General features: G+C 31.8%; 3 protein-coding genes and 2 long non-coding RNA genes across 5 annotated transcripts in view; 3 read left to right on the top strand and 2 right to left on the bottom strand.

The window, feature by feature from the left end:
• The first annotated feature begins 25544 nt into the window (after positions 1 to 25544).
• On the top strand, positions 25545 to 59441 carry LOC107457415 (organic anion transporter 3). Its single transcript, XM_016075574.4, has 9 exons — positions 25545 to 26012; positions 29519 to 29749; positions 30786 to 30982; positions 36463 to 36693; positions 43580 to 43714; positions 46772 to 46875; positions 47967 to 48090; positions 51347 to 51419; positions 58817 to 59441. Exons 1-9 carry the CDS (start codon positions 25656 to 25658, stop codon positions 59315 to 59317), a joined length of 1953 nt encoding a protein of 650 aa, XP_015931060.1. The 5' UTR covers positions 25545 to 25655; the 3' UTR covers positions 59318 to 59441.
• A 3292-nt stretch (positions 59442 to 62733) lies between these two features.
• LOC107457414 (amino acid transporter heavy chain SLC3A1) lies at positions 62734 to 89687 on the bottom strand. Its single transcript, XM_043057922.3, has 10 exons — positions 88995 to 89687; positions 85727 to 85897; positions 82742 to 82899; positions 81393 to 81518; positions 81200 to 81322; positions 78911 to 79026; positions 77108 to 77300; positions 74718 to 74870; positions 70037 to 70147; positions 62734 to 64406 (listed from the first exon to the last, which is right to left on the bottom strand). The coding sequence occupies exons 1-10, from the start codon at positions 89431 to 89433 to the stop codon at positions 64038 to 64040; spliced, it is 1959 nt and encodes a 652-aa protein (XP_042913856.2). The 5' UTR covers positions 89434 to 89687; the 3' UTR covers positions 62734 to 64037.
• Positions 89688 to 106940: 17253 nt separating this feature from the next.
• Positions 106941 to 113581, top strand: LOC147812688 (uncharacterized). Its single transcript, XR_015432309.1, has 2 exons — positions 106941 to 107375; positions 112292 to 113581. It is a non-coding gene; the product is annotated as an uncharacterized LOC147812688 (long non-coding RNA).
• A 7028-nt stretch (positions 113582 to 120609) lies between these two features.
• On the bottom strand, positions 120610 to 124869 carry LOC147812687 (uncharacterized). The gene is made up of 2 exons (XM_087158551.1): positions 124448 to 124869; positions 120610 to 123996 (listed from the first exon to the last, which is right to left on the bottom strand). The coding sequence occupies exons 1-2, from the start codon at positions 124598 to 124600 to the stop codon at positions 121267 to 121269; spliced, it is 2883 nt and encodes a 960-aa protein (XP_087014677.1). The 5' UTR covers positions 124601 to 124869; the 3' UTR covers positions 120610 to 121266.
• Positions 124870 to 130946: 6077 nt separating this feature from the next.
• Positions 130947 to 144179, top strand: part of LOC147812686 (uncharacterized) — a 15033-nt gene continuing 1800 nt past the window's right edge. Inside the window, exons 1-2 of the long non-coding RNA XR_015432308.1 lie at positions 130947 to 143418; positions 143506 to 144179. The exon at positions 143506 to 144179 is cut by the window's right edge and continues 1800 nt beyond it. This is a non-coding gene — a long non-coding RNA (uncharacterized LOC147812686). The remainder of the gene's footprint in view (positions 143419 to 143505) is intronic.

Below are 144179 nucleotides of genomic sequence, written 5' to 3'. Positions count from 1 at the left end.
ACGATCCATGTTCATTTCGAACTCAACACAGTAGACAAGGGAACTTTTGGATTCTTTGGAACAATTCAGCCTCCTTGGATGACCAACTCGCGTTACTCGGAGAGGAAAACCTCTCGCGTTTAGAATGACAGGAAGGAGACTGTGGTCGGTGCGAGTCGGGAGCAGAATTCGTAGCGACCACTATTTACTCAACAAACTTGAAATCGGTTAAATACTTATAAATGCACTTATAAAACAAGAAAATTGCATTTTTATATTTCCCAATTGAAATTGGAATGCACTTTTTTATTTATTTTTCTTTCCAAAAATGTATTTAAAACAAAGAAAACCGCTTTTGTAATTTTAAAAATACATCGAAACTCGCCATCGTTTACCGATATGATGTGTGGAGAGAGTTATTATCGACAACCTTCATCTATGAAAAGGCACCCCAACTTAGAATCGAGTTAACATGTCTTCATATACTAGGGGTCCCGCAGTGGACTGATCGTTAAGACACGGTTCCCAGCAGATCACCGAAGTCAAGCATCACTGGCTGCGGTCAGTGTGCGGGTGGGTGACCACTTGGATCAGTCTGCGTAGGGACCGAGGGTGTGCGGTATGGGTCCTCGTTAAACTGTGCTACCGTAAAGTGCTCGACTTCGCGCGCAGGTCGTCGGGCTATCGAAGCGGGGGTGCCATCCCCTCCGAAGAGGATCAAAATTGTGATGTCATGTCTTCGGATCATCCTCCGGGATGTTTCCCAGACCGTCGCCAATAGCCCATTGTGCAGCTCTAGTGCGATGTAAATTAACAACAACAATCATATACTAGGGAATTGGAATTGCATTTTTTTAGTGGTAGACACACTACAGTACTTCCCCACCAGAATTATAGCTGTGATAGAATCCGATGAACGAATACCGCTAGTTGATTCATTGCTGTTTCGTGAAAAGCCGGGAGAGTTGTATTAAGTTCATCGGACTTTTCAGTGCTGATCGTGAGAGCTGTATTAAGTTGACGGTCGTGGTCTGCCATTAGAAGTCGAGTGTGCACAGGCCAACGCAGTGTGTGATCGAGACTGAGTAGCAACAGCGCGAGAAGCTAGATAACACACAGCCACAAGTAGCAAGTCAACTTTTCAATGTGGAGCATGCATCGAAGTAGGCGTGTTCAAGGCCTTGTATACTAGTGAACTGGAATTATATTTTTGTAGGAGTAGACACACTACAGATGCTTTCTTGCAACGACTTGTTGTAACCTTTCCATAAAGTGCTTTGAAAAATACATAAAACGCAACGTATATTAACAAATTATGATTTAAAAAAAAAGAAAAAAGAGAATGTGTTATTTATTTTTACGCTACTATGTACTTTTTAAGTTCATCGTTGCTGTTTTAATAAAAAAGTAGTACTTTTTCGACGTTTAGGTTTTAGGTAGAAATATATTCTTAAATGTCTGGTTTAAACCTTTTGAAATGAGAAAAATTTTAAGGAAGTTGATTTCACAAATTATTTTGCCAAAAATTAAATAATTGCTCTAAAAAACTTGTGTTGGTTTAAAAAAATGCGCAAGTGGCGTTCAGTTCGAAGCTTGGACGTACAAAGAAAAAAAAAATCATGGTCAAACATTTTTTAATTTTTTTAAAGTAAAAGATTACCATTAATCTTAAGAATTTGTACAATACAATTCTTTTTATCAAAAATTTTTCCATGCTTTTCTTAATCGACCCTTTGTTTTTTAGTAGTAATGTAGACCACCAAAGTTTTCGGGCTTCATGACAAATGATTTGAAGTTAAACTACTCAGAACATTCCAAAGTTGAAGTTGAACATTCCAAATATTTCAAGAAATAAATAAACAAAATCGTATCAATCTACATGATTATCTCAGAATATTTCCCACCTTTTTATTTAATAGAGACATTTCAAAAGCAGGTTTTCTTCCGTTTAAACTTTATATATTTTAAATTTAAATGTGAAGTAATTACTTTTTAAACAATTAGTAATATTCTTCATTCTTATTTTTCTTCTTTGAACTCTGTGTGCATACGATCAAGGGACAGTTGGGTAATTTCTTTAATTGTCACGCAGTTTGAATAGCTTTAATTACGCGTATTATAATTTCTCTTTTTTTCTTTCAGGTTTTTAGCTTTGCACTATTCTTTTAAGGCTTAAGCTATTTCTTTTAGTACTATAAAAGACTGTTAGATGGCAGCACTTGTAACTATTAATAAGAAAATCTTTTATTTTCAAAAAAGGATAGATAGATTCAACAGATTCAAATATTTGTAATCCCAATAAAAATATACATAGTTTATTAAAAAAAAAACAATTACATTAAAAGTATATATAAATAAATCATTAAAACATGTGTTGCATTTTTATCCATACATTATCAGATATTTACATTTTATTGATTGCTTTAATCTGAAAGGATTCAATTCAAGCTATTAAAATTTTTATAGTTAGTAATATCGCATTGTATTTTTCTTCGAAGTATGTATTATTATGGGGGGAGGGATGATAATATCTTAATCAATTTTATTTTATTAAAATTAAACAGTTACGGTGAAATACAGTACAATTCAGAAACATTTTTCTGCTTTCTCCTCATATCCCTAACGATGAATTAAAAATTTACAAAAAAGATTTCATTGCTTCTAAAGTTATTACAAGATGATAGGAAATAGCTTTAAATCGTGTGTTCCTTATATACAGGATTTATTATATTATTAAAGTAGATGCCACTTCGAAAAACGTGTTTGCTTTTGTGGAAGAACAACTAGGATTGATGCTTGAAAATGGTGCTGCCGACTAGTGACAATAGATAGAAGCTTTTTAATTACTAATTTAAAGAATATACTATGTCATATCAAAACTCATGCATCAATTAAATAACTTTCACCTTTTTATTAAGAAGAGATATAGATGACAAGGTGCAAGTAATAAAATTGTATAAATGTATCAAAATTTGCCATTATTTAAAGACGAGACGACACAATATCCCAACTTTAATTTTTAATGTTATGCTACCTGTACAATAATGTTAAAACTATATTCATGTTCCTCCATTGTTTATATTAATAATGGATAGATAATTTAATTTCTGAAAAAAAATTATTATTAAAATAATTCCAATTAGTCAATCTAGATAGGAATATTGAATAGTAATAATTCTGTATTTTTGAAAGTAATAAATGTAATTTATAAAATATACATAGTTTATTAAAAAAGAAAAAAGCAAATTAAAAGTCTATATACATAAATCATTAAAATGTGTGTTCCATAAATAAGAATGCATATACGAGTAATTTTGGCTAAATTGAAGTACTCTTGTTACGTCACGAGATCTTTTAGGCTATTAGTTTGAAATAATTCAGTGCGAACCAAAATTCTTTTAAGAGTTTTTTATTAAAACTTAACAAAACGACATCAAACAAAAGACTGATGAGAAAAGCTATGTATTACTTTGCTATCCTTACAGATGAGCACACTGCGCCATCTTTTGTGATGTAAAAATTATTCATTTAATGGAAGGAAGATGTATCTTTGTTTCATTCCCCTTTAAAATTCCCTTCGTCAAAAAGATAATATTTATGTAATTTATGATTATTATAATTTTTATCACAATATTTTTTTCTTTTATTTGTCTTTCTTTTTTCATGACGCCTTGTCTTTCATTTTGACATGAAGCCAAGCGCGAGCTAATAAAATGATGATTTCAAAAAGGATACATTTTTCGAACAACACGGAATATATAACCATTAATTATATATAAAACAGAAAAAAGAAAGAAAAAAGAAAAAACGCAAAAGCACTTGAAATTGAAATAATTACTTTCAAATTTAGATTTTGAAAAAGGAAAAAAAAACTTTTGTTGAAAAAAAAAGACCTTTTGTTTCTTTGTAATTGAAAATATCCCTTTCAGCAATTCAAATTTTAACTCTTATCGTTGCACTGAGCAGGGACTGATAGACCAGGGTTTTCCAATTTACATGAGGCCGGGGACCGCAATTAAAAACACCAGTCCAATGACGGGCAGCAACTTTATCAAAATTTTATATAGGACTCTTTTATGTTTGAAGGAACATTAAATATGACCGTCAGATTTTTGTCAAGTTGCACAAAACAAAAAAATTGAATTACAAATTAAAATAAGAAGTAGATTTTTAAAAAATATTTAATTGCATATAAAAAAATTCTGGTTACAATTACTTTAATGTGCACTTATGTATTAAACAATTAATGTGCAACAGACATCAGATTGTCAAGATATAAAACTTAAAAGTATTTATAACTCATATAGATTTTTTACGAAAAATGTCCACAAAAAGTGACAACTAATATATTTTAGTTCGCGGGGCTCGAAGAAGGGCTTCGCCAGCTGGTTGCGGGCCGTGGGCCGCCACTTGGTAACCACTGAAATAGACTAACATAGTTTTTATTTTTACGTCGTGTTTAGCAAGAGACGATTCTCATACTAATAATAGAATCTTAATTTCTCTCTCTTTTTTTATATTACTAATCGAATTTGCAGCTTATTTTTTACACTCTTTTGTAATGTCTCACAGATTTTGAGTAAAAAAACTAAAGGTAACAAAAGAAAAGAAGGAAAAAGATTAAAAAGAAAATTTGCAAAATTTAAAAAAATTAAAACTCTTAAAATTCCAAATAACTTTCGAGCAGTTTAGAATTTTGAAAAAAGTTCGAATTAAGTTAAAAAGAAACACGGCCCTTGCAACATCTCAAGTTTCAACTCTGTGGTTTTTAGAACGGTCGGCATTAGTGTTTTTTTCCTACAAGTTTAACAGTTAATAATTCTTGAACTAATTATCAAATGCTAATTTTTTTTATTCTATTGTATTCATTCCATATGTTACAATCCTTTCTAATTTTTAAGTTTAAAAAGGTTTATGGGCAGAATGTAACATTGGACAACGGAGGATTTTTAAATACAGGATTGATATTACAGCGTATTAAAGCGAATATACGAGGGTTGTAAATTAAATAGTGGCAACTTAATCTTGAAGCTCACAGAAGGGCTGTCATGCGAAAATAGGGTATGGGTGCGGTGAGGTGGCGCTGTTGTCGATGTGTAGAGTGCAAAAAACAGTTGATTTGCTTAGAAGGGTAGTGGTTGCGTGGCGTTAAAGTGAGAAGTTTCGTTTCCATCGCTCTAAAGCATGTTGTCAAAAGGCTTAATGACGAAAAAAGAAGAGATGCTTGAACAAATCGTGCTACTGTCCTAGACGGTAAACAGGGCCGGATCAACCTATAGGCACACTAGGCATGTGCCTAGGGCCTACGAAAAAATTGGGAGAAAAAAATTTGTTGACAAAAGTAATTTAGCTTTAAAAACAACAAGTGTATTTTGCACAAAATTATGAAGATACAAATAAAAAGATAATATTTTTCGATAATAAATTATTTTGCAGAATCTTATGATCTAATATATTACTTTTTTGCGATTTATGGATTCAACGAAATCTTGTATTATGCTGTCGAATTCCAAACTACGCAAAATGTCGTATTCAAATTAAAATCCATATTAATAAAAATGTATAAAAAAATATGCAAGAAAATTTTAGCATATATTTTGAAAAGAGGGGAGGAGTGGGGAAAGGAGGGGAGGGCCCAAAAACGGCTGTGCCTAGGGCCTACGAAAGGTATAATCCGGCTCTGACGGTAAAGCATTTGCGCCACAGGCTTCCACTAATCCACGATAGCATTCTGTTGCATTTTTGCCACGGACAACCTCGATTTTAAGCCACGACCGCTGATCACCTTTTGAAAACATGCTTTAGAGCGATGGAAACGAAACTTCTCACTTTAACGCCACGCAACAACTGCCCTTCTAAGCAAAGCGACTGTTTTTTGCACTCTACACATCGACAACAGCGCCACCTCACCGCTCCCATATCCTATTTGCGCATGCCCGCCCTTCTGTGAGTTTCAAAGTTAAGTTGCCACTATTTAATTTACAACTCTCGTATTAATCACTTTTGTTTGTTATTAAGAACAAATGCTTTCATGATGCTTGAAATTCTTTCCCATATCAAAACAAATAATATTTTAAAAAAATGTCAATTCCTACTAATGTCAACAAAGGAATATTTTATTTTAGTTACTTTTTATTCAATAATTAAGAATTTTTTTCTCCTATATAAAACTAAAATTAATTAGTAAAATTTAATGAATGAATTAATATTTGAAAAAACTATATTAACATCAAGTTTAAAAAAAATGCATTTGAATTTGAATAGATGCATAAAAAGTCGTTCCGTGGATGAGAGATGTCATCTAAAGCCGCATTCTTTGAAGGCATGTCTTAAAAACAATTAAATTAAAGTTATTAAATCAAAGCAATCTAAAAGTATTAACGCGATAAATATACAAAACGTTTACATGATTGAATAATTAAAATGTGGCGCAGTTATTTGCAGCGTAAAGTAACGGAACACAAGACGCGGGTTCGAAACCTTGTTGTTATCTTAACTTTTTTTTTCTTCTTCAGAAGCACTGCTGGACATTTGATAAGAACGAATCGAAACGGTAGCAACTACAAAATTGAAGGTAGGAAAATGTGAAAATGAGTATAAGTTCTAAATATAGTTTGTCTATAGTAAGAACTCCCCTTGCCATTCGTATGGACCCATGGCTGTGACTATGGTAACGAGGTATAACTATTTCAAGTAGGGGTGTGGGGTCACTGTTTAGGGCAGGTTTTAGCTCGGGTCAGCGAAAATAAAAGGAATCTTTTTCTTTGGTCTATTGTGTTCGTCCTAGTGTGAAGAGAAGCTACCCTCCCTGAAATGCGTTATTGTTTCCATAGCAGCAGACGGCCTCAGACTTTGCGACGGGGGGGGGGGTTCTTATCGTAGACAAACTATACAGAAAGGCACGGTTTCCTTATGCAAATTGTAAGTTGTCGAACTGGTTTGTCAAGCGCTGATAAGAGATATTTTAGGATTTGACGCGTATTGATTGTTGTTCATCAAAATCAAAGTTTAAATGGAAAAAATCAATTGACGAACTTGCAGTTTTCGATACGTTTTGCGACGTCATTTGAATGATTTTACGTACCCTTACGGAAAAACTCGAGGTATTTTTGAGGTATAAATGAGGTTGTTATTTAAATAGGTCATTAGGTTGAAACCTTCTGGATTTCAGAGTACAATAAATTGAATTTTTTTAATGTCGTAACATTCTGGCATCATTTTATTTCACTTGGCATTAACTACGCTTATATTTTTTTATGCGCTATACAGCCATTTGTGTAGCAGTGTATATATGATGGCCTACATTTTTCTCAAATTTATAATATTATGTACATTCGATTGATAATTTTAAAAAATACATTAAAGTGTATTTTGTGTACTGACATCTGTTCCATGTTCTGGTCAAGGTTTGATTTAAAAAGATAAAAAAATGCTTCGTAAATGCTTGTTGGTTTATTTTCTAATGTTGACGTCCACCTCTTTTTTATGAAAAGAGTTTCGAAAAATTATAAAAGTACGCACATGAACTGCAGATTTAGACAAAGCGTTTTAAATGAATTTCTATAAAATTTTCTGGTTGATATTTTTCGTATGAGTTTCCTATCATATCCATAGATGGCAGTACTTTTACTTTCGTTACTTGTACCACCGGAACAAGTAAAAAGTACGTACTTTTACTTGTACTTCGTTACTTTTTAAATTTAGTACTTTTACTTGTACTTTCGTTACTTTTTTAGGGAAAAAGTAAAAGTATTTGTAACGGAAATATCGAACGAAATCGTTACTTTTTTTTCTAAAACTCGGTAAGCTTTCTAAAAAAAAATATTAAATTGAAAAAAAATTCTTTTTTTTTTTTTAATTAATAAAATTAATGTGCAATATACATGCATTCACAGCTAACTTCGTGTTTAAATACCTTCTGTTTCAACTTATACTGCACATTCAATTATTTTTTACTAGCTCAAAGATCACAAAGCTATCTGAAACCCTGTGTTTGCTTTGTTTACGTTTGTGCTTTTGAAACGCGTCTCTAAAGAGTAAAACAATCTTAAATCAATGGTAATTTAAATAAATAAAAATAATAAACTAAAAATTAAAATCAATAGATAAAATTTCTTTTTCGTGCAAATCCATAAAAAGTTTGAAATTAAAACTATATTTGATTTTAAAATTATATGATACGATTATATTATAAAATTATATTATAATATTCTTTCGAATTTAAAAATAAATTTAAATCCATAACTTTCAAAATTAAAAATAATTAAATAAAGGACAACAATTTGGCAAAAACTTTAAAGAGCATAAGAATATTATTCAATAAAATTTTAGGTTACTTTGAATTTTCGATTTCCTAGAAATGTACTTTTAAATCGTTACTTTGTTTGCTTAGTACTTGTACTTTTACTTGTACTTTTTACTCGTTACTTTTTAAAATATGAACTTTTAACTTTTTACTCGTTACTTTTTTTAAAAATACTTGTACTTTTACTCGTTACTTTTTAAAAGTAACGTTGCCATATATGATCATATCCAACCGACTAAACATTGTCTACTCACCAAGGTACAAGAAAATGGTTTTATACCTTTCCCTGTTTCATTTTTAAGTCTGGCATTTTTTTTTTTAAATCCAAATTTTTTTTTAAATCACCCCTTTAATGTTTCTTTTTAATCAAATTCCTTTCAAATTAATAAAAACCGATTTGGATGAAACTAACAAAAAATTTCCTATTACTTATGTTACTTAGGAACTAAGATATTTATCAAAAATATAAAAACAGACAAATCTTTAGAAAAATGCCGATTTCCTGTATAATTTGTATAATTTTATCGGGAAAAAAGGATTAATCAGATGCATTTTAAATAGTTGGAATCGAATCCAGTTTATCAGTGATTAAATTAAATAGGGATTTTCCTGACAGCCATCCTTCCAAAACTTTAAAACAATTACTTTTTTTCTTTAAGTATCAAATTTTATTTTAATGACTTAATACATTTCATAAATCTTCGCACTACTTTTTCTTTTAATTCAGAAAAATTTTAATGAAAACTACTTTTAAAATGATTATTGATCCCATTACAGATAACATGAAAATGCATCTAAATTTAGATAACAAAGTGTATTTTGTTATCTAAATTGGTAATCATGGAGAAAAATTGACTATAAAATTCTTTATCGATCTAAATTTTTTTTTCTCCATTGCTCCAACTCGTCAATGTTTCACGTAATTTATGTAGCCATAATCACATAAAGAAACATTAATGATGATTAAGAGAGCGTTGATGCGAATCCAATATTTTAATCCATATTGGATTCTAGCAATAATTTTTGAAGGTAAGGATGAAAGCAAAAGTGGAATTTGCGATAATCTTTTAATTGGAAGAAAGAGCCGCGAATGATTTCTAAAGGTTTCTTGGCCTATAATCCTAAAATGATAACTTGTAGTTCCTTTTTCATGAAGAGTTCTGCTCCATTCACTATTTCATCGAGCATGAAATATTCTTTTGCATCTTTTCGATTTTTATTCTAAATTATTTCAATTCCAACTTCACCCTCTCCCTATATATCTCGTTCAAATCGTTAATAAACGACTTCTTATTCTTCCATCTCAACTTCAAATCAGGGCTCGAAAAAACTCAAAAATTTTACCCGTCCCCGCTTGTCCAACAATGGACCCGTCCTCCGTTCAAACTAACCCGTCGCTTTTAAATAAATAAAAATATAATTTTCTCCTATTTATTACAAACATTTATATAAATTGCACAATGAATTGGTCGTTACAAGGATTACATTATACTGTAATAAAAAAAAATACTAGGTTACTAATAGTAACCTAGTATTTCTTTTATGAAATAATTTAAATGACAAGGGTCAAGTTATCTGGAATGTCAAGTTATCCGAGGGTACTGCGTTTTTTAAATGAATCAAATATGACGTTTGCCAGTTCTACAATCAAGCCAATAATTTACAGAGGTTTCTGAACAGAAATCTGAAAGGGGTTTTCCTTTTAGGTAGATGTTCAAAATTGCTTTTAAAGCTTCTTGTTTAAGACCAGTACGTATTGTGTTTTTTTTTGTAAGTTTATTGCTGCAAAGCCCCTTTCAACCGCTGCAGTACTCCCAGACAGAGAAAACATCAATATATGCGCAGTATGTTGCTGTATTGTGGGTCATTTTGCTGCCTTGTAACTTACAAGACTCTTGTAAGATAACAAAAATTGAAAATGCATCACGAACATTAACGGGGCCGCCCGCGCGGACGTCGGATTCGAGAAATTCGTTGTCCGCGGAGAATTTTTGACCGTCGAGGACGGGCGGACGGGCTGTTTTTCTTCAAATACAGTTTTTTAAAACTTGTAATGGATGATGTTAATACTGTTTTTTACAAATATTAATTGATTCATTCGATAGGGATGAGCGAGAAACCAAATGAAATTTTATGATGAGTTAAACGCTGGTACTGTTTTAAATTTTACTCTCAACAATTCAGTTTTTCACACATTTTAAAAATAAAATCGGTGATATTTTCTAGCTATTTGAACAGAAAAATCGTTTATTGCGCACTTTAAAATGTATAATTATTTTACAGTCGCTGTGACAGATACATTCAATAAAGAGTGGTAGCACGTGTGGTCTACGTCATCAAATTTAAGCTTTAATAACTGTCTGATAGCACGTGCTTTTTTTCTCTCTTCCAATTCCAATTATCAGTTCATACTCTCTCTATATATCTTGTTCAAATCTTCAATCTTGAATAAAATACTTTTTATACATCCATCTCAAGTTCAAAAACATTTTTTAAAACTTGTTGTGGATGATGACACTTGATATTAATACAGTTTTTTCAATTAATTAAATCTAATTAATTAATTTTAGTTTTATAGGGGAGAAAAAAATTCTAATTATTTAATAAAAAAGTAATTAAAATAAAATTTTTCTTTGTTGACCTTAAGTAGGAATTGACTTTAAATTTTTTTTATTTTTCTTATATTACTTTTTTTAAAAAAAAATAAGATCGCTGCTGTGCCATAAAACTATTATTTGGTATCCAAAGATCACGTGTGCTTCTTCAAAAACAATGAAATCGAATTATAAACTTTGTATTATTCCCTCACCTAATACCTGAACTGTGAAAGCACTATTTTAATGTAAGTTTCCTTTCTATTAAACAAAGAATTAGAAAAAATAATTTTCTCTTTCAGGAGATTCATCGGTAAGCGGTCCCTCAAAGGACTGACCGCTAAGACGCGGTTCCCAGCAGAACACCGATGTCAAGCATCACTGGCCGCGGTCAGTAAGCGGGTGGGTGACCACTTGGTGAAGCCTGCGTAGAGACCAAGGGTGCGCGGTATCGGTCCCCTTTCTGCCGTAAAGGGCTCGACTTCGCACGTAGGTCATCGGGCTACCGAAGCGGGGGTGCCATCCCCTCTGCAGAGGATCGGAATTGTAATGGTATGTCTCAGTGTCATCCTCAGGGATGTTTCCCAGACCGTCGCCAATAACCCATTGGGAGACGTAAATGAACAACAACAAGAAAAAATAATCAGAGTTATCTCTTGGAAGCATTTTAATGATTTGATGACTGCTGAAAAGTATCTACCTAAAAGTAGTAACCTCTCATCCTCAAGAGGATTTTTTTTGTTGTTAATTTACTAATTTTTGCGATTTTTTTTCCACTCCGTACACGAACACATATTCACACGCATTCAGCAAGCATAACCAAGTTGATGCAGAATAATAATAACAATAAAACATTGGCTCACCTTTTATTAAGAATTTTCCAACCCTCTTAAAAGTAATGGCAGAATTTTTTTACAAGTTTTTTTTTTTTTATTTTATCTTGTATTCTTTTTTTTATTTGTGTTTTTTATAATTTTTTTAATCCTCTATTTTTTATCACTGCATCCTATACAGTCGTAAATGAATGGTCTCGTTTGAACATTTTAAACCACCCTTCCGATTCGAGATTGGAATATTTAAGTATTCGTTTACTGCATACTAATAACATCGACATAAATAACATTTACTTCCAGAAAACAGACGTCTAGCTAAAATTTTATACTTAACGAAAATCAAGAAATATTGATTAATTTTTTTTTTTTTTAAGAATATCCAAACTTGATTGCATCTGAAAAACTGGGATTCGATTCCCAGCTCGGCTAGACGCTTCCCCAGTTTTAAAAACGATGAGTGCTGTCTTGTCCGAGAGATAAAGCCGGTCAGTAAGTAATGCTGCCCACGTTGTCGCCATCATTACCGATGGTCAGGAAATTGTGCAACCTTAACATGTATTCACCCTGGTTCTTCTCAACGGGTGCTTATTTATTTATTTTTATCTGTACAGCAACTTCTCCCAACTCAAAATTTTTGATGGTTTTCCACTGATGAACCAACATAATCTTGATGGTACCCATCAATAATTCCATCATGATCCATTATATTTTTTGATGGTAACCAACATAAATAACCATCACCTCCATGTAGGAATTCGGACTGATTTAAGATGGTCCTGCATAAGAATAGCAACTTGCACTGATGGTTTGATTGTGTTAAAGCATTAAAAATTTCCATCGTAGTATCTTAGAAATCAAAAGTTAGAACTGTCATGAACAACCATGATCCCAATGTAGGAATTCGGACTGATGGTCGAACATAGAAAGAAAAAAAACCAAATTTTTTCTGATGGTATAACCAGCAAGAATTCCTGTTAAACCATCATGGAAATGTATAGTTGGAACCATTACGGATCATCATGAAGTCCATGAGAGTCAAACATCTCTAGATGGTTAACCATCACAGTATTAAAGTAGAATCGTGAAATGATGGAAGTTTGTTGCCATATCAAAAACAATGAAATAGTAATGGAAAATGTTGGATGAGGGAGACCATCCAATGATGTCGAACCATCATAAACCGCACCGAAACCAACATTTTTTTTTTTTACAAATGGCAGGCAATGAACATTTGTTACTCATTTCACGTTACCCAGTGGCCACCTGTGAACCAAAGTCACGGAGGCGAGCAACATTTGCCCACGCCACAAACCCGTTTATAGAATGGGCCACATTCACACACAACAGAGGACAACACATAGAGAGAGAAACATCCATGCCCAGAGCGGGACTCGAATCCGCAGCCATTGGATTCGCAGTCAGGCGCGCTAACCGCTCGGCCACCTGGCCGGCACTGAAACCAACATAAACCATCAAAATTTTTTGATGGGACCATCGAGAATTTTGACTTGTGTTGTTAATTCTTCCGTGTTAATTCTCCTCAATTGCCTGCTGACACACATGAACCAATTTTCCTCAGTGAGCTGATCATTGAGTGGTTCCTTTCTGTCGACCCCCCCAAACGGAAATGAAAATTAGTTTCACTCAAGATGTCTTCCACCAAAGAAGGCGAGTTTGTCCCAATGTCTTCAGAGTTGAGTTCATAATGAGTAGACAACGAAATCGAAAGTAGATTGTCGGGAAAACGATCGGGTGCTTATGGTATACAAGATATTAATAATAATAATAAAAAGAAAAGTTTTACATTCCTGATGAGAGCAGTTCTGTGAGATCCTGTTTCTCACAGATTGATTCTAGATGAAGAAGCGAAAATAAAGTCATGCATTGTTTCTTTCAGACGCGTCCCTTGATGATGATGATGTTATCCTATTGCAATTACAATTCCGTGGGCTCTGCTTCCTAAAAACAATGAAACGAATAAAGCCTCTCACTTTGGTTACAAAAAATAACTAAATCATTCAATCAATGAAATTTAATAAAACTCTTAGGCAAATAAGAAATAGAATCTGTATATATATATATATATATATATATATATATATATATATATATATATATATATATATATATATATATATATATATATATATATATATATATATATATATATATATATATATATATATATATATATATATATATATATATATATATATATATATATATATATATATATATATATATATATATATATATGGGTCATCCTCACAAAAACAGTCATTTTCATGTCCCCAGTATATTTTATGTTTGTTTTACAACTTACGAAAAAAAATTTTTCAGGGAAAGTGTCCTTCAGAATGCAGGCTAACAAAAGAATAAAAATAAAATTATCAATTTTTATTTTTTATTTATTTTAGGTAATTAAAATATACCAATATGTCATTCCCTCACTTGTCCCCACTGTTGATTTAAAAAAAGAAAAAATTGTTTCTGAAATAAAAATAAAAAAATTTACGAATTCGTGTTTTTTATTTCAGACTATTGAAATATAGAATTCAGAAAATCAATTTTAAATTTAATTTCTGATAAAAATATTAACACAGCACTATTTTAAACTTTGTCCCTAGTGTTTCGCGTCATTCCCTCACAACAATGTTCTTATCACCTGCAATCCTCTTAGAATAAAATTTTTTAATAAAAACTTTAGCAGTTAACAACTGGCATCATAGAACAAAATTGCAGTATGTTTCCATCTTCAACTTAAAGAAGCTTTGCTCTGGAATAAATTTGAATGAATCAAACCAGGTAAAAATTTTTACATTTGTCATTCCCTCACGTCGTTTTTTAGAGTAAAATAAAATACAACTTCATCGAGAAAGTGGATAATTATATGTTGCTTTCTTGTATGAATATAATGGTATGCGATTGATTTCAGAAATTAATTAGGCCTAACTGTTATTTTTAAATTTTATTAAATTTGTCACTCCCTCACTAGTGTATAAAGTGAGGGAATGATTCAAGATGAGTATATTATAAAAAAAATTTTTGATCAATCGTGCCAGCCAATTTTATTTCCCAAACCTTTAAAAACTATTAAGTATATAAAACTAAATTATAATAAATGCTAGATATACTTAGTATAATGTTATCATTTTCAAACTTGAGGTAGCTGTAACTTAGAGAAAAACATGTATTAAAATAAAATATCATTCCCTCACTTTTTAAACAGGGAAATTAATCAATTTATTTAAATATTAAGTATAATTTATAGGATATATACTTTCTTTATAATGCCATTACATATTTCTATTAATATAAAAAGTTTCAGAGCTTTTTATTCACTTTACTTTTTTGGGATTTTATAAACTGAAAAATGACAGTTTTCGTGAGAATGGACCCATATATATATATATTCATATATAAAATTTTCATATCATATTATAATTACACTAAAATTCATTATAATTACTGAAAAATCATTAAATTCTGAAAAAAAAACTTTTTTTTAATTTGACAATAACTTCGTCAAAAAACATGTTTTTTTGGAAAATTTTTTTTTAAATGAAAGCTAAAAGTCCAAATTTTTCAATGGTATAATAAAAATTAACAATATCTAACCCCTTTGTGCCCGTACATCGCGTCAAACTTCACAAAAAATTAATACAATTTTCTATGATTGTTTAGAGTGTAATTGTACAAAGTTGCAAAATATATTAATTAAAAACAATTAAAGTACATAAAAGTAGAGATTTTAAGCTTCAAAATGAGATAAAGCAGAAGCATTTTTGATCATTTTTAAAGAAGTTATGACACTTTGAATTTTGCCATTTTTTTTTATAAGTTTCTAGGTGTACTGATACTTTTGAGCGGTACTATATATATATACAATATAAAACTTTAAACGCTGCTTATAATTTTGAATAATGTGAAGTTAAAGACTTTTTTAAAATTGAAATGAATGAATGCATCAATAAAAAATCCAGACAATTTTAATTTCAGAAGACTTTTTAAACGATATTTGATAAAAACAGTGTACTGATATTTTTTAAAAAAACCATCGGTATTAAAAATGACTCATTTTTTTATTTAAGTATTTTAAGCTATTTAAAGAATTTTTTTGTGATTGTCATAAAACGTGTTAAATTATGTTCGAATACTATAAGTATGACCCTTAATGTCTTATTTAAGAATCCTCGGTTAAGTCACTAGTTTTTTGCTTAAAAGGACGCCATACCGCGGAACAAAAATTTCGTCGCAAATTATTATTCGCCTTCATTACTAAAACTTGAAAGTAAGAAAAAGTAAGTTCAGTCAAACCAAGAGTAAGTCATGAAATTTTAGTGGCTGAAAAAAGAATACTCAGAATGCAAACAAATCATTAGAAGAGAACTTCTTAGTTGTGTCATCCTAAGTTGACATCTCATCATTTGTATACTTTAAAATGTTCTTTTCAGTATTTGAAACTTCCATGGCTTACTCTAGAATTGTCTGAACTCACTTTTTATGCACTTTAAATTTTAAATGAATAATAAAGGAGGATGTAAAATTTTCTTCCGCGGTGTGGCGTCCTCTTAATCAAGGTAACCTGTTTGATGGCCAGAATGTCAGGTATCAGATCAAATGATTAGATTCACTGTAGTTTTTAAATGATTACATGATTTGCACGAGGCAATACTCTTTATATTTAAGCACACATGTCATGGGTTTTTATTCAGATTTTTTTATTTTCTTTAAGTTTTTTGTGCATTGTTTTTCGGCAAGGATTCGAAAATTAATATTTAGATAACATGTAAAGATATTTACATGTACAGTCCCCGGCCATATTATTAGAGGCACTATAAACCAGTTTGCACTTGCATCAATGGGTTCGTGCATCAATGGGTTATATGAGACAATATATCATATAAATACGATGATAGGATAAATTAAATGATATATCATACAAATATAGAATATTTATTATATAAGCCAAAGACTGTAGGATAAAAATGAATATTGTTTAAAATAAAGAAACAATTAGTTTGGAGTGGTTTTTCTCAAGAAAACCACGAATTCGGACAACTTTCATCGTTTTATTTCTGTTAATCGGAAAACAGAATGAACTAAACAATCATCCGAAATAGTTTACTTTAACGTGAAATAGAGAGAATGAGTAACCTGAATAATGCATCTTTCAGGATTTATGCTTCATTTGATGATATACGCTGGAAGGCATCTCGTTCTCTGTTTTCAACTGAATCTTAATAATTTTACAACAAAATTATTTAACATTAAAATGGAACATTGCTCCACCTAATGATGCATACATAAATACGAGATATTCTAATCATAATTTTGAATTTTCATGCTCCGTAGTGAGATAATGTCTCTCTATCATATTTTGAATGTAAAGAAAGGGTGGAATTGCTGTAAACAATCAAGAAATTAAAAAATATTTTTTCGCAACTACAGGAAAGATTTTCAAGGTCTTAAAAAAACCAACCTTATTTGCCATTTAAAACGAATAAAATGAGGTTTAGAGCTTCGATTTCACCCTTTGCATATAGCTTGAGAAAACGATTTGCTGTTTTTAAATACAGTCAGAAAAATATTTTAAAAGTAAGTTCACAATGATGTATTAAAATTTTGAGAAAACAATATATTGTATTGATCATATTTAATTAATTTTTTTTATTCAATTCCTACTATTAGTTCACACTCTCTCTATATATCTTGTTCAAATTTTCAATTAAAATACTTTCAATCAATTAAAATACTTTCAAATTTTCAATTAAAATACTTTTAATTCATCTTTTCAAGTTCAAATACATTTTTTAAAAACTTGTAGTGGATGATGTAAACACAGTTTTATCAACTATTAATTCATTCATTAAATTTAATTCATTCATTTCAGTTTAATATGGGGAAAAAATTGTATTTATTTAATAAAAAGTAACTAAAATAAAAATTTTCTTTGTTGACTTAAGTTGACTTTAAAAATTTTTTTTGTTTTTGTTGATATAACTTGTTTAAATTTAATTGACTAAAAACCATTGAAAGAGGACTTTGCATCTATTGTGTTCCATTCCGAAATATATTTGATATCGTTTATGTAAGTCATATTTCATAGCTTACAAATGTTCTATAAAAATGTACCCACACATTTAAATAATAGTTAATAATTTCAGAGCAAATTATTGAGCAGCAAATGTTATTTTGCCTTAAAATAAAAGGAAAAATTATTATTATATCAAACAAATTAATTACGTATTTTATTTATTATGGTACATTTCTTTATAAAAATTGTTTCTAAAGAAAGACCTTGACATGTAATTGACGAAATGTGATGGCGCTATATATAGCCTAAAGCGAATAATTTAAAATTACTTTGCCTTAAAAAATGTGCAAAAAAAAAAGCGAGAATACTATCGTTTGTAAAACTATAATCTTTTATTCAAATAAGCGACTTCTCGTGTAAGCTTTCTAGTATTGCTTTAAAGCAATAGTTACTTTAAAGAAGTTGCTAATTTAAGTTTATTACTTTGAGCATTTGTTTTGTTAGTCTCATTCTATTTTAAGACATTTCATTTATTATTAAGTAATATAAAAATAAACTATTTTTTGTACAAATCGAGCTATAAGTTACAAATGATCACTGATGTTATCTTTGAAATCTGTGAAATACAGAATCGCTTATAGTAAAATGTAAAACATTGAGTAACGCTTAACCCATCAGAAAATTCCATGTCGTTTTTCGCTCATCCCCATTAAATGAATCAATTAATATTTTGAAAAAACTGTATTAACATCAAAACAAGTGTATTTGTACTTGAGTGAATGAATAAAAAGTATTTTATGAACGATAGAAAATTTGAACAAGATATAGGGAGAGTGGGAACTAATAGTAGGAATTGGATGGGGGGATGGAAGGTTGCGATCATGTTCAAATAGACAGGTGGAATGTATTATGTACGCTCACCGGATTAGAGATCCACTAAATATTTTTAGATCTTTCTTATTAGAGATCTGATGTAACGAAGCAGAACTACTGGGTGAGAGAATAACAACCCTTTCGTTACTGCCAAATGAAGGAAGCATAATTCCTCCGCAAAGACTATTTAATGAAGTAAAAATTACTAATTTTCGGTTATGTTCGAGTTTGAAAGAAAAAAAAAAATGGTGATTTTTGTTGAAAGGATTGGAAATTTCACTGGACCGTGAAGAATCCTTATTCATGATCTGAATGAACCCTTTAAGGCGTTCTACGCTACAGTTAAGATTTTCTCTCTCTCTCCTCCCAAACGACACACGAACCATTTTTCGTGTAGAACATCAGTTACGGTTTCGGAATGATTCATTTCAAACGATATTTCTTCCACAGTTTTAATGGGTTTTTGAATTGAAACTTTTTCAGTGTTATGAACATTTTACAGTTATGATAGAGATTTCGGTAAGTTTTTGTTCGAATTTAGTTTTGAGTGATTTTGATTTTGTTTCGTTTAAATAGTTAAAAAAAGATTTTATAGATAATTTATTATTTTCTTTTAAGTTCCAGTGATTTTTTATGAAGTATACAAATTGTTTTAAGAAGAACTTTTATTGTAGAATAAAATGTTTGAATTTTTTTTTAACTTGAGGCAAAATATCGCTGAATTGAAGTCAATTGAAACTTTTTTTTAAAAATCAATTACAAGTTTTACCGTTTGTTAGTTCGACTGTTTTTTTCCCCTTTAACCCATCCTTCCCGAATAGACGAACAGGAACCATTTTGTATTATTATTATTTCTATTAAAGAGGTGGTAGTATACGTTCATTCAAACTCGAGGGATATTTTCTAGTGTTGGCTACCACTTCTGTTAAGTAAAAAAGTCCTACTCATAGTGTTGATCTCTCATTGAATAAGAATGTAAAAGCTATTTTAAATTAATGGGGTGCATGAATGCTATTTTTCTCTCAAAATAAGTGATAAAACTTAAATGCTAGAACTACCTATTTAATTGAATTTTATTTGTTTATTTATTTGTTTATTTCAGCTGCTATTTTACTTGAAATAAAAACATACCTCCCCAAATGGGAAACCCTATTTGTAGCTCTGGGTGAGAGAGTTTTTTAAAAAAAAAGTTTACAGAGTTTTTTTTTTAGTTTTTTTTTAATTTTAAATATGACGCTCAAAGATTTTTTTATAGTAGCTAGTAATTTTCTCTTAAAATAGGATAGATTTTGTTTTCTTATTTAGTTTTTATGAGTTGTAACAGAGATTTAATCTCAGTATATGATGTAAAGCACACAGATGTCACGTGAGGTCAATGTAATTGTATTTTTTGAAATCTTGCTAATGAGTTGAAAAAAATATTACTTTTCTTATAATTCTAGCTTCAATAATGGCCATTCAATTTTGTTATTTGAGTCATACAATGGGTGTATTTTTAAATAACATATTCATGCGCTGCTCTAAGTTGGCTACCTTTGATGCTCTTATAAAACGTTTCTATAAATGATTTCTATGAAAAAGAGAGCAAAAATAAACTATATTTCAAAAGGAGATAACCTTCTAAGAAAGCTTTTAAAAAAATAATGAATAATAAACCTTTTTGCTTTTAAAAAAAATAAGCAAGTAAAAAACTTTTTTTTTCCCTATATTTTGATTAATTTCTATAAATGATTTCTATGAAAAAGAGAGCAAAAATTTTCTTTCTAAAAGAGGCCATTTTCAAATTTTCTTTTGAAAATGGCCTTCTAAGAAAGCTTTTAAAAAATAATAAACAAATAAATGAAAACCTTTTTGTTCCTACATTTAAATTTCAAAAGGTGACGGCCTTCTTGGAAAGCTTTTTGTTTTTTAAAAAATATAAATAAAGAACCTTTTTTCTCCCATATTTTGATAAATTTTAAATGGAGATGGCCTTCTAAGAAAGCTTTTGAAAAATAATGAATAAATAAAAAGAACCTTTTTGTTCCTATATTTTGATAAATTTCAAAAGGAAGAAGAAAGCTTTTTTTTTCTAGGAAAGCTTTCTTTTTTAAAAAGAATAAATAAGTAAAAAACCTTTTTGTGAGACATGATCTCTGTTTTGAAAAATTAATCGAAGCAAAATTTTCATCTTAAGCAATCATCTGTTAAATTTCTGCCATTGAAAAAGATTAAAGTATTTTACATACTTGACAATTTTAGAAATTTGTTTCCTTTAAAAAAGTTTAAAAGGATAAAAAAAAAGGTAAAAATAATCTATAAATTTAATAAAATTCTGGACAGAAATATTTTTAATTGGAATAATGTTAGGAAAAAAATGAGTATATCCCATTATGAATGTCACTGTGAAAAAGAGAAATATTTAGAATTTGTGTTGGTAAATACCATGAACATATTATTACAGGTCCTTTGCATAAGATTAAGAAATGTCACACAATTTAGACCCGTTTTCCATACGTCCATTAATAAATTCGAAAATGCTTTTATAATGATCTCAATAATCTTTAAAGATTTCAACTCTTTACTTTTACGACTGTTTATTATTGATTTAAAAACTATATTTTTAATAATGAAAGAAACTAAAATAACTATAAAAATTAAACAAATCTTTCTAAAACTGATCTTGACATTAAGCAACTTCAAAAGAACCAAACAGAATTTATAAATGGTTTAATTTTCACGCTGATTAATTTAAACAGTAATATTATAATATTAAAAAAATTTAATCTTCTATAAGAGGTAAAAAATTTAAATCAATAATCTACAATTTCCATACTTAATTATCAGTCTAAATTTTCAGAAATTCTTACCAAATTTAGAATAATCACTTATGGATCTAATGCTTATCTAACTAAACCTGACACTATTTTCTATAACTACTCAAATAAAATTATTAATAATAGTATTATGGAAAGTTTTTTCATGGATTATCACCTGTAATCAATATATTTTATTATTGAACAAAATAAAATTAAATCTATCCCGACTTTTGATTTCCAAAATTCACTTCAAAAACATTCAACTCTCTAAATTGCACATTTGAGGTATAACTATAATTATAAAAATATTCCTTAATTGCAAATTTGATTACTGTGAATTTATAAGTGAAATACTTGTTTTTTAATAATTATCTTTGCAATGGAAAACATATTCAAATTGACGGAATACCATAAGGATCTAATTTTTCATCTCTCTTAGCTAACTTATTTCTACACTATTTTGAAAAAAATTACACTCTTAATATTAAATTTGTTTGTTTTTAAAAAAGAAGAAAATATCTAATCAAATAAATAGAACTAAAAGAATTCGTAGTAAATATTTCCAAAATAAAATAGACGTATTCTTCCAAAATTTCGGTTAAATAACAACGGATATCCAACCAAGGTAATTAAAATCTATACAAAATAATTGAGTTAAAATTATAAATTTATTTATCAAAATTTTTGGTATCAAAATTTATTCCTTATCATGGCAAATTCGTGACTAAAAATCTTCTAATATTTAATTAAAATACCATGTATTTTAATTAAATATTAGAAGTTTATGTATTTTTCTTTTTTCTTTTTTTTTTGTATTTTTCAATAAATTTTTCTATTTTCTCCAAACCTTATCGAAATTTAAATATTATATTCAAAACTGGACCTTTGAATTAATTATAAACTTTATATTATCCACTATATTATGTAGTTACCTTGAGCAAATCCAGTTTCGGGATACTCCAAGTGAACAGGCAAATCAAATGCGGTTCGGTACTTTAGTAAGAACCCACCTTAAAGAAATACATATATCTATTTGCGCTTTAATTACATATGTAATGATCTGGTAGCTTAGTAACGAAAATATTTTTAAAACATTTTTGTGAGATGTCAGTAAGTACAGGGATGTCTGTTTTCGCTTCTCACTCTATATGTTCCTATTTTTTCTTCTTCTTTTATTCCCGTTTTTTTTTGTATTTTCTGGAGTTTTTATGTTTTTTGCTTGATATGTTTTTTTTGTTCCAAATTGTCATTTTTTCGTTCTATACATTATTGTTTAGATACATTTTGCTTCGGCTATATTAGATGCCCGGTGGCTGAGTGGTAGTGGCTTCGTGCTCCCGTGCCACAGGTCCTGGGTTCGATCCTCGGGCCGGACAAGGTTGACTCAGCCTTTCATCCTTTCAGTGGGTCGATAAATGAGTACCAAGCATGCTTGGGAGCTAAACACTGGGGGTTCCGCGTTCGGCTGACCACCTGACCGGAATTTCTGCTCCTGCACTCCAGAGTCTAAGGTCAAGAAAACTGAGATGGGCCCAGTAGGCCCTGGCCCTCTAAGGGCTGTCGCGCCACTGAGTTTGGTTTTTTAATATTAATACAACATTGTAAAACACTATTTTAGATATATAATCGTGTGAGCTGACGACAAGGTTATATCTTTACGTTGCTTTGTTCTCTGGCTTTTTTTAAATTTTAAAAATTTCAATTATTTTTCAAAATAACCTTCCTAAAACTAAACAAAATTTTAATTAATGACAAAAATATTCTAAAATGTGAAAAAATTCGTTTTAAATTGAGCAAGATATGAGCATTTAAAATCTTCCTCTACTATCTATCATTCATAAAATATTTGTTTAAAACGTTACGTAACTTTGTTCTGAATCAGAACTTATGAAAAAAAAAATTATTTGAGCATCTAAAAAATTTTAAAAAATGTCTAGAAATTTTCTGTTTACGCGTAAATTTGGAAGGAAATCTGTGAACAAGAGGTTTTCCACGAATTTTATTTTGTATTTTTAAACAAGGTAAATTAAAAATGACGTCGGCATTATATAAGACCATCCCCTATTAAACTAGGTTTCATCTTTCGTGATTTTTTTCCCTTAATACAATCCAAACCATCCTTTTAGGTTATTATTATTTGATATTAAATTTTGTTAAATGATGAAGAAGGAAATTTGTGGAGAACCACTTACCATTTAGAGCTTTGATGGAAAAAAAGTACAAAAACAGCTTAAAAATTGGTTTCAACATAGTATTCAAATTGGATTATTTTCATAAGATGACAAATACAATTTAAAACAAAATCAGGAAAAGGACCCTTAGTGGTCAATCTATATATATATATATATATATATATATATATATATATATATATATATATATATATATATATATATATAATGGCTCGAAATAGATGTGCGCAAGGTAATATTATACTGGATAATTTTAAAAATTGGCCCATCCTTGGTAACTAACAAATCAAAACTCAGAATAACAAATCACTTCAGCAGTGCAGTAAGAACGACACTTTAAAACCCTTTTGTTACACTCAATTTACGCTTTTGTCTTCATATTTTGTAATCTGGCAATCTTTCTGCGTAAACATTTCTAAATCATTCTTGAAAAATAACTGTCCATGTAAGTTGTTATGATTTTGCTACTCGCTTTATAGTCCCCCCTTTTTAATGTTTTTTCTTTTTATTTTATTTTTTCTTTTTATTTTATTTTAATATCTGTTTTTACATGTTATATTTACTTTTTATGATCTATTTTTATGTAGTTATTTTATAAAAAAATTTTTTTTTGAGTGCTCCTCACACTATTGTATTAATATATTTTGCTTTGGCTTTATTGATACAATATCAGAAAGCACTCTGTTTTGCGGATATAATCGTGTGGGCTGAAGAAAAGATTATATCTTTTTTTTTTCGGCTTTTTTTTCCGGTTTTTTAATTAACATTTCACTTTTTTTTTTATTAATAAAATGCTGTTTTTTATTTTTTTTTACTTATAATTTCCCACCCCCTTTTTTTCATATGTCCATAATTTTTCTTTGTTTTATTCTTCATTTTGAACTTATCTAATGAGTGCTGTCTGTTTACTTGCAGCTTAAGCGCAATAAATGATACTTATTGTTTTTCTTAACTTTCTTAGTGTTTTCTTGTATTTATATATATATATATATATATATATATATATATATATATATATATATATATATATATATATATATATATATATATATATATATATATATATATATATATATAGGGACTCTAACCCATGATCCATCTACGACATCGTATTCGGAAACTTATGAAAATAGTTCAATTTGAATACATGAAAATTTTAAAATGATTCTATGAGTTAATTAATTTGTTTTTGTTCCTTTTTATTGAAAGCTCTAAAATGATAAGGGATTCTCCACAATTTTCATTTTACATCGTAAACAAAATTTAATAACAAATAATAATATCCTATAATGATGGTTTGGTTAACAAAATATGAAGGTAATAGGAAGGAAAATATGTTTCCATTTCAAAAAGCATAGTTACTAGTACGTAGTTACTCTAAACTCATAGTTTCATAGTTACTAGTTACTCTAAGCATAGTTCAATAGGGGATGGTCTTATATAATGCTGATGTCATTTTTAATATATCTTGTGTCATAATACAAAACAAAATTCGTATATACGGTTCTTGGCCAAATTATTAGACATACTGTAAGATTTCTATGTAAAATCTTAATTATCAGGTACGGCTTTATCGCTAATTGCACGAGTTTATAGGCAATACTCTTATATTTAAACATACATGCAATGGATTTTTATTCGGGAGATTTTTTAAAAACTTCCCATTTGTATTTATGTTTAACGTATTGCATTACAATGTTAACCCATTGATAAACGAAAGTAAACAAGTGCAAACAGCCGCGTAAAAACAACAAAGCTGTGTATAGTGTATCAGCTGATAATTAAGAATTTACATGGAATCTTATAGTGAGTCTCATAATTTGTCCAGGGACTGTAGTATGAAATGTGCTAAATGAAAGCGCAAATTTAAAGAAGTGTGTTATCTGTACATTTAAGCCCTATTGACTCATTCAGGTTTCATTTCAGTTCATATTCAAGATCTTCTCACTCGAAGATGTCTTCATTTCAAAAAGTGCATTTCAAAGTTAAAGTTCATCTCAGTGGTTCAAAACAAAATGCCTTGAACCATTAACATTGAAACAAGATGACCGCGGTATCCATTGCACCGTCACACTTGGATAGAGTGCTGTTGTCGGTGGGTGCACCCGGAAAGTATCACCTTCTGGTAGCTTTTCTCCTCAGTTGCATGCAGTTGCCGGTATCATTTAGCGACCACCTTCTGACATTCTACATGGCCACGCCGAGACACAGATGTAGAGCGGAATCGAATTTGACTCTGGGAGATTACGATTTAAGGCCGATTATCACTGTGGCTGGCAAGCAACAGTATTCTGCGTGTGAGTTGTATGCCGATCCACTCGACCACTCGAAAGGTACCAAGACTTGTGACGATGGTTGGGAATTCCTCATGCCAAAAGGAGAATCGACCGTTGTCACAGAGGTAAGTTGTTTTTAAAAATATTTATGGCTATGTCTTCTAAACCGCAGTGCCAGCAAAGAAACCGTGGGTGGACGTCAAACTAATTTACAGTAAAGCTCTCAACTTAGAGAGCTGGTTGTTGGACCAACAAAGCGGAAGAGAATCAAATGATGTGAATAAAATTGTTGTAGTAGTTCACTTACGCCACACCAGAACAGGGGCCACGAAATTCTGGTGTTGGTAGGGCACTGGGCTCATGTCCAAGAGCTCGTGAGTTCGATCTCGGCCGGCTGAAAACTCACCGTGTAGTAAATGGTGACTGATGCACATTCATTCTGTCGAGTCGCAAAGTCCTCCATGTTTCCATATCAAATCAATACAACTGGGGGTACTGATCCAGGAGTATCCTTGTCTCCTGGATTGGATTCAAAATGACAAGGCTACGGAGTTGAACATTAGTAGTCGTAAACCCAAACATTGGGTCTGCTGTTCAGCGACACGAATGCACTAGAGCTGCACAATGGGCTATTGGAGACCATCTGGGAAACGTCCCTGAGGATGATCCGAAGACATGCTATCACCATTTTGATCCTAAGCAGAGGGGATGGCACCCCCGCTTCGGTAACGAGGCGATCCTCACACAAAGTCGAGAGCCGCTCACCCTCGGTCCCTACGCAGACTGATCCAAGTGGTCCCATTGACCAGTAGTCAGTGATGCTTGACTTGGGTGATCTGCTGGGAACAGTGTCTTAACGAGACAAATAAAGTTGTACTCAATGAAACTCTTCAGAATTTAAATGTTTATTTATTTTCATCAGAGAATCGTTTTGTCCTGATTTCATAAATTGGATATCTACTCGCGTAAAACATTTTTCAAGCAGTTTCATCCACCTTAACTTCCTTTCTAACAACTACATTTTACGTACGGAAAAGGTACATTTTACTACTAGAAGAACCACGTTATTTAATTGCCCTTTATGTGACTAAATCCATACACTGGTGCTAAGAGAATTTGCAGATCGAACAACTGGACTGATTTTAGTGGAATTTGATATTCGCATACACTATAAAACAATTATAATTCACACGCATGATCGTTCGTCGGAAGATAAGGAGTCGGAAGGTTGATAAACTGCCTCATTTCAAGTATGAAATCACGCTGCAAGGCCTGTAAGAGGGGATTACTCCATTTTTGTTTCATCCGCTGTTTCACACCTTCCCACTCTAACGAGTGTTACACATGCGTGTGTATTACAATTGTTGAATGTAGTGTGCAGGTACACACATCAAATTTTATTAAAATCAATGCTGTAGTTCGATAAGTTCTCCTCATTTCTTACAACAGTGTAATATTTACGTCGTCTCGTAGCACTATTCTTCCATAGATCTCCCTTATGAATTATAATTTCAAAACAAGCAAATGTACAATGTTCCGCATTGAATTTGATATCATCATTAGACTCATTCTAGATCCAAATTGTAGAAAGTTTACTAAAAATAGTTTCTAATTTGTAAAGGCGTGGAAGCAATTCTTGTATGAGCCATACTGTTAGAATTTTTATTCTAAAATTACGGTAAAATAGCCGACAGCAGTCTGTCAATCCGATGAACGGTAAAGAATATTTTTTACCTTTGTGATTTTGAAACCGTTTACAACTAGTATGGCCATAAAACCACGAATACAAAAACCAGACATTTTTTTAAAAAACCATTTACAACTAGCATGGTTTTAAACTGTAAAACAGAAATTTAAAAACTGAAGCTTTTCATTAGGGAAAAGGGCAGGACAATAGAAACTTTTCATGTGCTGAAAGTTGTCAACGCTGGGACATATTTGCCCTCTCGGCTACAACATGACCGCAATTGCAAGCATAAGTTGATTCCAGATGGGTCCGCGATTTCTTAAATCGAATAAAAGATTAGATCAGAGTTGTTGCGTAGACTGCTATGGAACTGGTATTAAAACTTATGCCTTCTTTGGCTCAATATTTTTTTATATAAAACAACAGAGGCTGACACGATGTTAAAATTAATAGAAAAGTATGAAGAGCAAATAATACGTCGGTAATATTCTTAATAGCTGGAGAAATCTTGTAAATTTTTGCTTTTATTTACTAGAGAACGTCTTACGTAAAAAAAAAATGAACGCATTAATTTTGCGACGATGTGTTTGATTATATATATTAAAACTTGTTGAGATATAGTTGTATGTTCGTATCGGTGAAGCCGTTGAATGATAGGCAGAGATATTCATTAAATTGGTGACATTCAGCAGTCAGTTTTATTTGAAAATTTCGAAATTAGTAAGTTAATTATAAAACAAGTAATACAAAGAAAAATGTAAGTTCAATTCCTACCTAGGTCAATGAAGAAAAATTTCATTTTAGTTACTTTTTATTAAATAATTTAAAACATTTTCACCCCTATAAAACTCAAATGAATGAATTCATATTTGAAAAAACTGCCATATGAAACTGAAATGAAGTAAATTTATTGAATGACTTAAACTTAATGAATTTGAACAAGATATAGGAATATGTATAGGGAGAGAGTGTGAACCAATAGTAGGAATTGAAGAAAAGGTTCGTGGTATCAGTATCAATTGGGTGACGTGGACCACACGTGCTACCACGTTCATTGAAATTATATGACACAGCGAATATAAAATAATGAAATATTTAAATGCTCGCAATAAACTATTTTTTGCTCAAATAGAGCTATAAGTTAGAAATGATCAGTGATGTTATTTCTAAAATATGTGAAAAAACTGAATCACTTATAGTAAAATTTAAAACAATGACTAACGCTTAATCCAGGGGTACCCAACCTTTTTGTACCTAAGAGCAAATACCAGAATATCGGTCGAATGGCGGGCACCTTTTATTTTTTCAAGATAAATTTATAGTTGGTAGACATGGGAAATAATATACACTGCATGTAATGCACAAAAAATTTAATTTAACACATGAATATAATTAGTATTAATATCCTTGAGTAAAATAAATTATTACGAATTGCTTGAAAAACATACAAAGTATAAGAGTTCATATGTTCAATTCATGAGTGGTCAGTTATATTTTGCTTTGTGCTTATATCGGTGGGAATGGAGATCCTTTTCCTGACGATTTCTATTTTGGTTAGGTTTATCATCCATATTGAGAAAGCAAATACAAATTACATAACATTTTACGGGAAAATTGAAAATGGAAGTATTTTATTGTTGGGCACAAGCAGCGGGCGCACCTAAACCGATCGAAGGGCGCCATGGTGCCCGCGGGCATAGGGTTGGGGACCCCTGGGCTTAATCCTTTCGAAAATTCCATTTCGAGTTTTTCGCGCATCCCTATTGAATGAATAGATTAATATTTGCAAAAACTGTATTAACATAAAAAAAAAAGTGTATTTAGACTTGAGTGAATGAATAAAAAGTATTTTATGAACGATTTGAAGAAGATATATAGGAAGAGTGTGAATTGAAAATATATGAGTCATTGGAACGAAACTGAATAAAGTGTATTTTCATGTAGTGGGAGCTGGTTTGCGAGTATGAATCTCTGTCGGTTCTCTTACCTTACATGAGAACTGTTGCCGGAATGATTGGAGCATTGGTGAGCGGAAGGCTAGCAGACAAGTACGGACGGAAGTATGTACTCCTTCTGTCTTTGCTCTTCCACACCAGTTTCGGAATATTTCTTCACTTCCTTCCACTTTACGGAGTGTTTAGTGCAGTCTTCACTATGCAAGCATTTCTCATATCGGTAAGTAACTCATTTTTAAGCCTTTCTTTTTAAATGCTCCCTTAAAATATCAGAAAAGATCTTCATTGCACGACCGACAATGGTCACTCACTCACCGACACGATAGCGATTATGTCCGACGAGGTAATCAAATGTCGGTTAAGCATATATATATATGTTTCTCTTCAAATCGTTTTATTTGTTGTTCTATCTCTCTCCTCTTTTAATATCATTATTTTATTCTTTCAATCAATTTTAATCACGTCATTCTGCGCTGTGAGCAAAATATTGAATGCCTGAGCTAAAGAATATTTAATGCTTAGCTAATGAAATTTATCTGGATCTTTTTGTAGCTTATGAAAAAGCACATCTCTTTCAACGTATCTTGCTTCATTTATTTGGTGCACTCAAAAACGTTTCTGCACTGCTCGCTTCTTTCTTCCTAAATGAAATAAGTATCGAAGTTTGAGGAGACGATTATCATCGGGCATATATAAGGTTTGCAGGAAGAAAAAAAATCGCGACATAATACAAACAGCAAGAGGCCATCTCCGCGCTCTAAATTGAGACAACCCTTAAGGCGCGCCAAACGCAAACGGTGAATTCTTTTTAAGTCACTTACTTCGCTTTATCATCTGATATTATACCTTTCTCTACTCTAGCTAATTAAATCTATTGCAGCAAAATGTCTCAAAAAGGACTAACTATTCACTCAAAAGAGAGAAATATCATCAAAGTAATGAAACATTTAATGTAAAAAAAAAAAATTCACATAGAGATTGTGAAATAAATGTTTTTATCATACGATCGCCAAATAGCAACCTTATTCAGTCCCAAAAATAGTGAAATAGTATCGTGGGATACCAAGCGCCAACTCTTGGTAAACGAACTATACTAATGTAATTGCCCAAAACAAAGATATTTATTAAATATATAAAAACATAAAATCAAAAAACCATTTAATTAACTTTCAAAAACTGCTTGATTGCAGAACTAGTAAAATTTTCTGATCTAAAAATAATTTTATTTCTGTATCGGTGGAATATACTCATTGCAGGGTGTGCAGTGTTCATCTTATTTATTGTTGCTGGAAAACTTACCGACCCAATGGCAGAGTATAGCGGCCTTCTCCGTCGCCATGTTTCACGCATCAGGAGATATAATCCTCTCAACACTCACCTGGCTCATCAGGCATTGGAGATACATTCAACTCGTCCTATCAGCACCCGGTGTCATCGTCATTGGATACTTCTGGTAAGCCCATTTTCTACTTCATCTTATAACCGTACAGCCGACCCAATTTTTGGATATACGACTGCTAATGGTCAACTCCATAACCTTGTCATTTTGAACCCAATCCAGAAGACGAGGGAACTCCTGGATCGAGTATTGGGAAAAAATTTTGCCTTTTTGCTTGGAGGATTTTCTGATGGAGAAAAACCACGAAAATCTCCCGCGGTTGACCTGACGGCAAGGGGAACTCTAACCCATGATTCGTCTATCACTGAGGATATTTTGCACTGTGGTCGGTGCAAGCCGGATGCGGGATTCTTATCGACCCGCTATTGCTGGGATTCGAACCCGGTTCGCCTCATTGGAAGACGAATGCTTTATCCCTTGAGCCACCAGGGCTCAATAGAAGAAGCTATTGTAGCCGGTCGTAAAATTTCTTTTGCTAAATCCATCGTTTAGTTAACGAATTAGATGAGTGTTTCTAATCATTGCCCGCTGTTTTTAATCACGCACTCCTATCTAATATTTCTTCAAAGTTTCATGCTGAACAACATATCCCGACTGATGACGAGAAAAGCTGTTTCATAACTTTTTACATTACTAATACTGAGAACGCTAAAATAAAATTTCAAAGTTTTATTTTATTTTATATTTGCAATATGCAGTTTATTATTCAAAAATACATAAAAATCTCTACTTTTCGGTAGTTTTCGTGAAAGCGAGAATTGCAAACATTGAATGGTGAAAAATCAAACTAATTTTTTTCTTCTGTTTGTGCATAAACAAGTAATCTAAAAAAGTAAAAAATAAATTCTATTCCTACTTTGGTGAACAAAGACATTTTTTTTTTATTTTAGTCACTTTTTATAATTTTGTCTCTCATCTAAAACTAAAATGAATGATTTGATAAAACTGTATTAACATCATCCCCTACAAGTTTAAAGAAATATATTTGAACTTGAGTGGATCACTAAAAAGTATTTTATTAGCGATTGAAAATTTGAACAAGATGTTAGGTGGAGTATGAACTAATAGTAGGAATTGAAAGAAAAAAAACTTATACGAGGGTTGTAAATTAAATAGTGGCAACTAAACTCACAGAAGGACGGGCATGCGTAAATAGGGTATGGGTGCGGTGAGGTGGGGCTGTTGTCGATGTGTAGAGTGCAAAAAAAAGTCGATTAGCTTAGAAGGGTAGTTGTTGCGTGGCGTTAAAGTGAGGAGTTTCGTTTCCATCGCTCTAAAGCATGTTTTCAAAAGGTGATCAGCGGTCGTGGCTTACAACAGAGGTTGCCCGTGGCAAAAATGCAGCAGAATGCTATCGAGGATTAGTGGAAGCCTTTGGAGCAAATGCTTTACCATATAGGACAGTAGCACGATGGATTCAAGCATCTCGTCTTTTTTCGTCATTAAGCCTTTTCACAACATGCTTTAGAGCGATGGAAACGAAACTCCTCACTTTAACGCCACGCAACCACTACCCTTCTAAGCAAATCGACTGTTTTTTGCACTCTACACACCGACAACAGCCCCACCTCACAGCTCCCATATCTAATTTGCGCATGCCCGTCCTTCTGTGAGTTTAGTTGCCACTATTTAATTTACAACCCTCGTAGATATCAGACAACTATAAGAGTAAAAATTTGTTGACGTGGACAGCGCGTGCTACCACATAATGTTCTATATTGGATGTATCAGACACAGCGAATATAAGATAATTAAATATTTAAATGTGTCCCCTAAATTGTTCATATAGAGCTATGAGTCAGAAATGATCCCTGATGTTATCTTTAAAATGGGTGAAAAACTGAATAGCCTGTAGTAAAATTTAAAACAATGACTTCACCCATCGGAATGTCGTTTTTCGGTCATCCCTAATTGAATGAATCAATTATTATATTGAAGGGACTGTATTAACATCAAGTCTCATCCACCACAAGATCTTGAAATAAAAAGTGAAAATTCTTAAAAATAACTTCAGGTATACCACCATCAAGTTATGTGTAGCTCAGCATTTAACGTATCAAATTTAGTGTATGAAAAGGCTGAAATAAGACAAGATAACTGCAAAGAATCGTCATGGAGAAAGAAGAAAAAAAACTTGCGCAACTTATGACCATTTTACAGTACTTTATTATGCAGTCAAACCCCGTTATAGAGAACATGGTTTATAGTGAACTCCCGGATAGAGTGAACGCAATGTTCGTTCCCGTGCCTCGCTATACACATCTATCTATCTATATTATATAAAACGCTAATACGTATGTATGTATCAATAAAACCGATGATATTTCTTTTCTCGCGCTGGCAACAGTTTTCTATTTTAATTGATAGGATTCGGAGCGCAAGAGCACGTAGTGAGCATCATATGGCTAATCTATATTCGCGATCGCAACGCTCGAGTACGCCGTCTAGCGGGAGCCTGTAAATATCGGACATTAATTTATCACGTTTTCATTTAGTTCCATCAAAGTCATTGACTGAATCAGACGCCATTTTTTAGCAGCAAATAAGAAACAAAATTTCCCTAAGGAAAAGGCCGAAGAACTTGAAAAAAATCTCCAGAATATTAGTAAATCTTTCAGGAACAGAACACGCCAAACATTTGAAGAAAAATTCCTCAATAATTTTTAATTTCTATTATCAACAAACTTGCAACTGATGACTTCCGATTTCGGATACTGTTACAGATGTGTGTATTAAGGTAAAATGCATTTTTTCTGTCTTCAATTCATTACGAATTAAAGTGAAGTCAACATTGCTTTCGTCATTCCAGTGAATAAATATGAATTCAGAACATACAGAATTGTAATAGTTATAGCATATTCTTCTTCGTTATAGAATAGTATATATTTCTGTATCCATATAATTCGGAAAACAACAATAAAAAATTATCCAAGTTACTTGAAATAGTGCCATTTGTGCTGATTCTTAATTAATTTAAATCGTTTTCTTGGTAAGTTTTTTTTTAATTTTGTAAGAATAAGTTCAACTAGAATTCAGCTATTCTGTTTTTAGCTACATATTCAAATTCATATCAATTATAAAATTTTGCTGTGTAGTATGTTATCTAAAAGTAATGAAGGTATAAACTATGTATCTATTATTTGAGAATAAAGTTTTCAAACAAGGAACTTATCATTTTGGAATTCTCCGGGAATCATAAATCAGGTAAGTGCAATGATTTTTACAATAAAAAATTTGCTTGTAAATATTTTTTTTTCATTTGATGATGGTTCTCTACAGAATGGTTTTTTACGTCTGATTAAGAACTATAAGAATAATAAAAAAAGAAACAATATGAAAGTTTTTATTTCAATGTTAATAATTCTTAAAATCGTTTTTTTTTATCCTAAGAATTCTTTATTTTCCGTTTTTTAGTTTATTATTTTTTGATAAAAATTGTTCTCAAAATACTTTTGAAAAATTAAATGGTATAACATTATGTGTTTATGTATACTTCTTGTATATTCCAATGTTTGAAATAATATGATTCAGAAAAGTATGGAATAAAAATTCGGTACTTACGACGTATTAACGCCACCGCCGCTACAGATTTGGCGGTTTTTAAGTGCCGCCAATCTACACTTAAAATTTTTGCGACAGTTCATAAAATAAAACACTTTATTTAAAATCAAAATAGTTAGTTGGATTTCGGTGGAAAATGAGCCGATATAGAGTTTAGCATAGATTCAAAACAATCATATCGCCATATGAACTCTGATGAATAGGATTCCAAATGAAATAACATTTCCAAAACGTACGTTTGCCAAGATAAAGTTTTATGTTGTGGGAATTGGTACATTTTCGTTTTTTCGGTAAAATATTTCCCTCCTGAAAAAATAAAATTGCATCTTGTTTTGTTTTTGGTAAATCCCAAAGACGAATATTCGTAGCACTAAAAATGGCGACAAAAAATAATTGTTTTTTTTTTTTTTTTGTTTTTGTTTCGTCAGCATTCTTTATTTTACGTTTCTTAGTTTCTAAATAATGATTTTTATTGAAACTTGAAATTTTTTGATAAAAATTGTTGTCAAAAAACGTTGTTTACAAAATTAAATTTCATAAAATTATGAGGCTTATGTATACTTTTTGTTCATTTTAATTTTTGAACTAATATGATTCTTAAAACTATAGAATGTAGTTTTAAGAAGGTAAGGTAGTTTTAAATGGGCCTTTCATGTTATATCATTAAATTTAGTAATACTATTTCTCGGGCATTAGGTTTTAACTCTTATAAGAATATACATATTTTTTTCTGTTAATGTACAAATATTTTTCCGATGTGTTTTGGATATTCCTTCTCTAATAAAAAGAGATACCATTTTGTTTTCGGTTGTACAAGAAAGAATATCAAGTATTTTTCTTTTTTAAATTTAATAAGCCACATTAAAGAAGGAACGTTGCAATGCTACGAGCTACATTAACGACGTCTCTAGAGTAACTGAATGACTGTTCATATGGAAATCGCAGGTAAGCGTCTCATACAACAACGCCCCCTATAGTTCGTTGCGATCGCGAATTATATAAAACGTTAATACGTTTTAATTGATAGGCTTCGGTGCGCAAGAGCACGTAGGGAGCATATCATATGTCTAATCGGGTGAATTCTCACCGAATTATCAAAACAATTATCACAAAATTATCTTCATCGAAGCCGATGCTTTACATCCGGCGTTCAGTACTATTTCATATTGTTTTACAACACATGGTTTTAGCCCTCTGGTGGGAAAGACTTTAAAACAAAACTTACAACAGTTACTTTTCTCAACAACTGAAATTTAGAACAGTGTGATTAAGAAAAATATGTGAACTGTTTGCAATTTCAAATTAATATTGAAACGCACCGGTGTAGAATTTTCTACAGTGAAAAGTTTTCGGAACTTCAGTATTCAAAAAAGTATACAAAAGCTAGACGTTAAGAACGTATCCAATGAGCGAGCAAAGCGAGCATCGGATTGCGAAGCAATCCGAAATGAACTGCGAAAGCAGTTCCGACGGTTGGCGAGCACCAGCGAGCAGGGGGCGAAGCCTCCTAGTATAATATTATTTTTTGAGGATATAGTGAACCAAAAGAATACCATTCTGTCTTCCACTGATTTATTTTCTTCATTTTTTGGTCCTTTTGAAATTTCTAAATAAAATACATGGACTGATTTTTAAAACAATCTATTGAGGAGTGGAATGTAGCCGTAATTCATTTTGTTTGCTTCTTCTATCTCAGTTTCCCATCCCTCAATAAAGGCTATATTTAAATTTTTTGTTAGCAAGACGAAGAGTCATAAAAAATAGAAATTACTACATATTGCTTAATTATTTTTGTTTTTCTTTTGATGGGTCATTCATTTAAATAATGTGTCATAAAAGGGAGCGCAAAAAGGAGTTAAAATTGTGAACTTCATAGTTATAGTGAACAGAAATTTCGGTCCCTCGAAGATTCACTATAGCGGGGGGTTAGTAATTGAGAAATGTAAATGTTGACGCATCTCTTGTTGTTGCAGGCTTTTACCTCGTTCGTTAGCGTGGCTTGTGGTGGAGAATCGTCATCAGTCTGCCCAACTTCAGTTGTCTCGATTCAATTCCAAAGGATCATTTGGACAGAGAATACAGCTATTGAAATCGTGTAAAGTGGCACGCTCCATGCCCGGTGGTTACGCAGCGAGGCATGGATTCGAAACCATCATCTGCTCCGCACGACTCCGTCTTCTTGCCTTCACACAATATTACATATGGTACGCATCACAAAACTCTTCTCTTTTTATTAAAAAGGTTAAAAGGTGAATATGTGTCACTCTCTGCAAGTTCCCACAAAAGAACATTTTGTTAAATGTTGTAGTATCGGATCGAAAATCTGACGAGTGGGGAATATTTTCAAAAAATACATTTAATGTTATTAGAACTAATATCTCTATTAGTTCTAATTTTCCAGATGCTTTATGGGTCATAATTATATTGGAAATGGAAAACACTCACCTTGAATTATCTTAATTTCAAATGGATTCCGAAAAAAATCAGGAGACGATTTAAAATATCTAAAGTTTTGAAATGTATGTTGGAATTTCAGTCAATATTTCTTCTAGCTTACTTTTTCTTAGGAAAAAAAAAAGAATAAATTATTGTTAGATCGTGTTAATCGTTCTGAAGTCAGTCGATTACGGACGCTACTGTTTATGTTCGTTCGCGCAGTTTTCGATGAGTCTTAACTTGGACGGAAATGAAATTTGTTTGCACTTAGTCTTTCATATTTGTTGATTGTAATTTAAAAGGCATTTTGAAACAATACGGAACTATAATAAGGGTAGACTATATTTGAGGGTGCCCCCCGATTCTCGCCAAGTTGTGATCGCGATTGATCGCCAAGCTGAGCGATGTTGAAACCCAATCGTGATTCTGATTGGTTTAGATTTTAGTGTTATTTTTAAATGTTCAACGGTATATGTAATTTCAGAGGTCCGTTTGTTCTACATTGGATACCAGCTGGTAAGGTTACTTTTGAATCTGGTCTATAAGATCGAAGGTATGTGGACAGTCATAAAAAGAGATTTAAGAAAAAAATGCTACAATTAGTTCGGTATTACAGACGCCATTTTCGATTCGTATTTCGTCGAATTTATGTGGCGTTTGAAGTACACAGATTCTATTCATGATAAATTTAGACAGTATCTAACTGCTATTAGAGAATTCTGTGCACCTAAATCTGAGGACATTCAAGCTTAATGAAGAAGTGAGTTGTTTTTTTCCTTTTCTTTCTGTGCTTACTCCATTAATTTTTGTTTCGATTCAAAATGCATTTTATTGGGTTTATTAAATTTGCTTATATTGGGTTCATTGCAATTTAATAAAGTTTCAGCCGATGTTTTGTTGAAATTTTCCAATGTTTTATCGAAATATGATTATGTTTCGGCCGCCATTCCTGTTGCCATGGTGTTCAGCACAAACAGGAATGGCGCCAAACATAAGTCGCCAATTTCGCTAAGGGGCACCCTCAAGTATATTTTTACCGATAATAATTTTTAAAAATATAATAGGGCAGAAATGAACATTTATCGAGAGCCACAAATAATCCTTCAAAGAGCCGCAGTTTGGCCACTCCTGATATGGGGCATCCAAATATGGATAATGTTAATTTATCATTGAAGAATGTTAAAAAATATTGCATAACAAGAGTTCCTTCAACTTTTTGGTGATATACCGGCTCTAAAACGAGTGTCTTTATGTGTCAATGTCTGATTGTAATTATTTACAGATAATTATTTTATAAATTACTTGTCATTGCGATTAGAAGTAATTATTATCTCTGATTCGTGATTACTTGTAATCTTGTCAATCATCAGGTAATCATGATTACAAGTAAACAAAATATCTGATTACACACAATCATGATTATAAGTAATCAAAATATTTAGTTACAGGTAATTATGATTACACGTAATCGTGATAACAAGCAATCAAACTATAAAATTACAATCTGAATTTCGAACATCAGATATATGTGCAATAGGGCAGACAATAAAAGTATGTACATAATATACAATGTACGTATGTGCATACAATGTATAGATACGCGAAAGCGTGTAGGTGCATACAATATAAATGCAAATTATAAATATGAATATGCAATCTATATTTTGTATGAATTTATGCACACACACAATACATGCATGTTCAAAGTATGTATGTACATGTATTCATTACATGTATACCCAATGTAAGTCTGTATATATGCATAATATATGTATGCACGTATTTACAATTGCAGCTGTAATCAAAATGAAGCGATGTCTCTATTACACGTGATTGATTACCATCATTGATGGTTGTCATCACGATTGCAGCAGTCATCAAAATTATGATTTGTAGTCATCATGATGACGAGTCATCGGTAAATGGTATCGATTACGTTATTGCCCAACTCTACTCTGGAACCACTCTTTGAATTTTCGAACGGCTCTACCTATAGTTATAAAGATAGTGTCTAAGTACAGTGCAGAGACTACTAACAAATATAAATAAACATTTTAAAATACTTCACTTATGCTTTCCATGACATTATTTAAAGCTATCATGTTATATTATTAAAAGTTAACTTATTATTTATCATTTTAAAAATTTAATAATCACTGTCATTTAAATACTATGCCATACATAAGAAAAAAAGTAATGAACGCATAAAATTATTTATATTCTAACTAATAATAATGTATGCACATTAGATTAAAGAAGGAAAGTGAGATTGGAGTAAGAAATGTAAATAAAATGTCTCTATCATGATTTAATAAATTAAAAGCTGTGAAGTCTTTCTTTTAAGTGCTTTATATTAATTCATGAGAGGATTTTAAAAGCAGTCGAAATTCATTCTAAAGCAAATGGGGTAATCGAAAGCAATAAAAAGATTATTCTAAAGCAAAGATTAAAAAAAGACGCTATTAATTCTTAATTCAACGTTATCTTTCTCATACTAATTTCAATAAAAATATATTCTCTTAAATCCTTTTATAACCGTCGGTTGAACAGTCGACCCAATTTTCGGATTGACGACTACTACGTAGCAATACTTCCGGATCAAGTATTGGGAGAAAGTTTGCCTTCTTGGAGAACTTATTTGATGGAGCTGACCCTCATTTGCGTTACATGGAGACCACGAGAACCTCCCACGGTTAGCCTAAGGCAGTGGTCGGCAACCTGTGGCTCGCGAGCCACAGGTGGCTCTTTTGATGCAAAGTTGCGGCTCTCCAGTTCCATACGAAAAAATTAATAAATTGTTACCAAAGCCCTTAAAAATAAGAAAAAATATTTTTAAGTACCCAATTTCTCAAGAGCTTTCTATTCTTATAATCGTTAATTACAAACCGCTACCCTCAGGCCTGTCGTTAAGCCCGGTTAGAGGAGTGTCTCATTCCGACTCGATTCCGAGTATTCACCCCGAAAAGCGGCAAGTCTGTTGTCTGTTTGAGCATGCCGTTACCGACACCATGAAAAGGCACAAAAGAAGGATGATGCCTGCGACTCTGATCACCCCGGAAATTTCTGTCAACTTGAAAAATCCAGGGTGCTTTAAAAGTATTTATCTAGAAATGCCTTTTTCTCACGTTTTCTCTTGCTCTTTCTAAGAATAAAGACAATATCTTTGTCCATGTCGTTAAGAAAGGGAAGGAAAGGGCTCAATGCACATACAGCTGTGGTTTTCTCTATATGACTGTCCAGTTTTTTTCACTCACCTCCCCAGTTACTTCACTGACCTGTCTTTAACTGTCCAGTACCAGTTTACAAGTACTTAGTTACTCAAAGCATATCTTATAAATTAATATTATTATTGAATGCAGGTATAAATTTTTTATGAATATTTACTATTTGCAGTCTTATTGTTTAAATATTAAGGTAAAATTAAATTTCATTAAATATGTTGTTATTTTCTTATTAAATTAATTCCTCAATTATTGCTTCAAAATTTAGGTATAAGACTTTTTTCAAAAAAGAAAAAAAATATTTTTTTTAAAAATATATATGGGTAAAAATTGATTTTTATGAAGTAGATAAAAAAATTTTAATCTCTTTTCCACTGTAAAATGATTAAAAGAAAGAAAAAAGAGCAATTAAAAATTTTTTACGTTATTTATATTCATTAGTAGGAGCTTGAGATGGAAACAGATAAATCATATTTGAATTCTAAATAAAGGAATTCTTTTTCCTTTTTTTAAATAATTATTTACTACACTTTTTAATTTCGTATTCAAAATAGTAATTTACTTTTAAATTTAATTTTTTCAGTTGAGATTATTTTTCACAGATCTTATTTAATTTAAATTTCAAAAATCAAATTCTATATTTGTTCGTAGCATTTGTTTTTATAATAAGTTCAAACTGCAATCCCTTATGAACAAAACTATACTAATGCTTATTTTATTAAAAATGTAATGTGTTTAAAAATAGAAAAGCTGCAGTTTTTTTTTTAAATAATTTTTTTTCTTTATCTTTTTTGTTACTATGTTGATGTATTTCGTATGGATTTAATGTTTTTTATTTATATTTTAGATTTAAGTTAACAATTTTCCATTTGTTTAAGTTAATTATTAGTAAAAAGAAACTTAATATTTTTGTAATTATGTAAAAACTCAATTCACAGTTTTGTATTAAAAGGCACGATAATAAAAAAAATAAATAAATAACAAAATTGTACTTTAACTACCTTAACTAGAAAAAAAAATTATTTTGCGATTTAAGGGTATTTTTTTTTTTAATATTTTAAAAAAAGACTTAAACATTCTTCGGTAAAGCATTATTTACAAATCATCAAATTTTAAAAATATTTATTTATGATTTATCACGCTGCAATGTTTGAATACATAGTTAAATTTTTTTTTAAAGTTTTATTTATTATTTACATAGTATTATTTTTATATAAAGAAATATTCGGATAAAAAATTTAGCATTTTACAAATTTAAGGCAAGAATGCGTGAAAAAATTTATCTGTGCTTCCAAAACTAGTTCATCCCCCCCCCCCCCATAAAAAAAGAAGTATTTCTGTATCCCCATTCAAGATTTTAGTCACAGCTCTTATATTAATAACAATGTAAATTATAAAATGAATAATAAAAATAAATAAAATTATTAAATGAAAATGAAAAATAAAATTTTAGTAATAAATAAGCATTAAAAATAATTATTCGCAAATCAAATTACTAAAATTAAATAATTACGCATATAATATTTGAAATGCATCAGAAAGAATCCTACTTAGATTAAGAGTTTAAAAAAAATGCAAGAGTCATAATTGATGTCTGATAATTTTTCAGTTTAATGTTTCAGTTTAATGAATAAATACTAATTTAATTTTCATCTACATTTTTTAAAGCATCTAATCAAACACATCTAATTAATGTGTATCACATGTTATTATCATGTAAAACATGATGTTATGAAAAGATCACCCTTAATATAAATTTTTATAAACCTTGTCAAAAATAAAGATAAAAATCTACTCCAGCGGATGTAGTAAATTAAAATTTAAAAGGAAAAAACAAGCATATAAATTTAAAAAATATCTAATGCAATATATTGATATAATCTTTATAATAATAGTAATAATAACAGGCCTTTTTAATTGCCAGGTGAATGTTGAAGTTTTTAATTTATAAAGTTATTTAATTTGGTAAAAAATCGTTAATCGCCTATTTACACTCGCCTTCCTCAACAGTGATTTGTTTGTTTTCGATTGTTAAAATTCCAACGTGTGACCTCTATCCGTTCGTTTTCGCATTCACTTGAAACAAAATTTCTTTAAATGCATATTAAGAGTGGTCATTCCGAATCACCTGCATATTATTAAATTTAGCAATCAAATACATTAATGTTGTAATTTTGCGTATAAAAGATATTTAAAATAGTAGAAGATCGTTACTTTCAGTGATTTTTATTAAATTAATTTTTCAAAAAATTTTAAGTTATTTGAGTTGGAAAGCTCGAGGCTCTATAAATTTAAAAAATTTTTACAATAAATATAAAGAGTATGTGACCATCATTTCTAGCACTTCATTGTAAATCGATTTAACGTTTACTTTGACAAAAAAATTTAAAATTTATTTAAATGTTTAATAATTAAGTGCTTAAAAATTGTTTTTAACAATAACAAGAATAGACGGTACATATTTCTTAAAAAAGGAAAATCTTGAAAAAATTCTGATATAATATTAAATTAATATAAACTATATAATATAAATGAATATTATTGCGGAATGGCTATGAAAAATTTAAAAAAATTATTATAAAATCTATCTGATAAGATTGTGTTTCGTAGCACATTCAAAAAAAAAAAAATCGCGTTTTCTGTTGAAAATTTGACAAGAATTAGTAAGAAAATTTACAATTTTCATCGAATTTTAATGACCTAAGTATTCTTATCTCCTTCCCCCCCCCCCCCAAAGAAGAAAAATAATTTTAAAAAAACTGAAAATTAAATGAAAACTAAATTTTAAAAAAAAATTATTGACGTATTGTAAAAATAAGGAATAAATATTATTCTGCATTCAAAACCGTTTTTTTAATTAAAAATCAAATATACATAAAAAAAAATACTATAGTATTAAATCAAAATTTTTAGTGGCTCTTTAAAAGCGGGAAATTTTGCAAAATTGTAACTTTTGGCTCTTTCATTTCAAAAGGTTGCCGACCCCTGGCCTAAGGGATTCTAACCCGTCTACCATTGAGGATATTTCACGTCAGCACTGTGGTCTGCGCAAGCCGGATGCGGAATTCGTATGGACCAGGGCTCGAGTCCCGTATCGAACCCGCTTCACCTCATTCGCTCTATCGCTTGAGCCGTAGCGGCTCAATCCTTTGTGTTTTCGAAATGAAAAAAAAAAAAAAAGGCCGCGGAGTATTTCGATTCAATTGAATAACCAGAGGCTTCGAAACAAAAGCGTAATCGACCTTGTTTCACCCAAAGTGTAATTTATAGGGCTTGTAGTGCACGCCATTTGTGTGAGATGGTTCACTTCGATTTGAGAAGTATTTCCAGTTAAATATCTTATTTTATGTGTGCTCTCTTTCAATCCATCGGTAAAATCTGCAATAAAAATGTAGGTGGTAGTATTATTGAATGCATATATTTTTCTTTCCAGGTTCGTCGTTTCTCTTGTGTCCAAGTGTGAGATAGAAAATGTGCCCCTACTGAAAGATAATCCTTATTCAACATTATTTGTAAACGGTGTCATGGAAATATCATTCATCATTTTGATTTTCCTTGCATTGAACAGGTGAGTTGTGTTTAATCCTATTTTTATGCATGCACCAAATCATTAGACACGCGCTCTCAAGATTTTATGTAAAATATTAATCATCACGTGATACTCTATACAGCTTTATTGTTTGCACTTGTTCACGTTAGTGTATTCAATGGGTTAAATGAGACCATATGTAATATAAATTAGACTTTTGAATACATTAAACGATATATTATATATATATTATACACACAAACACACACATATATATATATATATATATATATATATATATATATATATATATATATATATATATATATATTATATATATTTTATATATATATATATATATATATATATATATATATATATTTTATATATATATATATATATATATATATATATATATATATATATATATATATATATATATATATATATATATATATATATATATATATATATATATATATATATATATATATATATATATATATATATATATTTTATATATATATATATATATATATATATATATTTTATATATATATATATATATATATATATATATATATATATATATATATATATATATATATATATATATATATATATATATATATATATATATATATATATATATATACAGTGCACTCCCGATTATCCGGGTTAATCACCGGGTCAGGGAGCACGGAGAATCGAAAAACACGGATAATCCGAAAACTCTTTTAATTAGAGAAAAAAATCAATATCAGTACAAAAAATATAAAAATTACTGATATTTGCATGCTGTATAACATCAAACTAGGAATTTTCCTTTTAAAAATTTGTGTAATGCATCTTCGTCATATGTTTTACTCATGTTTTACGAACCGTAGTAATGTCACCGTAATCAAATCCTTCCATATAATCTAATAAAATTTCCATAGAGCAGCAGAAATAGAAATTGTATTTCCCTCATTCATTACATCTTCTGCATCAGTTACTATCATCACTATTTGATTTAACAACATAACGATGTCTTTATCTGTCAAATATTGCTCACAAATATCAAATATAATAGGCTTGTCAAATATAATAGGCTCACATGCATCACTTTGAAACCAATCTTCAAAATTTTCTTCGTCAAAGATTTCGAAACCTCAGATTTCTTTTGCTTGTTCGAGAATACTGTTATCGTATTTTTCTTGAACATCTGAAGAAGATTGCTCATCAAGCGATATTATCTTTCTCCAAGATCGTGATAAAGTAGACGATTTTACCTTTGACCATGCTGATGCTGCTGATATTCGATATACTTCAATCCACTAACAAATATTGCTTCCAAAAATTTGGTAGTGTTATAACTTCATGAATAAAACTTTTTTAATCTTTAAAATGTTTCTCTTTATATTTTTCGTGTGACTCCGGAATGAGCACGGATAATCCGCAAACCGGATAATCGAGAGTGTACTGTATATATATATATGCATAATATATATATATATATATATATATATATATATATATATATATATATATAGTCTAATTTAACAAATTGATACACGACCGTAAACAAGTGCAAAAAAGAGTCACGTAAAAACAACAAAGCTGTGTATAGAGTATCACCTGATACACAGAATCTTAAGAGCGCCTCTAATGATTTGGCCAGGAACTGTATATTAACGTAGTAATCTGGAGAATGTTGCTTTGATGAATTAACGAAATATTTATTATGTCCAATTCGTTATTAATTTATTCAATGTTTTACTGTCTGATGCGCTAAGGAAAAACATTAATGTAGGGAATACCGAGCAATGGCATTAAAAAGAAACTGAGCAAAGTGCATTTACAGGCAAAATTCATTAATTCTAAAAAAGATTACCGATTATTGTTCCCAAAATTTCCTACACTCTCCTAATCTATACTAATCAAATAAATATTAAAATACCGGAAAAAATTAAATAAATAAATATCAAATCAGATGTTGCATACATTTTGAGAATTTACCAATTTTTAATAATTGACCGGTGAAAGTCGATCCTTTTCGGTATTTTCACAGTCAACAAATAATTCATTTGAAAACTGAAATATCTTGAAAATATAGAGCCCATTTGTAATTTTTTTACTTCATTGAAATAAAAAATAAACTGCAACATTTTATCTTTAGGTTCATTCAGAATGGAAGGGATAAAAAAACGAACCTACTAATATTTGTGAAATGTGTTGGATTCCTTTTAAAAAAATGTCGTAACGAAGGACTAAAATTAACATATTTCGCTGCTACTTCCAATAAAGGCATTCTTCTTTATAAACTCTCAAAAACAAGGTCTTGATTGTAATGAAATGACCTATTCTAAATATATATTCCTTAAATATTGATAAATTTCTTTACTATATATTCATCACATATCATCTATTCTATTAAAAACGATCCTTAAGTATGTTTTGACCTCAAAATGAGTCGAGAAAATCTGAATTATCTTAAGTCAAAAATTGAATTATCTTAAGTCAAAATTCTTGATGGTTCCATCAAAATATTTTGATGGTTTCAGTGCGATTCATGATGGTCCAACATCATTGGATGGTCTCCTTTGGATGGTCCGTTATGCGCTCATAGTTTTTGATATGCCAACAAATTTCCATCATTCTCTGATGTAAAATGCCACTTTAATTCCACGAAGGTTCACCATCAAGAAAAGTTTGATTCCCACAATCCATGATGATGGTTCCAATGGTAATTATTGCCGGTTCTCAAGAATATACCATCAAAACTATTTGACTTTTTTTTTAAATGTTAGACCATCAAAAATCAGTCCGAATTTTACATTGGGGCTCATGATCCTTCCAACATTCTATGAAACTATGATGGAAATTTCTGATGGTACACCACATCAAGTTGTTATTTTGGACCATCATAAAGCAGTCCGAATTCCTACTTTGGGGAGATGGTTACTTATGTAGGTTACCATCAAAAAGTGTAATTATGGATGGTTACCATCAAGATTATGTTGGACCCTCAGTGGAAAACCATCAAAAATGTTGACTCGCGATATAAACGGGAACATTGAATCAAATTAATATTTTATTCTATTGTCTTTTTTACAGTATTGGCCTGAAGTTGACGCAGGGCACAACTCTGTCTGTTTGTGGTATATGCTGCATCTTTTCAGCTGTCATCAATCATCAAATCATTCAAATGCATCCAAGAGGTAACTTTTATAACGAATCAAGGAAAACATACGTTTGATTTAAAACATGCCGTTTAATAGTACCTTCGGGAGATGAGTGCCATTTTAAGTATCAGCCATTCTCTGAATACATCTTTGAAAAGATTCATGATTTTCTTCTGCCAAAAATAAAATGATTCATATCTAATTTTTCTTGAGAAATTTTTTTTTCTGTAAAAAATAAAATATTAATGATTAGGATCCATCTTGTTTTTAAGAATTAAACAGCTTCAAATCTTCAAACTTCTACCAGCATAACTTTTTAATTTAAAAAAATAAACGACTCACCTAAACTTGTTAATTCTATATTTTATAATTTTATAGCCGTCGTTGAGCAGCCATTTTTTTGGGGTTTATGACTGCTAATGTTCAACTCCGTTACATTGTTATTTTGAACCCAATCTCGAAGACAAGGGAACTCCTAGATCAAGTATTAAAAGAAATTTGCGCTCATGGAGGATTTTTGATGGAACTAACCCGCATTTGCGTTACATGGTGAGGAAGACCACGAGAACCTCCACGGTCAGCCTGGCGGCAAGGGGACTCTAACTCATGATCCGTCTACCACTGAGGATACGTCACGTCAGCCCTGTGGTGGGTGCAAACCGGAATTCGTATCGACCCGCCATCGGTGGGATTCGAACCCAGTTCACCTCACTGGAAGGCTCTATCCCCTGTGCCGTTAACTCTTATTGAATCAATGTTGTCAAGAAATTTCAATTTATTTCAAATCGATCTGATATCATACGCGATTTAAAAATGAAACCCACTTATAAATCAAAAAATCTATTTAAATCATGGCCATACTTGCCTCACCACCAGACAAACACATATGGTTTGTTTATACTTCTAATGCGGATTAATAACAGAGCAGAAGTTAATATTAAAATGGGTAGAGAAAACAAATCAGTCTAATTTATTCCATGTGAACACCCTCTCTGAAATTAAAATATGCGGAACAAAAATTTACTTTTGAAAAAAGGTGTTATGATATGTCACAGAGGATTCGATTTGATTGAAATCTGTATACAGTCAATAGCAGTTAAAAATATTTTGACTACTCTTTGTTGCAGCGGTGGCAGATAGAGGATTGCACCATTTCGCCCCATTGTTTGGAATGCTTGGCAAATCTATAGCCAATGCATGTGGAATACTGCTATGGCTTCATGTTGTTAAGACCTTCCCTACCGGTGTCAGGTAATAAATTCTAATTTAATTTCAACATAGTTAAATAAAACTTTTAAATGTTTTTTTTTTAACATCAGTGGAAATATTGAGTGTCGGATATCATATCATACTGATCATAACAATATTATATATATATAATTTGTAATTTTCCTTTGTTTTATCTTCATTTTGATCTTATTTTATGAGTTCTATTTACTTGCAGCTTATGCGCAATAAATGAAACTTATTGTTTTTCTTAATTTTCTTCGCGCTTATTTAATATGTTATATATATACAGGGTGTCTCAGTTAAGCGCTTCAGAACTTCTAAGAGGGGTAGGGGGCATCCTGACGACTCGAAATCATATAGCAATGTGGGGTCGGAAATGCTTTCCTGAAGCGGTGACGTACACAAAAGCAATTTAAAGAAAAGAGACCGTAAGTGAAAAATCACTATAATAATACATTGAAAAAATTATATGGTACATGGGCCAAAGTAAGTGTTCGAAGTTTCTGCCACCGGCTACAATGTACACCTCACATCTCCGGCGCCTGGACATTCGAACATTCTGCAATACTCCAGGCATATCTCGCAGGCAGCTACTGCGATTCTTGCAAGCAGCATTATCAACAGGGGTGTCATAAACCAGTGTTTTCATATGACTCCAGAAATCAAGACATGATAGGTCGGGTGACCGATATATTTTTTATATCGGTCGGTATATTCGGGCCACATAATTTTTTCGATGTATTATTATAGCGATTTTTCACTTACGGTCTCTTTTCTTTATGGTGCTTCTGTGTTCGTCACCGCTTCAGAAAAGCAATTACGACCCCACATTGCTATATAATTCCGAGTCGTCAGGATGCCCCCTACCCCTCTTAGAAGTTCTGAAACGCTTAACTGAGGCACCCTGTATATATATATATATATATATATATATATATATATATATATATATATATATATATATATATATATAATAATATTGTCGGAGGATATAATATGAAGTGTCATTTAAGCAACAAACAGATTTTAGAAATGGGTGGGTTCTCCAACTTGTTTTCGAAGACGATTGTTCCCCCCCCACCGTCTCCAACGCTTCCCTTTAAACAATTTACTGTTACATTGAATACCCAAGTTAATTTTTTAATGGTTTTCCATTGATGGACCAACTTAATCTTGATGGTAACCATAAACATCATGAACCATTATATTTTTTGATGGTAACCAACATAAGTGACCCCAAAGTAGGAATTCGGGCTGATTTATGATGGTCCAACATAAGAATAACAACTTGGTTTTGATGGTTTGCTCATGTTAAATCATCAGAAATTCTTAGAAATCCAATGTTGGAACGATCATGAACAACCATCACCCCAATGTAGGAATTCGAACTGATTTATAATGGGCCAATGTAAAAAAAACAAATTGTTTTGATGGTATATTCCTGAGAACCAACAAGAATTAAACCATCATGGAAATGTATAGTTGGAACCATCATGGATTATTGGTCCATGAGAATCAAACTGCTCTTGATGGTTAACCATCATAGTATTGAAGAAGCATTTTTCATGATGGAATGATGGAAGTTTTCTGGCATATAAAAAACCATGAATGAAAAATGTTAGATGATGGGAACCATCGTGTATCACACTGAAACCAACTTAAACCATCAAAAATTTTGTCCTGGCTAGGGTCTTAACTAAGAAAGTTTCATATCAAAATTTAATTTAAGTCACAAGGCTTATACACCGAAGAGCCATTACATTATGAACACCCTCCATCTATAACAATGGGTTCGCCCAGGTTTTCATGGTTTCTCGCCCAGAAACAATGTTTTCATGGGGCACATTAAGACCCATAATCCTCATAGAACAATCCCTGACGTCTGTAAGCTACCTGAACATAGTTGCAGACCAGGTTCACCCATTCATGGGAGCAGTTTTTCCTGCGGGGGATGGTGTTTACCAACAGGATAATGCACCATGTCATAAGAGTCGAATCGTCATGGATTGGTTCGAAGAACATTCCAGTGACTTTCAAGTCATGTCTTGGCCCCCAAATTTACCTGACCTTAATCCAATAGAGCATTTGTGGTCTTACTTGGAAAACAAAATTCGTGCTGCCACGCTACCCCCTCGCAATGTGAGGGAATTGCAGGACTAGTTGGTGAGCTCTTGGTACCAGATACCTCACCTTGTAGAATCAATGCCACGGTGGGTGCTAGCAGTTTTGAGGGCTAAAGGTGGTCCTACATGTTGTTAGCAGGGTGATTATAATGTAATAGCTCTTCGGTGTATATTTTATAGAAATGTCTTGTTGAAAAAATATAATGAATGTAGGGAACTTAAATACTAAAGCATAATTTTTGAAGCTTTAAATCCGTTTTGATACGGAAACTCCATAGCATAATAAAGCCCTTGTGGTGATGTTAAGTGCTTAAAAAAAATTGTCATTTCACTAAGAAAAATCTTAAGTAAAAAGTTCGCAACTTCTTTAATTTTAATGAAGCAATAATATGAATTCTATTTGGTTTCTAGTGTCAACTATTACTTAAGTCTAAAAAAATACAATTCTATGATTAAAAATCCAAATAGGTGTAATCGACAATGTCAACCTTCATCTATGAAAACATACCACACCATAGAATCGAGTTAACATACTTAGTGAATTCGAATTGTATTTTTGTAGTGGTATAGACACAATACAGTACTCCTCCACCAGAATTCAATCTGTGATAGAATTCGGTAAACGGATACCACTAGTTGATCCATTGTTGTGTTGTGAGAAGCCGGAAGAGCTGTATTAAGATCACCGTACTTTTTGAGTGCTGGACGTGAGAGCTGTATTAAGTATGAAGCACGGTCGTGGTCACTCCTGTGTTGCCTTTTTGCAGTCGAGTGTATACGTTGTACTTTGTGTGTGATCGAAACTGAGAAGCAACAGCGTGAGGATGTCACAAGTAGGAAGTCAACTATTCATCTAAGTAAGCGTGTTCAAATCATAATGGGTGTTTCTGTCAAGGCAGGGTTGTTCACAGCACGTCCAAAGGAGACATGTGGGGACAGTGTCAACCGTCATCTATGAAAAGGTACCCCACCATGCCTTATATGCTTAGAATTATATTTTTGTCGTGGTAGACACACTTCAGTTGCTAATATTATAGTTCCTAATATCTAACTTTGTCAGAGATTATAAAAAAAAAAAAAACCCGGACTATGAAGCTTGAATTTTGTATAATTTTTTATTTTTTTTTCAAATACCACATTTGTCTTTTTATTAGGGGATTAGGCTTAGGATCTTGTATGTTATGCAGCAAAATAGCATCTCTTTTTGTTCCTCATCTCTCAGAAATGGTAAGTTCAAACAAATTGTTTAACTTATTAATTGACGTTACTTTTGAGAGAGTGGCACGATGAACGACATCGTTTTGTTGCTTGATTCTTTTAGTTAAAAATATCTACTTTATGAAGAAGAGATGTTTAAATGCTGTGATTGTACCATTCGTTAGTATGTATATCTAAGCTAATCTCTTCTGCAACCATTTTTAAAACCTGTAGCGGCATATTCGGCAACTTATAATGTCCTGTCGGGGATGCCCATATTTATTTAGCGTACTATCAGAAAACAATTGCTGACTTATTACACATAAAAAAAAAAGTGCGCTATCTAAAAAAGTACGCTAAGTCCAAAAAGCTTCGAAATATTTCTTAGTCAAAAAAACCTCAAAATATTACAAAGTTCAAAAACCTTCTGAATTTTTCTATGTACATTCAGTCTAAAAATATTTCAAAGACCAAAAAGCTTCAAAATATTTCTAAGTAAAAAAAACATCAAAATATTTCAAAGTTCAATAATCTTCTGAATTTTTCAAAGTTCAAGCACTTCAACATTTCCTAAGTACAAGCACCTTCAATATATTTCTAAGTGCGAAAACCTTCTGAATTTTTCTACGTACATTCAGTCTGAAAAAATTTCAAAGCCCAAAAAACATCAGCATATTTCAAAGTACAAACACCTTCTGATTTTTTTCAAAGTTCGATCACCTCCGATTTCTCAGAGTACTAGGAACTTCAAATTATTTCTGATTGCAAACACTTTCTGAATTTTTCAAAGTTCAATCGCCTCCAATTTTTGCATGTACTAGCAACTTCAAAACATTTCTAAGTGCGAAAACCTTCTGAATTTTTCTACGTATATTCAGTCTGAAAAAATTTCAAAGCCCAAAAAACATCAGCATATTTCAAAGTACAAACACCTTCTGATTTTTTTCAAAGTTCGATCACCTCCGATTTCTCAGAGTACTAGCAACTTCAAATTATTTCTGATTGCAAACACTTTCTGAATTCTTCAAAGTTCAATCGCCTCCAATTTTTGCATGTACTAGCAACTTCAAAACATATCTATGTGCAAATGCCTTCTGAATTTTTCTAAGTACATTCAGTCTGAAAATATTTCTAATTTAAACTTGAAATATTTTTAAAGTTGAAATAGCTTCAAAAACTTACGAGGTACCAACACCACACATTTAATGAACACGTTTCGCGTAGACACACCGGCTCTTTTATAACCACCAGATTCGAACTCGCCACCTGGAGATCTCCAACCAAGTCTCACGTCTTAACCGACTGCGCTACCGAAGCGGCAGAAGTTTTGAGAGTGTAGTGCATCACTCCTGTTTTTAAATATATTTAAGAAAAATTGCACTCTATTTCAAACTGACCTCAATTAACATTTGACTAAAGGTTAAAGAGGAACATTGTTGAAGCTTAAATATCCATATAGTTTAAAATCGTTAGAAATGATCCAAAAACAAGGAAGTTGGGTTCCAGACGAATTGAAATCAAGAGAACGTCGATTTCGCATGAAAACTGATTTTGCTATTTTTTTAATGCATTTTTTTTATAACCGTCGTTGAACAGTCGACCCAATTTTATGGACTACTCAACTTTAACTCCGTAGCCTTGTCATTTTGAACCTAATCCAGAAGACAAGGAAACTCCTGGATGGAGCACTGGAACAAATATGCCTTCGTGGAGGACTTTTTGGTGGAACTAACCCACATTTGCATTACATGGAGAGGAAGAGCACGAGAACTTCCCACGGTTAACCTGACGGTACAGGGACCCATGATCCGTCACCCACGGAGGATATTTTTCGTCAGCACAGTGGTAGGTGCACGCCGGATGCGGAATTCGTATCGACTGGGATTCGAACCAGGTTCGCCGCATTGAAAGGCAAATGCTCTATCCGCTGAGCCATCGCGGCTCTGGTTTTGCTATTTAGAAACACTTCAATGGAAAGTCTTACAACACCCGCTGTATTCGCCAGATCTTGCCCCTTCAGATTATCACCTATTCCGGTCGATGGCACGTGGTCTGTCTGAGCAGAATTTGACATCATTTGAGGAAACCAAGGAATGATTTGTGGATATACCTTGAAAGACGACGTGGCTACTAGAAAGATGGGAAAAAGTTGTGTTTAGTTATACTTTGAATCAACGATAATGTACTCATTTTTCACAATAAATTGCTAATTTTTGATAGAAAACGGATTATTTGCACTCGCAATATATTTATATTGAAGATTAATAGCTCGAATTAAAAATAATTCCAATAGCAAATTTTCTTTTTTTAAAAAAAATATATGTAAAATGTAACGCGTATTAAAAAACTAAACTTATAAATATTCACCCGTAAATGTTGGAGTTATGACTGTTGGAAATAAATTGGTTCTTTTCACAAGAATCCCTGGGTTCTAAATATAGTCACTGGGTCCTCAATGAGTCCAAGTAATAATGATCATTGTCTACGGTAAGAACTCCCCTCGCCACGAAGTCTGTTACTATGGAAACAAGAGTAGCGTGCTTCAGGTAGAGTAGATTCTCTTTAACGCGATACTAGACTAACACGATAGGCGAAGAAAAAGATTCCTTTTGTTTCACCGACTCGAACCAAAACCTGTTCAAACCATTGACCCCTACTTGAAATAGTTATACTTCGTTACCATAGTCACTGCCACGTCTCCAGACGAAAGGCTAAGGGAGTCATTACTTTCGACAAACTATACTCAGTTTCCAAAGAAGCAGAGAAAAAAAGCAATATTGGTTTTCTATACAGTATATCTTCGAATTAAACTGAAAATAGGGAAAAAAAATTCTTATGATTTATAACTAAAACCTTTTTCACCTATATACAATTCGATTATAATTCATCCAACATACATTATAATTTTTTCAGCTTCTGTAATGTCTTGTAGCTAAATATCATTTAAAATTCGAAAATTTTCGTATGTATAAAACTGTATATATATATATTGACCAACACTAACATTGACCCATATCATAACTGGACCACGAATTATGTTTGTTGAGAAATCCCGGATCTGAAGCTTGTAATACTTCCTTGTGTAATCACCATATATGGCAGTACTTTTACTTTCGTTACTTGTACCGCCGGTACAAGTAAAAAGTACGTACTTTTACTTGTACTTCGTTACTTTTTAAATTTAGTACTTTTACTTGTACTTTCGTTACTTTTTTAGGGAAAAAGTAAAAGTATTTGTAACGGAAATATCGAATGAAATCGTTACTTTTTTCTAAAACTCGGTAAGCTTCCTAAAAAAACAAAAAATTAAATTTAAAAAAAATGCTTATTTTTTTTATTTATAAAATTAATGTGCAATATATATGCATTCACAGCTAACTTCGTGTTTAAATACCTTCTGTTTCAACTTATACTGCACATTCAATTATTTTTTACTAGCTCAAAGATCACAAAGCTGTCTGAAACCCCGTGTTTGCTTTGTTTATGTTTGTGCTTTTAAAACGCGTTTCTAAAGAGTAAAACAATTTTAAATCAATGGTAATTTGAATAAATAAAAATAATAAATTAAAAATTAAAATTAATTGATAAAATTTCTTTTTCGTGCAAATTCATGAAAAGTTTGATATTAAAATTATGTTTAATTTTAAAATTATATTATACGATTATATTATAAAATTATATTATAATATTCTTCCGAATTTAAAAATAAATTAATATCCATTACTTTCAAAATTAAAAATGATTAAATAAATAGCAACAATTTTGCAAAAACATTAAAGAACTTAAGAATATTATTCAATAAAATTTTAGGTTACTTTGAATCGATTACCTAGAAATGTACTTTTAAATCGTTACTTTTTTTGTTTAGTACTTGTACTTTTACTTGTACTTTTTACTCGTTACTTTTTAAAATAAGAACTTTTTACTTTTTACTCGTTACTTTTTTTAAAAATACTTGTACTTTTACTCGTTACTTTTCAAAAGTAACGTTGCCATATATGGTAATCACATAAAATTGCTAATCTCAAATTAATAATGTCATGAGATCTGTAAGATTGTTTTTAAAAACTTCCTTATAAAATTTCCCACGAAATATGCATGCGTCACCATGTAACCTCACTTCTATCTCATAATAAAGCTGTTGATCTTTCTATCACTGAAAGTCAACAATATTACCGGGCCCTACCAGAGGAAATAATTATGGGGCCCTATAGGTTACAATGTATGCATATCTATATGATAGTGCGTTAAAATGAGGAAATTCGAAGTCAATATTCTGTATCACAAGATGGTCCTATATCTCCCTTAATTATTGACCTATAGTATTCAAATTGGACTATGTATTATATTACCGGATACTAGTTTACCCCACCAGAGGAAATAATTATAAGCTTAATAGGGGACTCACAATGTGACCCTATAGTGTATCTATCATGTATATATGCAATAGCGTTAAAATGAGGAAATTCGCAGTCAATATTCTGTATTACAATATGGTCCTATATCTCCCCTTATTATTGACCCATAATATTGAAATTGGTAAACTTATTATAATATTGCAGGGTACAAGTGTATCCAACCAGAGCTTAGAGTTTAACAAAGCTTTTCTAGTAAATAAAGAATATATAAATTTCTACGACTAATAATGGAATTTGAAATAGTTTTGCTTCCCGACTCTGACATAGTCGGTAATCTGACATAGTTTACTCGGCTTTTTCTCTAACCCAGATGGTATGAATTGAGATGTATGAAGTGTTTTGTTGAAATTTGCAGGGACTCGCAGTGTCGTTAAGATACGGTTCCCAGCAGATCACTCAAGTCAAGCATCACTGGCTGTGGGTGGGTGACCACTTGGATCAGTCTGCGTAGGGACCGAGGGTGTGGGGTATGGGTCCTCGTTAACCTGTTCTACCGTAGAGTGCTCTCGACTTCGCGTGCAGGTCGTCGGGCTACCGAAGTGGAGGTGCCTTCCTTTCTGCAGAGCATCAAAATTGTGATGACACATCTTCATATCATCCTCATGGATGTTTCCCAGATTGTCGCCAATTGCCCATTGTGCAGCTCTAGTGCGACGTAAATGAACTACAACTTATGTTTTAAACTTGAACTATCTATCTTCACATCGGGACTCGAACCTACTCTCTTTTAATCGGTGCTTGAACTCACTATCACTTGATAAATTTTTGTTGTTGTTGTTAATTTACGTCGCACTAGAGCTGCACAATGGGCTATTGGCGACGGTCTGGGAAACATCCCTGAGGATGATCCGAAGACATGCCATCACAATTTTGATCCTCTGCGGAGGGGATGGCACCCCCGCTTCGGTAGCCCGACGACCTGCGGGTGAAGTCGAGCGCTTTACGGTAGAACAGTTTAACGAGGACCAATAACGCACACTCTCGGTCCCTACTCAGACTGATCCAAGTGGTCACCCACCCACAGCCAGTGATGCTTGACTTGAGTGATCTGCTGGGAACCGTATCTTAACGACACTGCGAGTCCCTGCAAATTTCAACAAAACACTTCATACATCTCAATTCATACCATCTGGGTTAGAGAAAAAGCCGAGTAAACTATGTCAGATTACCGACTATGTCAGAGTCGGGAAGCAAAACTATTTCAAATTCCATTATTAGTCGTAGAAATTTATATATTCTTTATTTACTAGAAAAGCTTTGTTAAACTCTAAGCTCTGGTTGGATACACTTGTACCCTGCAATATTATAATAAGTTTACCAATTTCAATATTATGGGAACCCAGTATCTTTACATCGGTAGTCACTCTCCTTTAATCGATGCTCTAACCCACAAGGTGTTACCATAAAACTGAATAATTTAAAATCAACGGTAATTGGAAAAAAAATTTCAAATTTTGTACTGAAAATCAAACTTAATGGAGAAATCGTAATAATTCGCTAAGAAGAAAAGTAAAAAATTCCAATATTGTTATTGATTTCAAAGATAAAAGGAAAGAAAGAAAAAGAATAATTAGTACAGTGTTTAAAAAGTTTTCCTTTTTGAGAATATACATTATGCTATACATTTGTTAAAATTAAACATGTAATTAACAATAAAAATATATATAAATGCATATTTAAATCTGTTAACACTCTGAAAGAAACGAAACGCATTCTTGAAAATAGTTATTTTATTTTATATCCGTCGTTGAACAGCCTAACCAGTTTTGTAAGACCGATGTATGTCGGCTAAAAAAAGTTTGTTCATCTTCTGAGAAGGATTTTAATTCAAAATGTTAGTAAAGTAAATCCCCCTAAAAATGAAATAATGTTTTTGAACAATGTCAAACAAATTGAGTTGATTGAAGGCATTCATTACAGGAATCACATTTTCCGTTTATTCGTGGGAAATCGAACGGTATTCAATTCCCAGAACATAACTTTATAGTTTGTCTAAAGTAAGAACTCCCCTAGACATTCGTCTGGAGCCGTGGCGGTGAGTATGATAACGATACATTATTATTTCAATTAGGGGTGTGAGGTCACTGTGTAGGCTCGGGTCGGCGAGCGTTCTTCGGTCTTAGCCCTAGAGTGGTAGGTAGGTACTTTATTTACGTTGCACTAGATCTGCCCAATGGGCTATTGGCGACGGTCTGGGAAACATCCCTGAGGATGATCCGAAGACATGCCATCATAATTTAGATCCTCTGCAGAGGAGAGGGGATGGCTCCTCTGCTTTAGTAGCCCGACGACCTGCGGGTGAAGTCGGGCACTTTACGGCAGAACAGTTTAACGAGGACCGATGCCGTGCACCCTTGGACCCTACGCAGGGTTATCAAAAGGTGACCCACCTGCTTACTGACAGCAGCCAGTGATGCTTGACTTCGGTGTTCTACTTGGGTACCGTGTCTTTACGATTAGTCCAAGGCGGGACTAGTCCTAGACCTAGAGTGAAGAGAAGCTACTGTCCCTGAAATGTGCTCTTCTTGTTTCCACAGCAAAAGATCGCCTCAGACTTAGTTGCAGGGGGAGTTCTTACCGTAGAGAAACTATACATACTTTTTAAATGTAAATAGGAAATGAAACTACCCTGGCAGCAAAATAACTTGGGCCCATATTCATGAATCTTGGCTCAATAAGGGTTCAAAGGGCTTTTATTTTCCGATATAGAATCGCCCGATTCTTCCGATATTTTACAACCAATATTAGTCCCATATGGAATTGTCAGATTCACACACCCGATGTTTTATATCCATTATTTAGCCAATGTAGGTTCTAAATTTGCCAGCCATTCTAGGACCAATATTGGTCACGCGGTGCGCTTGTTCTTATAGGACTTAAATTGAGCCAATTTTGAACCCAACCTTGGGCCAAGGTAAAATTGTTGCTAGGATAACCTTATTTTAATGAATATATTTAAATATCATGAAATGTTGCATTATATGATTGAACAACATTTTTGTCTTTCAGAAAACGCACTCCCAGTTCATTGTTTTGGCCTTCAGCGGTGCCCTGTGCATAGCAGGGGGTCTTCTCACCTACACACTGCTTCCCGATTGCACGAATCGTCCTCTAGCCACCATCGCCGAAGAAGTCGAGATCGGCAGGACGAAGATCATCAACGACAGCGATTTACAGGATGAGGAGGAGGCAGGATGCGTGTTGGCCATCCAAGATGAAACCATCTGCAGGCGGATTTCCAATTTATTCTACAAAAAGCCCCCCTTCTTGCCGAAGACCCTCGATGATGAGGGCAGGGGAGACATTTTCGAACCCGTCACCGGTTTCATTTTTAAATGGGACGCAGACTGTCCAGTCAAGATCAATGACTTAGAAAAGAAACATTCCGCTTTCTGGAACAATAATGAAACATTCGAAAAGAAAATGAACAACACGTTAAATATGTTGTATAATATAAGTGAGGATAATGTTGAATTCCAGAATAATACGCCCAGTGATTCATCTCTTTAGTCTGAAGAAGAATTCTACCAACAGTGTAAATTGGAATCATTTTACAGAATCCTTTCTCCAAGAGTTGAAACTCTTATGTTGACATGATTCTTTTTTTTAATAAAATTTATCTTTTTCTTAGTAACCACAAACTATTTTGAGTTGATCAGGGTGCGTAGCCAAATCTTTGAATCCAAAATAAGCACTTTTTAAAAAATTTTCAAGCACTCAAAATATTCATATCGAATCAATTGAAAAACAAAAACTTTTTATGAACAGTTTTAGCCTTAAAAAAACCCCAAAAGGAAACGGACGTAAATCGAAACAATCAGTACTTTCCCACATCACAGAGTGAATTCAACTTAACTCTGAACAAAAGTACCCTTACCCCCAATATCAAAAAAGTGTTAAAAGTAAAATAAAATAAACAAGAATAAAATTAAAATAAATTAAAAAGAAAAACATTTAAAAAGGATCTGACTATCCGAATTGGAGCACTCAGGTTTCAGTTTCGAGTGTGCGCGCATGCGCAAGTCATAACGTGGGTACGACATGAAGTCCGTGTGAATGATTACGTAGCAAACACCGCATTTTTCGTGAAATGCAGGGGATCCGCCAGATATCACTGAAGGAAAAAAAAATTATTCGTGGAAAAAAAGCACTTTTTAAAAACGCCAGCTTAAAAAAGCACCTTTAAAAGCTTTTAAAAATGAAATCCCTCAAAAAGCACCTTTAAGTACTTTTTACAAACGCTACGCACCCTGTTGATTTTCAAAATTCCATTCAGTGATTGTTTTGATATAAAGCTAAAAATACTGCACGATTATTTAAGCGAATTTAAGAAGACGCCATAACACGAAAGAAAACTTTCATCGCAAATTCTCTTAATCCTTCATTTAATTATTAAACGAAAGAAAAATTTCAATGGCTGAAAAAAGAATACTTCAAAATAATAGAATGCAAACAAATCATCAGAAGAGAACTTCTTAGTTGTGTCATCCTAAGTTGACATCTCATCATTTGCATATTTTAAAATGTTCTTTTCAGTATTTGAAACTTCCATGGCTTACTCTAGGTTTGTCTGAACTCACTTTAAATAAAGGAGAATTTGGGAGACTTAATTTTCTTTCACGGTATGGCGTCCTCTTAAGAAAGGGAATAATGAGTCAAAATGCATACACAAAATAAAATTGCTGTTTAAATACTTTTGACATTAGCGCTGTTGTATTGCATATATTAATTTCTAAGTTCATATTGAATAGAGGCCAGTTTTGTTTAGCTTCAAAAACTTAATTAAAGTTTATATTATCTTATTCTCCAAAACTCAAATTTTTTTTCAAAATCTTGCTGTTGTTACTTTACGTCGCACTAGAGCTGCACAATGGGCTATTGGCGACGGTCTGGGAAACATCCCGGACGATGATCCGAAGATATGCCATCACAAGTTTGATCCTCTGCGGAAGGGATGGCACCCCCGCTTCGGTAGCCCGACGACCTACTCGCGAAGTCGAGCACTTTACGGTACCACAGTTTAACGAGGACCAATACCGCACACCCTCGGTCCCTACGCAGACTGATCCAAGTGGTCACCCACCCGCACACTGTCCACAGCCAGTGATGCTTGACTTCGGTGATCTGCTGGGAACCGTGTCTTAACGATCAGTCCACTGCGGGACTTCAAAATCTTGCATCTCTACTTTTATCATAACTTAACAAAAACATGAAAAAAAAATCTTATATTAAAAATCAAAACAGAAATCACAAAAAAATAGTTTGTCCAAAGTAAGAACTCCCCTAGTCGTTCGTCTGAACCCCTGACGGAGACTATGGTAACGAGGCATAACTATTTTAAGTAGGTTTTGGCTCATGTCGGCGAGAAAGGGAATCTATCTTCACTCTACTGTGAAGAGATCGACCCTCCCTGAAATGCGCTATTCATGTTTCCATAGCAGCAGACTGCCTCAGACATAGTGGCGGGTGTTCTTACCATAGACAAACTATATTTACTCAAATGCTCATTTTAATAGACACTATTGTGACCGAAATGACTGGTAATAAGGAATAATTATTTGATCATCCATATTAGATTGTCCAAAAATTAACTGAAATAGGCATTTTGCTCCTGAAAAGAAATTATCACTCTCAGATGAAAACAAAACTTTTCTTTACGTGCACACAGCAAAAGACGTTGTTCTAGAGTTGCATTAATTTTTATGTCACCTTGGCGATGATTTCAATCTCCACTGACACAACGTAATTAAAATATTAGTGGCATAATTCACATTAAAAATAAAAATTCACCTAGTTGCTCTTACAGATCCAAGTATAATAAGTTGCTTTCAAAAATCTCTTTTATAGGATTAAAAGAGAAGATCAAAGCACACTTGATTATTTCAGAAGCTTGTAAATTTTTATTCAGTAAACTTAATTCGTGCAGCTCTAGTACATAATGCAAATAAAGTAAGCAATTTGTGATTAAGGGACTATTCTTACTGTGTGCTAAGAGGGAAGAACACGATTGGTGAAACAGATTTAAAACAATCCAATCAGGTTCGTCTCCGAATTAGCATGCAAAAAAATGGCACATCAACTGTGAAAGTAACGCTGCCCTATGTATTTGAATTTCAAAAACAATAAAAAGAACTTTCATGGGGCATGAGCACACCTTCGATTGTTTCGTTGCATATCGGCTACATTTTAGATTTTCAAATTCATGACTCATTCCAAGAATGACTTAACGAAGTTGCTATTTTCTCCCACAAAAACGCAACCATAAATTTAAATAAGCATCATAATAACATTCATTGAAATGATAGGTATAACTGTTATACTCTTCATATTTATAGATTTTAAATTTAAAAAAAAAAAGTAAAGAAAGAGTTGAAGGAATAAAATGGCTAAAAAAAAAATACAAAAGCAAATAATTTTTTTCTGCAGAATTACATTCTAAAGATACTTTTCTTGTTCATCAGAATGGGAAAAAATACTCCAGATTTTTCTGTTCTCATTCCGGAATAAAAAAAATTCACCAATGACTGACTTGTTTCAGCTAGAATTTTAAATTGATAAAATAAAAAATAATAATAAAAATTCTGAAAATCCAGAAGTTTAAAAGATAATTTGCTCTAGAAATGATATTTTTTTTCTTTCATTCTTTAAAAGAACATAATTTTTAAAGTAAAGAAAACGAAAAAAACGTTTTATATTTTAATCAAATAGGACTGTGAGTGGGGATTTTGTTACAAATTCAGATATTCCGAACACCATGAAATGGGGAGAGATAAAATTAGTAAATCCATGACTTTTCATGATTTTTTTTTTTAAATAGTTAAACTCATGACAAATTTTGTTCAATACTGAAATCCAAAACTTTCCAGGTGCGCAGATACGTATGTGAATTTTAAGACTAATATGAGTTATGAAATAAAAGAAAAAACTGCAAGCAAGCGTTTATTGATGCTAATTAATCAAAGACAAGGAAATAAAAACATATTTGAATACAATCAGATCTATGGTTCTACGTATTTGGATACAATCAGATCTCATTTAAAGACACATATAATTTAAAATTTTCTCACAAAACTCCATATAAAATAACCTTTATACAAAGAACTGCTAATTGAATGTACTGTCCAAGTTCAAATATTAACATACATATAAAATTGTGATTTTTTATGCATTTTGCAAACTTTCATATTTTTAAATATGAACATTATATCATTTTTATAAATTTCTCTTACTCTAATGAAAGATAATTATTTTTTTAAATATAGATGCATATAAAAGAAAGTAATTAAAAATGTGTTGAGGATCAAATTCAGTAATTACATATTACACATTTTGATAAGTTTTTACAGTGTTAAGTGATTGTCCTTTTAAAACTTATAAGTGTCCTTTTCTGAGAGGCAGCACCCTTTTTAATTCTAGGGAGAACTCTGCATATATACTTGTTGTATAATTGCACACCATATCATTTACATTGATAAAAATGAGATTTCATACTTATTATTGATTGGAAAACTCATTCCTTTCAGATCAAAACTGCACATCTAATTTTTTTTACAATTTATTTCAATTGCAGTTGCATTATAAATTTGACATATTGGATACAAAATGCAGTGATATTGTTCATTTATTGTGCAATATCAAGATATTTTCTTTTATATTATAAGATTAAGTGATTTTCGTCAATAACCAACAAAAAATAAGCACCTTTTAAGAACTCAAAAAATATGTTTAATCTTATTTTCTTTTTTTAAATTAGAATATGTGCAGTAATAAAAATTATTTTCTATCATTAAAAGTTAACATAAAATCAACAAAATACAAAAACATTTTCAAAAACTTTACGCAATAATTATAAAATAACCAGTTTTTGATAAATATTGCAGAGAAAATTGTGAAAATCATGATTTTCTTTTTTTGCAATTTATGACGATAATCGACACGGAAAAGAAAAAAATCTCTGAATCGAAAAGAAAAAATCTCTTCTTCCAAAGATAGAAAATTAAGCACATTTTAAAAACACTTCACACCCTGCTAAAGTAAGGTAACAATCATGCGATTCTAAGTTTAACAGTTCAATAACAATAATTCAATTTTGTATCTTAATAAAATCAAAGGAACGTTAATCAAAGGAACGTTAAAACCAATAATTGGAAAAAAAAAAATTTAATTCAAAAGTAAACCAGATCTTTGAGAAAAAAAGCAACACATAAAATTAAGTGAATAAAAACATGCTTTAATTAAAGACTGGTACAAACGAAAACACAACGGATTGTTTAGAGCCCAGTGGTATGTTATTTAAAGAAACTTTTGGATGTTCACCATCCGCTAGCAACCCATCCGTTAAAGCGGTGCTTTTTATTTCGACACGCGCCATCTCCGGAAGGTGCTTGGATTTTCCACTGAAGTTTATGACAGTAGAGTTTGAACCCAGGTTGATGGCCACTAAATAGCCGGGTGAACCTTTTCGAACCCTCATCATAGAGAAGATTTCTTCAGTGACCAGAGGGTATTCTTCATCTCCAAAACTGAGGGCAGGTTGTCCTCGCAGAGAAAGCAATTTTTGTAATACTTTTAAATGGGATTGCTTGCTGTTTTCTTGACTCTGAAAAAAAAAATTATTTGTTAAAAATAACATTACAATCTATTTTTAGAAATTTTACACAAGAGATTTAAAACATAACAAAACCAGATATGAAGTCTATGTTTTAAAAGGCTCAGGATAATCCATTTTTTCACAACTCACAAAAGAAAGTAACCAATTTGATAAATGTACAGGATGCATAGCTAAATCTTTCAACAAAAAATAAGCATCTTTTAAGTACTTTTTAAGCACTATATACAACAACAAAATGCAAAATAATTTTCAAAGAATTGACATGATCATTGATAAAATAACTGGTTTCTGACAAAGAACTCCTTTCATTACATTAGCCACCATGAAATAATTAAAACTTTCTCGGCTCAATTTGAAAGGGTGGAAAATGAAGCTTGAAATTGGGAATATCTTTCAAAATGCAGCAGAATTGCATATGAGAGTGCTAAAATCTCACAGAACCCATCTCACAAATATTTTATCAAACATGCAAAATGATTGGCGCTCGCATAAGCTACGAGCCAAGGGTACTCCGAAATGGATTGTGGTTGATTAAGTTGGGAAAACGTTGAATAGAATGTTAAAAAACACACTTTTGCATAATAAGTGGAGAAAATAGACATACAGTACAGAACCCGTTATCCGGAAATCAGAAAACCCGAAAACCAAAAAACCGGAACGAAATTCGATAAATTTTCCCGCAATTTAAAAAAATTTTTTTTTTTTTACACATAAGATTTTAGGATTTTTTCTTTCTTTTTTGAAAGATGTTTACCTTACCATCATTTCGGAAATAATCATTAGTGTATTACCTCATCGTTTTTTCTTATTTTTAAGATTACTTCCAAATATTTTTTTTTTTTTTTTTTAGTTGGGTTTAACACTAAAAAAACGTCTTTTTCTAGCGATTCAGAAAACCGGAAAAATCAGTTATCCGGAATAGCAATAGTACCGATCGTTCCGGGTAATCGGTTCTCTACTGTAGTAAAAAAAAAAAACTAATTTTTCGAAAAGGGAATATTAAGCACTTCTTACAGGGATGAGAGCAGTCAGAAAGTAAAAAAGAGGAAATCCAAGATTGAATGAATAATTTTATATATATATATACACACACAAATTTGACAAAAAAAGAGAGCGATTTTTAAACTTGTAAACCATGTGATTATAAATCCCGATAATTAATTTTATAATTGTATGAATATGAATCACATGCATGATTTTAAATTGAGAGAATATGAATCCCGATATGAGGATTTTAAATCACGTGAATATGAAACTCTATATCGAATTTAAAAAATGCGAAAATACAAATCATGATTCGTAATTTTTAGATCTCGTAAATACGAATCACGATGCATAACTTTTAAGGCACGTATAAATAAAATCAATGTTTGATATTACAACCGCAAAAACGAATCACGACATTGGATTTTAAGCTCGCGTGAATACGAATCGCTACATAAGGTTTTAAAAGCGCGTAAATACAAATAGCGATATTGGATTTTTAAATCTCGTAAATAAGAATCATAATGTACGATATTTAAATAGCGTAAATAAGAATCAAAATGCGCAACTTTGAAATCAGGTAAATACGAAAATCGATGATTTATATTAGAATCTCATGAATATGAATCGAGATATTTGCAGAGTCTGGATTTGGGATTTCTAAAAGGCTTGTTTGTAATGTTTAGACATAATAAATAAAAATTTACAAGATTAATTATATGAGCAAATATTTTCATCGCAATTCCACCTAAATTTTTTTTCCTCGTTTGCTCACACCAGGAAGCAGCAACGTCTGAATTACAAAAATACGAGCTATCCGGCGGACAGATAAAAATACGGAAAATCTTATTTTCTGTTTGTAAAAGCGGAGAAAATAGCTAAAATAAGTAAAAATGTGGAAGGGTTAGCAGCTAGGACGTAGTTTAAATTTTCTGTTTATCTTTGAAAACCAGAAAAAAAAAACGAAACTTTTAGAGAATCGGAGTTTTTGATAAAAAGGCTGGAATCCAAGAGGCAAAAGCGATAAAAGCAAAGATCCGCTGAAAAATCTCATCCCTGTATTCATCCCGGTCAACCAGTTTTATCCCAAGGATATGATTTTTAGAGAAACTTCAAAGGGAGGAAGGGAGACTTGAATACTTTCGCTCCGAAGAAAATTAAATTCCTCAGAAAATATTTAAACTTGCGCAAAAAAAATTTCCGCTGTAATTAGCGGGAAAAATTGAAAAATCTGAAGAGAAAAAAAAGCGGAAATCCGCAAGAGAATCACATCCTTGTTCTTAAAAACCTCCAATGAAAAATGCACCTTTAAGGGCTATCAAAAAAGGAAAATAAGCACATTTTAAAAATGCTGTGCACCATGATGTATACACAATTCCAAATTAATCAACTTTTAATTGCTCCATACCATTTCACTGATCAGTTTTAATTTTTTCAATGTGGGTGAGAAATTTAATTAGGGTCCTCGTTGTTTAAACTTTTCATGTCAACAAATTCTTGTGTTTATAAAGACAAACATTTAAAATTGCACCCATCACTTACCGTAAGAAATTCTTAATAGCATAAGTAGTCTATTTTATCATGATAAACAAGCATTGTTTAAAGATGCTAATGTAATTACATTTTGCGTTTATCTTACTATCTATATTAAGTTAAATCATAGAGTTAGCACTTTACTTTTGAATCCAAACACACTCCACAAAAAGCTTGAATCAGGTCTATATCCAACCAAAAATAAAAATAAATTACTACAAAAGACTATAATTATGATACAAATGACTAAAAATTAACTTTTTTTAGAATAATCACGTGTTACCTTTCCCAAAAATAATAAAGAATAAAATGTAAACTTCAGGTTCCAATATGTAAAAAAATCCTAACTCTCTTCCATGGAAAGTAATATATCTATTTGCCGACCTCGTAGAGAAAAAAAAAATCAGGTCAATTTTTAGAACAGTATGCATACACCAGATTACTTAAAAAAATAACCAGTACCAATTATATAATATTCCTCAAAACCAGTATTTATTTAAAATTTGAAATGTCAGTGTCTATACTTTCACATTCAAGCAGTTTATTGGATGATCCCAACATAAAATACATGGGTTTTTATAATTTCTGTAATAAGCTGTTTCTGTTCTGTTATAAAAAAGAGATTTTTATAATATCCGTAAATAGTGGAGAGGATCACTAAATTTAATCGAACATTCAATGATAATGTTTCCCTTTAGGTTTTATCAGTTTATTCTATTTCTGAAACACAAATAAGTTTAAGTTACATTGCAATAATTAATCTATTATTATCAAGAAAAAAAACATATTCAATTAAACTTAAATACTAGCTACTGAACTACAGGGCTAAATAGAATAGAAGGGCTGGTTCACTCCTTTGAAGAAACTCTCGCCGAGTCTATCCTCCGATTTTCTCTAGTGACGTCACTTTGGCGCAAAGCTCGCACTTTTACTTCAAGAACAGAGCGTTCGGCCATACTAGCTCCAACTAATATTGAAGCATTTCTTTTAGTGACATATTCTAAGACTCTTGTTATTTTCTATAATGACTTTCTTCAGTTTTTGCCGTGAATTTACAATATTTTAAAACTATTAACGAAATACCAGTTTGCGCGATTGTAACTTGCAAAAATTCTGATAGAAGAACAAAAGGAAAAAATATAATTTTTTGCGCGTTCCCTAAAGTAAATGAACAACTATGTAAAGAATGGATTCTGAAATGGCACAGTTAATATAAAACAGCAATACGTTTTTTCTATCGTTAAGAACTTTCATAAAAATTCATTACCTAAATAGAAAAATAAAAAAAATTTCTCCCCCATAAAACTCAAATTAATTCATTCAATTTAATGAAAAAATTAATACAGTGAACCTTCAAGAGACACACTATTCACTATGAATAATATATTCACAGGCAATTTAACTAATGGTTCCCAAACTCCCCCCTTTTATTACACATTGTTCAAATAAATGACTGAAAAATATTACTTAGTAGCGAAAAATGTGTTATTTTTCATTACTCTTTGTCTTACATACAAAAAAAAAAAATAGTAATCTTTAGCTGATGAACAGTCCTGAACATCAGATATGGAAAAACTTCCAGACTCTTAGATAATTTTCCTGAATTTCTGTTATTCCGCTTTTTAAATCTGTCTAACCTTCCATTCGAGCACATAAAAGTAGTCTCATAAAATAGCTTTGCAAATTCGTCGACATTTGTCCAGATACTTCGATTGGTGAACCACTTAGTAATGCAATTTTGCATAAGTTATTTAAAAAATTATTAACTAATTAACAGATAATAAAGCAAAAATTGTTGAAAAAAGTAATTACGTCGCTAAATATTAGTTTTATTTTCACTTTTTATGAAAAAAATTTGTGATTTTTGATTGAACACAATTTGATTTTAAATTGAGTTCATCAATTTTCTTATCTACAATGTGCAAAGAATGCAAGATTTTTACATTTTGAACAAGATTTCGAGCCATCTTAACAAAGCATCTTCTACATTTTCTCTTTCAGCTCCACGCAGTTTTTTCGATGAAACCATGTTTTTGTCGTATGCTGCAAGAATTGCACTTCGATTTTTCCAAATGTTTGAAACTGTAGATTTTGACAAGGAAAATTCCTTACACAGTGTCAATTGATTGGTTCCATCATCAATATGCTTTACAATTTTAACTTTGTCCTCTATCGAAAACGCTTTTCTCTTTAGAGAATTTGCCATTTTCCCTGCTTTTGAAATAAAAATCTTGTCTGAAAGAGATAATGTAAGAATATGAAGAGAGCAGCTGTAGAATGAGTTAAATTGTTGCCCTTCTTGATTGTTAAGGGGTGATTTGTAAAGAATATGGTTTGAACAGATAAGAAAATTCCAAAAATTCAGCAGGTGGCCAAGTTAACTAGTTGTAGAGCAAGCTTGGGGAAAAGAGATAAAGCGAGGCTTAGCAGGGTGGGAGGAGTAATAAATGATCTGTTTGACATTTATTACAGTATAGTTAAAAGTGATAAGCATAAAGGAGAGTAATATGACACATTTTACAGGAATGCATTCATTTTCAGTCCCAACACCTACAAGTTTAAAGATGGAGGACTGAAAAAGATATTTAAAGAAATGAAATTTGAGTCCACTATAACCGAGTTTCCAAGTTCTAAGCTGTTCACTATAAGCGTTAAAAATAACATTATTTAAATAGGAATACGGACGGGACCGCTAAAAAAGTTCACTACATCCGAGTGTTCACTATATCCCAGGTTCACTATAGCGGGGTTCGACTGTATTTAGTTTATCTGAAGAAAACATACTATTACATAAAATTAATCAGACCAGAAATTTGTGTGTTTATAACATCTATTTCAACTTCATAAGGAAATAATTTTAGTTTGCTTCATTGTTAAAAGCAAATAATAGAGTCACCTAAATAAATCTGATTTTAAGGTATTTATAAGAAATTTCCCTTATAAACTTACTTCTTAAACTAATCAGTACTACACTATCATGTGCTGTAGTAGCAGATAAATGAGAAGAGGGATGATAAATACACAGAAAGCAAAAGTTTTGAATTCCAGGAACAAATGAACAGGCAGAAAAAAATATTGTTTTTTAAAAAAGAGTTACTTACATCAATGTTCATCGTTTCGTAATTTACATGCACCGGATATTTTGGAGTTACGGAAGAAAATCCAGCATACGTTTGATTATTCCACAACATGACAGTTTGTGAAGTAGAGAGCTGTAAATAATAAATAATTATTTTCAAGCAAAAACACTAGAAAGACTGAAACTTACCAATATATTGCCCAAAAGCAGTCAAAATGACTGGATTGTAAGAAAATAACTAATGCGTAAAAAATTTGTTTAAAATTTTTAATAGTTTTTATATTATTTACAGTTATATAACAAGTTAATAAATATTAACAATAAAAAAAATTTATATGTTGTACAAAAAATCACAAAATTCTAAGAAATTGCGTCATTAAAAAGCTGTCAAAATGACTTCTTTGAGCAACCTACTGTTAAGAATGACTCAAGATAAGGAAAAACAGTTATAATTTTCATTTAAAAAAAAAAAAAAAAAAAAAAAAAACAACTTTTAGATCAATAAAAGCTTCATTTATTTTGACACTTGATTGATTTTCTGGCAGTGCTCCAAAGGAAACATTTAGGCAAGATGAGTCATAACAAGCATGCAAATCTTGAATAATAAATACAAATTTCACCACAGGAAAATCAGGTAAACATCAAAAAATTCACGACATATTTTACGACTATCGACAGAAAACAAAATACTTTTTTAAAAAAAGAGAAGAAAGCTTTTATTATACTATAGTAGGGCAAATTAAATTTCATCCTGAAAGAATAATTCTACTATCTTTAATTTCAGAATTACTTTGTTTAGAACAGAATATTAACAGAATTCAGCATAACTTTATTTAAGAAACACTGGACTCACAGTAGTTCGTAATCAATATATAGAAAATTTATATAGTTATATCAGAATGAAAATAATTAGTAACTATATATATTCCCTCATACCAAAATTTATAATAAAGTTCAAGACTTTCTTTTCTTAGTAAATAGTTTTAAAGTAGGAATTCAGTAATCGTGAAGCGAAAACAAAGTGAATATGCAGCTTCATGTTTTTGTACAAACTTAACTTAGTGGATGACGCCTCAATACTCCATCGTATTTTACAAATGGCGTTGAACAGTCGATCCAACTTTAGGCTTTACGACTACTGATGTACCGACTCCAAAGCGTTGTCATTTTGAACCCAATCCAGAAGACAAGGGAACTTCTGGATCAAGTATCAGGCGAAATTTTGTCTTCTTGGAGGACATTTTGGTGGAACTAACCCGCATTTGTGTTACATGGAGAGGAAAACCATGAAAACCTAGCACAGTTAGCCTGATGGCAAAAGAACTCTTAACTCACGATCAGTGAGGATACTTAAGTCAGCTCCGTGGTCGCAGCGAGCCGAGGGGGATTCCAACACGGTTCACCTCATTGGAAGGCAAACGCTGTATCCCCTGAGTCACTACGACTCAATTCACCATTTAAAAATTCCTTACAATTACTGTATTAATAGGAACAATCATTTCACAATCAGATGAAATAGTGGAACTATAAAAATTCCGCCCCACAAAATGTGTAACTGGATCTGGCTAAAAAATAATTAACAAGTTAACGACCCCCGAACTCGTCAATATAAAAAATTTCATAATGTAAAAAAAAAAAAATTTATCCATAAAATAACTGAATTTCCAAACAGTTTCAAACAATCCAGTAAAGTTATATATTTCGATCGTGTTCCTAAGGTAGAACTATTAAATTTAGACATTTTTGCAAGCAAGCATAAATGAATACGAAAAAATATGTTGCATCAAGCATTTGCCAAATATTTCCGATCCCTATATTAGTTGAAAAGTATTCTTTTTTACTTGGAAATTCCCAAAATTTAAGAAATTCTTGCATAAGCCAATGTAAAATCAAGGCATGCAAATAAAAATGTCTTCTAATAATGATAAATCTGTTGAACAGTGGGGAGTTCATAATCAAAAGTTCAAAAAAATACATTCCTTATAAATTATTCTTTTTATGTGTTTCAATTCGTATATTTCGACATTTAATTTTCAACTTTTATTTTATTGTCTTGTTTCATGACATTCATTAATTATTGCTAATGCTTGACAATAAGAGAAGTATTAGGATTTTAAGAAATTATAAGCAGACTTTAGCTTCCAAACAATTTCTAAAAGTAAGAAATTTACAGTACATCTTTTGATCATTCAAAGATAATTGGATGTTATAACACACACAAAGTGAAAAAACCTGAAACATTTACAAACAAAAACTCAGAATCGTTTTATATACCGTACATAATTAAATTTTTTGAACTAAGATTTGTAATTAAATTGACTACCCAAGAAGAATATCACACTTTTGCAGTAACTAATTTAATAAAAAACTTAGTTCCTACAAGAATGGAAATAACTTATAAATTATGCAGACATGTGAAAACCTATGTTGGATGTTACAAAAGCAAGAATGTAAATCACAATATTGGATTTTAAAAACCTGTGAATCAGAATCCTGACATTGGATTTCTAAACTCTTGTGAAAATGAATAGCAAAATTAGTTTTTAAAAACGCACAAATAAGAATCAAGATATTGATTGGAAAATGTAAACATAAAAAACAAATCGTTGTGTTAGATTTTTAAATGGTGTAAATACAAATTGTGATAAGTTTTTTAAATGGTGTGAATACACTTTGAGAAGTGTAACTTTTAATAAATATGAAAAATCTATGTCTGCTATTAAATAATGTGAGCATGAATCTCTATATTAGCAGATTCCAGCTAAGTTTAAATATTCTACAGGGTGAAAAGAACATTCAAAAAGAAATTGTTTCCCAAACTTTTCCCAGTTTTTCGTGTAGATATACGTAAAATTCATATAAAAAAAATTCAAAATTCATATTCAATAAGAATGTTAACTAAAAATCTAAATAAAATCGCAACTCTAAGAAAGATTAATAATTAATTTTTAGTAAAAAAAAAATCTGAAGATTTAAATGGTGTCAATTCTGATTAGAAATAATGAATTGTCAAAAAATGTGATTAGGAAAAATAACACCAAAGAAATTTACTCGGCAATATTTGACAGAAAGAATTGATAAATACAAAGCTTTTGGCAAAAAAATACCAATAAGAATGTAGAAATAATCTGTGTACAAGTGAAGCTAAAACGCATTTAATCAACATAAGAACATTTTTGAAAACAAAAATGCAGCAAAAATTTAAAATCTAATACAGTACAAAACCCGTTATCCGGAAATCAGAAAACCGGAAAACCAAAAAACCGGAATGAAATTCGATAAATTTTCCCGCCATTTTTTTCAAGAAATTTTTTTTTTCCTCTTAAGATTTTGGTATTTTTCTTTCTTTTTTGAAAGATGTTTACCTTACCATCATTTCGGAAATAATCATTAGTGTATTACTTCATCGTTTTTTCTTCTTTTTAAGATTATTTCCAAAAAGTTTTTTTTTAGTTGGGTTTAACAATAAAAAAAACGGCTTTTTACAGCGATTCAGAAAACCGGAAAAATCAGTTATCCGGAATAGCGATGGTCCCGATCGTTCCGGATAATCGGTTCCCTACTGTATATTAGCATCTATTAAAACATTGATTAAGGGAAAAATAAGCACCCATTAAATAGCAAACCATAATTGAGTGATACAAATATAAAAAGAAAATTTTACAAAAAAAAAAAAAAAAAAACATTAACACCACTATATTATAAAACCATTCTAAAAAGAAAGTAATAAGTAAACAATTCATATTTAATTAAAATTAATCCATATTTATTAAAATATTTCAAATAGAACATAAAACAAAAATATGTTTTTTATCATCAAAAGACAAGCATAAAAATAAACGATTAAAATTTAATATTTTTAATCCTTCGCCATGAAAAAAAAAAAAAAAAAAATTCTTAAAATAAGAAACTCATCCTCAAGAAAACTAAAGATAAAACTCATTAATTAAATAAAAGAACTATAACTCATCCTAAAAGAAATAAAAAAAAGATTTAAATAATCTGTATTCAATTAAAATGAAACCACAATTAATCTGACAAACGCTTTTAAGAATAGAAGGAAATGAAAGTCTTGCCTCAAAATTCACTGAAAAAGATAGTTTTTAAACCAGAAAGGGTGATAAGGCAAATAAGGACAAAAAATCAGGAAAATTAGAAAGATCAGGACAACTACGAATCCTGATAATAGAGTCAAAAAGTTATATTGAAGTGGAATGTTTTGAGTCATCCTCGTGTAAAGATTTTAAGATCATCTTAAGTCACCCATAAGAAAATTCCAAAGTTCTTTAAACCTGTGTCTTTTTGGCAATGTGTTGAAAAGTATATATCCTTTCATGCTATTTTAACAAATATACGGGTAGACAGACGGGATTTGAGAAATATACGGGTAGACAGGGGATAGTAGTAAAATACAAGAGTCTTTGTTAAAAAAACAGGAGACTTGGCAGGTATACATATATATCAAAATACATTGTATATCTATATAACTAATTTTAAAGCTTAACAGCAAGTTTGTTTTTTTTTTTAATTTGACTACAAATTTCTCCAGGTTTGCCAGAATTTCTTCTTAAAACCACACATGATCAACAAATCAAATATGCAAGCAAGGTTTCAAAACCCTTGCTTGCATATTGACTAGTGTATCATAACTTTAAAAAAAATTTTAAAAATGACACACATCAGAAATGTTTCAAGATACTTACCTCACCCCCTTTAGGGACATAATTTGGTATTCCTAATTCATCACCATTATAAAATATAGGAGTGCCTAGAGCAATAGTAGCAATCATATGCATTGCATCCACTAATTCATCACCAATTCTAGAGGCCAAACGTTTCACATCTTTACCTCCAACCTAAAAAAAAAAAAAAATTTCATTTTTATTGCTCCAAATGGTCTTTTTTTTTTTACAAAAAGTAATTGAAAGAAAGAAGGTAATAAAAATGAAAGGATTTCACAAAATGAATATAATTGAGGTGACTTACTAGCTAATATTAAATCAAACTTATCAAAAATTAACATTCATTATATAGATGAATCTTTTATTAACCAGCACTAACACTTTTTTCCAATTTCTAATTTACAGGGTAGCCACAGGGGGAAAAAATAACAATATAGCTACTTTCAGTAACCTGAAGTAAGGAAATAGTAACCGAAAACTATGAAAATAGTAGCCTAAATAAGAAGAAAAATATGACTAAAATTTAAATAAATGTCTTAATTGTCATATACCATGATCTATTTAAAGTAGGTGGTAAATATGATCATATTTATATAAATAATAGTGTCCTATCACTAAATTTTTATATCAAAAAATTAGTATATTTGCAGAAAATCAAATACTTATACTTACTAGAAATCATTAAAAAAAATTTTTTATTAAAAAAAAACTTTCTCAAAAATTTTCAGTTTAAATAATTTTGCATACATATATATATATATAGGGAAAAGTGATAATTCAAATTCGAAATTCACGCATTGTAATATTAATCTTATTAAAAACTGGATTTTCCAAAATCGTGCAGAATTTCGTAGTAATAACCGTTGAAAAAGAGATAAAGAAACAAAATAGATTTATAATGGAATCTGTTCAAATTGAGTGCATTTAAAAGTGATGATTAAAATTTGCAACTTAAAATTTTTTAATTATTAAGAAAATTTTTTTTACTGCGTTCAGAAGCTGCCGTGGGCCACAGGTTGTCAACACAATTTATGTTTAGCAAAAAAACTTAGCTAGAAGCACAGAAAAGTCATCAAATAGTCTTTTTTCCTGAAAATAGTTGCTTTTTTAGCTTTTCAGAGGGAAAAAGGTGCCATAGTCACATCAGGTTGAAAATAGTTGCAAATGGACGCATTGCCTGTGACAACCCTGAATTTATTGCGTAATTGCCTAGGATCAGGTTTACTTCTAGCTAGTAAAAATTACTGAGCTGATTGAAATTTTAAAAACTCATTTTGCTAGAGCAAATGCAGTTAATAAGTAGTCCATTTTGAAACCCTTCAAGCCATTATATTTGCTTTAGGAAAAAAAAATTATGAACACTATATTAATATTTTTGTTAAGAATGCATAATACATAGAGATGATTGAAGACTCTCGTAGAATATCCTACAATTATCGAATTGAACAAAAATTCAAGTAGATTCAACAGTTTTTGACTTAAACTTATTGTACAGAACAGAGCTGCATAAAGCTGTAGCTGGGGAATTGCTATTTGAAAAATAAATAAAAATTTAAGAAAAAAGTCAAAAAAGTAATCAAGCAACAACATTAAGTAAGAATGCATGCTTGCTTAGCAATAAACTATGTGAGAATTTCAATTTAAAATCTTAGAGGGCAAAAGCTAAAACGGATGCCTTAAATAACGATAAATATTAAAAAAAATTCTTAGGTTATAATAAAAATAGCAATTGTAGTGAAGAGAATAATTGTAGTGAAGAAAATAATTGTAGAATTAGATTTCATAAACTGCATGAATTAAGTCCTTTTAAAAAAATTCATCATCTATTCGATTTAGCATGTGAAAATAAACATTGAATACCTGTTAGGAGAATTACAGCTGTCACTAGTTAAATAGGGGGATCCATTTTTCATTTCAGGATAAAGGCATATTAAGTGGTTAGTATTATTTTTGAAAAATCAATTTCTAAATTAATGCTAGGTCCAGTAGAATATATGTATAAATAAACCCATTTTCAGCAGGTATGATTAAAAATAAGCAGCTCTCACTTGTTAACTTATTCTCATTGATGAATAATTTTGATACAAATAAAGTAATATAAGAAAAAATTTCAATTCCTACTTAAGGTCAACAAAGAAAAATTTTTATTTAATTTCAGTTATTTTTTTTATTAAATAATTAAAAAATTTTCTCCCATATAAAACTAAAATTAATGAATTAATATTTGCAAAAACTGTATTAAGATCGAGTGTCAGACACTATAAGTTTAATAAAAAATGTATTTGAACTTGAATGGATAAATAAAAAGTATTTTATCAACGATCGAAAATTTGAACAAGATATTAGGTGGAGTAGAAATTGAGAAAATGGAGAGCCTTATATGAGTGAAATGAAATAGTAAGTCTGATTACCAATGATGCAGGCCAAGCCCATGCTGGTATTTTTCCATTTTCATCAAGATGTTTCTTCAATTCAATTCCAGTTGGATTCTCGGAGATCTCTGTAAAGTGCTTATTGTACGAGAGATCCACTATACGGTGAGTCTCATTCCCATAGTATGCAACAGCGGATGACAAAGAGCCAGAAATTTCAGCAAACAGAACTCTGAAAGAACCATATTAATTAAGAAAAAATTTCAATAAATTATAACGACCACATGTTATTTTTCAATTTCTCCCTTTGGAATTAATTTTTAACTTTGAAATCTTATGGAACAATGATTTTAAATTTTATTTATAACTTAAAAAAACTTTTTTAATGCAGCAAATAAAAATCATACTAATTTATTATATTAGAAACTTTCCCACTTTGTAACAAGTACCTTGTTTTTTTAATTTTTTTAAAAACATTTCCATACCTTTTATTTAATATATATATATATATATATATATATATACGAGGCATGTTTTTTATGTAAGTACCGTTTTGCCACACCACGGCAGCAGTGCTGTGGTTGTTGTTCTGCGCATGCACACTGGGTACCTACATCTCTTGCCTATGCACTGACGCCATTACATTCTGATTCTTCCATGTTTATGTTGTTTACTGAGTGTTTAAGATGCCTCCGATAATTGTAAGTCTCGCCGACTGTGAAGTACAAGCGGTTATAAGATTTCTTAGTGCTAAAGGCCTAAAACCAATCAATATTCATCGTGAGATCTGTGCAGCTTATGGACAAAACATTATGAGAGATGGAATGGTAAGAAAGTGGGTGAGAGCATTTAAAGAAGGCCGCATAAATGTGCATGATGAACAACGGAGTGGGCGTCCTTCAGTCGTTAATGAAAGTTTGGTGCAGGAAGTGAACAATAAGGTGAAAGAAAACAAACGCTTTACGATTTCCTCCTTGTGTTTTGTCTTTCCGAATGCTTCTCGTAGCGCTTTGTATAGCATTGTGACCGAGCACTTGAATTACTGAAAATTGTGCTCACGTTGGGTACCGAAAATGTTGATGGATGTGCACAAAACCAAACGTTTAGGCAATGTATTGACTTTCCTTGAGAGGTACCACAACGACGTTGATGATTTCTTAAGCCAAATTGTTACTGGAGATGAAACATGGGTGGCTTACGTCACACCAGAATCAAAGCAACAGTCCATGGAATGGCGGCATTCAGATTCAGCCAAAAAAGTTAAGTTTAAGCAAATAATTTCTGCTCGGAAAGTCATGTGCACAGTTTTTTGGGACAGAAAAGGAGTATTGCATGTGGAATTTCTGCCTTGTCAAGAGACAATCAATGCAGCAGCTTATTGTGAGACATTGAACAATCTGCGCCGTTCACTCTTTAACAAAAGACGTGGCAAGTTGAGGAATGGCATCTTTTTAATGCATGACAATGCCCGTCCACATGTGGCTAATCAGACCAAAGATCTAACCACATCTTTTCAATGAAAAATTCTAGATCATCCTCCGTACAGCCAGTTGTAATTGGCAGGAAACTAGGACCAGTAATGCCATCTATTAGGAAAATAGTGAATTAAGTATCCTAAAGTAGAAACAAACTCAGCTCGGGCTCCTCAAAATAGAAACTTTTATCCTGAACAAAGTCAGTTCGAGCACCACAAATACTGCACGTAATAGTTGCCTGAACTGCATTCACTGGCAAGAGGTTTAAATAATTTAATATGATCTTATGAATATAGCTGGCCAATTCAGATGCGCTGCAATAAATTTAAAAATCAATTTCCTAAAAAAAAAAACATGCTCTACTAACTTAAAAATTCCAGAGGAGGTTGCAAAATCACTGATGATCTCTTTCCATTCTGCCAAATATCCAACATTTTCAGGTTGATTAAGAGTGTAGACATGATTGAAATCTTTATACTCTACCTACAACATAAAACAGAAAAATACTAAATATAGTGGCTATTGACATAGGAGTAACATGACAGAAATTTTTGAGGGGGCATGCAGTATTTTTTTTTCTTATTTTTTTATTCATTAAAATATATATATATATATATATATTAAAATTATTTTGTGGTAGATGATGGAATTAAGGGGTGATTATGAGCCGAACTCAAAAATCCTGAAAATTTCATTAATGAATAAAATCATTAATGACGCATTTCAAAAAATTAATGTCTTTATAAATTCGAATCATTGTTGTTGTTGTTGTAATTGTTGTTTTCAAAACATGAAATTCTAAATAAATCCTATGCAGCATGATTTAAATGAATAATTATGTATAAGTTTACTTTAATATTTAATCACATTTATAATTCTAAAAGAAAAAATATTTACAATGAAAGAGATGCCAAGTATAAATTCTAGTTCTAATATTTTAAAATAAAATCGACAAGAATTTTTATTTATAAATGTGATCGATGATTTCTTGAAACTACTGGACCTTGGATTTCCGGATCACGGTTAGCGAAAAATTCGGAAATCCAGATTTTTTTCCAGAGCACAATCATCTCTGGGATTCTGAATATGTATTCCGGTAATATTATGAAACCAGGGCATCTTAATTTTTTAACCTTTATTATCTTAAAAATAAAAATACCAAGACAAAAAATCTTTTTAATAACCACTTATTATAAAAGGTTAAGATTCGTGTACAATGCACAAGAAAAGGATGATTTTTAATCTAATGATTACATCTTCACATTCTAGGACTCAAACTTAATGGTTTGAGGGGGGTGACATCAAACATGAGAAATAACTAGTAGAGACGACACTGTAAGTTACGAAATCAGACACAAAAACTTACTTTCTCAGAAAACATACCTTTTTTGGCGGATTCAGATTTCTGATCCCCAAAATACAAGGTATGGACACAAATTTGATTCTAACAATTCAAACAGAAGAGAGGTCTAAAATTCGGATAATAAATTGTCACTAAAAGTTTTTTTTTTTGCATCGAATTATCTTTGGATAAACCAATTTTATAAATAAAAGAAAACATTTGTTTAACAATTTGAAATATGCAAAATAATCAAGGAATAAATAATCTTGTGTCTGCTTTATGTGTTGTTGTAACTGGTTTGACAAAAAAATTGGCAAGTGGTCCAACAGTAATCAAATCAGTTATTTATTTTTTGAATGTTTCCTTTTTATTTATTTCCTATCTACTTGAATTCTAATGCTGTTTACACATGGTAAAAAAAAAAACATTGGTTCAGCTATTTTATTATTTGAATTATCAAAATTAATATTTGTATTAGAATTAATATAAATATTTAAATAGGTTAAGCATCAAAATATTTTTCATTGTAGACATACATAGGATAAAAAAAGAATTAATCAAAAAGAGTAAAACACACAAATCAGGCCCAAAAGCTAAAACAGGGTGCATAACGAAATCTTTCAACAAAAATTAAATACCTATTAAGCACTCAAAAAATATTTATATGTGACAAAATAACTAGCTTCTGACAAAGAACGCTCTTGTTTAGATTGTAGTGATCGAGACATCGTAAAATGATCGAGAGATTTTTCGGTTCCATATCAGAAGGTGGAAAATGAACCTTGAAATTAAGAATATCTTGCAAATGCAGCAGAGTTGCACATCAGAGAGAGCAATAAACTCAACGAACCCAGCTCAGTATATGCACATGCGGACTCTCTAGATTGTGGTTGAATAAATTGTGCATAACGTTGAATAAAACAATGTGAAAACCATGCTTTTTCATAATACACAGCGAAAATAGACACTACAAAGGAAAAAAATCTCATTTTTGAAAAGAGAAAATTAAGCACTTTTTAAAAACGCCTCATGAAAAAAGTACATTAAAGAGCTTTTAAAAAACTAAATAAGCACCTTTAAGCACTTTTTAAAAACGCAAATAAAGAAATATTTTTTTTAAAAAAGGAATGTTAAGAGATACATTAAAACTGAAATGGGCATCTTAATAAAACTAGATAAAAAGAAATACATGGAAAAGCAACAATTTCCACAGTGTTATATGGATAGTTAGAATTCTACAATAATGTGAGGATTTTTAAAAAAAGGTTTTGAGTAATTGGGGAGGGGGTGCAGTATATGGAAGCAACAACTTACATTAGGAGGAGGGTTTTCAACACCCATGGCTTCATCACGCAGACTGGAGTCTTCAACGAGGTGACTTGCTGCAACAACTTTGAGGCCATCAATACCTTTTCCCAACCAGAATTTCACAATTTCCTTTAATAATGAATGCATTAAAATATTGTCATACATTTCACTTGAATTGTTGGAGTGGATCACAACTTACCTTTAACTCCTGTTGCACTAATGGACTTCTCAAATTGAGGTCAGGCTTGTCTTTTCCAAATGTATGAAGATAGAACTGTTGCCTGTTATCATTCCATTCCCAAGCGGAACCACCTTCAACGCTGGGCTATTTAAAAAAAAGATTTATCAACTGAATTTATAACCTAAAAATTGCAGGGTGTGTAGTTGAATCTTTCGACAAAAAATAAAAAATCTTTCACTCAAAATATATTTTTAACCACTACATACATTAACAAAATGTTAAGTAATTATCAAAAACTTGGCGTGATCATCATAAAATAACTAGTTTCTGACAAAGAATTATTTTTCTTGATTATATTGACCATTATAAAATGACGGAGAGATTTTTCGATTCGATATCAGACAGAGGAAAATGACACAGAGAATATCTTGCAACATATAGAAGAAATGCACATAAGAGTGCTAAAATCTTACCTACCTCAGCTCAGAAAACGCACATTTGGACTAGCAAGTATTTCATCAAACATCCTTTTATACGCTATAGACAGACGGTACGCAGAAATGTATCGCAGATCTGTCAACTTTTAATTCTTTCGTCGACAATTTTCCATAGTCGTCGTAAAGTGGAATTTGAATCAAAAATTTAAGCAGAAACATATGTTGCACTTTGAAAAAGTTTTAAAGGGCAACTATGATTCTATTACATATTAATATACATACACTTAATTTTGTTAAAAATAGTGGTGGTCAAAAAAATTATTGATCAATTTTGTAAATTCAAGTAACGTATGGAAAGTGTACATTTAACTACCACTTTAAATATAAAAATAAAATTTTGCCCCAAATGCGTGAAAGTTTGCAGGTATGGCATTGTATTCGAATGAATTGTGAAAACGTTGAATAGAAAAATGTGAAAAATCGCGCTTTTGCATATTATGAGGTGAAAATAGACACGGTTAAGAAAAAAAATCTAATCTTTGAAAAAAGAAAGCAAAGCACTTTTGATAAACACCCAATGAAAAGGGCTATTAAAAAAATGAAAATAAGCACCTTTAAGCACTTTTCAAAAACACTACGCACCCTGTACTACGGTAACAAGCGAGAGCGCATCTTTAATTTGGGTAACATGGAGGAAAAGGAAATTGGCTTAGGCCAAGATAAAGACAAAACTATGCACAAACACCCGTATTCCTAGTCTTTTCCTCGTAACCATATTACTCACCACGACTAGGAATTCTCCCGAAATTTAATGATCGTGATACTAATCTATAAATACAACAGTGCACTAACAATGTGAATGATGAGAGTAACTGGAACAATTGTTTAAAAGAAAACTGAGAGGATTGAAAAAAAAAAAAGTTTTGTTACCCAGTTGTTGGGAAGTTTGTTCTTATCTGCCACTTCAGATGGAGAATCAGCCCAAATGTAGAAGTCAGAGTAAGGCTCTTGATTTTCAACACTGGCAACAAACCACGGATGCTTATCACTTGAATGATTGGGAATGAAGTCCACAACTAAACGGATATCTGGAAAAGCAGTTTTAATACATCAGTAATGACTAAAATAGCAGAGAGCACTTTCAATAACATGTCATTTAAATACATACATTTTTTAATGCTTAAACAGGGTGCATAACCAAATTTTAACAAAAATAAGCACCTTTTAAGTACTAAAAAAATATTTTTATTCACTTTCCAAAAAAATCATAAGGGTCTTACATGAAAATTTGAACGTCTTACATGAAAAAAAACCTTACCTACGGTAAACACGTGGTTGCAGAGGGGTTGTGTTCTGTTGTTCGAAAAGGTTCTGAACAATACTGGTAAATAGGGAAGCTAGATACCGGGGCAAATGTTGAAAATAATGGAAGATCCAGGAAGAAAAGTGAAACTGATTTTATTCTAAATGACGTAATTTGAAGCTTTTTCCAAATTCGCGAATTTTGAAATTGATTTATAGAATGCGCAAATTTTTCGAGGTAATCATTTTTTAATGCGAGAAAAGAGAAAATATGCGAGATTCTCGCTGTGTAGTGAAAACACTGATGAGGGATGGTGGTTTCAGAAGTGTTCCACTGTGCACTTAGAACATTTGTATGTAACAGACAAATTATTTTCTTATTTCTTGTTTAAACATTTTTTATAATTATTTTTAACAATATACAATGATGTATTAATGCGATGTATCTAAGGAAATAATATAATTTAAAAATGTGAAAATAAGTTTATGCTACTTCTAACAACTAGTAAATATCAAAAGCTAGCATTATTTGCTGTATTAAATAATATTGTGTGGTTATTTTTCAGTATTTTATACAATTGCAGCGTTTTCACTACAGTACGAGAATCGCCTATTTTTTTCTTTTCTCGCAATAAATAACGATTAACGCGAGAAGTTCGTGCACTCTATTAATCATTTTTCAGAATGCACGAATTTTGGAAAAAATTTTGTCTTTTGCCATTTTGAATAAAATCTGTTTCACTTTTCTTCCTTGATCTTTCATTATTTTGAACATCAGTCCTTGTTATCTAGCTTCCCTATTTATCAGTATTGTTCAAAACCAGTGCGAACGGCAGAGCACCGGTAAAAAATTTAAGATGCCCAGCCTTATGATGTGTAAAATATATAGATGTCCAGCCTTGTCATATATTTCAATAAAGAGACTGTTCATTTATAAATCCTCATCTCACAATTATCTATCACTGTATAAAATTTAAGTTTCAGGAATTAAATGAAAGGAGGCATCAGTCAGGAACCAAAATTTATGAGGGGAAAAATTTTAATTATTTTATTTGGTATATAAAATTATATGTTCATTTTAAAATGATGCTCATATAAAATGAATATAATCAAATTATTGAAAAAATGCATTGAAAAAGTTTTATTTTTCTCAATGAAAGATATAATTTAAGTGTAGTGCTGCCTACCATCTGTTAATTATTATTAAGGATTAAATTTCACTTTGGAAGCTTTGGTTTCACAAATTGAGCTCTGTGTGTTAAGTAAGATTGTTTTTAAAAAAAGAACAGTGTTTCCTAATGTGCCACCATGGGGGTTAAACAAGCTTTTTTTTATGAAAAAATCAATTCAATTGATTCAAATCAAATATTTCTCTTTAGATATATTTGAAAGATTTAAATTTGTTACAACATACAAGTAATAAATCTATTAATTTTTAAAAATATAAATATAAAAATTTAGCAGCACTAATAACTATTTGAAAATATTTACACAAAGATAACGAATCAAATATTTACTTACAAGATAAATCAAGACTTACCAGAAGATATATTTTAAAAGACATTTCAATTCAAGCAATTAATCATTTACTTCATTAAAAATTTGTTTCCATAATTTACTCCTTATATTTATAAATAAAATGTACTCTTTTCCTTTTGAAAAACAAATTAGTATTTTTTTTTTTAAAGTAAAAAGATACTTTTACTCTTTCAACAATAAACATTTTACACAAAAAATATTAAACCCCTGATGCTTTTTTCTTTTTTACTTTAATATTAATATATATGTATTATAAAAATGCCATAAAAACAAAAATACTTATGTATTTTAACAAAAAAAATATTAAAATATGCAGTTTAGTTTAAATTTAGATAAGACAGATTATGAATATCTGCCTTTTTTTCTTCGAAAATATGTTAAAAGAAAACAAAACGCGAAACAATATTTTATTTTACAGTAATCAAGTTAACACATAAATATTTTGAAACGATAAAATTTTATTTTTTTATTAAAATCTCGAAATTTATAACATCACTGAGATGAATTTCTTTATTGCATTCATACGAATAATTGATCTTCTCTGATTCAAATCTGAAATCGTATTTGCATTTAAAATAAACAGATTTTTATTTAAAAATGATGTTTATAAAAAACGTCTTGGCTAGAAATAAATTTGTTCCAGAGTGTAATCTATATGTATAATTAAAACAATGAATAAAATAAAAAATAAAAAAAATTAGCGTCAATTCCTACAAAGGTCAACAAAGAGAACATTTTTAATTACTTTATTAAATAATTACAATTTTTTTCTCCCATGTGAAACTAAAATTAAATTTAATTAATGAATTAATATTTGACAAAACTGTATTAACATCATCCACCACAAGTTAAAAAAATGTATTTGAACTTTACAGGACGAACAAAAAGTATTTTATGAACGATCGAAAATTTGAACAAGATATAGGGAGAGAGAGAGAGAGTGAACTGATAGTAGGAATTTAATATATGCACAAATATGATTAATTAAATTTTCTCAAAACATATACGAATTAAAAGCATTATTATAAGATGAAGAAAAATTCAAAATAGACATTTTTGAAACATAAGGATTACCGTTTTCTTTCAATTTGGTTACCAATTCTTCAAACTCAGCCAGAGTTCCGAAGTTACTGTCAACTTCTGTGTGATTTACAACTCCTCCGTTAGTATCACCTTTATAAAACGCACTCAACATCAGGGCAGAAATTTTTTGCTTTTTAAAGTAGTCTAATTTCTCAATAATGCCTGCAATGGAAAGACAAATTACGTTTCAAGAACAGTTACAAAACAAATTATATATTCTAGTAACGGGGATGTTACACAGGCTTAGACAAAATGAAATACTTTTCTGCCAACATAAAATCTCAATTAAAAAACTTTCTGCACACATTACCCTAGTAGCAATATAACTTGGACCCTTTCTAGACCAATATTCACGAATCTAGGCTCAACAAGGGTTTTAGACAGTGGGGGAGGAGTTATTGACCATGCCAACCTTCATCTATCAAAAGGTACCTTGTGATTGAATCAAGTTAGCATGTCTTATATACCAGTGAATTGATGTTTAATATTCGTAGTGGTAGTTACGCTACAAGACCAATATTCACGAATCTAGGCTCAATAAGGGTTTAATGGTCCCTTATTTTCTGATATTAGTCCTCCATATAGAATAGTCTGATTCATTTCATATTTTACAGCCACTTTACTACCTATATCAGTTGACAGATTCATGCAATATTTTATAGTCATTATTCAGCCTACCTGCAAACTTTTAATCCTTTTGAGGACGATTTACCCCAGAGGTAGTAAAATGGTATTTAAATTACAATTTTAGGCAGAAACATATGCTGCATTTTGAAAATGCTTATGCAGACTATCATAACAGTGTTACATATTATGCTTAATACAGAGCTCATTCTAGGCAGAAAAATGGGCAGGGTGCAAAAGTTAAAAAAAAAGGGCATTATTATTCTAAAAAGGCAATAATTTCTTTCTATGGGCTTTACACATTCGATTAAAAAACATTGTCAATTAGTAAAAGAATTTTTTTTTTTACTATACTAAAAGTAGCAAAGCAATCATATTAATTACTAATTTTTATTAATAAATTAACGTATATCAATTTAATGAGCTAATTAGCTTAGTAATTTATTTAAATGCATGCACATATTATAATAATAAATGTATGTTTTTAAGTGTCTGTTGTTATGATTTAATAATTAAAATGATTAATAATAATTATGATTTAATGATAGTGGAAGTAACAGCAAACTTTCAAAGACAAGTACAACAAGAGGGTATGATGGCTATTTTTCCTTTTCCATATAAATCTATGTATTGACAGCAATGAAAAACTAAATAAAAAGAGTGGAAAATAACAAAAGCTTAAGAAATCCATTGTAGAGTTTGGGGGAAAAAAGGTTTGAGGAAAGAAAGGGTATGGAGTCTATTACATCAGGGCACTAATTTACTTCAGGGGCAACAGGGTGGATTCTTTAGTCAAATCCTTTAGGATTTGACTAAAAGGGCAGCAGGGAGCTGCGCCCTGTTTACCCTACCTGGAATGAGCTTTGCTTAATATTTTTTTTAAAAAGCGGTGGTCAAAAAGATTAAGTTTATAAATGCATATAGAAAGCATACATTTTACTACCACTTTAAAATATAGAAAAAAAATCGCGTCAAATGCGTTAAAGTTGGCAGGTATGTATGTATAAAGGACCAATATCGAAAAATCCAGGCATCTCAATGACAGGTCCCTCGATGCATGTTCAATTAGGACACATATTGATCCAATTTTGAATCCAACTAGGGCTTAAGGCAGAAATGTAGCTAGTAACTAGTTTCAACTCTATATATTTTTTTGGCAAAATTTGTTTGAAAATCACACATTATTTTTTTTAAATGCTAAATTGTTATACACTATATTAATTCATACTACAGTGATGAGTTTGGTAACAAACGTAAAAAGCTGAAAATAGAAATACAAAAATATCAGGAGCAAAAAAACTTTCATGTTGTAAATCTCGTTTGGCTTGGTAATGTTAATTTTTTTCTTCTTATTTTAATTACAGAAGTCAGAAATTTTTTGAAAACACCATTCGAGTGTACACTATCAGGGGTCTGTCCAGGCAGAATTTACTACCATTTAGCGGTACCTTCACAAATTCAACTTTAGAAAAAATGGTAGTTTCACAAATTCAAATTTAGGAAAAACGGTAGTTTCACAAAATACTTTTTCTTAAAACCCATAAGGAACAATAAATCCATATTTTTGTGTTGATTTTTTAATTTTTCACAAATTATGTCTAAATTTTCACAAAATAGGTAGGTACCTCTCAAAAAAACCTAGACAGACCCCTGATTATACAGATCAGATATTATAGGATTGCTATTGCATTATAAAACTGTTACGATTTCTTTGGTTTTGGTTTAGTGTTTTTATACTAGGTTTTTTCCACCAAATAACACATCACATTTAATCAAAATTGTGAACAGGGTCGGAATTTCAATCGGAAGCAGCCTATTTCCTCCAAGACTAGAACAGGGCGATAAATCAATCTATCAAGAATCATCGATTTAATGCCATTCTAAAATTTGTCAAATGTTGTTAGAGCAAATCAACATTTAATTTCAAGCAAAAATTGTTAATAAAGTGTTGAAGATTTACTGTGCTACCCCACTCAAAAATTTGCTACCACTACACTGGTTTTGACAGGATGGTTTCATCCTCGGTTTTAACTAACTAACCCTGATTTAAACAAAATAGGTAGAGTGGCTCAGGAGACAGCGCCTTCAAACGGGTTCGAATCTCAGCAATAGCTGGTCAATGCGAATTCTGCATACGGCTTGCACCGACCACAGTGCTAACTTAAATCAGCCCCAGTGGTAGATGGACACTGGGTTAGAGTCCCTTTGCCGTCAGGCTAACCGTGGGAGGTCTTCGTGGTTTTCCTCTCTATGTAAAGCAAATGCGGTTTAGTTCTATCAAAAAGTCTCCCAGGTGACAAATTTCTCCCAATACTAGATCCACGAGTTCCCTTGTCTTCTGGATTGGGTTCATTATGTCGGTTGCTCAACGGTTTTAAAATAATATACTTGATCCAGGAATTTTCTCGTCTTCTGGATTAGGTTTAAAATTACAAGGCTGGAACATTAGTAGCCATAAACCCAACATTTTGGGTTGGCTGTTTAATGACGGATATACGTTGCTTTTAGAGACTAAATCTAAAAAGGCAGTATTTTGAAACAGTATATCTAAAAAGGAAAAAAATTACATTAATAAAAGGTACACTAGAAATATCCCCCTTGAAATAAATTGCTCAACAATATTTTCAAAATATACCTTTGAAATCACCGATTCCGTTTCCATCCGAATCTTTGAAAGTTTCGACTTCCACTTGGTAGAGAGCATCTTTTTGGAACCATTCGACCTTTGGAGGTGGCGGACATCGAGGGGCCATAATAATAATGACCACAGCCCCCACCAGCATCACAAACCAGGCGATCCAGAAAAGGATGAAGAGTATGAGACGGAGCCTCACCCAGAAGGGCTCATTTGCATATTTCATCAACTCATCTTTACCCATTCCAACAGCGCTTTGAGACATCTGAATATCCACCTTAGCTTCTCCATTCTTTCCTGTATCCAAATTCACCGAAGTGAACTTCACTTTATCTCCTGTTAATTTTTCTTTGGCCGAACTCTCTTCGTCCATAGTGTCGACTACTTCCGTATCGTGCTGGTCGCCATTGCAGGCACCTTCTTCGTTACTTTTATCCATTCGATTAATTCAAAGATGATTCGGTATACAGACCGAAATGAAATCGATAATGTGTTGTTTAATTCTCTAGCTCAAATGCAAAGAGCGTACAATATGGAAATAGTAGTTATATAATAAGTGACGAAACGATCTGGTATTTTAGCGTCACTTGATAGAAGTGTTGAGTTCGATCTATTTTTCGACCAGGGGGAAGGGCGCTGCCACTCTGGCGTAATGATGACGTCACGTCGTAAAGTAGAGCACGCATGCGTTACAATGACTTTATTTTCTTAAGAATGATAGAACTGTTTTTATCCAAGGTTTTTTCCTGTTTGATTTTTAAGATAGGTGAAGTGAAAAATTTTTTATCTATAAAATAAATTTAGATCAAGTTCAGATTAACGTATAAGCTGGATAGGGCCTCCCTACATTAGAATTTTTTTTTTTTTTAAAGCTTTGTTTGAAACTTAAAAATTTGATATTAGATTTCAAAAAAAAAATTCGCATTTCTCGGCGCTTGTCAAAATTTGCAAGTCAACAAAGAGGCTTTCTTCCCAATTTCCTGCAAATTGTTTCTCTAATTGCCTCTTTTTTTGTGTCAAATTTCTAGGAGTTTACTAAATTCGAGGGGGTTTTGGTATTAACCACAAATTGTGCATCAATTACCGCACAATAAGAATGTTTTAATTAAATGTTTCAGTCCGCTTTTCTGCGTACTATTTATTTATCAATTTTTTGCAGTTGCCCAATTTCTTAAAATAATACGATATGGAGACACTACTTATTTCCTTCCCCCCACAATTGCTTCTCATTCATCACTTTTTTTTCTCCTTCTTCTTCTATTGATCTAAAACGTTCTTTACAAACACATTTTATTTGCTAAACATACAATTATGGTAGTTTCATAAAGGAGAATTTTGTTAATATGTTTATGGTAACGAAATGAACGATTCAAAAATATTCATGAACTTGAAGAAGAAAATTCAATTGAAATTATCATTTCTTTTTTTAAATTTAGTTGAAAACAACCAGTACTTATTAAAATAGCCATTTTTAATTAATAATAATTGGATTAATTGCGATAATGAAGCAGAAATGTTTGTTTGATTTACACTTGTCCGGAATTTCTTAAAGGAATTATTTTTCTTCAGAAACAAGACTATTTTCCTGTATACATTTGGTTGGTATTCTTTAAAGAAAGTGTTTCTCGCATGAGTGCTTTTTAAGATTGTCACAGTCGGATTTGCAATTTTCCAATCCAGCGGCGTTTAACAGCCCGCTTCATTTTTAGTATTCTCTAAATAAAATTTAAAAAGAACTTGATTCTTGTTTTGCTCAGGTGACAAATTTAAATGGAAATAAAAGCTTATATTTCAATTGCTTGCATTTAATTTACAGCCAAGATTAGAATCTCAAAAAAAAAAAAAAAAAAACGTCCCAGCAGATCACCGAAATCAAGCATCACTGACTACGGTCAGTGTGCGGGTGGGTGACCACTTGGATCAGTCTGCGTAGGGACCGAGGGTGTGCTTTATTGGTCCTCGTTAAGCTGTTCTACCGTAAAGTGCTCGACTTCGCGTGCAGGTCGTCGGGCTACCGAAGCGGGGGTGCCATCCCCTCTGCAGAGGATCAAAATTGTGATGGCATGTCTTCGGATCTTCCTCAGGGATGTTTCCCAGACCGTCGCTAATAGCCCATTGTGCATCTCTAGTGCGCCGTAAATGAACTACAACAACAACAACAAAAAACCAGCCAGGTGGCCGAGCGGTTAGCATGCCTGACTGCGAAGCCACTGGCTGCGGGTTCAAATTCCGCTCTGGGCATGGAAGTTTCTCTTTATGCGTTGTTGTGTGTGAATGTGGCCCACCCTATGGTATGTGTGGCGTGGGTAATGTTGCTCGCCTCCGTGACTTAGGTTCACAGCTGCCCACTGGGTAACGTTAAATGAGCAACACTTCCCAGGTGAAGAACATAAAAGTTCAGTACCTGCCGTTTGAAAGGGAAAAAAAGGAATCTCCAAAAAAGATAGCGAGTCGTTGTTTAAGGTTGCTGGATTGTAAATTAGCTCCAGGTATTACTTACATTAATGCTTTATAAAGGTTATGTGCCATTGCTTGGTATACTTTTACCCTGTATTCCCAACACTGTTTCAAAATGTAAATTGCCACATTCCCTACATTGAGTTTCCTTTTTTTTTTAATTAAGTGCCCGATATTCACTGAAGTTTTTCTGTTAGAGTAAAATTTGCTTGTCATAAAAAATTTGATTTATAGAAAAATGAAAATTAATTTTTTTTATACTAGATAATCAACTTAGTAACATAAAAAAAGAGAGAGAAACTAATACAATGTTTCTTTCTCTATGATTTAAATTTCTTTGGATTTATTTAAGTAGTTTAACTTAAGCAATCGAGATTTATTAAAACTGGTGGATAAATAGTCAATACTGAAAGCAAAAAGAAGAAAAAAATTAGTTTATTTGCTGAAGTAAGTGATGTTTTTTTTTGTAGTTTTCAGATTTACTGATGATATCCCAGGGCCCGATTGAGCTAGGCTACTGAAAATGATGGGGCTCTTATAGGTTCAATTCTATTTATATACACCTAAAGTAAATTGTCATTATTTTTTGTTGTTGAGTATTAACATTAAATTATCAAAAAAATTTGATAATATTTCTTGATTACTTGAGACTTGGAGACTTGAAATTATGAAAATGTGTAGAAATTATGCAAGGAGTTTGAAAGAATACAAGAAAATACAATTCGATTATTAATTTTATTTCATTTTATAACTATCGTTTAACAGCAGACCCCATTTTGAGTTTACGACTGCCATTGCTTAACTCCGTAGCATTGTAGTTTCGAACCCAAACCAGAAGACAAGGGAACTACTGGCTCAGTACCCAAAGGTATTTATTAGTTATGGGAACTTGGATGACTTTGTGACCCCGATAGACTCAACGTGCCACAGTCGCCATTTTATAGACGGGTATTTTTCGGCCTGCTAGATTCGAACTCCAATTCTCACGATCAAGAGTCCAGCGCCCTACCAACTAGACTATGAAGGCCCAAGTATTCATTTATTTTATAACCATCATTAAACAGACGATCCAATTTTGAGTTTACAACTACTAATGTTCAACCCCATAGTCAAGCAGAAAAGTTTAGAAACTTCACTTCCAAACAATGTAATTGGAAGTTTTTAAACTATTTTTAGGTGACTAAAATTACTCCCTTTTTTTTGACGAGGTGAAATTTTCAGGTTGCTGATAATTCAGTTTCATTTAATAACTTAAAAATCTTTGTAAATTAGGCGCAAAGCTCTAGTTTCAATTTAAGCATTCTAAGCTAATGTGGTAAAAATAGAGATTCACCATAATTATATCTGTTGATAAAATGGTGCCATAGTTTCACGATTGGTTTTGAAGTTACGAAACACTATTTAGCTATCCCTTGGCCACTATGGCATTAGAACAATAGTCACTGTTGGGGCAATGAGCTTTCCTTTATCCTTTTATTTGCTTTCAAACCGAGCGTATAACTCATTTTTTGAATTTTTCGTTACGTTCAATTTTAATTTCCTGTTCACTATTGAGGTTAGGTTTCTATACCTTTCGTAGGATCTTTTTTTTTCTAGTGTCGCTAAAATAATTTTGCGCATATATTAGAAGAATTATCATATTAATTAAAACTTTGTAATTAGAGCAATTCTTGTGTCGGAGAGGTGGAATCTTAAATGCATAAAAAATTGGCCTTTCAGTGTTTTCATCATGGAAAAAAAATGGGTGAGAATTTCTCACCCTTTCTCAAAAGCAGGGTGAGATTTCAAAAAGTTAAGTGAGATTTCAAAAAACTAAAAAAACACAAAAACTCTTGAAAAAAAATCATTTCTTTAATAATAATAAATTTTTAACGTCTTCTATTTTTTAAAGCATTGAATATTTTTGGTGCATCATAGAAGATTTTGCCTTTACAAGGCATTTGTCCACCTTACATTACATTACAACTACATTAGCACATAAAAAATTTGAACGTCTTACATGAAGAAACCTTACCTACGGTAAACACGTGGTTGCAGAGCAATGTGTTCTGAAAGGGGTTCCGTGGTTGTGTTCTGTTGTTCGAAAAGGTTCTGAACAATACTGGTAATTCGGGAAGTTAGATAACGGGGCAGATGTTGAAAATAATGAAAGATCCAGGAAGAAAAGTGAAACGGATTTTATTCTAAAGAGCGTAATTCGAAGCCTTTTCCAAAATGCGAGAAATTCGCGAATTTTGAAATTGATTTATAGAATGCGCGAATTTCTCGCGGTGATAATTTTTTAATGCGAGAAAAGAGAAAATATGCGAGATTCTCGCGTTCTCGCGCTCTAGTGAAAACACTGCGCGGCGCCTTAAACTTTTGTAGCTGATAAATAAGTTTATGAATTCTACGCTTGAAACTACAAATAAACTGGATGAAAAATAACAAAATGAAGTGACGGAGCAACGAAAATAGTCCTTCCATTGTTGGGTCCCCCCTTTTTGACCACACGCTAACCTTTATTGATAACTACATTTCAATAAAACACTTCATTGGTATTTTTTTGTTTTTTTTTTGTTTTGTATTTTCTGTAGGCATCATGAGGTAGCCTCACGGATAATAGGTTCCCTATATAGGCATTTGAAAATGTTGTCAAAAGTAGGATACGACACCTTCCCCCACTGCGTACATCAGTTTAGTTGTATTATACACTAAGAGATAAGAGCATTTTAAGAATAAATTAAGGAAAGCCAATTTTCCTTAAATTTGATTTATTTGCTCAAGTAATTTTAAGTTTTGTTTGACATAATATATAAAAACCATGCGTTGTCTTGTAAGGGAAGGTGTTCCTGCAGTATGCGATTTCGGATGAATAAATGCGAAGTAAATAGACTACATTTGTTATTTACTAGTTAATATCTAGTTAAAAACATAATTGATTCCAGTTATTAAATACATTATTAATGAGGTAAAATATTTACATCCATTATTACTTTTTATATCCAAATATATAGAGCGTCAGGATTGTAATTATAATTGCGTTGACCTAAGTAGCATGCGCTGTTACATTTATATAAAATGAAATTTTGATGCGTATTACTTCATTGACCTTGAGTACCAAGTTACTTATGAAAACAACCAAATGTTATAGAAGTGGCTCAAAATTAATTATCATAAAAATATTCATAAATACATATTAGTTTAATACGAATTCACCACGATTAAAATAAAACTGCTTTATTAAATAAAAAAAACTTAAGCAAATTCGTGCAAAAATGTTAACTTTTAACAGAACAAAATAATTTTAATTTGGCAGAGCATTAAGGAAATCTCTTTTAGCGAGAAGTTAAACAACAGTTTTTAATTGGATTTCTCAGTAAATCATGAGAAGGATGAAACACTTCCGGAAAAGATTCTTACTGTACTTGGAATTCCGAATTAGCTTCGAGATAATAAGCAATATTTCTGATTCAGCTTCATAAGCTTCATTTTTATGAAAGACAAATTCTTTTTTCCTAACAGCTTCCTTTACCAATTTTTTTGGAAAAAAATTTAAAAAAGCTACATATTTATTTCATTAATACATACAAAGAACTAAAACAAAACATAATACAGAAGTTCTAAGTTGAAATTTTACTCTTTTTTTGTGTTTTCACTACAGCGCGAGAACGCGAGAATCTCGCATATTTTTTTCTTTTCTCGCATTAAAAAATGATTACCGCCAGAAATTCGCGCACTCTATAAATCAATATCAAAATTCGCGAAATTCTCGCATTTTGGAAAAAGCTTCGAACTACGTCATTTAGAATAAAATCAGTTTCACTTTTCTTCCTGGATCTTCATTATTTTCAACACTTGCCCCGTTATCTAGCTTCCCTATTTACCAGTAGGTATTGTTCAGAACCTTTTCGAACAACAGAAAACAACCCCTCCGAACCACGGAACCCCTTTCAGAACACATTTCTCAGCAACCACGTGTTTACTGTAGGTATGGTTTTTCATATAAGACGTTCAAATTTTTTTATGCACTAATGTAAGATGGACAAATACCTAGTAAAGGCTAAATCTTCTATGATGATGCAGCAAAAATATTCAATGCTTTAAAAAATAGAAGACGTTAAAAATGTATTATAATAAAAGAAATGATTTTTTTTTCCAAGTCTATTTGTATTTTTTCAGTTTTTAGAAATCTCACTTAACTTTCTGAAATCTCACCCTGTTTTTGAGAAAGGGTGAGAAATTGTCACCCTTTTTTTTTCTATGATGAAAACAGTGTATGTCTAAAAAAAATATTTAATTTACCATCAGTTTACTATCCCAAATTATCTCGGGCAAATTAAAAAAGATAAATATTAAATCTTTCTATCTATTCACATCTTCATAATCTGAAAAATCATCTGCTTTACTTTCATGTACGCTCTGCGAAAGCCATTTTTTTTTCTTCCCCTATGTAAATTCATCCACCAATCGTATATACAATTGTACAAAACACGTCTGCAGTCCAACAAATATTTGCAAACTTTCAATCACAGCAGATTATTATTTTTTTGTATTGTTTCCGGGCCGAATAAAAACAAAACGTATTGACGAAAAATTCTGCTGACTCGTGATATTTGAAACCAGAGATAATCAGGGAAGCTTTTTAAAAGGGAAGTTTGAAACTAATCTATTAGTCTCGTATGATTTTAGAATTTAACACTATGTCAAACTAATGACTACTCTTTGTAAGACTTCTAAAATAACTCCCACACCAGTTTTCAAAAGTTAAAAAAAAAGAAGAAAATATTTATACTCTATGAACGTTCTGAGAAAATTCATCGGTTTGAAAGGTTTTCCAAAATTTTGTAGAATTTATCGAAAACATAGGTAAACAGGAGTGAAATAAGGTTATGAAATGGTTGGGTGAGCTCAACAAGGTAGCGGTACTCGGCCGTTCTCTTCGAACTTATTCAGCCTTTTCGGGACCTTTCGTAAGAATCGAACAGTAAGGTTACTTCTAAAGACTGGGCTGTGACACTAGGTCGCAAGCTCGTGACCTGAAGTCTCTGAAGGAATCAAGTGCCTACAAACGATGAAACTTCTTAAAATTAACTTAAAATTCTCTCCATAGCAATAATGAAACATCTTAAAGGGGTGGGTGGTAGAGTAAGAACCTGTACTGAGACATAAGGTTGAAAGTGCGTGCCCCGAAAAACCCCTAGCGCTTTAAATGTCTGTACAGCTTGAACGTTCATAGTGCTTCTTAGCGCGATGAATTCCATTGTCTACAATAGTTTTAACAATATTAAGCTTGAAAAGTGAGGTATAATTTGTTGGGGGAAAAAATAGTTCAATATTTGTTAAATTAAACTGATATTAGTGACTTTTTTATTCGGTTTCAAAAGTTCAAAGTATTTGAATAAAATATTTATTCCACAAATTTGAATAAGTGGCCAAACATTATGTAGTAATATTCGGAAATAAAAGTGGTAGAAATATATCAGAAGCAGTTGCCAGATTTAAGTTGGAAAATTTTATTTTGTATTGCTGTACCTTTTAATGAGTAACATGCTTAAGAGAATTATAAGCTCATCTAGAATAACTGTTCTACTTAGTTACAATAATCGGGGTCCTTGAAACTATGCGTACTTTAAATTTACGAAAAGTGTTAAATTTTTTTTTAGTAGGGATAAAATTTATTGAACTTGTAATATCAAATAGAAAACTTAAACTTTGTAAATAAGTCTTTTGGTTCTGTGTTATGTCAGGCAATTAACTAATAAGCATTAACTTAATTTTTTAACACTGAGAATTTAACGCGCTTACAATTAAATAATCCGTGAAAAATATTCGTCGAAAAAAACTTTTTTTGAACAATTGTTTTACATTCATTTGAACATTAATTTTAAAATTTGCAATTAAATAAACATGAAATTTTATAACTGTAGAATATAATTGCTTGTAACGAAATTTTGGAACGTAAATTATAGTAAGAGTTATTGCAAATTCTTCAAAGTTGTTAAACCAGTAAAGTTTGGAGAAGTTTAAATTTTACTGAGAAATCAAGGAGCTTTTACTAAGTAGTTGCCATGAAGGTACTGAAACAGATATTTCATACTTGTATATACTGTGGGGATATTAGTTATCGACAATGTCAACCTTCATCTATGAAAAGGTACCCCGACACAGAGTCAAGTTAACATGTCTTATATAATAGTGAATTGTAGTTGCAAATTTGTAGTGGTAGATACGCTACAGTACTCCCCCACTAGAATTATATCTGTGATAGAATTCGATGAACGAATACCACTAGTTGATTCATTGCTGCTTTGTGAGAAGCCGGGAGAGCTGTATTAAGATCACCGTATTTTTTGGAGTGCTGAATGTGAGAGGTGTATTAACTCCACGGTCGTAGTCGCTCCTGTGTTGCCGTTAGCAGTCGAGTGTATGTATGCAAGTCGACGTTGTGCGTGATCGAGACGAGACTGAGTAGCAACAGTGCGAGGAGGTGGATAATGTCGCAGTCACAAGTAGCAAGTCAACTGTTTTAATGTTCCATCGAAGTAAGCGTTACTGCCTAGGTAGGCGCATTCACATCACGTCTGAAGGTCACCAATTGTGGGGCTAGTCGTTACAGACAATGTCAACCGTCATCTATGAAAAGGTACCCCGTTCTAGAGTCGAGTTAACATGTCTTATATACTAGTGAATTGTAGTTGTAATTTTGTAGTGATAGATACGCTACAATACATTAACAGCTTCACTTAACAATTTTTTTTTAAAGAGAAACAAGTGCAAAAAATCAACGTATTTTTTATTGCATGGAACTAAAAACAAAACATAATAACGTAAGTTTTCAGTTGAAATTTAAAATTTGTTTATGTGTGAAATTACTTAAAGTTACCTATACCATCATAGTTAAATTGAGAAAATGAGAAATATTAGTCGTTGTCTGATAGTTTTTAAAACTACACGAAGTGATATATATTTTCTTTTCTTCTATGTAAATTCAGCAACCATCGTATATATGCAGCGCAATCAAACAAACTTCCAATAAGAGTAAAAACGTGATAAAAACGAAACTAATTTCTCCACGCCCGAGTTTTCACGGGATGCATGTATTCTGCCTTTTTCATAATGGATTTATGAAAAAAGGATTTACAGTTGTGGCTGGAGATTCCATAAATTTAATTTTATCTTCGTTGATGGTAAGGCCCATATTTGTGGCAGTCCCAAATTCGGCCATTGCTTCCAGTAGCTTATCTCTCTTTACGCTGTCGTAAGCAGCTTTAAAGTCTATAAATAAATGAAAAGTTTTGATATTATATTCCTTACTTCTTTTAAAAAAATTGTTTTAGGATGTGAATTTGATCTATAGTAGATCTTTGTGATCTAAAACCACATTGGTAGTCTCCAGTTATTTTGTCGGTAAAAGGGAGAAGTCTTGTAAAAAGCAAGTTGGAGAATATTTTATGTGCCGTATTGAGGAGTGCAATGCCCCTATAGTTACGACATTCGAGTTGGTCTCCTTTCTTAAATATGGGGAAAATGGAGCCTTCTTCCCATTCAATGGGCAATTTCTCCGTATCCCAAATTTTAACCATGATATTATAGATGGCGTTAAGAAGCTCTGGTTCTTCAGTTTTTAGTAGCTCAGATGGTATACATTCGGGACCAGCCGACCTATTGTTGTTAAGTTTTTTAATAGCTAGGACAACCTCACCTAGAGATGGTGGGGGGGAGGTGTCTACGTGCTGAACTGGGTTCAGTTCTTCAGGGCTGTTCTGTAAGTTGTTGTTGTTGTTGTTAATTTACGTCGCACTAGAGCTGCACAATGGGCTATTGGCGACGGTCTCGGAAACATTCCGGAGGATGATCCGAAGACATGCCATCACTATTTTGATCCTCTGCGGAGGGGATGGCACCCCCGCTTCGGTAGCCCGACGACCTGCACGCGAAGTCGAGCACTTTACGGTAGCACAGTTTAACGAGGACCAATAGCGCACACCCTCGGTCCCTACTCAGACTGATCCAAGTGGTCACTCATCCAAACACTGACAGCAGCCAGTGATGCTTGATCTGCTGGGAACCGTGTCTTAACGATCAGTCCTCTGCGGGACTCTGTAAGTTGCGAGTTTCATCATAAAACCCATTTACCCAAAGATAATTTCATGCAAAAAATAATTTTTAATGACTATTTAATTCAATTGCGGGTTAAAAAATTTTGAATTATGAGGTATATATTTTTTACATCATATTAATCTACGTATTTTTTTTGGTGAAAAATCTAAAGGTTCAAGAGTTTTTATTTGATAGAAGCCGAGAAAAATTAAAATTAATTATTTAAAAAAAAATTATTGACAATGAAAAGATATTTAAATGGGACAATAAATATTTAAATGTGTTTAGCTTACGAGGAACTTGACTTACGAGAGCGTGGTTAATGCATAGCACAGTTCATAAATTGAAGCACAGACAACCATTATTCGAACCCGCTACCTAAATGCTGGCGGGCAAGACTGTATCATCATGATCATTATCTTCAAAATTTATCTGATTGTTTAAAGCCGCTTACAGCCCTTCACGGACAAGAACGCTAGAACATAGTAGACATTTCATAGATTATTTTATTGTTGTGTCCCGCAGTGGACTAACCGTATCGTTAAGGCACGATTCCCTGCAGAATGCCGAAGTCAAGCATCACTGACTACGGTCAGTGTGAGGGTGGGTCACCATTTGAGTAAGCCTACGAAGGGACCGAGGGTGTGCGGTGTTGGTCATCTTTTAACTGTTCTACCGTAAAGTGCTCCACTCCACGCGCCTCTCGATTACGGATGTCTGTTTATTGTTAAGCATGCATACGTAGGGTGTGCTCAATACGAAGAACTGCTGGTAAATTCTTTTTTAAATGAAAATCAGATAGCACAGAGAAAGCCAGCAAAAAGATACAACCAGAGTTCCAGCGGGATTCGTAACCGCTACCACCTTGGGCCTCTACATTTCAGAGCATTTGGCAAAAAAGAACAATATCACTAGGTCACGGAGGCCCAAATTTTCTATACATGAAATATTGTGTTGTTCTATAAAGATAAAATAATCGTTGTGGGTATTTTTTTTCTAAGTATAATAATGCTGAATGTTTCATGGATGACTAGTCTTTTTTGGCTGCAGGTTAGAGTTTAACTCGTAGTTCAGTACTCTGTAGTTTTATGATTTAAAAGATTTTGAATATTAATGTGAACTTAAGCGCAAACGAGCCAGATTAAAAAACCTATCGCTGATTAACATTGCTTCGACGCTTAGGGAAAAGAGTGTTTCCGTTAAAAGTTTTACCCAGACGAACTTGCGTCTCTTCAAAAGTATTGGAAACATCAAATTTTGAATTCTCAGAAAACTGCGAATTTTGCACCGAATTAGTCCTTCGCGATCATTTTGTGCATTCACTTCTTCCTTATCAACTCACCCACTCCAAAAGTGTATTAGAACTACAAAATTCGGTTTTCTCGAAAAACTCCAAATTTTGCATTGAATTAGTTTCTTCACTGTACCCTCGCTTCTCCATCACCAACTCAACTCTACTCAACCCAACCGAACTCTCTTTTACAACACAGAGGATATTTCTTCATTCGACCAAAAAAAAAACCACGAACCATAATCCAATTCAGCGTGATTCTCCTGCATTTTTAAATTTTGAGAAACTAATGAGAATTAAGTGTACCCATCATGTTCCGATGAGTGAAGCTAGGAGAATTGCTTATTTGAAAAAGCTCTCATACGCAGAAATTACCCAGTCTGTGCCAGGAGAATACATTACCCGAGCAGAGTTAAAATCGGAACTTAACAAGTTCGCGGGTTCCATGCAACAACTGGTCGAGAATACCTGCGCAAAACAAGTTTCTATACTGGCGGCCCAAATTGAGAATTTGACGACCTCTATAAATAATGTTCTTATTCCCGCGATAACAAACATCCAACGAAGCACCATTGCCCAGGGTGCAATCACAGATACCAATATCTCAACCTACTCGTCCGACTTCTCTCCAGTACGGGCAAAACAGAAGAAGAAATCGAACACACCCCCAACTTATGTGCAATTCACTACAAATCCTCTCCTAACAGCTGATCACCCTTTAATCCAAGATCCGCCTATACCTATGGACAACTCCTTATCAATGCCTCTAATACCGTTGAATTACGATGAGGATGAATTATCTCTCGAGCCTTAAGAAAATGCTTTATTTTTTAAAAGAAAAACTCTTACTATATACTCTGTCCCAGGCGTTTAGAAAAACTTTAAAAAAAAAAAAAAAAAAAACTTTTATTTTTATTTCTTACTAGCCGCCTAAGGCGGCCAGCTGTCCGCCACGCTGAAGGTTTTCACAAATAAAGTTTTTTAAAACATAGCAGGAAATCTGAAGATTAGTGACAATTAAAGTGTTCCTGTCCAGCAATTTTGTCTTCATATCCAGTTCTGCTGCAAATGTATTATAGCTCTTGAGGATGTTTGAAATTATATAGCTACAACGCTTAAGAAAAAAAAACTAAAATGCTAAATACATGAAAAGAACACGAAAACGAATAAATTTTTTATGGTATCAATTTCTATTTCTATATAATTTTTTATGGTATCAAATTCTATTTCTATATCTGTTACGTCAAGCACTCAGGTATTATAATTTGATCTAGTTGTGCTTTCTACGTCATTTTGTTAACATAGTTTGGTTTGTTATTTAACATCGTTTGGTTTGTTATTTCTAAGTTAACTTTCAAAAAATTGGCTGGCATCAGCATTTTTATTCTTTAAGTTGTTTATTTTTTCTTTTGGAATTCGTTTCTTTTTAGCGAAATGTTTTTCAACCTAATCGAATTCTTTGCCGACTGTTCTCTGTATATATAAAGAAAATAAAGTAAATATTTTTAAAGTGTTGTGAAAAGAATTTTTAGTTGTACAAAGTACTACAATATCGCTATAAAAATTATCGTCTTCGCTTCAGAAAAAAAAATAGAGCGTGGAAAGAAGAAGAAAAACTTATTATAACAATTATGAACAGCGACAAATATATCAAAGCGAAGCGTTCTATTTACGAATCGAATATGTTGCCACATTTTTAATACGAAAGTTAAACTTTTCTCCACTTTAATAAATGTAAACTAATGCGAACTTTACAATTAAATTATTAATTCCTTCGTATATTATTGGTTTAAGTTGTCGAAAATTAATATTTCAATTGTGAGGTTCGCATTAGCATACATTTATAAGAGTGGGGAAAAGTATATGCATTTTTTAATAATTTATTGAATATGGCTCTTTGAAGACGAAAGAGCAGACGAAAAGCATAGACTTACAAAATGACTGATAACTAAATAACTAATCAAAATTTTTGAAAAAGAAAAAAAATACTTCTTCATTATGTGAAAACACAATTATGGGCCGAGTTTCGTGCCCGGGCGAGGCTTCTGGGGCGATATATTGTGATTACAGACACACACACACACACACACACACACAGCCGCGTTTATTATTATGTATAGATGTATAGATAAACTATGTCAATTCCGATATTTAATATGTGCAATGGAATGCTCGCAGTCTTAGAAATAAACGCTACTGGTTGAGTCAAAACATCTTTTCAGAAGCCGATATTATCGCAATTCAGGAAACCTTCCTTCAAACCGATGACCAAATTAACTTTAAAAATAAAATTACTCTCCGACAAGATCGTGACCCCCCTAACCATAAAGGTGGTGGCACCCTCTTAGCTATTTCAAAACATATCCCATTTCAAAGAATTTATTTCCATAATCTCCCCCCTTCCCTAATTGAGACCCCAGGTGTAAAAATTCAAGTTAATAATAGACAAATCACGGTAGTTAATATCTATTCACCAGACGGTAATTACTCCTCACAATGGTTGGAAAATTTCCTTCCCAATATTGGGAAACCCTTCATCATCATCGGAGATTTTAACGTAAGACACCGAGCCGTCGGCTCTGTCTCGTGCTCCCAAACTGCTGATATCTTTCTCGACTGGATCCTAACAAATAATATTACTATTTTGAATACGAAGACTCCCACCCACTTTGGCGGCCCACATCATCAACAGTCATTATTAGATCTTACCCTAGTTTCCCCTGAACTTTACCAGAAATCTTCATACTCTGTCTTCCCAGACCCTTTTGATAGTGACCATTTTCCAATTATTACCAAAGTTAAATTCTCCTTAAACAACCCTAACATACCACGCCCGTACCTCCATTTGCAAAACGCACAAAATGAAATCACTCAAGCTCTGTCAAAGAACAACTTCAACGCAAGGAACATAGAAGATACTTGCAATTCCGTTGTCAAAGATAATACCCGATTTACAAAATTTTCTCCGCATCCCACGACTCCGTGGTGGGATAAAAAATGCGCGTTTCTGCTAGGTCAAAAGCGCAAATTTTTGCGTAAGGCTAAAAAACAAGTCTCATCCACATTTTGGCTTAAATACAAACACTACACCGCTCAACTCCGCCAATACATTAAAATCAGAAAAAGAATCTGTTGGGACAAAATTTGTTCCAATTTAGGTTCCTCAAAAAACATTTTTAAAATCTTGAAAAGTATCTCAACTCGAAATTCCTCTGCTCCCTCCGAAAACTTGATTTTAACCCACCAAGTGACAGCTATCACCTGCCCAATCGACCAAGCGAACCTTTTTGGGGAGCACCTTTTTCATGCTCAAAGCCCCTGTCCAATCCCTTTCTCATTCTGGGGCACAGGCTACAGCCACTTGGATACCCCTTTCTCGTCTACCGAACTGGAAGCAGCTATTCATCGAACAAAGAACACGGCACCCGGGCCAGACCGCATTCCGGCTATTCTCATTAAATTTATTCACTCCCATTACCCGACTAAGCTCCTTAACTTCTTTAATGTCATTCAAGATACAGCCCAACCTCCATGTTCATGGACCCAAGCAAAAATCATCCCGATCTTAAAACCAGGAAAAAACCCATCAGAAATTCTCAGCTACAGACCTATTGCTCTCACCTCGACTTTCGCCAAGGTCTACGAACGTATGCTTTTACAAAGGCTCCTTAATTTTTGCCTTCAACAAAATATCTCCCCCCCCCTCCCACACTGGCTTCCTCCCCTTTCGTGACTGTAATACAACTCACTCAATACTCTACCATGACATACGAGAAGCACGTGAGCGGAGAAAATTTATCGTTTGTGTTGCACTCGATCTAGTCTCGGCATACGACAACGTATGGATTGATGGTCTTCTCACCAAACTCCTCTCGGTCGGCATATCTGGAAAAACAGCGCTTTTCTTACAAAACTTTCTGTCCAATAGAACCTTCTACATCTCTTGGCGCAACACTCGGTCTAAAGATTTCCAGCAACCCCAGGGCCTCCCGCAGGGCAGTGTCCTCTCCCCCCTTCTTTTTATGTTTTACCTTAAAGACATTCACAAACACCTTCCTACTGGAGTTCAAATTCTTCTGTTCGCTGATGACATCTACATTTACTATGCTGCAAAATCTTTTGACAGGGTAATTGCTAAACTTCAAGATGCCCTCATCACCATTCAAACTTGGTGCACAGAGTGGAAAATGGCTATTTCACCCTCAAAAAGTGCAACTATTAATTTCTCTAACAAACGTCTGTCACCTACGATTCAGTTAACAATTTTTAACAAACGAATTCCCCAAGTTAATTCCATCAAAATTCTCGGCATCCATTACACTGCAAACATTTCTTTCCTCTGTCATTTTCAATACCTAAAAAAGAAATGCTTAAAAAAAATTAATGCACTCCGCTGCATCTCTAGCACTCAGTGGGGGTCTCGAACCTACCACCTCATTCAGATTGTAAATGCCACAATCAGAAGTATCTTAGAGTATGGCAGCCCAATCCTATTCTCTGCGCCAAAATCACATCTCCGAGTAATTGAAACAATCTACAACTCTAGCCTCCGCGCAGCAACGGGCCTCCCACGATGGACTCCAATTCATATCCTCCACAGAGAAGCCGGCACTACCTCAATCTCACACAGACTTGTTTTAGCAGCTAAAAAATTCTACCTAAAAATTCTCCGTCACTGTTCCCTTGGCTCTCACTCCCCAATAAATCGCCTTTTGCATAAATTCCATTTTACTAGACTTAAAAAAGAAACCCCACCTTTTCCTCAAATTTCAGGACATCTTCAGCCAAAAAGGCATAAGTAAATTCAATATCATCCCCTTCCACATTCCAGTTTTCCTCACAGATCTCCCGAACCTCTGTCTTTTTGTACACGATCTTCCTTTTCAAACTACGAAAAATCCCAACGAAATCCTCCCTCTCTATCAGGAAACCCTCCACACCCTTTGGAAAGACTTTGTCATCCTGGCTACCGATGCCTCAAAATCCAGTACGAACACAGGTATTGCGGCTATTAACTCAAGGAACAACATGTCTTATATCTCTCAAATCCATCCTATTAACTCAGTTTTCACCGGAGAAGTTTTAGCGATTTGGTTAGCAGTCACAAAATTCACTACCGAGTATCTAGATTACGTTATTTTATCGGACAGTAAGTCCGCAATCACTGCCCTCATCTCAGCCACCCATAAATCCCCTCACAGCATCCTCCTCTTACAAAACAAGATAGTTTCAGCAAGTGCAAAAGTGAAATCAATCACGATCGCCTGGACACCAGCACACGTTGGCATCCCCCCCCCCCAATGAAACCGCTGATAAGCTGGCCAAACACGCCACCAATGCCCCTCGAGCCATCTCTTTTATCTCACCTGAAGACTTGTCATATTCAGCAGTTTTAGACTCAAACCGCGAACTCAGTAACCTCCGGACTAATTCAAAATACCACAAGCGTTTCCCCTTTGATCACCCTGTTAATAAAACTTCCCTCAATCAACTCCCAAACCGAAAATACGATATCTTAATCTCGCGTCTCCGAAGCAACACAATCCAACTTAACGAAATTTATGCAAAAATAGGGCTCGTAGACTCCCCTTTGTGCGATCATTGTCAACTTCCAGAATCTGCTATCCACCTCCTCTTTGAATGCAAAAAGTTCGAGCATCAGAGACAAACACTGCGCGCCTCAATCGGAATTTTCCCACTCTCCCTTCACCGTCTTCTTAGTTATAACCAATATGACAATCTTCTCAAAAATTTAGTGGATTTTTTAATTTCAACTAAGCGTTTCTAGTCTCCAGTTTTCAAATCCCTAATTAAATGCAGTTACAAATTTTTAAGTTTTAGTTTAAGCCTCTCTGAGTGCCTGAGAAAAAGAGTATGTTTTTTTCTATTTATTAAGAATTTTGTCTTGATGAACGTGTTTCTCCAAAAGTATTGGAACCACCAAATACTAGATTTTAATTTTTTCTAATCTACCTCTCCAAAAGTGTTTTGGAAAAATATTTAATTTTGATCTCTACTGTAAATTTGTTTCACTTCTTCAAGAACAGCGTGTACTCTCACCACCTCATCGTCATCATCTTCAGCATCAACAACTCAACTCACAAAAAATACACCTTGCAGCAAGGGGGATAAAAGCGAGTAGCAGAGATCCCCCCCCCCACATCATTATCAACATCAAACCCACGAACGTTGTTTCAATAAGCAGATGAACAATAAATGCGGTGTGAAAGTAGCTGAGTTTCGATGTTTCAAAAATTATTTAACCTAATTTAACGTGTCACGTTTCTTACAGTTTTTTTTAAAACTAATTTTGCTTCTTGTGTTGGTTTTCGTGTTAAATTTTAACTGGTTAGATGAAACAAATTGAATTCTCAAGATGTTTACTAAGTTGACATTATATTCGTCAAAAGGCTGCCGGCAATTGTGGACATTAGATTACGTGTTTCCCAAGTGTTTTTGGTTTGATATGATAATTTTTAACTCCTGAATGCCATAAGTGGATTCCTAACCAGTTGATTATTCCTTGCTGTCTTCTTAAACTTAAACTTACGGTAAGTCAAACTTCAAATTGTATGATTTGATTTAAAATGAATGTTTTTCTTGTGCCATAATTAATAGGAAAATTTTATCTTTTTAAAATATATGATAATTTTGTATTCTTGATATTTGTTTTTTTATTGACTCTCTTTTTTAGTTAGTATTTGAGTTTACTTTTGTCTTAATAAACTCTAGTACATTCTACCTTACATAAATCTGGTACATTCTACCATCGTTTTTCTTTAACAAAAAAAAGTTATGCTTGTTGCACTTCCGAACTATATGTGTAACATTCCGAACTAGAGGGTAAACTTTAAGTGATTTAGCTTTTTCATTATATGCTTTATTTTATTCTATTTCTCTATTGTAAATAAAACTAGGACAATCTTAAATTATCTACGATAAATGCTTTTTTAAATTTCTCAAATGAAGATAAATATTCTACTTATTAAAACTTTTAGTTCCTTATTGAATTATGTGCGAATTTTAGTTTAAGGGTTTATACTTGTGTATTGCTTTAGTTTAAAATCTTAAATTTTTGTACTATAATTCAAAAAAATATTTATATTAAAAGTTCTCAAAAAGAAAATTTTGAAAAGTTGTATATTTAGCCTGTAAAAAATGTAACCAACTTTTTTTTTGCTGTTTATTATTCTTATTAATAAAGTGTTTTTCTGTAATATACCGTGAAAATATGCAAAACTTGAAGACTTTTGAATTAAAGTAAAATCTTAAACTGCCCTTATTTTAACTCTTATGAATGCATAACGTGAAACATTTAATTCTGAATTTTTAAACAGTCAGTTAATGTCTATCAGGCTTCATTATTGAAAATTCGTAACAAATTTTGGGGGTTTAAAAAAGTTTCTCAAACAATATTTTCATTTTCTCAGAATAAAAACTCCTCACAAATGTATATGTAAATATATTTCAATATGTATATGCAGTCAAACTTCTATTAAACGAACTTCCCTTTTACGAGTTTCTCTATTTTGTAAATTTTTTCGAGAAACCAAGAACATTTTGGAAATTTCTTCGTAAAATAACTTCCAAATAGCAAAGTGAATTTTATATTTAACGAACTTTTTTTGAGATCCACTTTCCCATTTCCGTAAAAATTCAGAACATTTTAAACTTGTTAACGCATTTTATGGGGAAAATGCCCTTTAATTTTTTGAAGCCACTTAACTTTTAGAGAAAGCAGTAAAATCCCATCTTTTTTTCCATTTCAAACGAAAAACTCAAACAAAACTAACTGATTTTATCAGTAGCCATTAAACTTAAGAACGCATGTGGAAATGCATGCTTAATATTTCTTTTATAATAAATTCAGATATAATTTTATACATAAATTTAGCTTTTAGTTTAAAATGTATGTAACATGATAGTGTAACACTGGATAATGTTTTGCTCTGTTCTTGCTTTCCATGCAGATGTCTTTTTATGGTTAAGATTTCAAAATAAATTGTAGATACTACTTAGCAAGATAAAGGTGTATTAATTGCTATTTTAATTATGTCTACTGTTTATGAATATAAAACCTGTTTTGTGTCGTTTAAGTATTTCAAAAGGTGACTTTCTATTTAGCGAATTTTCTATGTAACGAACTTATTATCGGCATTAAGCAACTTCGGTTACTATTTTTCCGCGAAAAGAGTGATTGCGTATTTGGATTTTAAGTAGCTTTTGAAGGACATAATTTTTTCTTAATTTCCTTGCGTGTCTCCGCTAAGCCACACTGTAGTTAGATTGCTATGTAATGGAAATCTATGGCTCTGATATAATTTTGGAATATAATATTGTAATTTCGAATTGACTGATGAATCATATGGTTAAATAATTCCTTAGTATAATTTCCTTTTTACAATTCGATATAGCTTAATTTTGTTGCATGGTTAGTTTTCCACTTAACTGGACAAAAGTACTTTTTCTGGAGAGTGGGAGACAGCTTATGTTCTTAGATTTTTAACTATGAAGAACTTTATTTACATGGTTTTGAAGAAAGAAAAAAAGATGTATGGTTGATATGTGAGCTGAAATGCTTTATGCTATTGTGAGCTGAAATGCTTTGCTCGGAAAATTGTAGTTTGAACTTCTAAATAGCACCTAGAATTTTAACTCTCCAATATTATAGTACTTAAATATTTAGTTTGATGACTTGAGAATACGCGCTAGAAGAGTCTGCACGTTATTAAACAAAATAAATCTAAATGTTATGCTAGTTGTGTTTTTCATGCAATTTCATAGATATTTTGTTATACAAAACTTACGTATTTTTATAACCTTGCATTGTAAGAGAAACTGCTATAATTTAAATCTTTGCAATTATAATTAAATCTGTGACAATATTCGCCCTTGAACGACATTTTTAAGGTTTTTGTTAGAAAATAATTTTTCACCCTCATGATTAACACTAGGTTTACTGACGTTTCTTATATACCTATTTCTACGAACACTCGTCAATTTGAACGAATACATATAACAGCCATTACAGAGATGCCAACTTGCTCCGGACAGCAAATATATATTTTAAAGTGGTAGTTTATCAGTTGTGGTTCTTGGTTTAATAAATTCAATTTAGTAGATCCACCACTATTTCTAAATAATTTGTAGGCTTATATTTTATTACTCAACCCTGTCCCGCTACCGTCAGGGGACATCCAGGAAGTACTGGTTGATTACAAACATTATTATAAACATGATGAATTGAAAATCAATCAATCGAAAATCGTTCAATCGAAGCACTTAATTTACAACAACGCTCAATCGTCCGCCAGTTCTGGACGATTGTTTTCAAAATGTTTTTTAATTATCTGTTCGATTCCCTTACTTATCCTTGGGGCTGTCCATAATTTCTTAATCAAATTGATAGTCAGATTTGATGGAAAGTATAGGTTACGGATGTCCCGAAATTTCGGACAGGTAAGTAATATGTTAAAGATCGTCTAGACAACTTCACGTTTGGCACTGATCCGTTTTATTGTGGAATCTTGCTTGGTACATACCCTGGGTTCCGTGATTAGTTAAACACTGATTAATATAGAAATTCGATAGGGTTCTCCTGTGGTTTACTTTTTAATGTATTCGTACGTGTGTCTTCCCTGATTTGAAATATTGACCCATTGGTTTTGCCAATTTTGTAAATTTTGTTTAAAGATATCTGCTTTAATTGAGTTTTTAGATCTAATTTCGTATAAATCAATTTTTGATTTTTGACATGCTAATTTAGCCAGACTGTCAGCCTCCTCATTGCCACGGTAGCCAACATCGGCTTTAATCCAATTAAACTTCATATTGTACCTAAAATTTTCTTTAACCATTTTGATCAAGAAACTCCTTCTTTTCCGTTCCCGGAAAAAGAATCCGAATTGAAGATTTGGTTATTGATGATCCAATGGATCGACTGAAGGTTTGCCCAGAGCTCTGCCTTAAAATTCGTAGGCTTATATAATTCACCACTTGCAAAATTTACTTAGTTATTTACCGTTTTTAATTATTTTAGCATGTCTGGAGCAGTTGGCATCTCTGCACTTAGAAAACAATGTAGTTATATACTATAAGAAAAATATATGTGATATATATTTATGAAATATTCTTGTATTTTATTTTTCAATACTCTAACTAAACAACTGAAACCTTCAAAATCTGTTATCAATTGACATTCTGCGTTTGTTCTTTCTATTATTGCCTATCGCAATAGTTGCTTATAGATTCTTAGTTATTATTGATGTGAAGTTTGCATGTTTACTCAAAATTTTGTCGAAATTACGATCTCGTCAAATTGATGCATATTTATAGAGATATACCACAAAGAGAATTTTAAAGATTTTGAAAGAAATAGACTTCAACATATATTTACCTCAATCAATGGATAAAAGTCATTACAAGACATAAAATAAAAATGTTCTGTAATTTTCCTTATAAAATTCGAAATGCGTCAAAATGACGCGTCCCGCGTAAACCTAGTGTTAAAAAACATTCTTAAGCTTTTCCTGTTTTGGAAGAAGTAATTTCGCCAAAGTTCGTATTAATTTAAATAAATTTCAATTATTGTAAATTATTCAATAACATTTTTACTGTTAATTTTTTTAATGATCATTTTTTTTAAAAAAAAGATTGAATGAAGGGTCGAAAGTGTAGTTTATACCCAAATTTTTCGGTGCTCTAATTTCTGTCAGTTTAGACTATAAGCTGGCTTATAGTTTATTTTAATAGACGTTTGTTTGTAAAACTTTCAGAGTTCGTAAGCTGGAAATGAATCAAATTTTAATTAAAGATGACAGATTATTTAAAATCCTGAGTTTTGATAGTTTGGTAAATTTGGAAGGTTACTTGAGGGCAAAGATGGGACACTGTTTTTTGATGCTCTAATAACAATAAAATATGTTAATTATAAGAGCTATCTAATATGAACTAAAATGTCTGTTAGATTATCAGAGTTATATTTGTACTAAAATAAAGAAATTTAAAAAGAAATTTCATTCATAATCTAAAATTTATCGAAAATTGACTTTCTAAATTAAAGTAATTTTCATGATGAATAACTGTTTATCTAATATCTAAATAACTACAAATAAGCACAAATTAAAAAAACTGTTTGAAAGTGAGCAGTGTTTCAAAGATTAAATTTTAAGCCATATTAAGTGATGTTTATCAAATTTGTAAATTGAATGTTAAGTTAACAATATATTTTAGCGGAATTTTGATTTTTGTCGGATATGATTGATTTTAGTTCGACTATTTATATGCCAGAAATTTTTCAGAATTAGGATTCTTAAATTTACCTTGATTGCACGTTAGTTTGTTTCAAAACCAAAATATTGGTTCTTTATTCTTGAACACTTTTGCTACCATACTTTATTACATTAATCTTAATCAGATTGTTTCACACTTTATTTTAGTATTCATGAACATGTTTTTTCACTTTTAGGTCTGCCTTCTGGGAGTCTTGTCATATTTTCTGAGTTTTTCTGATGATACCTACTGACGAAGCCACCTGTTTTCATCATAAAAGGTCATTTTATAAGTCTTTCAAAATGTTAATGCTGATAATTCACTCTAATTTTGAATGGCTTGTGCATATTTTGTAGTGTTTAATATATCTCATTTGCTAAATAATCTGATACAGATTATCCTTACTTATTTTATTAAAGCAAGATTGGAATTCAGTGATTTGTAAATAACTTCTTTAAAGTAAAATTTTTATCATTAATTAAAAATTAATTTTTCAAATATTTAATGATAACTGAAAGGCGGGCGAGAATCGTAATATTCCGGCTAAAAATAATTCTTATTGGTTCACCAAGAGTTGTTAATAACAAAATCTTATTGATAAACTTATAGAAGTTACTGCCCAAAGGAGGGGTGCCCATCTCAGTTTTCTTGACCTGATGTGCAACAGCAGACGTTCCGATTGAGCCCTCCCCCCCCCCAAAGTTTAGCACTCATTTTATCGACCCTACTGAAGGAATAACCTTTAATATCTAATGGGAAAAGCTTTGTGTTGGATACTAAATAAAACAATCCAACTGTTCACTGATTTCAATTGTTTGTGATCCCCAAACTATTTTTATTTTGGCACAACATTGTTTTGTTTTTATATTTTGCTTTAATATACAGATGTGTCATCTCAGAAAAATCTTCAATTGTTTGTTTTCAAAATTTCTTAGAATGTTTCTCTTGAATCATGCAGTTCAATCGATTCTTTTTTATTGTTAGGACTATTCTTCAGAAATTTAATTTCAAAATATTTTGTGAGGGGCCCGGAAAATTTGGATCTTGGGCCTGAATTTGTCCTGATCGGTCCCTGGATATGTACATATAGAAGGTAAATCAAAATCCCCAATTTCATAGGCACACTATACAAAATTTAATATAAATTACATTCATGAAAAATGTATATGCAGAGGTAATGTAAGCAAGTTTTGTATGTTATTCCCCACAGATGTTTAGTATGTGCTTTTGTTTTACAACATCCATCAAGCACAAAATGTACCTGTCAAACATTTTTGCAACCTGCCTGAATTAGTTAAATCAATCAATAATTAACATTATTCAACTAATAAACACTGTTTAAATTCTAATAATAAGTTGAATGGTTTCATACTATATTTTCTTTTTCTTGCCAATTATAATGACACTAGCTGACCCGGCAAACGATGTTTTGCCATATGAATTATTTCTAGAGTATGAAAATATATCTTATTTATTGTAAATGTGTGCGTATGTGGTATATGAGTGGAAGAGGCATGGAGCGCTGGGAACGATGACGGAATGTGAAAGTAACAACACACCAAATATTTTTTTTAAATTTATTGCAACTTTTTCTTATAAATTATATATACAACGAATTCTGAAAATATTAGTCAACAATATTAATCTCTTAGTGCAATGGAGTGTACAATATTTTTTGTCATTCCATCTTTAGCTAACACAAATAAACTGGATGGTTTGCCCACTCGAGAGTATGCCACGTATCTGTGCGAAAAACATGGTGTGTTCAAGTCTAAGACGCAAACAGACATTGTTTGGCCTTATCATTGCGAATGCCAATCTAATGGGGAACTGAATGCGTTTAAATTGAATTGGCACATCTGTGGGGGCATAATAGGGATTGGCACATAATAGGGATTCGTGGAAGTAATATACTTTCATCCCGGAATTTGTCATTTAAAATAATGACTTCGATGACGTTGTTCATTAATTTTTTAATGACTAATCGCGTGCCGTTGCACAGCCAAGGTGGGTTCAAATTACGAAGCAAAATAACCGGAGATCCAACTTTGAGTACTAAATTATGCGGTGATATGCCAGGTAAATCCAATGAGTTTAAAAACTCTGTTGGAAAATTTGCAGCTTCAATGGGATCGCAAACTGCATTAACGGATTTGCATGTCACCAAGTTACCTGGCAATAACTGTTGCATCTACAGATTCAATTCGTTGACGTCCACATTTTTTGCTGCTAAAATCACCCTTTCTGCCAGCCACTCATGATGAATGCATTGCGTGTGTACATCGGGAAATATTAGGCTAATGAGAGCATCTTGTGAATCAATGATTGTGCAGAAATCGTCCGGTAATTTAAGCATCCAGTCTCATCCTTAGTAACCTTTCCACCACCGATATCTAACAATTGTTTTGAGAATGTTTCAGCAGATGGATCTTGAAGCATTTGGACGCGCATATTTACTTTTAGTAGAACTTTTTCAACATTACGCCAAAGTGGAGATGATCTCAAGAAAGCATTGATCTCATCAGCGTACATTAAACGCGGAATGACGAAGTGTTTGTCTGAAATCACCTGAAAGGAGTAACAGAGTGCCGCCAAATAATTTGTCATTATTTTTTTATATCTTTCAATGTCCTGTTCAACGCCTCAAGCGATTTTTGTGTTCCATAGTGCAATCATCCCAGATGATAATTTTACTGTGTTTTAACACTGTGGCCATAGAAGAAATATTTTTTATGTTGCACACTGCATCTGGGTTGTTTTGAATATTTAGTGGCAGCTTAAATACTGAATGAGCTGTTCTTCCTCCGTCCAATAAAATTGCCGCAATGCCAGATGATGCAACGGCCAACGCGATGCCATTATTTGATCGTATTTCACCGAGAATTAGCGAAGTAATTAATGTTTTGCCAGTTCCACCTGGTGCATCAGGAAAAAAATCCACATTGTCCTGCTGAAACTGCGAGCATAATGCGGTCATAAATGCTCCTTTGTTTCTCATTCATTAGTGGAACATTGCGAGTAACAATCACTGCCATTTTTATCGCATTGTATTGAAGTTCACGATTCATGTCAGTGTTTAATAAATCAGATGCACTTCGATTTGGCGAAAGCATACCGAAATGACTGAGTGGCAATTTGGCAATAATAATGCAAAGATCCTCAATAACAATCAGTGCTTCATTGTACATAGCATCGCTGAATACTATCGTTAGATCGTTGCAACGTGTGCGATATTGATACCGTATATCATCAGTCATCGAATCTTTGTAATATTCTCATAACGTTTCTATACGGGCCGAGAAACATGTAGCTAATACTATAGCAAATAGTAGACTATTTTGCTTTGCAGTACAGTTCAATGCTGCTTCAGCAAGCATACATTCCCACTGGTTGTCGTCTTCCAGCAAGCCGAGTGCAAAGCTTGCATCTTCATACGTTGGATGCTGATTTCCATCGACTTTACATATATCTTGAAATGACAATGAGCCGGTGTAATTAACCAACAACAGTCGAAAATAAAAGCACTGTCTGCCTTGGATTGACTGTAAATATTCTCACCAAGGCGTTTGATTTGAATAAACCGGGACATGCATCAACCGGTGTGCCTTGCTTGTGGGGTGTCCATTTTTTTGAACTCATGTGAAATAGGGTGGTACTTCTGAGTAGAGTAATGTCCGTGCAAAGACGTGCATCCGTACGATTACCCAATTCAAAAAATTTGGCGAGTGTAGTTTTTGGTGGATTTATAGCTCGGTCAATCGCTGTCTCGTTCGTGAAATATACGCTCTGACCGTTTTTAAGATGGACGGCTAAATGAATAACGGTTGGATCCCGTTCATTAATTGGGAAACCAAAGATACGTCACAGCTTCATTGGAGCTGATGTACCGGCCTATTTGGTAAAGCGTTATTTCGTCGTTGTTATTCACTGGAAGAGCAGTCACATTGGTATTTTCAACTCTAAGTACTGCTATATCATTGCCTTTATTCACATACTTGCAAATATATTTGATGCTCTTTTAAGGGCATGCATAAGTATTAGAGTTTAATATGACTTGTTGCAACGTGCGTGAATATTATTTTTGATTTATTATGTTTCTATGTCTAGTTTGGATCCGAATACGATTAAATAAAGATATATTTAAAATATACGTTAAATCTGTCCAAAAAATGAAAAAAAAATTAGATACAAACCATTCTCGAATCCTTCTGAAGGTACACAGAAAATTTCATTTAAATCAGTCCAGCCGTTTAGGAGGAGTTCAGTGACATACACACGAACAGACGAAATATATATATATATATATAAAGATTGTGTGATTTACAATTTGGCAGGAAACAAGAATTTGCTGTAACTTTTGGATACTTCAATAAAAATGTGCCTTGATGCTTGTAGTTGATTTAACAAATCACAATGTAGAAATATTTCAACTCTTGTGAGAATTTTACGAGCTTTCTGCAACAGACATCTCTAATACTAATACCTTTCTTAGAAACATTTTTAATAGAAGCAAATATAGATGTTACTTATTTAAAGTAACAAAAGTGCTTTTTGTTTACAAAAATAGACTTTGTGTATGGAACAGAACAGTATATATATTTTTTAATAATGTATATTTTTAATAATAAAATCACGAGCATTTTTTTCATCACTGATATGCGAGAACGGGATTTTTTTAATATAATTCTGCAGAAAGTTCGGTAGGAAAAAAATATGTTGAAAAATTTTGCAGATAAAAACCCTAACCTCTTTTCAAATAAAAAAAAAATATTTCTGCAGGAATTCTGTAATATTATGCGACAATGTCCCCACGATTCTGCCACGTGGATCTCAACACAAAATAAAACATGGTTTATCACCATAATAAATTCAAATAATATCTTTTGATGACGAGTGAGATTAGCATGAAACCACTAAATTGAAAAGGCAAAGTAACAAAGGCTTTCATAGAAATATCTATTCATTATACTTTGATGATTTCTTGAGCATGAATTTTCAATAAAGATCCACGTACAGAAAAATATTGAAATGAGATATAGAAATTTGACCCTCATATGATTTTTTATATTTATTTAAAAATTAGTACGATAGATCAAACAACATTAACAATATAGAATTAAAAGTGCTAATTAGTTCAAGGATTTAAATTAAGTGTTCAATGGTTAAGCGTTTCTAAAGTTATATCAAATGGCACTTTGGACTCATTCGATACATTTCAATAAAATGATAAAACTATATTGATAATTTACGATCAGGTCCAAAAAAAAAAAAAAGCAGAGAATCGAAATTTACACTCTGCAATTTATAACTTAGTTTTTATATTTCAAAATAATAACTAAACTTGCATTTATTGAAAATTACTTTGCAAATTATTCCCAGAGCGTCAGTATAAATATTCTCTGAACATTAATTTTAACACATGTGTTATATAACTCAAAATTATAAAATAATACTTACTTTCTATATCCATGAAATCATAACTTGATCTCAACGGATAGGTTAATAGAGGCATTGATAAGTACCGTTAACTGGGGGCATGCATTTTCTCCTCCCCCAGTTAACCTTAAATGCTGCCTCGCTTTAACAGCTTTTTATTAAATTGTTTTGTTTTTTTAAATGCTTATGTAACATTGCCGAAATTGCAGGGCAGTTCCTGGATTGACTCCAGCAGTTTTACTGAACTGCCCCCCAATCTCCGCGAAAGCTTCATCTTTTTTGGCCGATGTTACTTTGTCTCCTTATTTTCTATAATCCCAAGCTTTGGTTCCACTAACTGCATCAGCAGTTCTTTTTCAGTCTCTACAGAATGCCACTTTTGAGCCTTGTTAAATTAAGAAGAAAAAATAAATAACTGGTAGGAATAATCAAGCATACAACTTCAAGAGTAAACAAGGAACACGGTTATCACTTATTTCTTATCCAATAGGAAAATGCCTATAACTGCCGGTCAAGTAACCCGCAGTTTAGAAACCGACGGTCAAAAAATAATGGTGGAATCTCTTTTGAACTCTCGGTCAAAGTTTCCAAACGGGGGGGATTTCGGAATTGGGAGTTGCGCATTAGGTCAGAGTCAACGGTTAATACGGGGGGGGGGGATGGTAAAGGGATGAAAGGCTGAGGCAACCTTGCTTGGCCCGAGGAACCAGGGACCTGTGGCACGCCTGGGCGAAGCGTTTCCGCTGAGCCACCGGGAGTCTTATTGATAAACGAGTCTTGCCCCTAAATTATTTATTAACAGTTGATATTCGCAAATTTGAGTATTTGCATTTAAATTGTACCATGTATTAAAATGGTTGATAACTTTAAGCAAAAAATATTTAAGCTAGATTAACTTAAAATCCGGTTACGCGTCTTGTAAATTGGCAGCTTAAATTTATACTTCAAAAATAACTGTTAAACTTCAGACATTTTTTTTAGGAAAAGTTCAATCATATCCTCTAATCTTAACGCATTATTCGTTACAAAATAATAGAAAATAAGGATTTAAATTAAAATTAAAAATAAGCTAAAACAAACTTTCAAGAAAAAAAATTATTTATTGTAATTTAAGCTTCAGTTCAGCATGTTCCTGGCAGCTGGTTCAGAAGGGCGATTTGGTCCTACATTTTTGTAGGCGAATAGTGAAACATTACGAATTAGTATTGAATAGTTTAGTATTAAAAGTTTTAAACTCAAAAGTTTAAGATGAGGAACAATACGCTATTTTTTAACGTCAAACTAGAACATTTCTAGAAATCTGCCTTTCTTTATTCTGATGCACTCTTTAGCAATGAGTTGCATATTTCGGCCTTTGGATTTTTAAACAAATTTAACAGTTTCATATCAAAGTATAAAAAACGAAAATACTACTGACCATTTTAATTTAAGATAGACTGTATCAAATTTAATATTTAATTTATAATTTTAATTTATTGAAATTTAATTTTTTGAAGTTTAGCTTGATTGGGGGTTTAACTTAATGGAAGCGTTATTGCTGTCAGTGAAAGGGGATAAAATAAATACTGTTTGCTGGCAGGATCCAAAAGCAAACTCGTATTATTCCTTGAAACCCGGAGAATTTCCTTCCAGAAACAAATTTTTAAACAAACGTGATAATTAGTGCAAGTAGTAATTACTCTTAGAAATATATTCTATCTCATAAAATATATTTCTACTAATTTGAATTATGAGGACCGATACCGCCTAATCCCTGCGAAGCATTGCCCGCCAAGTATGGCAAAACATCTACTTTTGTTTCTTATAATGAAAGTAAAGTACGTACTTCGGTACTTTTTAAATCTAGTACTTTTTATTTGTATTTTCGTTGCATTTTGAGGGAAAGAGTAAAAAATTTTGTAACAAATGTCTAAAAATTAGCTACTTTTGAGAATTTTTTTTTAAAATTAAATATTTAAATTATCAAATATTGGTTAAGTAGTCTTTAACAGTTAACCTTTTCGAAACTCTTGATGATTTTATAAACAATCTTTGAGCAGCTTACCGAATTTTTGAGTTTACGGCTATTAATGTTGAACTCCGTAGTGTGTAATTTTGAACCTAATCCATAGGACAAGGGATTTCCTGGACCAAGTATTGTGAGAGATTTTTCCTAGGGGGAAAGATTATGACTTTTTTATGGAGCTAACCCGCATTCGAGTTACACGATTTAAAAAAATAAGAACTTCGTACAGTTAGCCAGACGGCAAAGGGATTATAACCTGCGATCCATATACAATTTAGCCTAATATTTTTCGTCAGCATTTTGTTTGGTGCGGAATTCTAATCTACGAGCCATTTCTGAGATTCGAGCCAATACCTCCTAGATGGGAGAAAGCCGCAGGACGTAAAACGATGACTCATACAGTTAGGCCCAGATTCGCTGATCACTTCTGACGATGACGGGTTTTTTTTCCTTCCGTTTCTCGACACTTTTTCGTTACTCTTCTACTAATTTTTACTTGCAACAAATTATTATATATTTTTTTTGTCTAGATTAAATGTTCTTAAATTGTGTAAAAATGCTTAATTTATTTGTTTTCAGAAATGATTAACAATAAAAATAAAGCAACTCTAACAAAAATAACTGATGTGTGAATGAAAAAAATATATTTTTAAGCATTAAATACCAGTTTTATTTTATAAATTGGAAAATTTTATCTAGCTTTTTGTTTTAAAATGTATGGATTAAAAACAAAGAAATATATTTTTCAAGGGATTTTGCACATTTATTATTATTATAGTTTTGACATAAAACTAAGAAGGGATCTAATTTTTATAATACGATACTTAAATTTTTAGTAGATGATTATTTCGGATTTTAATGATTATGTTTTGCATGTTATTAGAACTAGAAATTGTATCTAAACAATGACATAAAATGAGCTTAGGAAAATTTAGAAAATCAAATGCAGTCTTCAAACAAGGTTTAGATAGAGAAAAAAAAAACATATCAAAAGCATGATTATAATTTGTATTTTTTCCCTGTGGAAGTGTGATTGTTAGAAGTGATAAATTAAAATAAAGAAAGCAACCTTAGATAACAAATATTTTATTAAGTAGCAAATTCAAAAATCATAAATAAAAATGTAAACACAAATTTTACTGAAATATGTTAAACTTTGAGTAACATTTAAAAAAAGTATAATTTTTACCCATCACACTAATAAATTAAAATAAAGTAAGCAACCTTTGACAAATATTTTATTAAGTAGCAAATTCAAAAAATGATTAATAAAATGTAAACACAAATTTTACTGAAATATGTTAAACTTATAGTAACATTTAAAAAAGTATAATTTTTACCCATCACAACCTTAGATAACAAATATTTTATTAAGTAGCAAATTCAAAAAATGATTAATAAAATGTAAACACAAATTTTACCGAAATATGTTAAACTTAGAGTAACATTTAAAAAAGTATAATTTTTACCCATCACAACCTTAGATAACAAATATTTTATTAAGTAGCAAATTCAAAAAATGATTAATAAAATGTAAACACAAATTTTACCGAAATATGTTAAACTTAGAGTAACATTTAAAAAAGAATAATTTTTACCCATCACAACCTTACATAACAAATATTTTATTAAGTAGCAAATTCAAAAAATGATAAATAAAATGTAAACACAAATTTTACTGAAATATGTTAAACTTTGAGTAACATTTAAAAAAGTATAATTTTTACCTATCAACTTAGATTTTTAGTGGATTTCATAAGTGTTTTTAATTTTCTTTCTTTAGCTTTTGAATGGGAGGCATAACAAATGCTATCATTTTTCAATTTACAATAGTTATTTAATAAGATGTTTACAAATTTCTTTACAATACAATGAATGACAACATCTGAAGAATGTTCATTATCACAATAATCAAAATTTAAGTGTTTCTCTTCATCATTCAATACAGCTTTGATTATGTTTAAAGAAATAATTCTCTGATTATGAACTTTTAAAAAATTTTCTTCAAATTCAGTTAATAGTTTTGAAATAATTACATAAGAGTACAAACCAATAGTTATAACTTCCTCCACAGGGTACTTTAGTCCACCACGATCTTGATGGTGAATCAAAATGTTATTTTCATGATAAAGAATTTCTTCATCTCTTGTTAACAATAACTTACAAAAAGGGCAATTTTTAAGGAATTTTAATGTTGAATGAACGGCATAACCAGCAAGGTAAACAATAACAGGCATAATTCTATTAGATTGTAGCAAATCCTCTTCTGTTACATTTATTTCAAATTTGTTATTGCATAGTAAATTACTGTTAAGAAATTCAGATTCGTTCTCAATATTGTTTAAATCTATTTTAACATAGCCAAAAACATTTGATTTTAAAATCAATGGCAAAGTAGATTGAAGCCTCAGCTTCATTTCTGATTCATATAATTGAGTTATTGATATATCATACTGGCCGCCAGCTAATTGTCTATATTTACCGAATCTTGCTTCTAAACTATCAGTTTGAAATTTACCTGCCAGTATAAATTTTAAACCTAACTCTTCAGTGCAATAGCGACAAATTTTTTGTATGCCTTGTGTTGTTAAAGATAAGGCTAAGTGAGTTTCAGAGGTTAATCTACCAGTATCAGAAATAGCTTTGCCCCATAATGATAACCATTCAAGAAATGCGCTTAAATATCTAAAAGAAAAATCGTTTAATCTCAAGGGCTTTTGATATTCATTCCTTTTATGAAATCCTTTAGTTACTGTTCTAACATTCATAATATCCCACCAATTTACAAAAATTTCTATATATTCTGCTGTTGATATTAGATCTAAAATATTACATTTTTCCTTAAGTGAATTTATAGCTCCTATTAACTGTCTATTGAATATATTTAAAGCAAGTTTTACGTTTTGTCTTTCAATGTTAGAAGGAAAAAGAGATTTTGTAATCAATGTGGGTGCATACTTAACCAAATTAGACCTTTCAAATTCGTGTAACTTACGTAAAGCTTGAAATGAAGCAGTTTTTAATGGTACATTTTTTACATTATCATTAGTGTCAATATCATTAGTAACATCTACCTGAAATTCTGGATAAAACATACAAGAATTATAATTTTTTTGATTTAGCCAATTGTTCCTAACACACTTAATTATATGAACACTATCAATAATAAAAAATAATTTTCTACTGCTATCAAATGGGTGTGGATATTCAACCTGAACTTTAGGAGGTGTTGAAAATTTGGACATTGCCTTGCGGTTTATAGAATTATTGTCACTTATGACACAAAATGTATGAAAACCTATAGTTTCAAGACCAATTAATGTCTTTTTAATAAACTCATAGAGTGCATCAGCATTCACGGTTTTTACTGGCATTATTGCTACAACATCTTTGAAACTTGATTCCACACTCTGCACCATATAAACATAGGCAGAGTTAGCAGCCTCAATAGAATTATATGATGCTCCTAATATATCGCCACCCTTAAAGTCAAAAAAAGGTTTTAAATGGACTTCATCTATCATAACAGTAACGGTTTTATCTGCATCAGTTAAATAATCAAATTTCTGTTTAATGTAAGATAAGAAGTTTTCCTCAGTGGATTCATTTTTAGGACTAATATCATATGACATAATCAATTTTTTTATAGTTGAATGATGCGGTAGAATAACATAACCACTGCTTCTCAAAAAATTATATGCATGAGGAGATATAGATAAAAACAATGAAGAAAAAATGAGAAAGTCTGTAGAGTATCGGTTTTGATTTTTTTGAGTAAAAAGTAAAGATAGCTGCTCTTTTAGAAAGTTAATACCTAATTTTTGATTATCTGAGCTTAAGTTTTCTAATTCTGTAAGTTGGACAGTTATAGAGTTAATAAGATTTGGAATATTATCAAACTTTAGATCATTAGACTTATTTAAATAACATAAAACATTTGAAATTTGCTGAACATTACTGATGATTAGAGGAAATGTTAAATCATGAAGTTTCTTAATCTTTACATTATCAATAAAAACACTTAAAGATAGATTTTGATCAACTATTACAGTAATATATGTGGGAACCTGATCAACAAATTTGATTTTCACAAAAGAAAAACTATTTTCAATACTTACCGGATTAAAAACACCATTTAAATCCACTAAACTAGATTTTTCTATCAGTTCAATTAGAGTATCTACTTTAAATTTTACATTATGCTGTTCATAAAGTTCTAAACTTTCAGCAAGGACGCTTTCCAACTGGCACATTTCTATTCTTTTTCTCTTTGCCTCTGGCTCTTCTCGAATTGGCTCATTTTTGGTCATATATTCTGGACATCCAGGAAATATAGATGGAATAGCCTCCTTTGTTAACCTTGGTTGTTCATAGGGCACAACTGTTTTCTTTCCAGTTTTTTCACAAACAAATTCCACAGCTTTCCTAATGTCATTTTCCTTGAAATGCATCTCACATACCTATAACAAAATGAATACATTATTTATATGTGCATTTAAAATAAATATTATATGCTATATTCATGCATGAAAAATTAATAGATTTTTGTAGAAAAATTAAGAGATTTAAATTTCAAAATCAAATAAAAAAAAATTTGCTTTAAGCAGTTACATTATATTACGGTCAAACAAAAATGTTTTAAAGTTTGAGCAAAAATTTAATAAAATACTAAAATTATTAATATTTTTATAAAATAAAACTCTATAAAAATAACTATATATATATATAAAATAGCTATATAGTTATTTTGTCATTATACACAAAATTTATTACAATAGTTTCGATATGATTGATAAGAACAACTTAATTATTACGATTAATTTATCCACAATTTAAAATAATTTACTCTAAGTAAAAATATAATAAAGAATCATAATTACATTTTTAAAAATAAAAACAAATATTACTCACTTTAGAATTCTTTGTAACTTCAAAATCTCTTGGTATGGCGGCAAGCCATTTCTTACGTAATTCTTCATCTTTGGGAAATCCGAAAACAGACACTTTTGTGCCATCAACTTTGTAATTTCCTCTACAGTTTGGTACACAGCATTTAAATACCATTATTCATAACACTAAGAATTAAATTAATGCTGTTTATAACATTTGTAGAATAAATATAAATTTTACGAAGAACGCGTACATCAGAACACCGTCGGTTGTTTACAAATTCTAATCAAAAATATTCGCCAATTGGCTGAATGCGTACACAGGTTACAATACTTCAGAATATCGCCAATGGCTCGTTTGATCAGATTCGGATTTTTTCGAAAAAATAGCTACCCTGACTGGTTTTCCTCTGGGCCTAACTCTACTACGTCATCATCGCCTATAGTAACCCGTTGTGAGGCTTTATTCCTCTAGGAGGTATTGTTCGAGCCCTGTTCACCTGATTGGGAACACTCTATTCTCTGAGCCACCATGACTGGCTTAACTCTTGATGATTGTAATTTCTTGTACGGGATAGGATGACTCTTTTGAGCACTTAACTGCTGCAAAAGTCATTGAGTGACTGAAAATAATGTTTCTTACTATGTTGGAATAGTCGAAGGATCTTTGGAGAATAAATGTCTTGTTGAAAAAGAATTCAGCTTAAAAGGTTTGCGAAAGAAATTAGATGTGGGATGTGCATTGAAATTCTGTAAACTAAGTGTGTATACTATTTTCAAGTTATCAAACTTCTAAAAAACGCTAATAAATTATCAAACGTCTAAAAATTTAAAGGTTATAATTATTATAATATGGTTGCACTGTATACCTTGACATCAAGTTCTCTATGAAATCTAGGAGAGAGTTCCGCGGCAAGTTGAAACTTTAGTGGTTTTTTGTTAATATCCCTTAGTTGTATCCGGTACACTAATGGTAATTATCGGTCGTATCATTTGGGTACGGTGGTATCGCCTATTATCAAAGCCTTGGAATATAAATTTTTGACATTCTATTTATAAATTTTGAAATCTCCTAAAAATACATTTGTTTGTCCTTGTTATGCGAGAGGACAGAAACCAATGGACATATGTTGAGGTTCCAGTTTTTAGTCGAAGAACTACTTAAAGACTAAATTTTTTTAAAAGTAATATTACATCAGAATACTTTTTCTACTTGAAAAATAACTCAATCTTAGATGTATTTATTCATTTGAGTTTGACAAAAAATACTTTTGTCTACTATATGTATGCATTGAAAATATTTAAAAATTTCAATAATCTATATATATATTTCTTACACGGCACCAAAAAAAAAGCCTCATTACAACTCCCCGAATGGCAACGTTAGAAAATCGACCAATGATTGCTGCTAAAAATGTCACATGAGGTGGCTCAACATATAGCGCTTTTAAAAATGAAAACAATATCCAGAGTGAGCATTATCAGGTTGTTCAATTCAGATTCATGCCCTAAAAACATGATAATATTTAATTTAAACTCAATTAGGAATTAATTAGGCTGGCATTCTCCATGACTATGAATAAGTCACAAGGTCAGACTATTGAGAAAATCAGTTTAGTATTGACTAAACAAGTTTTTAGTCATGGAAAAAATTTATGTTGGCCTGTCAAGAGTTAAGTCATTTGACAGCCTTTCAGTAATTTCTCCAAGATGCCAAATCTATAATTGTGTTTTCAAAGAAATTCTAAATGCTTAGTGTTAATTTCTTAGAGCTCAGCGGAAAAAAATGTTTTTTGGAAAAATTTTTATTGAAACTTCTATTGGCAGTAGGCAAGGGGAACTGCCAAAATCAAAACTTCCCGATTAGAAATGCAGCATGGCGACCTCCACGTGGTATTTCTCGGGTAATACTAACAGCCAATTTATTGTATGTAAAACTAATTTGTTCTAAAATGTTATGTACTTTATCACAAATGTTAATTAATATAGAAATTGATTTCAATAATGCTGATCACCAAAAAATATTTCATTTGGCAATAAAACAAATTTTGAAAATGAAAGACTTTTTGAAGGTTATTATCTCACAAGGAAAAGTTAAGGTTTAAAGTTTATACTTTTAAATAATAAAATTTTTTTCTAAAACTTTCAGAATTTTTAGCATTAACTAATTTATTATACACATTCAGTTGAATTTGGGTGAGTAACTGCAATATTTGATAATTTATTTTGCTAATATGTTTCTCATTTAGCTGATGTTTTGATTTTTTTCACCATGTACAATCTAAATAGCTAATATACTTTTTTAAAAGCCAATAAGAACATTGGTAGAATTCTTCTACATAAGTACAATACTATGTCTTTCTGCTAGAACATTGTGTTCATTGGCGAGCGAGTGGTTCACGGCGTGAACTACATAGGATTGCGTAGCAATTCTCGGGGGTTGGCGAACGTCAGCGAGCGGGGGGCGGAGCCTCCTAGTTTAATGTTATTAAACCAAAAACTTTTAGCACAAAATTTAAATTTTTGGATTTAAAAATTTCAGGAGTCGAATCTGTTTTTTGATTTTGTATAAATATTTTTCGAATTTCACAATTTAAATGTGTAAGTTCATATCATTGAATTTCAAAAGATTTTGTGCTCAATATTTTGAGTGAATTCAATATGGAATATATCTATCACAAATTGTTATTTTATTACATTTTAAAATAAAAATTTTTAGCATTTTTAAAAAAAATCATTTTTAATTTAGTAGATTTCAGAGATTCCTACAAATAGTTTTTTCTTTAACTTTTTAAACAAACTTTTATCAAACGTGTCTGAAGTGAATTTATGGAAAACTAGTTTCTGAAAGTAGAAATAAAATTATATAAAATGTGGAACTTCTAAAAATTTACCAAATTAAAAATCCTTTATCTGCAAAAAATTTTCATATTTTGGTTTCTGGTTATTTTAAGTTTTCTCTTTCAATAAACTTAGATCTAATAAGATCTTTATAAAATTTTATAAATTTCATATTTCAACTTTTTAAATAAAATTTATGATTATTTTGAGTACTCGTTCCTTTTTAAAAGTAATTTTCTCACGTAGACTCACCGCAGACAGTGATACTGGACTTCGACGATCTACTGGGAGAAGTGTTACGATTACTGTAGGAACACAGTTCGAAAATAGATATCGAAGTATACGTCGAATTTTTTTTTTTTTTTTTTTAAATTTTGGTGTGAACCTTTCAATCCCACGGTGGATGCGAGCGTGTTATTTTTCAAAATACTTTCTTTTTTCCTGAGTATAAATTTATAAATAAAATAATTAGAACCATAATATGGTTATTTTTAGACTATCAGTTTAATATTATGAAATACTTAAAGTAGATTTGAGAGTTTAAATTTCTATGGATATTTTTTCGTTTGGAGTTTAGAAATGAGTTGAAAGTTTATTTGAAAATAAAGCTGTTAGAGGAAGAATCTTCTAAATTTGCATCAGATGAATTAAAAGAAATACTCAAACATCTTCCGCAATAGTAATATAATAAAGTGATATATAGCAAATAAGTCTATCTCTGTACAGTTTGAATGGATTATACACTTGAAAATACTAGATGCATTTAAGTTTCGTTTAAACCAGAGTAAATATAAAAGTTTAGATTATTCGTATTGTTAGCAAATTTAAGACTTTTAATGGACGAATCTAAATTAAGATATTACTCAAACTACTTATAAAAACATGATTTAAAAAAAACTTAGATTTGAATAGGAAAAAATCGTGAACATTAAATGTTTCATTACTTTGCGTAATTTTTAGTGTTTTCCGTTAGATTTCAAATCTATTTTCAGAATAACTTTTTGTATGTTTTCATCGCGGAAATTGTTTTATAAAATTGTAAATGTTTAAATAAATTTCATTTAAATACATTTTATTAAATCTTATTTTGCTCTGAGTAATTACTAACCCGTAACCTCATAACATATCTGTAAAAAAAACTAACATTAACTTGATTCAGAGCAAAATAAGATTTGTTAAAAAAATGAATGTCTATAATGCAGATTGGCTCGTATAAAATAGTCGCATTTTTTAGAGTATATAATGAACATGAAGAGTACTTGCAAATTTCAACTGAATATATCTTCTCAAATCTCGTATTTTCAACTGGATATATCTTCTCAAATCTCGTATATTCTTCAATATCTCGTATTTTGATTTTTTCTTTAATTATTCTTTCAAAGGTTTTCTAAACTCCAAAAAATATTGCATTGTAAATAGTAGTTCAGTTTCAACTAAATTTGTAATCTGTTTTCTACAGGATTAACGAAAAGGCTAAAATTGAATTTCGAAATTATGTGAAGTTTTATCACATTACTCCTTCATGGAAATTTTACTTTTTAAAAATCAGTAAAGAGCAAAGTTTGGATGTTTGAAAATTAGCAAATAAAAGAATAACAGTAAAATTAGCACGTCAGATATCAAGCTAATTTTTCATAGCAATTTTACATTACAGCTGACCAAAATTATTTTCTCAGTCTGCTTTGTGTATTGATGAAATATTATTTACAACAAAACAGTTAATCAAAATTTACTCTAATGTGTTTCTTAAATATCTTGTCTTCGCTTGTCACAGGTGACCCCAATGGCATTCAACGTGTTAAGAGTACAAAGCAAAGTTACTATATTTAAGCACACATCTGGTAATCTTAAATTTCTTTAATAATGCAGGAACGTAAAATTTTTAATTAAAATTTTTTATTAAATATATTGTATCAAATTTTCCTTTGAGTTTATAATTTTAAACTCTATGAAAATGCTGTGTAAGTGGTTAATATTGAACACTCAAACGAAACAAAATATCAAAATTAAATGTTTGTATTTAAAAAAATTTTATCTTAATCTTTTTAAATCTTCGTAATTTTTCCAACAGTCAATTGATTTGTTGAACAAATTCGATATACATTATAAATTTTGTTTTAAAGAATAGATAAATAATTAAATTCTATTAATATGCCAAAAAATCTTTGAAACCCGCGGTATTAAATTTCGTACTTTAAACGTTATAAAATTTATATTTTAAAGGAGTTATTCAATTTGATATAGATATACTATATTAAATGTATTCATAATCAAAAACTGAGCACAAAAATTGATTATGTAAGATAATATTTTTATAGAATAATTTAAAAAAAGTTATAAAATCACTCAAAATTTTTAATGCATATATATTTCAACCAAATAAGGCATAATTTTTATACTGTACTTAAATTCTAAATAATTTAAATTTTGGGACAAAATTTGATGTTTTTCAGATAGATAACTATTAGACTTATAGACAAAAATATTAAGTTGCCTATGTACTCCCGTTCTGTTTTTGGGCAAAGAAATTCATCCGTAAGCCCATTGTTTAGTAAAAAAAGAAAATATATTTTTAAGTTTATAGAAAAGAAATATTTTTAATTAAAAAAAATGGGGTTGAAAGACTTAAAATACATCAATAAGATGTCAAACTATTGATTCAGACATCTGTAAGATGTCTCACCATTTTTATAAAACTAGGAGGATTTGCCCCCTACTCGCTGGCGCTCGCCAACCCCCGGAGCTGCTTTCGCAGTTCATTTCGGATTGCTTTGCAATCCAATGCTCGCTTTGCTCGCTCATTGGATACGTTCTTAACGTCTAGCTTTTGTATACTTTTTTGAATACTGATGGTCCGAAAACTTTTCACTGTAGAAAATTCTGAACCTGTACATTTCAATATTAATTTAAAATTGCAAACAGTTCACATATTTTGCTTAATCACACTGTTCTAAATTTCACTTGTTGAGAAAAGTAACTGTTGTAAGTTCTGTTTTAAAGTCTTTCCCACCAGAGGGCTAAAGCCATGTGTTGTAAAACAATATGAAATAGCAGGATGTAAACGGAGGGTGTAAACGCCGGATGTAAAGCATCTGCTTCGATGAAGATAATTTTGTATTTTTAATTCTCTGAAGGGCACCACCCTAATAATATGGAATTTGTAAAATAAATGAAGATATTTTTGATTGATGATGAAGCCCATCATTTTGTGTTTTCATCAGTGTTCAGAAGCAGAACAACTAAGTTTTTTATTTTTTCGCAAAAATATAAAATATATAAAAAACAAAGAAAAGAGTAAGAAAATGAGTATAGTCATAGAAAAAGTTAAAATTATATTTTAACTGACCAATACTATATTATAACTTTTTGCTTAATTCATTGTTAACAATTCAAATTTCTCCGAGGCAATTCTAAACCTTAATTTTGTTCTAAATGTCAGTATTCAGACAAACAACAGAAGTTTAATATGAAGTTCTAAAATGCATATATATATATACATATATAATTTCTATGATCCCTTTCTTTTATATATAAGTAAAAATTAAGGTAGTATTGTTAAGTTGAAACACAATATTTTTAGTTTTGATGTCAGCAATATAATTCAATTTTTCACAAAAATGATTGTTTCCATTATTAAATTCAATGTCGACAATTCAAATTTTTCTGAGGAAGCTCTTAACCTCTAAATATTATTTTTTTATGTACACATTTCTAAATGTCAGTATTCAACCACAAAACAACTTAAAGTCCTCAAATTTAGCATGAAGTTGTAAAATGTAATGAAAGAGGGTCATAGCAATAATGTAAGTAGAAATAAAGTTAGTACTGTGAAATTAAAACAGTACTTTTAATCAATGAACCAAGTTCTTCAAGAAGCAGTTGTAGAAGTAGCTGGATAGAAGTCTTTCTATTTAAAACTTTTTATATAATTTCTTTAAAAACACAATTGTTAATCTGGGCATTTGGCGATACAACACTTATAGAATTGAAGGATTTGTTACGTCAATCGCTCAGGTATCATAATTTTGATCTAGTTCGCTTCTATGTCATTTTGATTTATGTTGCTAAGTTAACTTTCAAAAAACTCTATGGCTGGCAACAGCATTTTCATTTAAGTTGTTTATTTTAATTCTTTTAGAATTCGTAATTTTTTTAGCGAAATGTTTTTTAACCTAACAGAATTCTTTGCCGACTGTTTTCTCTATAAATGAAGAAAATAAAGTAAATATTTAAGTGTTGTGAAAAGAATCTTATTTAGTTGTACAAAGTACTTCTTTAAAAATGAAAACTGTTGCCACCAGCGGAAAAGAAATACAGCCAAAATTTGGGAGCCACGTAAGAGAATTATATATAATAGATTAAACTTTTTAAATACTTGAATGCTATAATTATTCTCAGATAGCTGTACTGCCTATTTCGACATTCCATGGTAGCCGGCAGGAGGAAACTATTGGTTCTTATGACATCAGATCAGCAATAGGCGCGGGATAAAAAAAATTTTTTTTTGTGGAAATAGCAATCATTAAAAGTGTTTCGAAAATAAGTTAACTGTTGAATATTACATTTAGCTGAAAAATTCAGAAACTTTCGAAAATGTTATAATAACTAATAAAACTTATTTCGATATTCTCGTTGCATGTTTGTAGTTTTTTCCTCAAATCAACGAAAACTCAAAGGAACCAAATTAGAAGAATAAAAGTGCGAATTGTAACATTAAAAGTATTGCCATCTATGCTCACTAACCAATTACAAATTCATAATTTTAAAAAAAACAACGTCGTAAATTTTGAATCTAAGAAAATAGTTTTTATTCATAGGATATTTTTAAATTAAAAAAAAAGTTTTAAAGATAAAAACTAGGTAGCTCAAAGTATTACTCTGCTTTTAAATTTATTTTTTATAAAATTTGAATATCTTAATGGTAGGAAAGAATACGTCATCAACAGAGCTTGGAATTGAACTAAAATTATTTCTTTTGCATCAGCTTAATTTGATTCCCTGTCATTAAGTAACTTAATTGGTGGTAAGAGTAATTAATAATTATGATATTTGAATAACAGTAATTATACTTTAATAGTTTTTAATAATATGACGTATTTAAATTATAAAAATTTTAAGATTTTATTGGTGTGCTGTCTATGTATTTAATTTAACTTCATTAAGACTGGAGTCATTAAATGTTCGCTTTCAGTCCTAATTTCATTATGTTAACATGGTTATTTAAAATCTTACTATTATCTTAATTATCTACTCAACAAGTGTAATCGTTTGAAACTTTAGAAGCTATGTATATTTTCAAATTTTTACTTAACTGTAATACATATTTAAAACATTGTCATTATGCACAGTTAGCATTTCAAAAATGAAATTTCTAAGTTCAATTCAAATAAATCATACAGTGAAGGTAATTCAAACTAATTTGCTCAATTTCCCGCGATTTCTTAGATTGAAACGAAATGGTACTACGTTTTTCTTTGAATTCCCCAAAGAAACAAAATGAATTTTGTGATCAGAAACTTGAACATTGTTCAATCTATTCTCATTTTGGTAACAAGAGTGTTGTTCATTGTATAGTTTGTGTCCGTTATTGGTAAACGAAACTTCAAAATATACAATTTTTTTCATGTTGCATGTTTTTCTTTCTAGCCTCCTACATAGTTAATTTTATGATTAGAATAGTTATAGTGACATCAAATGTCTTGTGACATTTTTTACTACTGAAGTTAAAACTTCGTGAAAATTAATCATAAGCTAATGTTACAAAGGATCTTCAATAGATGGTCTCATTTTATAAGTCTCTTATCCCTGTTACATTCATCTAGTGTCAGTATTGCGATCAAGATGTAGGGTAATTGTGTATTTAGCTGGTTGTAAATGGTTATATTTTTATCTTCGAAAAAACAATAGGCTTACCCTTCAATTGGTAAAAAAAAGCATTCTATTTTCTCTTTACAACTAACACTGAATTAGATATTTCGAATATTACTATAAATGAAGCATTTGAATATTTAAAAGAATTCACTTGTGTCAGCATTTTTGTCTTTCAATATCGAGATTTTTGCCACGCTTAATGTTTCGGGCAAGAACTGGAATAGTTAAAAATAAAATCTTGAATGCACATTAAGTTCTAAGATACCAACACGTAATACAATTTGAATTCATTAGGCAGATAGCGATTTTTGCATCCTATAGCAATATTTTTTGTTTCACCAGTCACTACAACGACATTGACCAGATTGTTGGTCTCTAATCGAAGTAGGTATGGGTAGAATATAGATGGAAGTTCTGTGCAAATGTGGAGCCTGACGTGGTAGTGGCAGACAGTCGTTCTGCTGCTTCGTCATACTTCATATTCGTCCAGCTGTTTCAGAACTTACAATTTCACTCATATCTGCTGCTGCAGTGAATTTTACGACAAAGTATGGTGCAAAGTTTATTCACGATTAAACGCGGGATCTGCAATTTCATGCCGTTGTGACTATATCTATTGGTGCATATTTAACTTTCAAAACAGAGGAAACAAACTACAGTTGAATCCACTAGTTGATTAAACTTTAAGGAAATTTTATTTCATGGCTAAGGGAGAAACGAAACAAGAAGTCAAAGAATTTTACTAACGATTCACGTTGAAACAGAACTAAAACTTTTATTTTTTGCTGAAGTCAATTACTGATTTGTTAAGTGACATTTCAGTTTGCCAATGAGTTGCATTTGTTAGACCTCACTATTTCGTGGCGTTCCTTAAAAAAGTTCCTTTTCAAAAGAGTGCATCCAATTTTTGTTAGTATGTCTCATATTTATGAAAGTTAATTTTCTTAATGTTTACCCATTATAAGCCATCAAAATTTTTCAGTTCTGTTGGGAAAAAATTATGTTCAGTAAAACACTTTCTCATTTTTGTTTTATGATGCGTGCAAAGGTGGGAAACATAGTATAAAAATGTGTAGTTCATTTTAAAACTTGCTAGATTTAAATTTTTAACATATTATTGGAAGACATTCGCTTGTTACAAAATTAACGTAATTTTCTAGCTTTAAACTAAATCTGTTTTTCAATAGATCTTATATAAACTTCAGTTTTTTTACAGGAGTATTTTTATATCTTTTGAAAAAAGATTATTCAAATTGTTTAGACCTATTTTTAAATTTTGATATACTTCTGTTCGTTTTATTTCTACTCTATTAAATTTAATGATCTAATCTATGGAATTCTATATTTTTGTTTACACTCTTGATATTTGTTAAAACCGAGACATTTGTATATAACAGATGAATTTAACCAAGCTTCTTTTTTAGTATTACCTTAGAATATCGTTTAAAAGTAAATTTCTTTTTTACTTTTCATGCATTGAAAGACTTCCAAGTATTTAACTTTTGGTTAGAAACTTCATGTGAAGTTTTCGAACTGTACGATCAAATAAACCAGTGGTTTAATTTAAAATGTACTGTTGGCTGAATGAATGTTGGCTGAATGTTCCTAGAGGAAGTTAACTCTTAATATTAACTTATTAGATAGAAATGCAATAAGTTATTTTATAAGTATTAAAATTAAATTATGGTCACCATTTTTGTTTAATTCAAGTCAAAATGGCAAAGTGCTATAAGCAGCTGAAATTAAAATTGTCTTAAGTAAACAATTTAAATAAAAATGTGATAAATTAACTAAACAGAGCAAATTTTAACTATACGCATGTTATCACTAACGGTACTTCATCCTATTTTTTGGTTTAGTTAACTACGAAAAAACTCCAGCATGTTAGCGTCCTGATGTAGTATTGTTTGTGCAAACATTTGTATCTTCAAAATTTGTTTGGTTCTTATTAAATTCTCACATTTTTATTTAAATCGTGTACTTTATATCAAATATTGTTCTTATCCAATAATGCAGAATTTAAATATTTAAGATTATCGCTTTAAATTTATCCTTCTGTTTTGTGCGTGGGTACTGTTTTTGTCTCGTATTTTTCAGAATTTTCTTTCTATTCGATTCGCTGCTGCTGAAGTTTCAACAAGCTGGTGAGGTGGTTCAAGTTTTGCCGAAGCTCCGAATGAGGTGGTTCAAGTTTTGCCGAAGCTCCGAATGAGGTGGTTCAAGTTTTGCCGAAGCTCCGAATGAGGTGGTTCAAGTTTTGCCGAAGCTCCGAATGAGGTGGTTCAAGTTTTGCCGAAGCTCCGAATGAGGTGGTTCAAGTTTTGCCGAAGCTCCGAATGAGGTGGTTCAAGTTTTGCCGAAGCTCCGAATGAGGTGGTTCAAGTTTTGCCGAAGCTCCGAATGAGGTGGTTCAAGTTTTGCCGAAGCTCCGAATGAGGTGGTTCAAGTTTTGCCGAAACTTCGAATGAGGTGGTTCAAGTTTTGCCGAAGCTCCGAATGAGGTGGTTCAAGTTTTGCCGAAGCTCTGAATGAGGTGGTTCAAGTTTTGCCGAAGCTCTGAATGAGGTGGTTCAAGTTTTGCCGAAGCTCTGAATGAGGTGGTTCAAGTTTTGCCGAAGCTCTGAATGAGGTTGTTCAAGTTTTGCCGAAGCTCTGAATGAGGTTGTTCAAGTTTTGCCGAAGCTCTGAATGAGGTGGTTCAAGTTTTGCCGAAGCTCTGAATGAGGTGGTTCAAGTTTTGCCGAAGCTCTGAATGAGGTGGTTCAAGTTTTGCCGAAGCTCTGAATGAGGTGGTTCAAGTTTTGCCGAAGCTCTGAATGAGGTGGTTCAAGTTTTGCCGAAGCTCTGAATGAGGTGGTTCAAGTTTTGCCGAAGCTCTGAATGAGGTGGTTCAAGTTTTGCCGAAGCTCTGAATGAGGTGGTTCAAGTTTTGCCGAAGCTCTGAATGAGGTGGTTCAAGTTTTGCCGAAGCTCTGAATGAGGTGGTTCAAGTTTTGCCGAAGCTCTGAATGAGGTGGTTCAAGTTTTGCCGAAGCTCTGAATGAGGTGGTTCAAGTTTTGCCGAAGCTCTGAATGAGGTGGTTCAAGTTTTGCCGAAGCTCTGAATGAGGTGGTTCAAGTTTTGCCGAAGCTCCGAATGAGGTGGCCCACAGTAATAACTTAAGGGATTGTGATGCAAAAAGCAAAAAAAGGTGAAATGTTCTTTTTCCATCATACAAGTACAAATATCTTCCATTCTTTCATGTAACTTTGTTAATTTTAATAACAGAAATGCTTTTTCCCCCAAGGGAATTTTTGCCCCAAAGCCGAAAGCTAATAAATGTTTTTAGAACTCGTTATAAACAAAGATTTTTCTGTCTTTAAATGATTTAGAAAAGTTATCACGCCTGCCAGACGTCATGAGTTTTCAACTCATTTTAACTTCAAAGAAAAATGAAGTATAAAAATTATCAAACAAAGATGTTTTCTAAGGTTTTACTCCAGTAAAAAAAAAATTAAAATTTTAAGTTGATTTTTGGACAAGTTGCACCCTGTTTTCCCTGTGAAATCAAAATCTAGACCGTTCATAAATTGAGAACAAAAATAACATATTTTAACCAGTAATTCAGGGAGGGAAAGAGGCAACTTAAAGTATAAACAATGGCAACAGGTGATTAGGTAATAGAATTATTTAGCTAGTGATAACTTCGAAATTTGCCTAAAATGAATGCAGAGCCCTGATGGCTCCGTGGACAGTGTTCGACTTCCCATGAGGTGAACCGGGTTCGAATTTCAGCGATGGCTGATCGATACGTATTCCGCATCCGGCTTGCACTGACCTCTTTGCTGACGTAAAATATCCCGAGTGGTAGACGGATCATGGATTAAAAATCGCTTTATTGTCTGCCTAACCGTGGAAAGTTTTGATGGTTTTCCTCTCCATGCAACACAAATACAGTTATATTGAAAGTCCCCCTGGAGTTCCCTTGTCTTCTGTTTGGGGTATAAGTGCAAGGCTACAGAGCTGAGCAATAATAGTCATAAATCCAGAAATGGGTCTGTTGTTCAATGCCGGTTGCGCAATTTTTCTGTAGGAGTTTGTGGAGCAAGGAAGGACAAAAACATTAGTTTAATAATGAAACTCAAACTTATTTCCTTTTTTTTAATGAAATGTTAACATCGATATCATGGACGGTGAGATCTGCCTACACGCAGCGGTGCTGGATCAAGAATGAATGATAAATAGTTCTATGGAAAAGAGTTATTATCAATTTCGGGACTTTTCCCGTCTGGACTCTTTGGCATCGTGGATACCGGGGCTTAAGATAATGTTAACGTCTTTAGGGTCGTATTAAGTTTATACATAGTTGTCCGTAACTTTTCAATGAAGGTCACACTGATAGCAGTCGGAAGAGCCTTCTTATGTCTGTATATTAAATAGTGGATATCTTTAAAAACGTTATGCAAAACATAAACTTTTTAAGCATTATGGATTCTTAACACTATAAACGTTCACAAGGAAGATTTTTTGGTCCTACGTTTTCGCCTGATTTATTGAACCAAATTGTCGACTTTTGGCAAATACGTGGCTCATTCGTTTTAAAACACAGATGAACGTGTTATGAAACGGAAAATTTCAATGCATTGAACAAGTGTGAAATCCGAATCAGGAGTGGTAGACGGCCGCTCTGCTCCCTCTTCGATTGTCACACTTGTTCAGCCGTTTTGGAACTTTTCCGTTCTTTCGACTACGTTGCCGTAAGAACCGGGGTGTCAAAAGAACTGGGTGGTCCTGGACTGCGATGCTAGCCCGCATGTCCGTGACCCTAAGTCTCTGAAGAACTCTGGCGCTTGCAGCTAAATATATTTGACTGTTAGATCATCTAAATTATATTTACCTGCTCTAGTTAAAATTTAAAGGGCTGGGGTGGGATTGAGTAAGGTCCTGGATTGTAACTAAAGGTTGCCAATCCGTGCCCTGAAAAACCACCCGGCGCTCTAACGTTTAACCTTAGAAAAAGAACGTTTATAGGTGCTTGGAATTCATTAATTTCGATGTTCACAATATTTTCCGGTTGAAAGGGATATTTATTGTTAGATGAGATTAGAAATGGGATAGGATGTGACATTTTGAAATTATTATGTATGTTATTATTCCAATTTTGAGCTTAATTTAAACTGGCTCTTAAGATTAGCTTTTAAAGGCTTCAGGTTTATATGTACGGACAACTCTTTCGTAATTACCAAATTTTTTTAATTTGAATATCTAGTTTAATATTAGAAAATATAAATATTGAAAGTTGAAATTGCCAAAAACTTTTCTATTCTGCGCTTATACAGATTTCAAAATCCTGGGCTATATCAAAATTATCTGAAAATATACTAGCTTTTTTTCTTCAAAATAGTTGAGAGGATTCTGGGTGAAATATATTAAAAGTAAATGAAATCACACATACAATGAGCTGTACGCGCTGTATAGTCTGGTATTAACAACAATAAATTGCATCGGACTTTCTGGACACATCTGCCGATTGGACCAATTTTTAACATTCTTTAAATAAATTTGATCCCGAAGTGAACTGATCATAAAGACTGTTCCCAGTAGAACACCAAAGTCAAGCATCACTAGCTGTGGTCAGTAAGCGGGTAGAGAACCACCTTGATCAACCTGCGTAGGGACCCTGGGTACACGGTATCAGTCTTAGCTAAACTGTTCTACCGTAAAGTGCTAGACTTCGCTTGCAGGTCATCGGGCTACCAAAGCAGGGAAGGATGATCCTCGGCGATGTTTCCCAGACCGTCACTAAGAGCCCATTCTGCAGCTCTAGTGCGGCGTAAAATACCTCCCTTTTAAACAAATTGGAACCCGAACAAGACAATAAGATGGGTTGACTACATTAATGAGGATTTCAAGGCACTTAGAAGAATCGAATACCTTCTCGAACTAAAGATTCGTTAGTCCTTGACTCACAAGAAGTCAAAGAATTTTACTAACGATTCACGTTGAAACAGAACTAAAACTTTTAATTTTTGCTGAAGTCAATTACTGATTTGTTAAGTGACATTTCAGTTTGCCAATGAGTTGCATTTGTTAGACCTCACTATTTCGTGGCGTTCTTTAAAAAAGTTCCTTTTCAAAAGAGTGCATCCAATTTTTGTTAGTATGTCTCATATTTATAAAAGTTAATTTTTTTAATGTTTACCCATTATAAGCCATCAAAATTTATCAGTTCTGTTAGGAAAAAATTATGTTCAGTAAAACACTTTCTCATTTTTGTTTTATGAGGCGTGCAAAGGTGGGAAACATAGTATAAAAATGTGTAGTTCATGTTAAAACTTGCTAGATTTAAATTTTTAACATATTATTGGAAGACATTCACTTGTTACAAAATTAACGTAATTTTCTAGCTTTAAACTAAATCTGTTTCTTAATAGATCTTATATAAACTTCAGTTTTTTACAGGAGTATTTTTATATCTTTTGAAAAAAGATTATTCAAATTGTTTAGACCTATTTTTAAATTTTGATATACTTCTGTTCGTTTTATTTCTACTCTATTAAATTTAATGATCTAATCTATGGAATTCTATATTTTTGTTTACACTCTTGATATTTGTTAAAACCGAGACATGTGTATATAACAGATGAATTTAACCAAGCTTCTTTTTTAGTATTACCTTAGAATATCGTTTAAAAGTAAATTTATTTTTTACTTTTCATGCATTAAGACTTCCAAGTATTTAACTTTTGGTAAGAAACTTCATGTGAAGTTTTCGAACTGTACGATCAAATAAACCAGTGGTTTAATTTAAAATGTACTGTGTTGGCTGAATGTTCCTTAGAGGAAGTGAACACTTAATATTAACTTATTAGATAGAGATACAATAAGTTATTAAATAAGTATTAAAATTAAATTATGGTCACCATTTTTGTTTAATTCAAGTCAAAATGGCAAAGTGCTATAATCAGCTAAAATTAAAATTGTCTTAATTTATCACATTTTTACTTAAATTGTTTACTTAACTAAAAACAAAGCAAATTTTAACTATACGCATGTTATCACAAACGGTACTTCATCCTATTTTTTGGTTTAGTTAACTACGAAAAACTCCAGCATGTTAGCGTCCTGATGTAGTATTGTTGGTGCAAACATTTGTATCTTTAAAATTTGTTTGGTTTTTATTAAATTCTCACATTTTTACTTAAATCGTGTACTTTATATCAAATAATATTGTTCTTAAATATTTAAATTCTGCATTATTGGATAAGATTATAGCTTTAAATTTATCCTTCTGTTTTGTGTGTGGGTACTGTTTTTGTCTCGTATTTTTCAGAATTGTCTTACTATTCGATACGCTGCTGCTGAAGTTTCAACAAGCTGGTGAGGTGGTTCAAGTTTTGCCGAAGCTCCGAATGAGGTGGTTCAAGTTTTGCCGAAGCTCCGAATGAGGTGGTTCAAGTTTTGCCGAAGCTCCGAATGAGGTGGTTCAAGTTTTGCCGAAGCTCCGAATGAGGTGGTTCAAGTTTTGCCGAAGCTCCGAATGAGGTGGTTCAAGTTTTGCCGAAGCTCCGAATGAGGTGGCCCACAGTAATAACTTAAGGGATTGTGATGCAAAAAGCAAAAAAAGGTGAAATGTTCTTTTTCCATAATATCAGACAAAAGTAAAAATATCTTCCATTCTTTCATGTAACTTTGTTAATTTTAATAACAGAAATGCTTTTTCCCCCAAGGGAATTTTTGCCCCAAAGCCGAAAGCGAATAAATGTTTTTAGAACTCGTTATAAACAAAGATTTTTCTGTCTTGAAATGATTTAGAAAAGTTATCACGCCTGCCAGACGTCATGAGTTTTCAGCTTATTTTAACTTCAAAGAAAAATGAAGTATAAAAATTATCAAACAAAGATGCTTTTTAAGATTTTACTCTAGTAAAAAAAAATCAAAATTTTAAGTTTATTTTTGTACAAGTAGCACCCTGTTTTTCCTGTGAAATCAAAATCTAGACAGTTCAAAAATTGAGAACGAAAATAACATATTTTAACCTGTAATTGAGGGAGGGAGGGTAAGAGGCAACTTAAAGTATAAACAAAAGCAACAGGTGGGTAGGTAATAGAATTATTTAGCTAGTGAAAACTTCGAAATTTGCCTAAAATGAATGCTGAGCCCTGATGGCTCTGTGGACAGTGTTCGCCTTCCCATGAGGTGAACCGGGTTCAAATTTCAGCGATGGCTGATCGATACGTATTCCGCATCCGGCTTGCACTGACCTCGGTGCTGACGTAAAATATCCTGAGTGATAGACGGGTCATGGGTTAAAAATCGCTTTACTGTCTGCCTAACCGTAAAAAGTTTTGATGGTTTTCCTCTCCATGCAACACAAATGCAGTTAATTATATTGAAAGTCCTCCTGGAGTTCCCTTGTCTTCTGGTTTGTGTTTAAGTGTGCAAGGCTACGGAGGTGAGCAATAATAGTCATAAATCCAGAAATGGGTCTGTTGTTCAATGCCGGTTGCGCAATTTTTCTGTAGGAGTTTGTGGAGCAAGGAAGGACAAAAACATTAGTTTAATAATGAGACTCAAACTTATTTCCTTTTTTTAAATTAAATGTTAACATCGATATCATGGACGGCGAGATCTGCCTACACGCAGCGGTGCTGGATCAAGAATGAATGCTAAATAGATTGTTCTATGGAAAAGAGTTATCAATTCCCCGTCTGGACTCTATGGCATCGTGGATACCGGGGCTTAAGATAATGTTAACGTCTTTAGGGTCGTATTAAGTTTATACATAGTTGTCCGTAACTTTTCAATGAAGGTCACACTGATAGCAGAGCCTTCTTATGTCTGTATATTAAATAGTGGATATCTTTAAAAACGTTATGCAAAACATAAACTTTTTAAGCATTATGGATTCTTAACACTATAAACGTTCACAAGGAAGATTTTTTGGTCCTACGCTTTCGCCTGATTCATTGAACCAAATTGCCGACTTTTGGCAAATACGTGGCTCATTCATTGTAAAACACAGATGAACGTGTTATGAAACGGAAATTTTCAATGCATTGAACAAGTGTGAAATCCGAATCGGGAGTGGTAGACGGCCGTTCTGCTCCCTCTTCGAGTGTCACGCTTGTTCAGCCGTTTTGGAACTTTTCCGTTCTTTCGACTACGTTGCCGTAAGAACCGGGGTGTCAAAAGAACTGGGTGGTCCTGAACTGCGATGCTAGCCCGCATGTCCGTGACCCTAAGTCTCTGAAGAACTCTGGCGCTTACAGCTACATATATTTGACTGTTAAATAGAGCAGGAAAATTTTAGATAATTTAAAATGCTGAGGTGGGATAGAGTAAGGTCCTGTACTGTAACTAAAGGTTGCCAGTGCGTGCCCTGAAAAATCACCCAGCTAACGTTTTATCTTAGAAAGAGAACGTTTATAGTGCTTGAAATATTTTAAATCTATAATATTTTCTGGTTAAAAGGGCAAAAACATAGCTGCTGGGTAAAATTAGTTAAGTGATAGAATGGTGCATTTCAAAAATGTTAACAATGGTATTATTCGAAATTTGAACTAAGCTTTAATCGAATTCTTAAGAATAACTTTGAAAGCCTTGAGATCTATCTGTACGAATAATTTTTTTGTTTCCGAAATTATTCATTTGAAAATCTAGCTCAAAAATATTTACGATGAAAATCACTAAATTTTTTAAACTTGTGCTCACATAGGGTTAAAAAATCTGAGGTATGTCGAAATTTCTTTAAAATGTCAGTCTTTGAAGAATAGTTTTAAGGATTTGGGGAGAATTGAGGCATTGGAAGGCGAACGCTCTATCACCTGAGCCATCACGACTCTTGTTTACATATTGCTAAAGAGTTAACTAAAAGCCTTTTTTAGTATCACTACTTTGGAATATAGTTTAAAAGCATATTTTTTACGTTACTCCTTTAAACATTCATAACTATTAGTTTATATAAAGTACTGTACCGTCTTCTGTGATTAACTTTAAATTGTACAGATACACTGCGAAATGAGTGTTAATTATAGCAAGTGCATTATTACTATTGTTTAATAACTTTTTTTCGGTTTAGAATGTTGGATTATTCTACCTCATTGGTTTCGATATGTGCATAGGTACTGCTTTTGTGTCTTGTATTTTTCAGGATGGACTGTCTTCTTGATATGCTGGTGTTGAACAAGCCTCGGGGAACTAAAACTGCACACCTTCGAATAAAAGCGTTAGAAGAGTCTGTGGAAAAACTGCGCTATTTTAAGATGGCTTCTCACACCAAGAAAACTTTTCAATAGTTGGTGAGACCATGATTTTTCTCTTCTCTCTCTCTCTATTTAAAACAAAAATTTTAATTTTTCTCAGACTGAATCTTTGCAATTTTGCAGATTCATGTGTCAGCGAGATCCTAAGGACATCTTGTTTGCAAATGAAATTAAGAACTGATTCATGGGTGCCCTCCCGACGAGGTATCTCAAGTTCCAATCCCCAGATGCTGCAGGCAAATTATTCTACCGGCACAGACCACAGTGCTGACATAAAATATCCTGAGTGTAGACGGAATGTGGGTTAAAATCTCCATACCGTCGGGCTAACCGTGGGAGGTTTTCCAGGTTTTCCTCTCCATGTAACGCAAATGCGGGTTAGTTGTTACAAAAAGTCCTCCTTGAAGGCTTGTTTGGTCCAGGAGTTTCCTGGTCTTCTGGATTGGGTTCCATGTTGCAAGTTTATGGAGATGAACCGTAGTAGTTGTAAACCCAGAAATTAGTCTGCCGTCCAAGCCCGGTTGTACAATAAATTTATTTGATGGCACATATTATTGCACATAAAATAAACTGTTAACCAAGTTTCAGGGAATGGAAATTTACGTGGCTCCATCACCTGCAATAACATCCAAAACTTTCTTATAAATTGTTGCTTACTTATAAAACGTTAAACTCAATGCGGTTGTATTAATTTCATACATAGTTGGCATACTGACTGTAACATTTTTTGTTGAAGGAGCGGATGATAAAAATTAATGTAGAAAATTTATTTTTTAAGGAAAAGCTGTTAAATATAA

The sequence above is a fragment of the Parasteatoda tepidariorum genome, chromosome 3, assembly GCF_982258835.1.
Source record: "Parasteatoda tepidariorum strain Cologne lab strain chromosome 3, Ptep-v5.0, whole genome shotgun sequence".
Lineage (NCBI taxonomy): Eukaryota > Metazoa > Arthropoda > Arachnida > Araneae > Theridiidae > Parasteatoda > Parasteatoda tepidariorum.
This window is presented reverse-complemented; position numbering and strand designations above follow the sequence as displayed.

What these genes read in the sequence shown, in the direction of transcription:
- LOC107457415 (XM_016075574.4), top strand. Translation starts at nt 25,656, where the DNA reads ATGACCGCGGTATCCATTGCACCGTCACACTTGGATAGAGTGCTGTTG. An exon ending in TGCAAGCATTTCTCATATCG is followed by an intron (nt 29,750 to 30,785) that starts GTAAGTAACTCA and finishes TACTCATTGCAG; the next exon opens with GGTGTGCAGTGTTCATCTTA. An exon ending in CATTCAAATGCATCCAAGAG is followed by an intron (nt 46,876 to 47,966) that starts GTAACTTTTATA and finishes TCTTTGTTGCAG; the next exon opens with CGGTGGCAGATAGAGGATTG.
- LOC107457414 (XM_043057922.3), bottom strand. Translation starts at nt 89,433, where the DNA reads ATGGATAAAAGTAACGAAGAAGGTGCCTGCAATGGCGACCAGCACGAT. An exon ending in TAGTGCAACAGGAGTTAAAG is followed by an intron (nt 81,323 to 81,392) that starts GTAAGTTGTGAT and finishes TCATTATTAAAG; the next exon opens with GAAATTGTGAAATTCTGGTT. An exon ending in TTGAAAACCCTCCTCCTAAT is followed by an intron (nt 79,027 to 81,199) that starts GTAAGTTGTTGC and finishes TTTATGTTGTAG; the next exon opens with GTAGAGTATAAAGATTTCAA.
- LOC147812687 (XM_087158551.1), bottom strand. Translation starts at nt 124,600, where the DNA reads ATGGTATTTAAATGCTGTGTACCAAACTGTAGAGGAAATTACAAAGTT. An exon ending in AAGTTACAAAGAATTCTAAA is followed by an intron (nt 123,997 to 124,447) that starts GTGAGTAATATT and finishes ATTTTGTTATAG; the next exon opens with GTATGTGAGATGCATTTCAA.